General features: G+C 41.1%; 2 protein-coding genes across 2 annotated transcripts in view; one reads left to right on the top strand and one right to left on the bottom strand.

Annotated features, from left to right (window-relative positions):
* The window catches only part of atp1a2a (ATPase Na+/K+ transporting subunit alpha 2a), a 119,686-nt gene extending 114,470 nt beyond the window's left edge, over positions 1-5,216 (top strand). The window contains exon 23 of the mRNA XM_051923604.1: positions 4,828-5,216. Within this exon, the coding sequence (XP_051779564.1) occupies positions 4,828-4,856 (29 nt within the window). The 3' untranslated portion in view covers positions 4,857-5,216. The remainder of the gene's footprint in view (positions 1-4,827) is intronic.
* A 4,653-nt stretch (positions 5,217-9,869) lies between these two features.
* lig1 (ligase I, DNA, ATP-dependent) lies at positions 9,870-113,564 on the bottom strand. Its single transcript, XM_051923603.1, has 26 exons — positions 113,386-113,564; positions 106,984-107,064; positions 101,940-102,120; positions 98,814-98,937; positions 88,370-88,495; positions 85,450-86,094; positions 80,874-80,979; positions 78,413-78,526; positions 78,106-78,162; positions 75,656-75,828; positions 74,951-75,117; positions 70,169-70,245; positions 67,198-67,289; positions 64,601-64,700; positions 64,435-64,520; positions 62,441-62,556; positions 55,986-56,081; positions 55,772-55,882; positions 53,581-53,652; positions 53,307-53,451; positions 40,443-40,525; positions 37,480-37,632; positions 29,400-29,453; positions 28,817-28,960; positions 28,592-28,684; positions 9,870-10,619 (listed from the first exon to the last, which is right to left on the bottom strand). The coding sequence occupies exons 1-26, from the start codon at positions 113,400-113,402 to the stop codon at positions 10,539-10,541; spliced, it is 3,294 nt and encodes a 1,097-aa protein (XP_051779563.1). The 5' UTR covers positions 113,403-113,564; the 3' UTR covers positions 9,870-10,538.
* Between the last annotated feature and the right edge of the window lie 18,278 nt (positions 113,565-131,842).

Consider the following 131,842-nt stretch of genomic DNA (forward strand, 5'->3'; position numbering starts at 1 on the left):
ATGCGGTAATGGTTATTTCTCTTATTCTAAAATAATATTGATTAGATCCTGCCAGGTTTTGAAAAAATTCTGTACAGCTCCTCTAACTGAGAATTTGATTTTTTCCAATTTCAAATAATATAAAACATCGGTTTCCCACTGACTTATCAGAGGAGAGTTAGGATTCTTCCAATTTAACAGAATAAGTCTGCGTGCCAAAAGTGTAGTGAATGCAATCACCGTTTGCTTGTCCTTCTCCACTTTAAGTCCGTCTGGAAGAACACTGAACACAGCTGTTAATGGGTTAGGAGGGATTGGGACTCCAAGGCTGTCTGAGAGGCACTTAAAAATTTTGGTCCAAAATGATGTTAGTTTGGTACAGGCCCAGAACATGTGACTCAGTGAGGCAGGAGCTTGATTGCAGTGTTCGCAGGTTGGATCCTGGCCTGGAAACATTTTGGACAGTTTTAAGCGAGACAGATGAGCTCGATATATAATTTTTAGTTGAATAATTCTCTGCTTTGCACATATAGAACTCGAGTGAATTCTCTGCTTTGCTACCTTCCACTCTTTTTCTGATATATTGATTAAGAGATCTTCTTCCCAATGTCCTCTTGGGTCTTTGAAAGGTAGGGACTCTAATAGGATTTTATATAATGCGGAAATGGTGTTTAATTCCTCGAAACTGAGCAGTATTTTTTCCAGCATGGTGGAGGGTACGAGGTGAGGAAAATCGGGCAGTTTCTGTTTAACAAAATTTCTAATTTGAAGATAGTGAAAGAAATGTGTAGCTGGGAGGTTGAATTTGGAACGTAATTTTTCAAAAGATGTAAATATGTTGTCTATATAAAGATCTCTGAGCATTTTAATCCCAAAACTTTTCCAGGTATTAAATACTGGATATGTTTGCAAGGGTTGAAAGAGGTGGTTCCCTTGCAGAGGTGCACTGATAAAAGATTTTCCATCTTAAAATGCTTTCTAATTTGGTTCCATATTCTGAGTGAGTAAAGCACAATTGGGTTATTAGTATATTTGCGATAACTTTCATTTATTGGAGAGCAGAGCAGGGAATATAAAGAAGTACTACAGGATTTTACTTCTATTGCGGACCTGGCCTGTGTATGTTCTTTTATTTGTGTCCAGGTTTTTATGGCTTGTATGTTTGCTGCCCAGTAATAAAACTGAAAATTAGGTAAAGCCATGCCACCTTCTGCCTGAGGTCTTTGTAGGGTCGCTCTTCAGATACGTGGGTGTTTTGAGTTCCAAATGAATGAGGTTATTGTTGAATCTAATTGATTAGATTATTGGTATTTTGTTTTTTGATAGTTATATAGTTATAGTTATTTATTCACAAACACGAAGAAGATATATTCATGTCCTTATGCCACATTAAAATTGTGCTCCAAAGTTAAGCATTATTTTATACATCTGAATAAATACAATGGCAGTCCTGTTGTTTTATAATGTAGCCCACGGGGCACCGGAAAATAAAAGCCTAAAAACTTAAAAAATATGTCCTCTTTGAAGGGGCAAAAGTTTCAATATTAAGAAAACGTGCCTTCTGTGATTCCAGCACATGTTTATGACAACAAAGCAGCTGTGGAAGTCATCCATTTCTCGCGTATTCCTGGCACGTCTCGAAGGAAGGATGCGTTTTCTATATGCTGGTGTGATCTGCTGGGTTCTCACATAAATACGGAAGCAAATCAACACGACGACCAAAGGCCGTGGCACAAACGGTTCAAGGGAAAAACCACAAGCTTCAGGGGAGGTGAAAGGTTATGGCAGAGGAATACAATCGCCGAGTTAGTGCGTACAGCTGATCTTCATTGCATATGACAGAACCTCATAATCATTTGTGCTATTTTTGTTCAAAAATGTCATGTACAGTGGAACCTCGGGTCACGGACGTCTCAGACCGCGTACAAATCGGGTTACGACCAAAAAGTTCACCAAACTTTTGCATCTGTTCACGACCACACACTCGGGTGACAAACAAGCCAGTTTCCCTTCCGGTTCATACGCGCCGATGATTTCCACACGTGTCCAGTCTCTCCCTGTGCAGCGAGCGCGAGAGAGCGCAAGCGAGCGTATATACTGTATATTTACATACAGCTCATACGGTCCGGAATGGATTCATTGTATTTACATACAATCCTATGGGGGAAATTACTTCGGGTGACGACCAAATCGGGTTGCGACCAAGTTTTGGAACAAATTACGGTTGTGACTCGAGGTGCAACTGTATAAACCATTTTATGATGTGTGTGTAATCTCAAGATGCAGATCAATAATCAACAACTTTCTTAAGCGGGAAAAGTAGACATATTCCCTAAGGTTTTAGGCTTTTGAAAAAAACTGCGTCCTGTGCCTCATAGCTTCCATTATAAAATGCCAGGACTGGTTAGGTATCTTACTGAAATTTAGTAAAACTACTTAACTTTAGAACACAATTTCACGCAGAAAATGCATATATAGGATGTTTGTGAAGAAAAGACTTTGACTTGGAAAAAACCAAACTTATCCTTTAATAACACACGAGTGACCCATCGTGTTTCTGGACCTTCTAATCTTCAGAACGATGCCAATGAAAAATTTCAAAAAATGTCAATACAACTCAGATCACAACACTTGGGGCCGAGTCCTGATTGTTTTTTCCATGAAATTCAACAAAGAAAAAAATTGAGAGAGCGCCCCTCGTGTTTCTCGTATGCGGAGATCGAGGAAAACGTCATCAGGACCACTTCTAGTTGTGCCATATTTCTCAAATGTCATGCGTCTTTGTTTCTCACCATAACTAATTGATAATATTGATACACAATCATTGATCTCTATTTATAATCAAATTTTATATTAAAATGATATTCTCACACTTCGGGAGGTTGGAGTTTTTTCATGGTTACATATGCATTACCAAGATTAGGTGCAAAATAAAAAGAGATATAGTCACCTGAAAACATAGAAAAAGTATTAGTGTTAGATAATATTTGTTGCAATAAACTGCTATAGGTAAAACTGCACTTAATTTATAATAATAATGGCGGAAATTAAATGTATTAGCAGGAACATGACGGGGACGTAGCAGCTTATTGTTTCCATTACATCTTTTATATTTACATTGAATGTTCAGTGTTTACACATTATTGTTAAACCGATGAGGTATAAATTAAAAAGAGTTATTGAAAGAATATTGTATTGTATGAGGAAGTCGGGAGTGGTAGAGAAGTACATAAGAGTTGTACAGGACATGTACGAGGGAAGTGTGACAGTGGTGAGGTCTGCGGTAGGAGTGACGAAGTGTGGGATTACATCAGGGATCGGCTCTGAGCCCTTTTTTATTGGCAATTGTATGGACAGGCTGACAGACGAGATTAGACAGGAGTCCCCGTGGACTGTGATGTTTGCTGATGACATTGTGATCTGTAGAGATAGTAGGGAGCAGGTTGAGGAGACCCTGGAGACAGAATACATGTGTTTGAAAGAGAGGGAGGTCAGTGAAATGGTGAGGATGAGGGGAGTAGAGTTGGCGAAGGTGGATGAGTTTAAATACTTGGGATCAACAGTACAGAGTAATGGGGATTGTGGGAGAGAAGTGAAGAAGAGAGTGCAGGCAGGGTGGAGAAGAGTGTCAGGAGTGATTGGTGACAGACGGGTATCAGCAAGAGTGAAAGGGAAGGTCTACAGGATGGTAGTGAGACCAGCTATGGTATATGGGCTGGAGACGGTGGCACAGGTGACAGAGCTGGAGGTGGCAGAGTTAAAAATGTTAAGATTGGCATTGGGTGTGACGAGGATGGACAGGATTAGAAATTAGGACATTAGAGGGTCAGTTCAAGGTGGACGGTTGGGAGACAAACTCAGAGAGGCGAGATTGCATTGGTTTGGACATGTGCAGAGGAGAGATGAGGGGTATATTGGGAGAAGGGTGCTAAGGATAGAACTGCCAGGCAAGAGAAAAAGAGGAAGGCCTAAGAGAAGATTTATGGATGTGGTGAGAGAAGACATACAGGTGATGGTGTGACAGAGCAAGATGACGAGGACAGAAAGATATGGAAGAAGATGATCCGCTGTGGTGACCTGGTGAAGAAGAAGAAAGAATATGCGTTATATTGAATACAGTTTTTAATATCGTGTATACATTTATATTTCCATGATAATAAAACATTTGGATGGTTGTTTGAATAAAGTACTACTTCTGGATGAGTCATTTTTCTCAAATTTCATGTTTTTTATCATTATATTGTAAGTATCTATACAAAATTTGGAGCATGTATCTGTAATTATAACCACAGTTTGCTTGAAAATTCATGAAAGCATTCAGTTAAAGTAGCACTTCCAGTTTGTAGTATCGGCCCAACAGTTGATAGGATTCCCTATTTTTTATATAAAGCAGGTGTACAAAATCTCACTGACTGAGGGCCAAGTGTTCGAGTTATCGTGTTGACACAAAGAATTTCAAAAATGGTATTTTTGGAATAAGGAAGGTCTAAAACGTCACGATTCATCAAAATCTCGAGGTCGAATTTTTTCACGATTCCCATACTGTCTATACGACTTATACGAGAAAGTAACAAACAATTGTGTTGTTTTTGGCATCTCAAAGGAATTTTTGGCAATAAATCATTTTGCTAATTGACTACGACTCTCGTCTCACATTTTGACTCTCGTTACATGAAATCACAACTCAGACCACGACTTTATACTTCATGTTATGGCAGGAAAGTAAATGGATGCAATTCAGAAAAACAGAATTAAGAACAAATCGGGCTCATCCACTGATTTTTTTTTTTTTTTTTTTACATGAATATACTTATTATCTTATTTCTTATTAATTTATTTATTTTCTAGGCTGGATTGAAAAGGAGACGTACTATTAACAGATAAGAGGCTGACCTACTGAGAACTCACAAGTGCTACTGCGGAAGAACAGAAGTCTGAAGTATTATTTTAAAAGTTGCTTTAAAAGGTCCGACTCAGAGTCAGACTCCTGTCACCCTCTCCATTTGTCCCCAATGTCAACTACCCCCCCCCCCCCCCTCCAAGGTCACATTTCACTGCATCACTTAGAGTGTCATATAATTCAAAAGAAGAAGAAGAAAAAAGTCAGTATTAACGTTTTCACTTGATTGTTATTTAGGATAATTTATTATTATTTTTTTAGATCAAAGATTTTTAGAAAATAATTATTTAATAACAAAGTCCATTGAATATCATCAGCTAATAAAAAGGAAATCTAAGACACATTTTGGAGTGATTTTTAATGTAGGTGTAATTCTTGAATTTGAATAATGGCACCTCAAGACGCCATCATACATACAGTACAGCCGGCTATTTTGGGACGCTTATTATCAATTCCAAAAAGACCTCGACTAAGGGAGGCTCTTCTCACCTCCTTTTTACTGGGCCGGACAAAACACCATTTAGTAAAAATGTAAATTCTAAAGTCCATCTTTTCAAGTCCTTTAATCTCTTGTTTACTCTGACTGCATTGGCAGAAATGTGAATGACGGGCGCCACACGCAACTGGCAGCAAGGCGTCAGTCAGAGTTAGCGCTACTCTGGGGATGTCACCCAGCAAAAGTATAATCTGGTCAAACAGAATGGTTTCTCTACTGCAATGAATTAGGTTTATTTTATAACAGAGGTGTTCTCTGCACACACCATAAATATAGCGACGTGGTCTTTTGGGGAGACCTTTCAGCCTAAGAAGATTCATCCATTATAACCACAGGCTTGCTGTTGCTGAATGATGTTGATAAGAGCACCGTTATATTTTGCTGTTTAAATCCTCATCCCTAAAACAAACGTCAGGCTCTGTACAACTTGGTGGGCACAAACTGTACCATCCAGACTGTGTGGGCGCAAGCCAAAAAATGCCATTAAACTGAAGATGCAAATGGAAACAGGAATCCATCACTCATTTCACAGTGGAGGTTTGCTGTGCTCTAAATGTCAGAAGCCAAAATCCAGACTTTGGATGAAGAAGAGGAGAAAGAGGAGGAGGACGTAATGCAACAAGCCTTGATCTATCCATAATGTCAAAAAATAAATACAAAATTGTCAAAACAAAATTGTTCGGTGGATAATATATGCAAATAGAGCTTGGTAACCTTGGCAACAATTATGTCCAATAGGCTTCATCATATCTGGATTGAAATGAATCACCCTTTAGATGGTGGCCACATCAAGGACTATGAGGTCCCATTGAGAACTACTGGGTTTGACACAAAAATTTTATTAAAAATTCCAAATTTACACAAAACGCATTCTGAAATGTCAGCCATCTTGTAGCAGTCATGGGGATGCTAAGATTCACACCATCTGAAGACTGAGATTAATTTATTTTATTGTGGGGAACTGAGGAACACACCAAGCCTTGACCCGGGCACATGCACACACTCTCTTACACAGAGATACTGATAAGCAGCACAACGAACCAATAAATAATGACAAATATATTAATCAAATAATGAAAAAGAACAAACGATATTACAAAAAAAAAGTAGGCAGAAGCCCTCCTCGGTTCCCCAATAGTGATAATTATTTATACACTCAACACAATATAGCCAGTATATATATATATATATATATATATATATATATATATATATATATATACACATATAACCAGTATAGCAGGAGAAGATGGCAATGAATGTGTGAAATGAAATCCCAGTGAACAGCCCTCTGAAACAAAATGTAAAGTTTTGTCCTACCCGGTTCCCATAGTCGGTGAGGATTCATCTTGATTCGCTTCACCTTCATCTGGAAGACGCTCCCAATCAACTCCAATCCTCACACTTCCTCCTTCCCAGTCACCCCGACCTCCTTGGAATCTGCCCAATAGTGTTAAACTGCTGGGAGATGTCGGCTATTTTAAGTAGTGCTGTTACATTCTTTTAATGTGGTGTTTCTCAACATGTTTGGTACTGTGACCCACTCTTTCCCATAGAAGGACCTTCATAATCCACTTTGGTAAACTGAATGTGACCCACCTCGCCACCTTCTCATGACCGCAACCTATAACCAATATAACAGCAACTCTTGACCTGCCGGTGGTCACGACCCAGTGCTTGAGAGACATGTTTTAAATGCAGACATCCATGTTAGTATGAGATATGTCTTCAGGTTTACCAAACATCTAGCGACATATTGGGATGGATCATCAGTGATGTTACCTGCGGTCATTAGGTGTTTTGCGTCTTTCAGCATCACACACCCTTGTTGACATGGCTAAACCCCAACTTGTGTCCCAGCGATGTTAGTCCACATCTGGATGCTTTCTCTACGGCCTCTGTGGCTGCTGTGATGGCTCTGCTCCTTCCTATCCCATGTGATGTCAAGTGAAGTGTAAGTTTTATGTATTGAGTGGCTTCGATGGGCTCACACCATGCTGTCCATCCTTTCAGCTCCTCATACCTGCTCATTTTCCTGTCGTTGGTTCCCTCATTCCTGTCCTCCACAGGTAATGTTAGTTCCACCATGACAAGCTGTAGGACAGTGGGACCGTGTCTGGCCTCAGCATTGTCACCATGTCATGTGAGTACCAAGGTTGACTTTGAACTGCCAAACTGAAGCTGTCATGAGTCTCTACTGGCATTTTCTCCTCTAGCTGCAGATGTTCTGCTCAGATACTAGAAACTTGCCTGGAGAGCTGCTTTTGGTGTCATTGAGTGCCATGTACAGTAAATGGACTCTGCTACCGCCTTTGATACTTGATCACCACGTTAGCTTTAGCACCCTTCTTACAGGCTTTTTGTGTAGCTGCTGAGGATGTGCTCCAGGGTTTCTTTACTTGGGGGGACAAAAAAAGACATGAAGGTGCATCCCTTGTGCCCCAAACAAAACAGGTTTGCTGAGATCGCTAGGACGTCATACTCTGATTGGATTATGGACCTGTTGTGCTGGGGATTTCCCTGGTGAATGTCTGCCCAGGTGATCTTCCTCTCCAGTGCATTCTCCAACTTGGCCAAGCCCCTTGCTGCTGCATTCATAACACTCAGCCTGTCCTTCAGATACGTTTATGTCATTCCCTGCCTTTGGCCTTGTCATACCAGGGAGAAGGAAGGCTCCCTAATATCACCCCTCCAGTCGCCACGGTCCCAGACAGGAATTTTTCAAACTCATCTGTTACCGCTGCATTCTTGGACCCTCCCATTCTTACCTGTTTGGACTTGGACACCATCTGAAGAGCTCTTGGGGGTCCTGAGAATCTCGGTATTGCAGCACCTCTCTTGTACAGTCATGGCCAAAAGCAGAGAATGAACCAAGTGTTGGTTTTCACAAAGTTTGCTGCTTCAGTGTTTTTAGATCTTTGTGTCAGATGTTTCTCTGGGATACTGAAGTAGAATGATAAGCAGTTCAGAAGTTTCAAAGGCTTTTATTGACAATGACATGAAGTTTATGCACAGAGTCGACATCTGCAATGTTGGCCCTTCTTTCTTTTTCAAGACCTCTGCAATTCACCCTGGCAGGCTGGCAACCAACTTCTGAGCCAAATCCTGACTGATGGCAGCGCATTCTTGTATAATCAGAATTTGTGGCTTTTTGTTTGCCCCCTGCCTCTTAAGGATTGACCACAAGTTCTCAATGGGATTATTAAAGTCTGGGGAGTTTCCTGGCCATGGACCCCAAATTTCGATGCTTTGTTCCCCGAGCCAATTAGTTCTCACTTTTGCCTTATGGCCTGGTGCTCCATCATGTTAGTCACCAAACTGTTGTTGGATGGTTGGCAGAAGTTGCTCTCCATGGATGTTTTGGTCGCATTCTTTATTCATGGCTTGTGTTCTTTGGCCAAATTGTGAGTGAGCCCTGCACTCCCCTGGCTGAGAAGCAACCCCACGTGACATGACATGAATGGTCTCAGGATGCTTTACTGTTGAAACAACACAGGACTGATGGTAGCACTGCTCACCTTTTCTTCTCCAGATGTCCCAAAAAGTCAGAAAGGGGAAATGAATCAGAGAAAATGACTTGACCCCAGCAGTCCAATCCCAGAATATCAGTCTGTCCCTGATGTTTTTCTTGCTGCCCTTCTTGACACCCACCAGGCCATCCTCCAAAAGTCTTCATCTAACTCCCAACTGCCTGCTGACAATCCTGAGCATATGCCACGAATAAAAAATGCTACCAAAACATCCTCCGAGAGCAACTTTTCCCAACCATCCATGAACAGTTTGGTGACCAAAAAGTGAGGCAAAAGTGAGATCTAAGTGGCTCGGGGAACAAAACATCAACATTTGGGGTCCGTTCCTCAGACTTTAATGTCATTGAGAGGCAGGTAGACAAACAAAAACCCGGCAATTCTCACAAACTCCAAGCACTGATGATGTAAGAATATGCTACCATCAGTCAAGATTGGGCCCAGCAGTTGATGGACAGACAGCATGCCAAGGTGAATTGCAGAGGTCTTGAAAAAGAAAGAAGGGCCAACGTTGCAAGTATGGACTCTGCACATAAACCTAATGTAATTGTCAATAAAAGCCTTTGAAACTTATAAAAAGCTTGTAATTCTACTTCAGTATACCACAGAAACATATGAGAAAAAGATCTAAAAAAATTGAAGCAGCAAACTTTGTGAAAACCAACACTTGTGTACTTCTCCAAACTTGGCCACGACTGTAGTGATACCTGATTCGATGATTGTACAAGTCAGATATTACAGAGGTGACCATTACAATCCCAAGGAAAGACTACCGACACGGAGAAGACAATGCGATTCAATTCAAGCTTGCCGCCATGGCATCACAAAGGTTCACAAAGCTGTGAACGTTACCTTCAAATACCGCTGGTGCTTTCCAGGCTGACAATCTGACACTAAGAAGTGCAAAAACTGTACAACTACAAACGCTCTGCGAGAACTTCATTCCTAAAAAGTGAGAGACACGACGTTTGCTGCTCAAAGCTTTAGGTTTATTAATACTTTTAGTACAAAACAACTAAGAGTTTAATTTACAATGAAGTGTCGGAAATAAATTGATGGATGAAAGAATTATTGTGTTCTGGAGGAAATCATGTTTTGTATTGTACCATTTTAAGACGCGTCCTTTAGCATTGAGACACAATGAATCTCAATGTATCGGTCAGAAAACAATAATAATAATATACAGCTAATTTAATAAAAATAAACAAGTATGGTGCAGTACTTAACCATCTGAGTAAGGCTGTATTTGCTGAACTGACCATACAAGTCAGAACTTTGCAAAGGAAACACGCCATCACCTAATGGAAAAATAACGTCTGTCTGCAGCAAGTGCAGGAACACCACCGGCAGTTATACAAGTATTTACAATTAACGGTGTCCAAAGACAAACACAAGACAAGTAAGAATACTTTAAGGTCGTTACTCTCCATTGAGGAATGGTCAGATCTGATGGGACAGGTGAAGTGAGACGCAAAGAACAAAAAGCAAAAACAGCAACAGCATCCGTCATCCAAAGCCACCGTAGGAAGGAATTAACAGTCAAAATCTTTACACGAGGACACAATTCGACAAGGCTCCCTTCACTCCACACGTCGGAGTGCTTCACAGCTTGGTATGAACACAAGGTAAGGACATTTCAGTAATAGTCCTCCAGTTCTGCATTTTCTGATGCACCCTGGTTCTGAATCTGTTGCTGTTTTCTATACAAATCTGCAACCTGAAATGGAAAAACAGACATCAGTGTTAGAAATGCCACATAATACACTAGAGAGCCCTGCTGATCAGATAAAAAAGATAATATAAATAAATATATAAATAAATAAAATAAGATCGGAGTACTGCCACATGCAAAAGTTCACTGATGACACTGCTGTCGTGGGCTGCATCAGGAGTGGACAGGAGGAGGAGTATAGGAACCTAATTAAGGACTTTGTTAAATGGTGCGAATCAAACCATCTACACCTGAATACCAGCAAAACCAAGGAGCCGGTGGTGGATTTTAGGAGGCCAAGACCCCTCATGGACCCCATGATCATCAGAGGTGACTGTGTGCAGACCTATAAATACCTGGGAGTGCAGCTGGATGATAAATTAGACTGGACTGCCAATACTGATGCTCTGTGCAAGAAAGGACAGAGCCGGTTATACTTCCTTAGAAGGCTGGCGTCCTTCAACATCTGCAATAAGATGCTGCAGATGTTCTATCAGACGGTTGTGGTGAGCGCCCTCTTCTACGCGGTGGTGTGCTGGGGAGGCAGCATTAAGAAGAGGGACGCCTCACGCCTTGACAAACTGGTGAGGAAGGCAGGCTCTATTGTTGGCACGGAGCTGGACAGTTTGACATCTGTGGCAGAGCGACGGGCACTGAGCAGACTCCTGTCAATCATGGAGAATCCACTGCATCCACTAAACAGGATCATCTCCAGACAGAGGAGCAGCTTCAGCGACAGACTGAGGAGATCGTTCCTCCATCACACTATGTGACTCTTCAGTTCCACCCGGGGGGGGGGGGGGGGGGGGGGGGGGGGGGGTAAACGTTAACATTATATAAAGTTATTGTCTGTATTCCTGCATTATTATCAATCTTTAATTTAATATTGTTTTTTGTATCAGTAAGGTGCTGCTGGAGTAAGTGAATTTCCCTTGGGATTAATAAAGTATCTATCTATCTATCTATCTATCTATCTATCTATCTATCTATCTATCTATCTATCTATCTATCTATCTATCTATCTATCTATCTATCTATCTATCATATTCACATCCAAATGTTAAATATGACAGAATATTCAGATATAAACCTCCTCAGCTTTCACCCCGAGACTCTCGGATTAACCCCAAATATCTCTCTGGATTTAGCCATTATAGTCCATTGGACTAGGGCTGATTGAAAAGTAAAGAGACTGATCCTATCATGGAGGAAGACATGGGAATGCAGTGCAGCTGTTTGTATACAGCATACTGTACATCAGAGCCAGACTTAGAAAGTTAAAGCTGTCAGTTAGCGTTTGCTTAACTTGAATAGAATATCATTACTTTCATAGTTGTAGACAATGGTAAGGCCTTCTCCCCTGTAAGTTAGTAAGAGACTGAACCTTCTTACTATAATTAAGATTCAGTGAGTTAATTGAGTCAGTTGTTGTTTGGAGCAGGTCCCAGTACTCAGGGACTTAAAAGACCCATTTCCAGCATACAAATGGTTCTTAAATTCTGTTCTTAAATGGTTCAGAAATGTTTAGAAGTGATTTGTAATGATTAGAAATGAAATAAGATTTAAGATTTGAACATTTGCTTTATCAATGTTCTCTTTTTTGGGTGAACTGTTTTACTTTGAATTTTCACTAAAGCTTTTAAAACAAAGATATTTTGTCTGTGGAATCATTTTGACGTGTCAGGCTCTTGCTGAATCCCATTTTGTATGCTTGAGCTGCTGAACTTTGGTAAGTTTGGGAAAACGCAGCTACAATGTGTGAACCTGCATTCTGTTGCAGTGAGCAGAAGCACCTCGTATGTGTTGTCATGGTGGATGAAGAAGACATACCTGTGAGAGTACGGCAGAGGTGTGAGACTTTTGCTTTAAGCTTGGGAAGAGCGGGATTACGACACCAACTCAAAAAACAACTACGTGGAAAGACGAAGAGAAAAATGGCACAGCCACATCGCTAAAAGTGATGCCGTAAAACAATCAGTTATTTATCTTTGAAGTGTTTTTGAAACGTAAAAAAAAAATGTATTCAATGTGAAGGACGTTACTTTGAAAAAGCCTGTGGAATCATCAGACTCTGAATAAAAAAAAAAAATCAGACTCATTACTTTTCAATTAGTCCTCATAGTACTAGGGTGTTGTACCATGTTAGTCATTATGAATGTAGTGAAAAGTCAAGCAAAATGACGCCTTTTATTGGCTAACTAAAAAGATTACAATATGCAAGCTTTTGAGTCAACTCAGGCCCCTTCTTCAGGCAAAGGGGCCTGAGTTGCCTCGAAAATGAGTCATCATAGAAAGCCTGAATAACGCTCGGGACCGTAATCTGCTGCCATCTAGTGGCTAAAATAACATTAATACAATCAGGACTACAGTGATCCCTCCTCGACCGCAGGGGTTGCTTTCCAGAACCCCCCGCAAAAGGTGAAAATCCATGTTTATATGGTTATTTTTATATATTTTAAGCCCTTATAAACTCTCCCACACTCTTATAAACATTTCACGCACAGTTATACAGCATAAACCCTTTATATTCTCTTAGACAGTAGGTAAGATTCGTTGAAATTATGTATGTAAACACACTGTATATATTATAATTATTCCTTTAGTATTAGTATCATATTTCTAAAATACGAACACTGCAGTCATGCGCCCCTTGCATTCTGGTAATGTTTACATTCTCAGCTGATTTCGGCTGGTAACATCCGGACTACCGCCTTATTACGTCCACTTACAACTCGTTTCGTGCCCTGGTTAAAGGACACTGCGGCCGAAGATCTTATATTCTTTTCATCCTTCTTAATATAACAAACCGTGAACTCATTGATGCCATTAGCATCTTCCGTTGGCGCTTGGGCATGGTCCCGGAAGCAGTAGCAGATCGTTTTGGAGCCATAATGAAGGGCATGACTACGCACAAAGATAAACACAAACGAGCACAAAAGTTAACTCTTTAAAACAGCAAAACACGTTGATGCTGAATGAGCAAGACGAGATGCTGGCTAACGCAAAGTGGAATCGAATGCTGCTCTCCGTCGCTGAGCCAATCAGCACCCAGGAACTTAACATCATGCTCTGATTGGGTAACTTCTCAGCCATCCGCCAATAGTGTCCCTTGTATGAAATCAACTGGGCAAACCAACTGAGGAAGCATGTGTCAGAAATAAAAAGACCCATTGTCCGTAGAAATCCGCGAACCAGTGAAAAATCTGCAATATATATTTAGATATGCTTACATTTAAAATCCATGACAGAGTGAAGCCACGAAAGTCGAAGAGCAATATAGCGAGGGATTACTGTATTTCTATGCGTCTCGCCACTCTAAAGTAACTCATCAATATTCATAAGTGGAGTGGAACTTTCCAACAAAACACAATGGAGTGTAAACCAGAAGCTGTAAATCCAGTTTTAGAACAAACTGAAACTATTTAGTGTCGGCCAGGAAACCATTAGTTGAATGAAGTGATAGCGATGACAATGTGAATTGGTCATCAGACGTTGACACGGATAGTGAAACTGCTGTGATAAGACTGGTGAATTTGGTCACCTTAAGATTCATGATAGTGCAAGGTAGTGCATGGCAAAAAGGCAAAATGGTTGCGATCAAGTACAGAGACAAGAAAGAGGTTGGCCCCCTAAGCACTGTTCACAAAGCGACAAAAGTCATTCACATCGGGGACATGTGGAAGTGACTAAGTCTTGTACTGCAGTTGCCGATAATAACACAAGGGGCAGATCAAGCGGGTCGTATCATGTACTGACATTCTACCCTTTCGTGTACAAGCAACAGAAAAGTGCATTAAAAAAAACGCATTGACTGTACCAATCGTGACGTTGGGCTATGTGTTGGGGACTGTCTCAAAAACACACCAAATGAAGGACAGGTACTAAATCTGCATCAGTACAGCAGTTGGACTTCTTTTTGCTCTCAAAATTAAAATTGAGACTGAAGGAAATGAGACCTTCTACAGTGGAAGAAACTCCTGGGAAGATCACAGAAGCTTCTAGACATGGTAACAAAAGAGGAGTACAAGAATTGGGCCTGGGAACGGAAGAAGCGCTGGGCCAAAGGTATTGTGTTTTAAGGAGAGTATTATGAAAGTGACTAAAATGAAATTGGTTTACATTTTATAATATTTTTTAATAATCCTTGAAGATAGTAGGTAATATCTGAAATCATTAGATTATCTACAGCCCATAAAAGAAGTTGACAAAACTACAAGCTATGCAGCGCACGATAACGATAGCACAGTCAGCCACAGATCACTATCAGGCAAGTTTTCGGTGAAACCCTAATGGTGTCTTTTTCAGATGCTGCTTCAGAGTCATCAGGCTGTGATGGGTGTGAGAAAATAATTTAAAGGTAACAATAGTTAAGTATTTTGGTTTGCAGTGCTCATTGAAATATATAACCATCTGTTTAGAAATGTCATGAAGAGAACTATGGAAATGGTTAAGTGGATAAAAGACAAGAATGTACTGGGAGGAGAGCTAAGGTCATACACACAATGTATGTACCAGGAGATGATGAAGAGATCAGCAGTCAAATCCTGTAAACAACAAGACTGGACAGTTGTCACATACACAGAGATTTCTAGGGTAACAGCTCAACCCAAGAGATTTTGGAGTGTAGCAGGATAGACTTGGAAAAGTAATTGTAAACCAACGAACCAATCAGAGTAAGTATCAGGTGATGTGTATGCATTAATCAGCATTGTTATGGAAATTAAGTTGTTTATAAAATGTACCTCTGCTCTTATTTCTTTGATCATTCATAACAGACTATGGTGATGATGAATGCTCTTTCTTCAGTATTTACTGAGGAGCAATAAAAGACACAATGGACAAGTCTCTTCCTGCCTGGTTCCGGACTCAAAGATGTCCTACTTGAGGACAAGATTTCTTTCTTTAATTATATTTCCAATTTAATTTGGTTTGGTTTGGTTTACAGTGATCCCCCGCTATATCACGCTTCGACTTTCGTGGCTTCACTCTATCGCGATTTTTTCTCATACACGCTTACATCACTATGCATGCGCTTTCTGAGAACTTTTATCTAAGCCACACGATGGCTCCTAAACATGCTGCTTTTTCTAAGCCTTCTGACAATGAAACTAAGCGCTGGAGGAAGATGCTTACTATCCAGGAGAAGGTGAAACTCTTGGATATGATCAAAGATGGCAAAACCCTACAAAAGCGTGCTCACGCATATAAAAAGACAACGCCAGCAACTGCCTATCAAGATGTTCTTCAGCCGCGCACCCAGACACCCACTGCCTACTCCTAGTACTCCTTCAGCGGAAGAAGACAACGACGCACCTGCTGAAGATACTGCACCACCTGAAGACTCTCCTACTGAGCTCGTGCCTTCTTAGGTTAGTGGTTGTGTGTAAGAACTGTGTGTGTGTATAATTAAATGTACAGTATAATAATCTACTATATAAAAGCGGTCGGGATTGTCCTTCCGTCCCGTGAGTGCAAAGCGTAACGGTATTCCGCTTATCACAAACTTACTACTTGCTGCTTGCGGTATGAAGCGACGCGATGTGAGCAGAGTTCTGGTGCTCCCATCGTTCCCTTGCTTTTGTGCGCGATGCTCTGGAAAAATAGACAAAATTATGTCTCTGGAAATAATTAATGTTGATGGAGTACAAATGCCACACCGCGTAGTAAATATCAGGGGAGATGGTGCTTGCTTATTCTCATCTATAGCTTATTTAGTGCATGAAACTCTATCTTTAGCGGTACAGATTTGGGCTGACATTGTACGACTTTGGACAGGCACTCGAGGGGATGTTATGAACGGGCACTTTGATGTTCTTATTCCCTACACTTACATGCCTGATGTACACATGGAGCGCACACAAATGGAGGATAAAAGTCGGCCGCCTTAAAAGGCGGGTGAGCCTAGTAATAATATGATATTTGTAACGTCTAATATGTCTTATTTTCTCTTATTTTGTCCAATATATTGGGTAATACGAGTGTAATGGTGACTAAAGGGTGTTATTTCATGTCTAGAGGGCTCTAATAATGTTAAAAAACGTATTTAGAAGGTCGTAAACAGGTTTTCTATACTCTAACTGCGAAAATATTCGATTTATAAATAAAGAATCCTACTTCGCGAAGATTCTTTTATCACGGTAGAGTCTGGAACTGATTAACCGTGATAAACGAGGGTTCACTGTATTTGTCATATATAGGTTAACACAGGGTCAACATACAATGAAATGTGTATGACGAGAAAAACAAGTCACTCAGCCTAGATCCAATAAAGCTAAAAAATAATTAAAAAAAATTACAAGTTAAAAATAGACTAGCCATATAAAATAAAATGTGTATGTTTTAAAAGAAGTTATAGAGCAATATGAGTTGAATGAGCAGCAAGTACAAATGACAGTTATTGCACAGATAATGTTTTAGAAGTGCAGATGCATGTTCCAGTCAGTATTCCGAGTGTGTGCAGGTACAGCTTGTGTGTGAGTAGTGCAATGTAGGTGTAATGTAAGTGTAAGTAAGTGTTTAGGTGTTGCTGTTGAGAAGTCGAATGGCCTGGTGGTAAAAACTGTTCTTAAGTCTTGTAGTCCGAGCAGCCAGACTCCTGTATCGTCTGCCAGACGGTAACAAGGAGAACAGCTGGTGTGATGGATGGCTGTGTTCCTTTATGATGCTACTTGTCTTACGCAAGCACCGATGAAGGTAAATATCTTCAAAGGCAGGGAGACTCTTGCCCGTGATGTGCTCTGCTGCCTTCTACGTTTAAATTTATTTCTTCTACAGCTTTACATTGTCTGCAGATAACTATATTGTCCTGTGAAGTGAAACGTTCCCAAACCACTTACCCTTTCTGACGCTTTCAGCTGGGACTCTTGTAACCTTTCTGCCATTTCCCCGATTACACAAGAGGGTACATTTTCACCGGGGACTTTTTGTTTTTTCCCGGGTGAGTTAATTAATTGCTTGTTAAAACCACCAGCTGACATAAAACCAAAAAAAAGAAGCCTACAAATAGTGTAATAATAAAATATATTTTAACATTAGAATCCCTGAAGCCAAGTGTCCTTTGTTGAAAGTGTTGATTTGATATTTGGACTTCAGTCTTCACACATATTACACTTCACGTTAGCATTTTGCCAATTATTAGTTGTGGCAGACGGCTGGGAGCCTTGGCTGGTGACGCCTCGATAATGGAAGGACCAGGGAAGAGGACATATTCACAACAATACCTCCCCCCAAGACGCAAGAGGGCAGCCTCCCTGGACTGCATCAGGGCCACAGGCTTGAAGCTTGGAGGCTCAAACCCTGTTGGGGACCATGGTCACCGCCAGGGGGTACCTTACTTTCGCCACACCCGGAAGTGCTGCCGGAAGAGGATCCGGGCACATGTGGAGTACTTCTGGGGACCCTTACAGCACTTCTGCCACACTCGGGATTGCTGCTGAAGGAAGATCGGAGTGCACTATAAAAGAGGCCACTTCACTCCATGCCAAGAGCTGGAGTCAGGAGGTGGTGGACAGAGGTTGTGTGGAGGAGTGTAGGCGGTAAAGATAGGAAGAAAAAAGGGGGGGGGGGAACTAAGGTTATTGGTGGTGATGGCTGCACTGTGGGCTAAGAAAAAGAAAAGGGTGTATTTTAAACTTGTGTCTTTGTGCCTGTGTGTGTCTGGGGCCGATACACCACATAGTAGAACATGAAAAACGTTTCTGTTCTAGTTATGTGTTCAGCATTTCTTGCTTCTCATATCCTGTCATCCTACACTTACGCAGACTGTAGACACAGAACTCACATGAAATGTATGTGTCCCAAATAACGATAGATTATTTACTGTGTACAACTCCAGGCACCTTACATCACGATAAACAGACTTGAGCTGGGAGAACTTGAGCTCCGTCTTTTGGGGGTGGGGTTCATGGGATAGCAGGCCGTCTGCTGCCACTGCTGCTCGACACATTTGCAAAACTAATGAGGAGGTCCGAGGGAATTTAAGGTGGCCCAGGATTACGAGTGTTTTTGTAGGCATCAACGGATTCTAGTGTTAAGGCACCAGAAAATGTACACCTGAAGACAATAAGGAGATGGAATCAATACAACGGTGATGTCCAACCCTGACACTTTCCTACCTGGCTGCCCACTAAGAGGGTGTCACCAGCAAGGACAATGCAGTCCATTAGAATAGTTTGGCTACAAAGATACCTAGCAACACATGACCACCATAAACAGAAATGAAAACCACATGAAGACATCAAAACACGCCTGAAACACCAACACACTGCTGTAATAATGGATGACACAAATGTTTAGGTCACACATTCTAAGAACGTCGCTCACACATTTTACATGGTCGCTTGCTAAAAGATGGGACTATCAAAACTTAAATAAAAATTAAAATTGTTGAGCAGATTTAAGTTTCAAAGAAAGTTGTGCTACATGAAACAGTCTATGCTATCATTTCTCTGTCACTTTAACCAAAGTGAACCTAAGTAGAACATTGAAGAAACGGTGTTAGGGGGTTTAAAGCAGAATGGCTGACGACTGAGTGTTTTGTTAAAACCACTTAGCACTGGGCAGTGTGAGCTTCTGAGAGGAATTTTTTTTACAAAATACGTTTGAAAGCAGGATTTTTTAACAAAATGGATTTCAGGGAAAGAATAGACCGACCGTAAAGGGGAACTTCTGAATTAAGAGTAGAAAACTCATATGGATTCAGTCCCAAAACATCTGAACAACCTGGACGACAGCAGGCCATTCAGCCCAACAAAGCTCACCAGTCCTAGCCACGTAATTCTTCCAAAATTACATCAAGTCTATCAATCAAAAGACTTGTTTAAAAATAAATAAATAAATAAATTACCAAAATCTAAACAAGAACATGAAGACAGAAAAGAACTTGTGCGGCGAAAATAAGTGACAGCTGACAAAGTTTTAATAGGTTACACTTTGCTGGCTGAGAAAATAAATTCTTCGATGTTGATGATCCAGGATATTCACGACCAAGTTGTCAAATACATGAAAATGACGGATAGATGGCGAAGTAAAAATGATGCCTTTCAATTCATGGTGTGTATAAATTCAACAATCAAAACCGACAAATTAGATTAAATTAGAAAATCTGCTTACCGCAGTTTGAGAGTTGATGAATCAACTGACATAAAAATTTACATTTTTGAAACTTACGTATTAAATGAAAGTGAATCAATTCACAAAACTGTGCTTGCTGGTATAATAAAATTCCCAGCCTGTGCCAGTTTATCTGCTCTTGGGTTTATGTGAATTTCCCCTTGGGATTAAAAAAAGTATCTATCTATCTATCTATCTATCTATCTATCTATCTATCTATCTATCTATCTATCTATCTATCTATCTATCTATCTATCTATCTATCTATCTATCTATCTATTATATAGTGCCTTTCACTCTATCTATCTATCTATCTATCTATTCATTCATTGGTTTTACAGGTGCTGGTCATAAAATTAGAATATCATGACAAAGTTGATTTATTTCAGTAATTCCATTCAAAAAGTGAAACTTGTATATTAGATTCATTCATTACACACAGACTGATGTATTTCAAATGTTTATTTATTTTAATGTTGATGATTATAACTGACAACTAATGAAAGTCCCAAATTCAGTATCTCGGAAAATTAGAATATCAATTAAGACCAATGCAAAAAAAAAGGATTTTTTAGAAATGTTGGCCAACTGAAAGGTATGAACATGAAAAGTATGAGCATGTACAGCACTCAATATTTAGTTGGGGCTCCTTTGGCCTGGATTATTGCAGCAATGCGGTGTGGCATGGAGTCGATCAGTCTGTGGCACTGCTCAGGTGTTAGGAGAGCCCATGTTGCTCTGATAGTGGCCTTCAGCTCTTCTGAATTGTTGGGTCTGGCGTATTGCATCTTCCTCTTCACAATACCCCATAGATTTTCTATGGGGTTAAGGTCAGGCGAGTTTGCTGGCCAATCAAGAACAGGGATACCATGGTCCTTAAACCAGGTACTGGTAGCTTTGGCACTGTGTGCAGGTGCCAGGTCCTGTTGGAAAATAAAATCTGCATCTCCATAAAGTTCCTCAGCAGCAGGAAGCATGAAGTGCTCTAAAACTTCCTGGTAGACGGCTGCGTTGACCTTGGACCTCAGAAAACACAATGGACCAACACCAGCAGATGACATGGCACCCCAAACCATCACTGACTGTGGAAACTTTACACTGGACCTCACGCAACGTGGATTCTGTGCCTCTCCTCTCTTCCTCCAGACTCTGGGACCTTGATTTCCAAAGGAAATGCAAAATTTACTTTCATCAGAGAACATAACTTTGGACCACTCAGCAGCAGTCCAGTCCTTTTTGCCTTTAGCCCAGGCGAGACGCTTCTGACGCTGTCTCTTGTTCAAGAGTGGCTTGACACAAGGAATGCGACAGCTGAAACCCATGTCTTGCATACGTCTGTGTGTGGTGGTTCTTGAAGCACTGACTCCAGCTGCAGTCCACTCTTTGTGAATCTCCCCCACATTTTTGAATGGGTTTTGTTTCCCAATCCTCTCCAGGGTGCAGTTATCCCTATTGCTTATACACTTTTTTCTACCACATCTTGTCCTTCCCTTCGCCTCTCTATTAATGTGCTTGGACACAGAGCTCTGTGAACAGCCAGCCTCTTTAGCAATGACCTTTTGTGTCTCGCCCTCCTTGTGCAAGGTGTCAATGGTCGTCTTTTGGACAACTGTCAAGTCAGCAGTCTTCCCCATGATTGTGTAGCCTACAGAACTAGACTGAGAGACCATTTAAAGGCTTTTGCAGATGTTTGGAGTTAATTAGCTGATTAGAGTGTGGCACCAGGTGTCTTCAACATTGAACCTTTTCACAATATTCTAATTTTCCGAGATACTGAATTTGGGACTTTCATTAGTTGTCAGTTATAATCATCAAAATTAAAAGAAATAAACATTTGAAATACATCAGTCTGTGTGTAATGAATGAATCTAATATACAAGTTTCACTTTTTGAATGGAATTACTGAAATAAATCAACTTTGTCATGATATTCTAATTTTTTGACCAGCACCTGTATATGGTGTCAAGCGTGCGTGTCAGTTCACCTCTTCTGAGTTTTGTACTTCCACCGCAGGTCGAGAGGGGGTGCTGGTGCTAACATTATCCTCTTTAATTCCCTCCACAATGCCGAGAAGGTGCTCAGTGAGGTCAGTTGACCCCGTCCCTTCCGGTCCCGTCGCTACATATCCTGCAGTTCCCGGAAGGAGGCGTCACTCATTATGAGAATGCACCACAAGACGCTGCTCCTTCCTTTCTGCCAAGAAAGGTTCCTGAAACAAGGACCCAGATTTTTTGTTTGTTCAGTGCCATTGAGCACACAGTTTGTTTGATCTTTTGTTTCAATTAAACAGGAACAACTTGTGGATCTGCAGTTCCTTCGAATGACCACAAGGGGAGACAATTTCAACTTAAACCGGACGGTGATGTTGACCTCGGACAGCACAACAGTCCCGCCAATGAAAAGGTGTAGCTGCTCTTTTGCACCCATCCATTCCAGGATTATCAGAGCAACGTTGTGTGGCATACTGAGAGGACTTGAATAGAGATGATGCTTGGATGGACAGTCCCCAATGAGTGACACTGAGATTTTGTTAAGGACTATTTACACCAGGTCAGATTTTAAGAAGTCAAAATTTGTAGGTCTTGTCAAAGCTGCAGAGGTGGATGTGATTGCGTTTAAACCACTAAACGATTTCTAAGATACCAATTAAGGACTGTGGCATACGGCCAGGGAAGCTGCCACGCTGGAAGGACCTGAGGAGGGAGCATATCCAGAGCAGTACATCCCCCGGAGCGCTAGGTGGCAGCCCCCATGGGTCGCAGCAGTGCCTCGAACTCCCACAGGGCTCCATGGTAGTCTGGTACAGCCCTGTTGGGATCTGTGGGCACTGCAGCTACTGCTGAGCCCTGGAGTGCAGCTCTTCCGCCACACCCTGAAGTACTGCCGGAAATGCATCAACAAGCTCCTGGAGCACTGCTGGGTGCCTTATAAAAGGAGCTACTCGGGGAGCCGGAGTCGGAAGGAGGGAGACGAAGCTAGCTAGGAGGAGTGGAGGTGGAAAGAAAGACAAAGAGAAGAAGAAGAGTATTGTATTGTGCTGTGCTTAGTGAACTGTGTTGTACCGGTGGGAAACGGGTGAAAGCGTTTCCCATGAGGGACGAAGAAATAAATAAAAGGTTGCATTTGTGCCTCCTGCGTCTGTCTGTGTCAGGTTTGGGGCAGCTGTACGCCACCTTAGGCTTCACGGGACAAATGAGAAACTGGAGCTGAAGGGAAATTTCAGATGTGGTCAGATTTACTAAACAACAGCAGCACTTCAAGGAGTTAACATAACAGGCCCCAAATGCCGACTGTGACAGAAGATTTAGGGCTAATGAACAATTAAGAAACAAATCATTTAGATGGGAACATTTGGAAAACTTGATGAGAATTAAACTCAACTTTTAAGTTCTAGACAGTTGTTAATGAGCCACAGAGTTTATAACTTACGAAAGTTGGAAACTTTTTTTTTTTTTTTTAAACATTCAGTAAAATTTTGTGCAAAAATAAACTTAAAAAAAATTGTATCAGTTCAGTTAATTTTTTTCCCTCCCGATATTACAATATGAGATGTGCGTTACAGTAAATAATCATATGCATGATGTTTTTTGTGCTATATACAGAAATGCATAGATCATACTGGCGTACATGAAAAAACATTTTCACGCACCAGGGTGGCCAATCCTCAGAGGGGGAGTGTTGGTCACAGTCGTGGCAAACATTTCTGAATTTTAGATGCTGTTGTGCTTAAATTGAAGCAGCTCAGAGGAAGGCACACAACAAAGAACATAAAAGCAATCTGTTTCAGCATATGACGTGATTGTAAATGACAGTGTTAGTCAGTCCCGGCCATGACAACCAACAAAGCTGACAATAACGCTATTTCTGGGGATATGCAATCAATGACAGACAGTTACTTAGGTGTTTAAACTGAGCTCAACATGAAGACAACTCGCTGTAAACAGATGGCGGGTTATTTTGGGCGACTGACCACCATGAGACTCTGGTCAGTGCTCAGACTATTAACTGATAAACGGCCGTGTTTCCTCCTGCAGCAGAGTACAGAACATGACATGCTCAGTAACGGAGCAACAAGCTGCAGCGACCGTCATGATAATGGGGAGAAAAACAAAAAAAGCTTTCACAGGCTTATCATGAACGGATTCAAATGAAAAATGTCAGAGGTGCTATTAAAATCATTCAAAAGAGCAAATGGGGCATTATCAACAGGCACTTAACAGCATCTGCTGTGCTGGCACTGCATCAAATCCTGAGAAAACAAATTAACAAGCTTGTCACCCAAGGCAATGCCCGCCTTTAAAAGGAAAGGGGAGGTCTGAAATGGGGACAGAGTTCAGAAAGCAGTCATTTAATTAGCAGATCTGCAGCTGTTGAACAAAGGTGATGGTCTCCCGTGCAGATCTTCGGTGTTTAGTTCATTAAAGACAACACGACAGGAGCAATGAGCAGGTGCACAGAAACTTCAAGAAGATGATCAAAGAAATAATATGGGTGGTAAGGGACAGTCCCACAAGGAAAAGAAAATGGAGGAAAAAATGTACAAAAGGATCAAGGAAAGGAAGGAGAACGAGTTAGCAAAAGAGAAAATGTCATGTGACAAGAAGATATGTCCGTTTCTGCAGTTGACAATGCTACCCAGTATGAAATATGGAAAGTATACAGACCATATCACCTTCTGCACACTTTATTGTGTTGAAGACTTAAAATGAAATGGATAAATTTGCCACTTTTGTCCAACAATCTATGCTCAATAATTCATAACAATAAAGGGGGAAAAAAAAGTTCTAGAAATTTACTGCAAAAAATTCAAAACTTAAATCTATGATTCCTAGAAGTATTCAGACCTTTAATATATTACTTTGTAGAAGCCCATTTGGCAACAATTCCAGCCTCAAGTGTTCTTGGTAACACTCTACAAGCTTTGCACTCCTGCATTTGAGCAGTTCTTCCCATTCAAACTGGCAGATCATCTCAGGCTCTGTTAGTTTAAATGGGAAGCGTCTGTGAATGACCATCTTCAGGTCTCCCCACATGTTCTATGGGATTCCAGTCTGGGTTTTGGTTGGTCCACTCAAGGACAGTATGGGACTTGTCCCAAAGCCCCTCCAGCATTGTCCTGGCTGCAGCTGAGCCCCAATCAAGTTCTAGAAACATCTCAAGGAGAATCAAAGCAAACCAGATGTACCTGAACACAATTTGGAGTGTCACAGTAAAGGGTCTGAAGACTTCTAGGAAAGAGAGATTTCAGTCTTGGACTTTTTAAACATTTGCAAACCTTTCTGAAGACCTGTTTTCACTTTGACGTTACGGGTTGTGGAGTACAGACTGATGGACAAAAATGGCAAATGTATTTATTTAAAATGAAAGCTACACCATAATAAACTGTGCAGAAAGTGATGGGGTATGTTTACTTTTTGAATCCAGTATACATCAGACACTACTTGAGTAATTTTACTCAAAAACAAAAAAAAGATACATTCATCAATTTATAATGCAACTGTGCCAAATTCTTTCGGATTAACTGGTTAATTTCTCAGTTACTAGATTCGCAGATCTTCATCCTGACAGCCAGACAGAGGAGGACAACTCATGTGTGGGGATGCCTAACACATATACAGTCATATGAAAAAGTTTGGGTCCCCCTCTCAGCCTGCATAATAACTGACTCTCAACACAAAAGATAACAGTGGTATGTCTTTCATTTCCTAGGAACATCTCAGTCCTGGGGTGTTGTCTGAACAAAGATTTTTAGTGACGCAGTATTTAGTTGTATGAAATGAAATCAAATGTGAGAAACTGACTGTGCACAAATGTGGGTCCCCTTGTCATTGTGCTGATTTGAATGCCTGTCACTACTCAATGCTGATTACTTGGTGTGATGAGCTCGTTAAGCCTTGAACTTCATAGACAGGTGTATCCAATCATCTATATATATAATTCACTAAGTCCATGACAAGCAAGACGCACGCACGACAGAGCCCCGCCCGCCAGCTCTAACACTCCTCCCACTTCCTTTACCTTCACATTGTTTTCCTTTTATTTCTGGTCCCGTTCAACAACTATATGGCAACATCGACTTCTCAACTGTGACTCTGGAACAACTCGGTACACGAGCTATATTAAGCGTCACCAACGAAGACTCGCTACACCGTAATGAACAAGTACTGAAAGTTATCCCTACCAACGAAGTAACTTTCACCAGCGTTGCCTCCATCGTTACAGACGATCCCGCAGATCAAGTTTCATTCCCCAAAGAATTTAACAGTCTTACTCCCACTAGCATGCCTCCGCATAAACTCAAAATTAAAATAGGTTCAGTCGTCATGCTTCTCAAAAACCTCATGCCAGCAAGAAGTCTCTGTGATGGCACTAGACTGACTGTTACCCGCATTCACCGCAATGTACTGGAGTGTAAAACTATCGCAGCTCCTACCTCACAAACTGTCCTTATTCCCTAGATATCCCTGACCCCATCAGATTCAAATTTGCCTTTTACTTTTACACATAGACAATTTCCTGTTAGATTGGCCTTTGCAATGACAATTAATAAGACACAGGGACAAACTTTCAAAACGATATGCCTGTATCTGCCAAACCCAGTTTTCAGTCACGGAGAATTGTATGTTGCTCTCTCCAGAGTTCCATTTTTTCATTCACTCACAGTCGTATCCTCAAACCCACCCCATTTGGACAACTGTCGTTCAGGAAGTGTTCATCCATCAATAAATAATAATGCGGCGTATGCTACGCCACGGGTTGGCTAGTGAGATATAAAGGTATGTAAGATGGTCAATTGCAAGTTGTGCTTCCTTCCCTTTGACTCTCCTCTGAAGAGTGACAGCATGGGGTCCTCAAAGCAACTCTCCAAAGATCTGAAAACAAAGATTGTTGAGTCTCCTGGTTTAGGGGAAGGCTACAAAAAGCCATCTCAGAGGTTTAACTGTCAGTTTCAACTGTAAGGAATGGAATCAGAAAATGGAAGGCCACAGGCGGAGTGGTGGCTCTGAGGCTAAGGATCTGTGCTGGTATCCCGAAGGTTGCCGGTTCGAATCCCCGTCACTGCTAAAAGAGATCCTACTCTGCTGGGCCCTTGAGCAAGGCCCTTAACCTGTAATTTCTCCAGGGGTGCTGTACAATGGCTGACCCTGCGCTCTGACCCCAAGGGGTATGCGAAAACTAACAAATTCCTAATACAAGAAATTGTATAAGGCGAAATAAAGAACAAAAAACAAACAAAAAAAAAAAAAAAAAACAGGCACAGTTGCTGCTAAACCCAGCAGGTCTGGCAGGCCAAGACAAATACAGGAGCGGCATATGAGCAGGATTGTGAGAATGGTGACAGACAACCTACAGATCACCTCCAAAGACCTGCAAGAACATCTTGCTGCAGATGGTGTATCTGTACACCATTCTACAATTCAAACGTCTGTATGGCAGGGTGATGAGAAAGAAGCCCTTTCTGCACTCACGCCAAAAGCAACTCTTGTTGCAACAAGCAACTCTTGTTGTATGCCAGTGCTCATTTAGACAAGCCAGATTCATTTGGGAACAAAGTGCTTTGGACTGATGAGATACAAATGGAGTTATTTGGTCAGAACAAAAAGTGCTTTGCATGGCAGAAGAAGAACACCGCATTCCAAGACAAACACCTGCTACCTACTGTCAAATTTGGTGGAGGTTCCATCATGCTGTGGGGCTGTGTGGCTAGTTCAGGGACTGGGGCCCTTGTTAAAGTCGACGGTCAGATGAATTCAATCCAATATCAACAAATTCTTCAGGATAATGTTCAAGCATCAGTCACAAAGGGTTGGATATTCCAACAAGACAATGACCCAAAGCACAGCTGGAAATCTACAAAGGCATTCATGCAGAGGGAGAAGTACAATGTTCTGGAATGGCCGTCACAGTCCCCTGACTTGAATATCATCGAAAATCTATGAGATGATTTGAAGCAGGCTGTCCAACAAAATTCAACTGAACTGGAGAGATTTTGTATGAAGAATGGTGAACAATACCTCCATCCAGAATCCAGACACTCATCAGAGGCTATAGGAGGAAAACGTCTAGAGGCTGTTAGATTTGCAAAAGGAGGCTCAACTAAGTACTGATGTCATATCTCTGTTGGGGTGCCCACATTTATGCACCTGTCTAATTTTGTGACGATGCATATTGCATATTTTCTGTTAATCCAATAAACTTAATGTCACTGCTGAAATCCTACTGTTTCCATAAGGCATGTCAGATATTAAAAGGAAGTTGCTACTTTGAAAGCTCAGCCAATGAAAAACAAAAATGCAAAGAATTAAGAGAGGGTCCCAAACTTTTTCATATGACTGTAAATCTCTTGAAAACTTGATGTTTTGATCCCATTTCCATATTTTTCCCCGACTTATTACACTCATAGCATAAAACAAAAGTTCTCTTTTAAGCTAAATATAATGGAACAAATTTGCTATAAAAACAATATGCCTCTAGCATTTTACAATGTTAATCATGGCGTCAAGTTTCATCAGATTTAGGGAGTCACCTTTGAGTTGAGATGTCCTCAAACACACAGAGAGGCACACACATCCCTCCAAATGGTCAAATCGCATTCAAGGATGATAAAGCATACTGAAAACTAAAATGAACAATCTTGACCGCTGTATATTTGGTAAAGACATTTCACTGGATAATGCAATGCGCCGATGTGACTCCCACCAAATTGTTGCATACAAATCTCTTCATTTTGTAAAGCCATTCTTTTAGGCAGAGTGCGTTGGGAAAGCGACTTCAGATACATCAAACTTTAATGACAAAAATACCATCTGTCAAAAAAAGTAACTAAATAAATAAATCAAAATTCAGCTTTTGTATCAACTACCGACCTGTGATCCAGAAGTAGCCTCTTCTGGTTTCTTGTCATCTCGAATCCTTAGAAATCGGGGAAAACGGAGAGAAATGCCTTTATCTGGGTCAACCTGCAAATTCAGCATAAACGTGTGACAGATTTGTGACATACAGACAACGAGGGTATTGGATTTCATTGTCATGATGATGTAAAACACTCTGCTTATGGATTAGCAAAAACATGAAAAGCATATAATACTGACCAGGCCCATGGCTGCTTTGTGAACTGGTGACAAGGAGAGGTCGGCACACTTGACTTCCCACACTTGAACGGCATCCAGCCACACATCTGGTTCAGTTGACTGATCCACACGATAATATGGACGGGATTTAGGTAATGTATGCTCCTGAAATAAAATTAAAAGTACAAAAGAGCATTAGAAAATGAAATGAATGCTGCTTTTGTCTTCCTTGCAACACAGTCTCACCTCTTTGCATGTATTTAATCCTGAGAAAATACTTTGGACAAATTTCAAATCAGTCTGTTACATATAATATGTTTCTTGTTTATATTTACTTTGGATTTGTCAGCCTCACAAGCAGCAAAACTCCAACAAGTGTAGAAGAGTTGGAGAAGGGGGCACTTCTTATCACTATAGCAGTTCACAGGTCAATTATCCAGGTTATAAAGTGCTCATCTGGTCAGTGATCTCCAGATGGATACTCCAAAAGAAAAGCTTCATGAATACTGAGCTAAAAATATGAACAGGAATCTTGGGAACATTTGCTGGGGAAAATTGGGAAAAGGAAAAGAATAGGATTAAGATACCAGAAACTGATGCTGACCTTGAAGAAGTTGAAATGCTGTTCCAGATCTTCATCTTTAAATCCAGTCCCAATCTGCAAACACAGAGTTAAACATTCAGGAAAAAAAAAAAAGTTTCAGACAATAAACAAACAAATACAAACTCAACTGTACTAGAGACAATTGTCATTACATTATTGCCCCACAACACTTTGGGGACAAATAAATTACAATCTAATCTAACAAAACCTGAAAATCAATTTCTCATCCACCTTAATAAAAGGACAAGTGTCTGTGTGTCCATCCAGTAGCTATGTCTCTGTCATTCCAACAGATGGCTCATCACAAACATTTATATAAAATGCACTGCGTTTGTCATTCCAACAGATGGCGCATCACATTTATATAAAATGCACTGCATTTGTCATTCCAACAGATGGTGCGTCACAAACATTTATATAAAATGCACTGCGTTTGTCATTCCAACAGATGGTGCATCACATTTATATAAAATGCACTGCATTTGTCATTCCAACAGATGGCGCATCACATTTATATAAAATGCACTGCATTTGTCATTCCAACAGATGGTGCATCACAAACATTTATATAAAATGCACTGCGTTTGTCATTCCAACAGATGGTGCGTCACAAACATTTATATAAAATGCACTGCGTTTGTCATTCCAACAGATGGCACATCACATTTATATAAAATGCACTGCATTTGTCATTCCAACAGATGGTGCGTCACAAACATTTATATAAAATGCACTGCATTTGTCATTCCAACAGATGGTGCATCACATTTATATAAAATGCACTGCATTTGTCATTCCAACAGATGGCGCGTCACAAACATTTATATATAATGCACTGTGTTTGTCATTCCAACAGATGGTACGTCACAAACATTTATATAACATGCATTGCATTTGTCATTCCAACAGATGAATATCACAAAGGTTTAACACTGCTTTTACAATTTCCATACCAAATAGCATAAAACAGAGACATACACATTGTATGGTGCACTGCAAACTTTAATTATTTAGATTTCAACCCATCCTAAATGGGTAGCATAGCTAGTTAAAAAAGTAAACCCATTAAAAAAGTCCAGATAATATAATGCTCAAATGGTAGTTTTGAGAGTGAGAAAGAACTGGACCACCTCCGCATCTTAAAAGAATAATAGACTAGATGTTAACATTTAAAATCTTAAGCTCTGTGTCTTCTTCTTTGTTGAATTGATCTGGCTTTATTGAAAAAGTTGCAAATGAAGCAGAGGCACTTAAAAACACAGGATCTCAGTATAGTAAGCAAAGTTCTGCTTTTTTAGTATTGACCATTGGAGACGTTGGCTGCATGCACACACTGCACTGCAAACTGCAATATGGACAAATGGGAGCCGTTCTGACACACAACAGCATGCTGGAATCACAAAGTGTTAAGGGAAGGCTAAACTAATCAAATTCAATTACTGGATGGAAGTAAATAACTTGCTAATGTAATTCATCCAAGTCACTTATCCATAATGTGCCCTCTTCACATTCATCTCTACCTACACTCAAGTAGCCGCTGGAAGAGACAAATCCGAATGTTAAGGGTAAACTTACCTTGGTGTTTGCTAAATTTGAATGTGAATGTAATGGAAGAGTCAGCCCCACCCCTTATAGGTTAAAGGTAACGGGAAGTTCTTAATGTTAGCGCTGAGTCACAACAGTATAGCACTTAGATAGAAAGGAACAGGAACAGTTAGTCGGATAGGCGTGAAGAGCATCAAGGTTTCTGACCATTATATATGGAGGTCAAGTGCAGGTCCCTTTGTATGTGAGAACAGGGAGAAACTTGAGAAATGTAACCTACTGTAGATACACTACTGGTCAAGAGGTTTACAGCACCTCCATTTTTCTTCAAATGTAATCAGCTGAAATGCAATGAATGACCTCAAATGGTGAAAAGGTAAGCAGTAAACTGCCAGAGGTTTAAATTTAAAGTTTAGATTAGCAGAAACAGAAAATGTAAATTTCAGAATATTACAAATGGGCATCCTTCATGGAACCAGTAATAGGTTCAAACTTACAGATGTTCTGCAGCAAGATTATTGTAGTTAGCGAAAACTAAAATCAAAACTGAAACTATTATTAAAAAAACATCTTCGTAAACTGAAATAAAATAATTAACAAAACTGCAATGAAAAACTAAAACTAAACAAAACTATTAAAGTAGCTGGAAAGACTAACTGAAATAAAATAATAATTTACTAAACATAATTTTAGTTTCGTTTTTTAATACATTTTCTTGCCGTTAGTTTTTAACCCTTATAACCTATAACTCTAAAACTGAAAGTCATCCCTCATGAGCCGCCCGCACGTATTCATCCAGTGAATGGCGGGGCTGGTGAAGGAGGCCGGTTGTTCACACAACATTTGCAGTGACAGAGCGAGCTGAATACGCATGTAAAGCCTGTGGAATAGAAAGCGATTTATGCACCACCTTTCTTAGCACTTGTTGTATATCAAGATGTAATTCAAACGCCTGAAATTGAAATGTGCTGCTCAACAAAAACTTTACCGTATGGACAGAAAAATCAAGAGTGACTAACATTTCAGTTTATTTCCTGCTTTTTGTTGACAGTAATACACCTGCCACTTTGCACTCAAAGTATACTAAGTATAGAGAAAGAATACTAATCATGAAAAAAATTCGACATCGAAATTTTGATGAATCTTGACGTTTTAGACCTCCCTGAGTCTGAAAATACCATTATTTGGAATTATGTCTGTGGGTGTGGGTGTATAAACACGATATCTCAAAAATGCAACTAGATAGATGGATGAAATTCAGCATGTGGTTGTTACACCAGAATTGTTGATCTGTATTAACTTTTGGGCCAAATCCATTAACCAGAAGTGGTACTTTACCTGAACACATACTCGATTTTTTTTTTTTTTTATTCATGCAGCTGCAGAATCCAATTTATTCAAGTTTACTTTTATAATAATTGTTCAATATATTATTAATTTCATTTGATTTGTTGTTGATGGTTCTTTATTGTACATAATATAATCCTCGTCTTGTGGTTTACTCCTCAAATATCCATCCCTATATCTGAGTACACGAGAAAGTCGAGGGGAGACCACTCCCAATTTTTGAAAATAAAACGGCGCTGATCGAGAGACTGAAAAGGTCAACATACAAGATCAGTATATTGTTGCTGACCAATCACTTTTGCTTTAAAAACATCGTTCAACAACGAAGCGATACTGAACTACAGGTAGGTAGGCAAAGAGAATCTGCCAAGTGATGTAAAGCTAATCATTCTAATGTGTTTTTGTATTTATTCTATATTTATTAATTTATCTTTTAGTAAATATTCACAGCTCAAAATACCTGATATTCTGAAAACAATCCAGTAGCAGAATTATGTTTTAAAATATCTGCCCCATTTTTTCAATGTTTCTCTCTCTTTCAAATCAGATAGTTGAAATATCTGATTCTTTTTGTTCTTAACATCAGCCTTAGCATACATATTGCATACCAGGGATTTTTCCTGCCTTGCATCCAAGCCTGCTGGGGTAGGCTCCAGGTTCCTGTGATCCTTCTCTGGATAAACAGGTTTAGATAATGTAGATATTGTTCTTAATCTCTGATGCTGTCTCTGTCATTTTGTGCCCCTCCATACACCTATCACCTACTCTTGCTCTGCTCATTATGGGTTTACTGTTCTTATGGTGAGCTATTCAAGTTTCACTGCCCCTAACCTTCACACTACATGCTTGTTGTTCTTTGTTTCCCTCAATACAACTAGGTGGGGTCTGCACACTCACTCAAGCCTAAGAGTCCTGTTCTTCCATAACCCCAGTGATTTTCATGGTCACGCATGTCAGAACACAGTAGAAACTCTTTTCTTATTTTTTTTTATATCTTTCCAGGCCTGCAGGTGCAAAATTATGTCTATAAACTGTGTGTGCCTGAGATGGAATCAGAGACCAATATGGCTGGTAGAAAATAACAAAGCACAGTGAGAATGGTTGAGGGAGCATGTTGACAAAAGTCAACATCCAGGGGTAGACGGCGACAATCAGCTGTTAATGGCAACAAAACTCACCGTTACATTAAAGGCATTCCCTCTGTGCTTGGAGGAATGTTAGACTCATTGACTAGCCATCTAATCCTTGTGTGTGCGTGAGTTACGAAATGTAAACAAAGGCAAGATGGCATCGACATCTCACGAGGGAGCGAAGTGAGTACAGAAAAGAAAATACTCAGCAGATGATGTTTTGCGCATTATCACCGAGTCGGACTCTGATTTTTCAGAATCTGATTTTGTTGACAGTGATCAGGAGATTGAGCAGGAGAGTGAGGAGCTGGCATCAGCTGATCAGACACCAGCCGATGCCACCCCAGCTTATTGGCTGCCAGCTGAGCGCATTAGCGCGGCCGACGCACCTACGGCAAGGTTCGTGTGGGAGGAATACCCAGACATTGATCCATGGGAGCAAAACTGGCTACCGGACTTCACAAGACAGCATGGCTTGCTGTTGGACTAAACAGATTACCAGCCGCTGGACTACTTCAGGCTGATCTCAGATCAGAAAAACAGGTATGCAGAGCAATTTTTTGAATCGCAGGCTGCGCGTGCACTGCATTCTCATTTTTCAAAGTGGAAACCCACAACAAAAGACGAGATGAAGGGCATTGTGGCGGCATTACAAATAGAGATGGGACTAGACTGGCCATATAACTTCAGGGAGCATTGGTCCAAACGTGCTTTGTCCCCTGGTGGCTTTGGACAGGTTATGCCGTGTGATGATAGATATGTCCTGCTACAAAGTTTTATTCACAACTGTGATAACCGGAAGCAAATCCCAAGGGGTGAGCCAGGCTATAACCCCATGTATAAAGTTCAGCCCCTGCTTGACATTGTGGAACCAACAGAAAAACAGTTTTATCAGTCTGGCCGTGATTTGTCTGTGCATGAATCTATGATAAAATAAAAGGGATGACTTTTTTTCTGCTCATATATACCAGACAAGCCCACAAAGTATGGCATAAAGGATTTTGTACTGGCAGAAGTAAACACTGGTTTCTCCCTGAAAGTAATCACATATACAGGAAAGTATTTCTTTCAAACAGAGAACTGTCCCTGGACAAGTCAGGTTGTGCTGGAGCTGCTTCAGGGCTATGAACATCTGGGTCATGTTGTGTACATTTGGACAATTTTTATACCTGCCCAGAATTGTTCATGGAGCTACAGAGAAGGGGAATTGGAGCTTGTGGCACAGTGAGGGTGAACAGGAGACACAGGCTGAAGATGAAAAGAGGTGACAATACGGTTTTCATGCGGGTGGGAAACTTGGTGGCAGTGTCATGACACAATGTCAAACGGGTGACTTGTCTCTCTACAGTACACACTAACAATATATGTGAGAAAGTGCAGCAAAAGACAATTGAAAAGGAAACATCAGTGCAACACATATGGTAAACAGTGCACTGTGGCAATGACTGCAGTTGGCTGCTTTGAGTGAGATCAAACTTGGCAGGACTTTGCTGTGTAACATGTATGTGAAATCATATGGTATGCAGGCTCATACAACATGCAAGACAGTAACATTTGTCAAAAGTAAATATTTTTTGTTGAGTTGATATGTTAAACAATAGCGTTGTGTTCTTTTTTAAAAAAAGTAAATTTTTGGGAAAATATTCAGCTCTGGGAGAAAAGAAACAAAAAAAAAAATTAGCCCTAAAAGAGTTAAGAAATTGGGTTGGAATGAAAACTTGTAGCCACATTGCCCACCCCTGCCATACTCCATGGGTATTATCAACCTTTTAATTAATTTTTGTTTGAACTGTCTCCTTTGAATTTCACTAACATCTTATTTAAAAAGGGGACATTTGGATTGTGAAGTTTTTGTACAAGTCATAGAACTGCTGGAAAGCCTTTCTGGTAGCTGCATTTCAACTATTTTGAAACCCTCGACAAAAGCAGTTAGAGCTGCCAAAGGGTAAAGTGTATTTCAGTTAGACAAGAACATTGCAAAAGTTTAGGAACAACAGCTTGTGTGTCATACCAAAGTATAAAAACTGCAAACAAATGAGGCAAAAAGCTCTTTAAATAAATACATAGATATATAAATAAATAAATACACAGACGCACACACCAAGGAACGACTTATTGACTTTCACTTCACCAAAGAGCCTCTGTCACTATCCAGGGAGTGGATGAAAAGGTGGGTACACTCCTGCAAGTACTTGGGGGGTCCACATCATTGACAGACTGGACTTGTCTCATAACACTAAGGAACTACAGAAGAAAAGGCAGAGCAGACTCTTTATCTTAAAGACATTCTTCATATCTTCTACAACTCTGTGATGGCCAGTGTGGTGTGCTGGGCTGGTAACATCACTTCAAGACAGGACCACCAGGGAGATTGAAAACAAAATTGATTGCCATAATAGAAAATGCTGAACACACTATGAGAGAATAATTTTAGGGTAACCTGGCATCCACCTTAAAGAAATAGCATAGAGATTGTGAATTTCCGCTTGGGATTAATAATCTATCTATCTATCTAGAGGCTTAAAAAATGTCAGAAACCTGTTCAGGCACACCAAGAAACCAGATAAAGGTCAAGTGACCAACAAAACGTACACTGAAATATAAGAATTGATTTAGGAAAAATACTGAGATGGTCAAGTAAATAAAGAATGGACCAGAAGAAAGGTTAATGGAATATACAAAATGTACTGAAGGGCGACTAAGAGATCTGCAGATGTCCTATAAACGAGAATGGACAGTTGTTATATGCACAGAAATTTCAAGGGTGGTGGCGCAACTCAAAGGTATAAGAAGAACCAGAATAGAATATACAGTAATAAACTATTATTTTATATAAATCATTTGGGTGTAAACCAATGAACCAACCAGAGTAATTTTGTGTATTGATTGACACTGTACGTAAATTCAACAGTTTATAAACTGAACCTCTATTCTTTGTTTTCTCTGACCATTTTGACCAGGCTGTAATGGACTGCTTTTGATGAATGCTCTCTTCCAAGGCATTTTGCCGAGGAGTAATTAAAAGATACAATGAACAGCTTTTCTCCTGCCTGATTACTGAATTGTCCTGTTAGAGGACACTTCTTTCTTTAATGAGATGTTAAATTTCGACCATAACACACTAACATTAAGGACTTCAGCAGGTGTGTCAAGACACGCGATTGGGACTCCTTCATAACAGTATGGCTTTATAGTGCCTCTCTGGACTGCTCCCTTATCAGTATCCAAGACAAAAGTTTTCTTCTTTTTTTATTAATTCTTCTTGTGTGTATTTGTTTGTTATAATATTTATGAAACTTCGGTAAAAGGACAAATTTACCCCGCGGGACAAAAAAAAAAAAAAAATTGACGCCATGGGATAAAAAGTTTTCTGTCTATCCATCTATCTGTCCATCCATCCATTTGTCTTTATAAATGACATGAAAATATTCAGGCTAAAAAGTGTGGTGTAGCATCATAATAATTTTGTCAAAGTTGTGATTTGGGATAATCATGTGCCTGTTTGATATGGTTTATGGGGTTTTGAATTGCAGAGTAGGAGAATGGACAGGGCACAGGTGTAGATTAAAATTGATATGAATAATAGAATGTCATATACTGACTTACATGGACATGATTCTCGTTTGATAAAACTGTTCGTGAATATACTTGTTACATATGTTAAATATTGAATCTCATTTTAGTTTACTGCTATTTAATTCATAAATATCTATCTATTTATCATATAGTGCTTTTCATATCTATCTATCATGTTAGATTCCATCATCTGATCCTCAACTACGAGTTCATCAGAGGCAAACTGCTACAGTTAATGGCCCTCCAAAGTGAAGGCCTAGTTTGGTAAAGAGTCTGATAAATTCGGGGTCGGTTTGAACTTAGTTTTGTCAAGTTTGACTTGCTTGTATGGAATGTTACTTGCTTTTAATAAATTCAACAAAATTTATATGAAAAAAAATGTGTTTCTTGTTTGCATGATTTACATGAACATTTATTTTGCATACATAATTCATATATTACTGGAAGCTTATTTGCTTTCAGTCTGTGTTAAGAGAACTCACCTTACAAATGGACTGATACTCTTCATTCTCTTCATCATAACAAGCCAAAAGGAAGCCCCCATAGGTTCCAGTCCTTTTGCCTTTTCCCAGAAATGCTCCAATCACGACCAAATCCAAAGTGTCTCCAACTCCTTCTAAATAGTCTTTTTTCAGCTGTGGATAATTAAAAAACAATAATTACTGTATGTAACAGAAGAAACAAAGAAACAGACAACAGATTTGCATAGATATTGACAACGCCACATATTCAAATAAACACGACGGCATTCAATAAATTACACAAATAAATCAGAGAAATCATTAAAAGCTCTGCTATTTTATTTTTCGGATCTTCACAGTGTGATGGACGGTCGGCATTTCAGTCTGGCCAGGACGTCCCTGAACAGAAAGAAGGAGGAAGGGCACGCTTTTTAGGACACTGCCTCCCCCGGGACGCTAGATGGCAGCTCCCCTGGACGGAAATGGTTCCCCGGATTCCCTCTGGGCATCATGGGATATGGAGTCTGTTTCCTCAACCCTATTGGGTGCCGTGGTTGCCGCCAGGGGGAGCTCACAAGGAACCTGGGGACTCCTACTGTTATTATGACCCAGAAGTACTTTGGAGGCACGAGGACGGAATCCTAACCCTTCATCTCATGTCACTGGATAGCGTCCATGTCTCACAAACAGGAAGCACCAGGACTCTAAAGACTTGGACCTTCGTCCTTTTACAGAGATATCAGGAGCGCCACATACCCCTTTCCAGCGACCTCTTGACAACTCATGCTGTCTCAGTCTGTCTACTGACTTCATAGGAAGAGTCACCAGAGACATGAATGTCACTGCTACGGTAAGTAAACCTCTCGACAAGGTTAACACTCTCTCCGCAAACACTCTCCGAATGTCACTGAAGATGCATTTTTTACATTCTCATTTCGAGTTTTTTCCACCAAATCTGGGCGATGTCTGCAATAAGCATGGGGAAAGACCTCATCAAGATATAAAGGTGATGGAAAACGGAAATCAGGGAAAATTCACTCCGAGCATGACGGGCGACTACTGTTAGTTCTTGCAAAGAGAGACGGATGTGCAGTACAAGTGCAAAAGCAAGTGCCTCCAACATATTTGAGCATGCGGACCCCGCTTTTACAATTAGGTAAATTGACATAAACATGTTTTAACGCGTCTCTGGTATTGTCTTCTGGTTTGTTTTCAGAATAAACACATCAAAACAATTTTGGCGGGACAGAGTCCAAACTCCAGATATCATGTTGATATATTATACTGATATTCAAAAGTGTCAAAACATGAATAATGTGCAACTCAAAAATCTGACGTTTTACGTTCCTGTAAAAAAAAAAATAAAAAAATATTTTTTGTAGACCAGTGTTATTTTTCAGTTCTGCAACCTCTACATAAATATAATGTACGTGGGACGTTCAAAAATTTTCTGCACTTTCATATTTTGTTTGGAAGCGGTGAAGGTAGGAGGAGTAGTGATTGGTCATGTCTGAGAGTGTCATGTGACTATTTCTGTCTGGCAAGCCAGCTGCCCTTGCATTTTAGTATAAGAGATGTCACCCTGAGGAACAGCATTCTGTTAAACTCTTTTCGTGGGCAGAGGTGTGCCTGAAGCACAAATTCATCTCTCAAAGAGTCTTCTATGAGTGCACTGAAATGTTCGAAAATGGCCGTACTAGTGTGATGGATGCAGAGTGCTCCGGACATCCAGCTACTGCCATGACAACGAGGAATGAAGAAAGAACCCTGTTGTGAAAGCAGTGGTGTATCAGTGGCTACGTGCTCAACCATGGCATTAAAAAGTTGGTTGAGAAAGAAAAAACATTATTAACTGTAATGATTATAAGTATCCATCCATCCATTATCCAACCTGCTATATCCTACCTACAGGGTCACGGGGGTCTGCTGGAGCCAATCCCAGCCAACATAGGGCGCAAGGCAGGAAGAAGACCCCGGGCAGGGCGCCAGCCCACCACAGATGACTATAAGTATTTAACTCACAAATACCAATGACTGTATTTTGTATTAATCATGCGGCAGAGAGCTATATGATTTATTACTTCTATATGAATTTGTTCTTCATTTAGGTAGAAAAAGAATTAAGCTTGTGCACAGAATTATATGATTAACTTACATTCTTTTATGAGAAAATGCTGACCTCTTGATACTAACAGAACATCCTGTGATATTATAAATCAATGTGATTGTTTCTTTACTCTTGTTTAATATTATAAGAAAACATGTCACTTATGAATTAATAAATAAGGATTATTAATCTAACCAAACAAATATAATCTAATGAAAATATTAAAACTATAAGAATGTAATCTCTTTATAACTAGTGTAATGAACTATAAGAAACTGCTTAAATTGGTCTTGTGTGTGTATAGTATAAGGAGAAGGGCATATTCCTTAGGAATGTAAGTGCCTGGTGGCTCTTTGTGTTGGTATACTCCTGCATGTCATAAATCAGGATGGAACTGTAATCTACAGTATGTATGACCTCAAAATGAACTGCTATGTTTTTTTTTCTGTTCTCTCTTTGGCTAATGAACAAGCTAGGTGATAAAAGAGAGAACATTTTTTCTTTTACAGTAGTCTGTCTGAACCCAAATCAGTTGACTGAGCAGGAGGCAGGGGGAGTGTTTGGGACAGTCTCTCAGTTTTTTTTTTAACTCACCAAGAATAAAGCAATTGCTTTTTATTTTAAATTGATGTTTTTCCCGTTGTTTTTCGACTTCAGCGTTCACATGGTACAACGCTGGGAAAATTGCATCGCAAAGGAAAGTGACTGCGTAGAAAAGTGATGTAATTTGTTTTTGAAATTCTTAATAAACAGAGTTTAAAAAAAAAAAAAGTGCGGAAACTTTTAAAACATCCCTCGTATTATTATAAACAAATAAATAAAATAAGAAGCATTGCTCTTGCATATAAAATTATAAATCAGATGTAAAATAAAACACCTTCAGCCAGTTGTGTGATCTTTTGGCAATTTCATAGGTGGCATCTTTTTCCAGGGTTTTCACCATTAGCCCTTCACAGGAATCTGAAATATACAGCAGAAGATATTGAAACAAGGCGCTCCCTTGACATATGCACACCAGAAAGAGTAAAAGCACTTTGGAAAAAGTGAAAACACCAACAAAATTTAGATAGATAGGATAGATAGATAGATAGGATAGATAGATATGAAAGGCACTATTAGATAGATAGATAGATAGATAGATAGATAGATATGAAAGGCACTATTAGATAGATAGATAGATAGATAGATAGATAGATAGATAGATAGATAGATAGATAGATAGATAGATAGATAGATAGATAGATAGATAGATAGATAGATAGATAGATAGATAGATAGATAGATAGATAGATAGATAGATAGATAGATAGATAAAGGCACTATATAATAGATAGATAGATAGATAGATAGATAGATAGATAGATAGATAGATAGATAGATAGATAGATAGATAGATAGATAGATAGATAGATAGATAGATAGATAGATAGATAGATAGATAGATAGATAGATAGATAGATATGTGAAAGGCACAGATAGAGAGATAGAGAGATATGTGAAAGGCACAGATAGAGAGATAGATAAACTTTATTAATCCTATGGGATTAATACATTCATAATGGCTAACACGGTACAACACCCTATTAATCCCTATTCCTAATCCCAAGGGGAAATTCCCAAGGGGAAATTCCCATACTCCAGCAGCAGCATGCTGATACAAAAACAATATAAAATTAAAGAGTAATAAAAATGCAGTTAAAAACAGACAATAACTTTGAATAATGTTAACGTTTACCCCCCCATCCCCCCCCGGGTGGAATTGAAGAGTCGCATAGTGTGATGGAGGAACGATCTCCTCAGTCTGTCAAATGACAATTTCTTCAGGTTTGTAGCAGGAAAGACCCAGAAAGATAAGACAAGATAGGATGACTTTTTATTGTCATTGTGTCACTGAGGACAGCAATCAATGAGACTACAATTGCATTCCCTGAGCTTTCCTTAAACAATAAATATAACTAAATGCTAAAAGGTGGAGAAAAAAAGAAAAGCTACAGTGTAATCAGTGTCTCCAACATTCTAGAATTTATTCAACTTAAAAATACAGCACACATTACAACATAACATTACAATATTGCACATAAGAGAGGTTCATTAACGTGATAAAGTATTCAGAAGTTTAAGACCTCTGTGTAGGAAGCCATCTTGTTGTGCATGCATGGATAGTCCTGTATCATTTCCCAAATGGGAGCAGCTTAAATAAATGATGTACCGGGTGGGTGGCTGGGGTCCCCAATGATGCTGGAGCACTTGCTTTGACACCCAAACAGGTAAATGTCCTCAACTGTGAGCAATTGTGTGCCAATTCTGTTTCTGATGCAGAGACTGACCAACTGAACAATGACACTCAGAGATCACACAGACCACCGCATCACTTTGAATCGAGTGTCTCACTTTGGGGCTTATGCATTATGTGAAGCATGCAAGGCTTTTTTTTTATTACAGCCACATCAATCTCTCTATTGTTTTCATCTATAAAGAGACACAACGATGAATTCCCAAAATTAAAGGGTGTTGAAAATGGCTCATAGAGACCATGATAGCCTACTGAAAAGACTTTTATGGCTGCTGATAACTTGGGCTCTGTAAGCAGTCCATGTAAACATTCACAGTACCAAAGCAGTGTGGTAGACAGTAAGACGTTAGGGACTTTCAAAACTCGACTCCATGTTTTTTTGGAAGAAATAAGTGGATAGGACTGGCGAGCTTTGTTGGGCTGAATGGCCTGTTCTCGTCTAGAGTGTTCTAATGTTCTAAAGAATGGACCATAAGACGTTGAACTCTAAATAAATAAGCCAAAAAAAGAAAAAAACAAAAACTGTACCGATGATGCAACCAATAAATACTTGTAAAGCATAAAATATTAACCTATCAGATAGAAAATCTGTATAATATTAGTATTTCACTTATTTGTTCATGCTTGAATGTAAAATGCAAGGTTGTGACAGACAGACCATTAGCAAGAGAGGAATAAAATTCAAATTGGTTGCCAGTCAATGGCCTGATCAATAAAAACAGAATCCCCTTTATTGGTGTGACTTTGCAAAGTGGATAAGGAAACCAGGGGAGAGAAGAATAAGGAAGAACACTCATACAGTCTCCTCAGAAACTATTCAGACTCCTCCACTTTTTACTTTTGCTAAAATCATTCAAAGTCATTTTTTTCTTTCCTTATCAAACAACATTCGATACTCCAGAGTGACAAAGTGAAAGTAGAAATGTAGGCATTTTTGCAAATCTTTGAAAAATAAAGAACTGAAATATCCTATTGACACAAGTATTCAGACTCTTTACTCAGTACTTTGTTGAAGCACTGTAAAAACATAAAATGATGTAATTGAACAAAATGTATGTGTGTAAGTACAGAAAATAGAACAGAATGATCAAACTTGTTTGTGTTTTGCGTACGTGACAAAAAGCATGTATACTTTCTGGAAGTTTTCTTTTAATGATGTGTGTGACAAGAAAATATACCTTTAGGGTAAGGACTTTACCAATTGGAATAATACAAAATGAGTCAGGACACTATTTTTATTGCTTACGTGGTCAACGATCAGGAGACTAGAAAGGTATAAAAGAGCAAGGATATCTGTGCTCGAGGCAGATGAAGTGCGGTGTCCTAGGACTGTGTTTCTCTGTCATTTTACCCTTGTCTGGTATGTATCAATAAAAGGTTTTTACTAATTTTAATTTTCTTCTCTGTCTTCAGTCACAAAAAGTGTCCACAGTTTTGGCGCCCGGACGTGGGGCAAGAGACGGCCGGTCGACTCCTCCAGCGAGACCATTTCAGTGATCCGTCTTACCAGCGGACTGCCGTCAACTTGAGCGCTCCGGCAGCAGAGCATGCAGCTCCGGCAAAAGTTAGGACTGCCCTGTCCTGAAACAGTTCTTGCGTGAGGAGCCCCTGGTCTCCTCTTTGCTACATCCATGGTGACTGAACGGATTTCCAGACAGAGCTTGCACACTTCCAGGCTGGGGTAAGCACCGGGGAATTTCCGAACATTTTTTATTTTCTAAATTACGGGAGGGTGAGTTTCCTGTTGACCGTCTAGTCATATTCATATCTCAACGGGTTGCTTAAGGTGATGGAGACTTGACCCAAGCAGTTTGACGCATACGAAAGGTCTGACGAAAGGATACTGGCCTCACCCATATCCTAGACTCGGCTGGATGTATTGATGTAGTATTCTGCTGAACCGAATCGGACACGAAGTCACCTGAGCTGGAATCCGGGGATGTGAGCGGACAGGCTAACGGGACGAGTAACGGGGTGGTATATATATGTATGGAAATATAAACAGAAAAAGAGCACAGATTGCAGGATTGCTGTTAGGACGGAATAAATAAATCTACATACTAATAGCAACAATACCGTGTTCTCCTGGGAACTGGGACAGGACCGATAGTTAGGTGTCTCCCCTTGGGAAAAAAGAAGGGAACAGTAAGGGAACAGTGAGTGGCACACTTAATACCTCGCTGATTCATACGTACAAGGGATTAGGCGAATCAGTATATAGTTGGAAAATTAAATACAGGACCTGGGAGGGCAAGGGGACATAATGGGAACTTATAACAGTAAGCCTGTTAATCGCCGCACAGGGGGATCAAAATCATTAATGCTGGAAGAATTATTTTCGGAGGATCAACAGACGCCCCGTAAAAATGGGTCTCCTAGGAAATTTATAGAAAAGAAGACAGGTTTAGATTTCAAGAAGGCATGTAAGAAATGGAATAGACAGAGTGGTGGGCGTTGGCCGATAGAGGGGACAGGAGATGCAAGTGAAATACAGGAAGTCAGGAAGATCCTGTGTAGGAATAAGCAGGGTTGTTATAATAGTGGACCGTATCGAATGGATATGTTCGATAGATGGGAATTAGTAATAAAAGACAGAAATTTAGAAGCAGTGCAGAAACAGAATGAATTGTTGCGGGCAAATGAGGGAAAGGCTAAAAAGGAGAAAGAGGAATTACTAATTACATTACAGAAAGTTCAGACAGGCACTGAACCACAGGCAGATGGGAGGAAAAGGAAGAATAATCCAAATAAAGACCCCCTTTATCCTATTATTTTTTCCCCTCCTCAGTACCAACCTCAGGCACCTCCATTATCCCCTCCTCTATCCCCCATTCCGACTGCCCCCCCTGCACTACAACTGGCAGAAGTTTCCCCTGATGATCCCCCAGGCACAGATCACTATGACCCCTCTACCCATCGTGATGACCCACCCTGTACTAGACAAACCCCCGTCTCCAAATGCACTCGAAGTCAAACCTCCACTCACAAACCAGCTCCAACTTTTTTCTCTTCTGATCCTTCACCTTTACTTACTTGCCCTTTAATAGAAGTTCCCAATCCCCATTATAACCCTGCCCATCCAGCCGGACCCCAAAATCCCACAACAGTTATGATAAATCGGAACTGGGACATCCAAGAACTAAAGGATGTCGTGAATGCACTTCCAGATCCAAAGGAAGTAGGAGGACTAAAATTTGTTGAACAACTTGATCAGTTAGATAGCATGTATAAGCCTAACGCTGCTGAATGGACCCAGGTACTTCGTCGAAAGCTTGGGACCACATGGGCCACTGTTAGCAGGGGTGTCCGCAATGACGTTCCATGGGTATGGAACCCAGCTTTAACTCGAGGACAGGGGATAGGTGGAGAAGGCGAATTTAACCCACAATGGGAGGCGTTGAGACAAAATATTGCAGAAAAATATAAAAAAGGAACGGACTGGTCCCTTATTTCTGCTGCAAAACAAAAGAGAGACGAGACGGTTGATGAATGGGCACATAGGATTCAAGACCTTATGGCTAATCACTCGGGCTTGGAAAATGTTGATGACCGCACTCGAGCTGCAGTTCCACCTTTTGTTTCCGGTTTGCGCCTTGATATACAAAACAAGGTCCGCACTTCCTGTATTGAGTGGGAAAGTGCCACGTTTGATGAAGTCAAACGACATGCTGAACATGCCGAAAAACAAACTAAGCAGAAGGAATCGGACTCTCATGCCAAATTATTGGCAGCACAGATGAACTATTATACCAGGAATACTCCTGACCGAGGCCGAGGATATGGCCTTAGAGGAAGGGGACGAGGAAGAGGTGGTTTTAGAGCTCCTCCTGTTGACCACAATAAGAATCCTTTTATTCCCTCTCCCTTTAATTCCAATGCTAATTCCTACTCTTGCTACGCCTGTGGTGAAACTGGACATTTTCGTCGGGAGTGCCCTCACAGACAGCAACAGCCCCCACCTCCCCTTATTCCACCTGTTTTTTCTGACACCCCTGACCAACAATACTGGCCATAGGAAAACGCAGGGACCTCCAGCCACTCTTTTCAACTACCTTTGCTCACCCATAATTCAGAGACTGATCCTTTACTGACATTGTTCGTTGATGGCACTGAGACTATTTTCTTAATCGATACTGGTGCCACTCGATCTACCCTCTCGCTGGCAAAGGTCCCTGCCTCGAACGAGACTGTTACTGTGCTTACTGCTTCTGGACAACCTCACCTTCTTCAAGTATCAAAACCTCTTCAAGTCCAGTCACGTCCTGGCGGACATACCTTACTGCATCGTTTTCTTTTGAATCAGCTCTGTCCAGTTAACCTTTTAGGAAGAGATCTCATGACAAAACTTTCTCTTTCTATTTCTATGACTGACAAAGGTTTTTTCTGTTCAACCCCCAAGTTGTTGTGTCAAATTGCCCCTTACCCCAAACCCTCTTTTGCAGCTTGGACTTTAGACATTTCCCCACACACCATTCTCCTCAAAGCCCTACACTTTTTTTCCCCTTGTCTCTTTCCCAATTTACAGGCCCCTGACATTTTACACTGTACTGCCCAATACTTCCCTATAGAAGTAGACACCCCCTGGCTAGAATCTTTCCTTACTTCTGGTGCTTGCCCCGAAAACCTTCACATCTCCTGTGTTTTTATTTCATCCACAAAGGCAGCTGCTTCTGTTCATCTTACATGCTCACAACATATATATTATCTTGGCGGCACAGTGCCTCATATTTCCTTAGCTAAATCACGCACTGTTAAATGGGGGGAAATAGGACCATGGGTAGAAAAATGCCTTGAAAGAACAGACTGGTTACAAGTTACTCCAGGTATTTTTGATACTCCTGACCGTTTAATAACTAAAGTGGTGTTTCAAACTGATTTTTTAGTACATCGCGCTTTGTGCCGTCCTTCCTCTTTTGCTTGTTCATTGCAAACCACTTTCCCTTCTTGGCTCTCTATGCTCCCTGATTCACTATGGTCCCAGGGAAAGAATGATTATGGAAGGATAGCCCATTGTGAGCCTCTGGTGATCCACCCGAAATCCTCCTTCCGCCCGCACCGTGACCAATATCCTCTGTCTCCCGAAGCAGAGGCTGGCATCTCCGCCGTACATTCCGATCTCGTCAAACGCGGTACCGCCGTTGGACATGGACCGTCATGCCTCAGGGATACACTGAAGCCCCTTGTGTATATGAACAAGCTCTTGCCCAAAATTTAGAAGGCTTTTGGCCGGAAAGAGGTAGTACATTGATACAGTATGTAGATGACATAATGATATGTAGCGCTACGGAAGAAGATTGTACAAAAGATACCCAGAAATTGTTGCTGTTTTTGGGGGACAATGGCCATAAAGTTTCTAAAGTTAAGCTGCAGCTAATCAAAACAACTGTAAAATATCTAGGTCATGACATTACGTATGATACAAGAGCTCTCTCTAGCGATCGCATTACAACCATCCAAAATCTTCCTAGACCGGTCACAAAACAACAGGTTATGTCTGTTTTAGGTATTCTGGGCTACTGCAGACAGTGGGTTCTAAATTTTACTGAAAGAGCACAGCCGTTGCAACAATTGGCTAATACTCCTGGCATCCCCCTTTCTGGCCAGGTCCAATGGAATGAACAGGCTGAGAAGGCTCTCTGTGACCTCAAAACTGCTCTTCTATCTGCGCCCGCGCTTGGTTTGCCTGATCATTCTCGTCCATTCACTTTGTTCGTGGACGAAAAGCAGGGATTTATGAATGCAGTACTGACGCAACAACATGGAGATAAACAAAGACCGGTGGCTTATTTTTCTAAAAAACTGGATCCAGTGGCCGCAGCACTTCCTCCGTGTCTTCGTGCTGTGGCTGCAACAACAGAAGCTGTATTAGCAAGCACGGATGTAGTTCTCATGAGCCCCCTAACAGTTAAAGTGCCTCACGCTGTACATTCTATCCTAGTACAAGCCAAAACTTCACATCTCACTACTGCTAGGGCAATACACTATCAGAATGTACTCTGTACTTTGTCAAATGTTACAATTGAAAGATGCTCCACTTTAAATCCAGCCACTCTTCTCCCAATTAACAACGAAGGAGAACCACATAATTGCCATGACGAAATAGCAAAGGTTGTAAAACCTAGAGTAGATCTACAGGAAACACCTTTAGAAACTGGAGAAATGATTTTTGTGGATGGATGTTCCTTGCGATTGAAAAATGGAGCACCCTCAACCAGTTACGCAGTGGTCCAAGGGGACCGCCTGCTGGAAGCAAATCGAATTTCATCAAGCTTGAGTGCACAAGCAGCTGAACTCGTAGCACTCACTCGAGCATGTCAGCTGTCCGAAGGGAAGATCGTAACAATTTATACGGATTCCAGGTATGCTTTTGGAGTCTGCCATGATCATGGAGCACTATGGAAACTAAGGGGATTTAAGACCAGTACTGGCAAACCCATCCAACATCAGAAATTGATCGAATCCCTTTTAGAAGCTATAACCAAACCATCGAAGCTAGCGATTGTTAAATGTCAAGCTCACACAGGAAAACAGGATCCTGTTAGCAAAGGAAATGAATTAGCTGACCACTTTGCTAAAGAGGCTGCATATAATAACACACCAATTTCTTTATTCCAACAGAGAAATGACCAGGACCCTGATAATCAAATTATTTCTTTACAGAGTGCAGCCACGGATATCGAAAGGAGAAAATGGTCCAAAGAAGGGTCCCTTTCTGATGGAGTCTGGACTCATAAACACACTAACAAACCTTTTCTCCCAAAAGCCTCTTTCCCAGGAATGGCAAAAATCGCCCATGGCCTCGATCACGCAGGTAGAGATGCAATGGTTCGAGATGTTGAAAAACATTGGGAAGCTGTAGGTTTCTCTACATATGCAGAGCAATTTTGCAGACGCTGTGCAATATGTCAAAAGTTTAATGTGGGAAAAGGTACCCAGGTAAGTCCCGCCGTTACCCCTAATCCAATGGGTCCGTTTGAACACCTCCAAATGGATTTCATTGAACTAACCCCGTCTAAAGGGTACCGATATTGTCTTGTGATTGTCGATGTGTTCTCCCGATGGGTAGAGGCTTTCCCTTCAAAACACAACGATGCCAAAACAGTAGCTAAAGCACTAATTAAAGAGATTATTCCAAGATGGGGTATCCCTCAAAAGTTACAAACAGATAATGGCACTCATTTTGTGAACTCCGTTATAAATGAATTAACCACCTGGCTCCAAATTAATGTGCACCATTATTGTAAATACCATCCCCAAAGCGGAGGCATCGTAGAACGATGCAATGGCACTTTAAAAGCTAAACTCGCAAAAATTTGTGAACAAACTAATTTATCATGGCCGGATGCACTACCCTTAGCTTTAATGGGACTAAGGGGACGGACACACCGACAACTGGGACTATCGCCGTTTGAGATTCTGACCGGACGTCCCATGCCCATTGGCATGGTTGTAGGAAATGTGAATTTGCATACTGTGGACAATGATCTTCTCTCTAGTCTTGCAGGTTTGCGAACCTCGTTGAAGGAAATCCACCAGCAGGTTAATCAAGCCTGGAGGACCAGCCCCCTTTCCAAGGATTTACCAATTCCCTTGGGCACCTGGATCCTGGTTCGAGATACTCGGAGGAAACACTGGCATTAGCCTAGGTGGAGAGGACCATTCCAAATTCTTCTATCCACACCACATGCCGTGAAAGTTGAAGGACTGCCTGCCTGGATCCACACATCACATTGCAAGAAATGGCTATCTTAAAAATACTTTTTCTGTTGACTGTTACCCGCACCCTCTCAGGCTACCCAAGGATGGGTGGTGATCTCTATCTAAGTACTTTACCGCCTCTATGGAAAGGGCATATATGCTACATGAGGAGCACATGTCTCGTATAGCTTCTTCCATTTTCTCCTCCCCATCCCCTTCTCCCCCCCCCCCCTTCCCCTTCATCAACCATTTCAATTTAATTATATATTGCCCACATCATTTTGTTCAAAAAGGGAGGAGTGTAAAAACATAAAATGATGTAATTGAACAAAATGTATGTGTGTAAGTACAGAAAATAGAACAGAATGATCAAACTTGTTTGTGTTTTGCGTACGTGACAAAAAGCATGTATACTTTCTGGAAGTTTTCTTTTAATGATGTGTGTGACAAGAAAATATACCTTTAGGGTAAGGACTTTACCAATTGGAATAATACAAAATGAGTCAGGACGCTATTTTTATTGCTTACGTGGTCAACGATCAGGAGACTAGAAAGGTATAAAAGAGCAAGGATATCTGTGCTCGAGGCAGATGAAGTGCGGTGTCCTAGGACTGTGTTTCTCTGTCATTTTACCCTTGTCTGGTATGTATCAATAAAAGGTTTTTACTAATTTTAATTTTCTTCTCTGTCTTCAGTCACAAAAAGTGTCCACAGCACCTTTGGCAGATGAATGAAGAGAATGAGAGATAGAGAAGGTTGGATGATGTGGAGATAGTGAATCAGGAAGTACAAAGGATTAGCAAGGAGAAAGTAAAGACAGTGAGGAAGAGGATGAAGAATGGAAAGGCCGTTGGTCCAGCTGGACATACCTGTGGAAGCATGGAGGTGTTTAGGAGAGATGGCAGTGGAGTTTTTAACCAGATTGTTTAATGGAATCTTGGAAAGTGAGAGGATGCCTGAGGAGTGGAGAAGAAGTGTACTGGTGCCGATATTTAAGAATAAGGGGGATGTGCAGGACTGCAGTAACTACAGGGGGATAAAATTGATGAGCCACAGCATGAAGTTATGGGAAAGAGTAGTGGAAGCTCAGTTAAGAAGTGAGGTGATGATTAGTGAGCAGCAGGATGGTTTCATACCACGAAAGACCACCACATATGCAATGTTTGCTCTGAGGATGTTGATGGAGAAGTTTAGAGAAGTCCAGAAGAAGTTGCATTGTGTCTTTGTGGACCTGGAGAAAGCATATGACAGGGTGCCTCGAGGGGGGTTGTGGTATTGTATGAGGAAGTCAGAACTGGAAGAGAAGTATGTAAGGGTGGTGGTACAGGATATGTACGAGGGAAGTGTGACAGTGGTGAGGTCTGCTGTAGGAGTGACGGAGGTGGGATTACATCAAGGATCGGCTCTGAGCCCTTTCTTATTTGCAATGGTGATGGACAGGTTGACAGACAAAATTAGACAGGAGTCCCTGTGGACTGTGATGTTTGCTGAGGACATTGTGATCTGCAGGTTGAGAAGACCCTGGAGAGGTGGAGATATGAGAGGAGAGGAATGAAGGTCAGTAGGACCACCAAGACAGAATACATGTGTGTGAATGAGAGGGAGGTCAGCGGAATGGTGAGGATGAGGGAGGAGAGTTGGCGAAGGTGGATGAGTTTAAATACTTGGGATCAACAGTACAGAGTAATGGGGATTGTGGAAGAGAAGTGAAGAAGAGAGTGCAGGCAGGGTGGAATGGGTGGAGAAGTGTATCAGGAGTGATATGTGACAGACTGGTATCAGCAAGAGTGAAAGGGAAGGTCTACAGGACGGTAGTGAGACCAGCTATATTATATGGGCTGGAGACGGCGGCACTGACCAGAAAGCAGAAGACAGAGCTGGAGGTGGCAGAGTTAAAGATATTAATTTGCATTGGGTGTGACGAGGATGGACAGGATTAGAAATAAGGACATTAGAGGGTCAGCTCAGGTTGGGAGACAAAGTCAGAAAGGCGAAATTGCATTGGTTTGGACATGTGCAGAGGAGAGATGAGGGGTATATTGGGTGAAGGATGTTAAGGAAAGAGCTGCCAGGCAAGAGGAAAAAATGAAGGCCTAAGAGGAGGTTTATGGATGTGGTGAGAGAGGACATGCAGGTGGTGGGTGTGAAGGAGCAAAATGCAGAGAGCAGAAAGATATGGAAGATGATGATCCGCTGTGGCAACCCCCAATAGGAGCAGACGAAGAAGACGACAGCCTAAAGTTTTCTTGGGTATGAAGCGTAACTGCTTTGCAAACCCGGGTTTGGGGAGTTTCTGTCATTCTTCTCTGTAGATCCTCTCAAGCTCTCTTGGTTTGGATAGAGACCGTCGGTGGACAGCTCTTGTCAAATCTCTCCATAGACATTTCATAAGGTTCAAGTCAGGGCTCTGGCTGGACCACTCAAGAACATTTACAGAGTTATCCCTAAGTTCCTCCTGTGTTGTCTTTGCTTTGTGTTTTGCGTCACTGTCCTGCTGGAAGGTGAAAATTTGGTCCAGAGCACATTAAGGATAGTTCTGTACTTTGCTCAGTTCGTCTTTCCCTCAACTCTGTCAAGTCTCCTAGTCCCTTGATGCTGTCACCACTAGGCTTTACTTATAGAATGGTATTGCGCAGGTAATGAGTGGTACCTGGGTTCAGATGTGATACTTAGAATTAAAGCCAAACAGTTCAATCTTGGTTTCATCAGACCAGAGTTTCTCATAATGTGAGAGTCCCTTAGGAGACTTTTTGCAATCTCCAAGCGGCCCTTCATGTGTCGTCTGGTCAAACTACCATCAGGTACATATTAGAAGTGCTGAAGAGGTTGTTGTCCTTCTGGAATTTTCTCCCGTCTCCACACAGGTTTTCTGGAGCTCAGCCACAGTGACCATCAGGTTCTCTGTCACTTCTCTTACCAAAGCCCTTCTTCCCAGATTGCTCAGTTTGGCCAGGCAGCCAAGTCTAATAAGAGCTGTGGTTGCTCTAAACATCTTCTATTTAAGAATTATGGAGGCCACTGTGCTTCTTGGGAGGCTACAGTGCTGCAGATGGTTTCTGTAGCCTTCTCTAGATCTATGCCTCAACACAATCCCATCTCAAAGCTCTGCAGGCAATTCCTTCAACCTCATAGCTTGGTTTTTGCTCAGCTGTGGGCCTGTCCTAGTCATGTCCAGTCAACTAAACCTTCCATAGCCAGACTCCAAAAAAGGTGTAGAAACATCTCAATGATGATCAATTGAATGGGATGAACCGGACCAAAATTGTAATTGTCATAGCAAAGGGTCTGAATTTTGGTGTCAATGAGATATTTCAGTTTTTTACTTTTAGTAAATTTGCAAGTATTTCTAAAATGCTGTTTTCGCTTTGTCATTCTGGCATTTTGAGTGTCATTTGATGAAGGAAAAAAAATAATTTAAATGATTTTAGCATTTAGCAGAAACATAAAACGTGTAAAAAGTGAAAAGGTCTGAACACTTTCTGAAGGCACACTACTGAAGAGCTTCAGGGCTCAGATCTGAAACTGGGATCCATGAATTTTGATGCTGAGATACCTTTTACACTGCTAGTTTATATGTGCTCAATTATTGACAACTGTCACTTTACAAAGTGCGAAAGTGGAAAGCTGACCAAAAAGTACATTCCCTGCAGAAAAACTTGTATGACTGCAAACTATTTTAGATTAAAAAAAAAAAAAACATGTATCAGAGTAATCCCGAGTGTTTAAAACAAAGCTCTCTTTTCAGCCCACCTTTGATAGACTGCTCCAGGAATTCAGCGATGACATCAGTGTTGTCGGAGTCAATGGAGCAGGCAAACACAAACTCTCCCTCCTTCTCAGTGAAGCTTTCTTTAAGCAGCTGACGTCTTTTGGACAGAGGCTGGCGAACCAAAGACTGAAAAGAAAAACCAAAAAAAAAATACATTGGTACATAAAACAGCGAACTAATTCATTTTGGATTGTTCTTATAATAAGAAGAGTTACACTGGCACCTGCTGTGAGGAGCGTGACATTGAGTGCTTACCTCTCCATTGAGATACAGAAGATCGAAAGCATAAACACACACTTGAACTTTGATCTCAGATGCGTCAACATCCTGAAAACAGACAATCAATATAGGCGGTTAAAAAAATTAGCAACTTAAGACTTGACGTCTAAGGATGTGGTCAGTTATTAAACACAAACCACTTCTCACACTACATATTGACACAGCTTTGCTAATCTTATAACACTTTCATCGGCGGTGTGTATATATTTTCCAGATGAGGATGAGCAGTGGTGTAGGTGGCTGCCGGTAATCAATCTCTTACACTTGAAGTGCGTATAGAAAAGGATCCCCCCTTCGAAATATTCCCATTTTTTTGCTTTACAAACAAACAAATATTTTTTCCAGCTTTACTTACTCAATGCAATCTCTAACATCCAAGTGCAAGATATCACAGCAGTTCAGAAGAATTTTAAAAAATCAAAAACAAGAAATACTGAGATGAATAAATGATTCCCCCCCTAAACTCAATCAGGTGTAAGTGCCCACCATTTCCATTGCATTTACTGGCTTCCTTCCACCTGTGATCAGTTGTAATGAGTGTGATTAGTGAAGCTGTTCCTGGCTTATTCATTCTCTTGCTTGGTAGTGCAACTGACAGCACACAACTGACTATGGGTGACAGGCCACTTTCAAAAAATCTCGGGGATAGAGTTGTGGACAGACATAAGGCAGGAGAAGGAGACAAAAACATCTCAAAGGCTTTATCAATCCCAAAGAGCTCAGTCAAGTCCATCACTAAGAAGCGTCTGGTACTACTAGGACTCTCCCTGGATCCTCCAAACTGGATGGAAGGGCACGGAGGAAACTGGTAAGAGAGGCTACCAAGAGGCCAATAGCCACTTTGAAGGAGTTACAGGATTTGATGGCAAAGAGTGGTCATTGTGTGCATGTGACAACAATTTCACAAGCGCTCCACAATTGTGGCTTATTCGGGAGGGTCGCAAGGAAAAAGCCACTTCTCAAGAAAGGCCACATTAAGGTCTTATGGTCAGAGGAGACCAAAATCGAACTATATGGCCTCAATACCAAATGGTACACCAATGCAGCTCACCATCCAGAACACACCATACCTACAGTAAAGCATGGAGGTGGCACCATCCTGTTGTGGGGGTGTTTCTCTGCCACAGGGCCTGGGGGCTCTCGTTAGGGTAGAAGGAAAAATGGATGGGGCAAAATATGGATTGAGGAAAACCTGCTACCCTCTGCCAGAAAGTTGAAGATGGGCAGAATGTTCACCTTTCAACACGACAACGAACCGAAGCACACAGCAAAACTGACCACACAGTGGCTGAAGGAGAAAAAAGTGAATGTCCTGGTGTGGCCAGTCAGAGCCCAGACCTCAATCACATTGAAAATCTGTGGAAAGATCTGAAGATAGCAGACCACCAACGCTCACCATCCAATTTGACCAAACTTGAACAGTTCTGTAAAGAAGAGTGGGCAAATATTACTCACTCAATCTAGGTGTGCAAAGCTGATACAGAAATATCCCAAAAGACTCAAGGCTATCATTAAAGAAAAAGGTGGGTCAACAAAATGACATTGACATTTTGGGGTTTGTGATCCTTTAATAATCTCAGTAGGTCTTGTTTTTGATTTTTTATAATTCTTCTGAACTGTAGCTGTGATATCTTGCACTTGGATGTTAGAGGTGGCATTGAGTAAGTAAAGCTGGGAAGAAATATTGTGTGTGTGTGTTTTCATTTAAGGTTGTAAAGCAAAAAAAAATGGGAATATTTCGAAGGGGGGGGATTCTTTTCTATACCCACTGCATAAATTGAATAGGCCATGTGAAATATCAGGTTGCATCACAGCTGATCACGAACTAAACATGAAGACACGATGCTGACAAAGGTAAAACTCCCATTCTTACTTGATAACATAATCCCTGTTGTAAATGTACTGTAGTGTTAAAGTGTACATTAACATTTGCACAATTTATAGCTGCCATTGTGACAACCAGTAGCCGAGTCAATATATTTGCAAATAAATGTTCAGAACATAGAGATCACCAACATAAACATGCATGTGACTTTTCCATCAGATATTCACTTCAAAATATGGGACATCTTTACTGTATAATATATTATAATTTGGCTTATTAGCCATCTTTCTACCATTACTTTGGTTACAAGCAAGCTGAGAAGTTCAGCGCGTGTTCTCATACCTTTCTCTTACGAGTGGTTAGTACTTGGAATGGCTGGATTTGTTTCTTTTCCTGATCCCAAGCCACTGCCTCAGCGTCAACAATGCAAGAGACCACATCTGGCTTTTTCACCTGTAAACATAAATGGATTTGTTTTTGTCTTTTTTTTTTGATGAAGAGGGGGATAAAAATACCAGACAAGCAGAAAATGTAAAGGCAAAAAGAGAGAAATAACCTTGGGTATCCTAGAGATGATGTCGGGATATTTGCTGGTGTTGTTTTCTTGGTTGCGACTATAAATATGAACCTCTCCACTCTCCAAAATATGAATCTAAAAGGAAAGAATAAGACCAGTGAGCAGCACAAAGAGACTAAGTGAAGAGCTGTTCAAATACTGAATACAAATGTACAGTTAGTGGAAAGAGTAAGATCAATGTGTACATTCAACTCTTCTTCAACATACATTCAGGTATACCATTAAAAATCAGGTCTAATTAAGATGGATGTATGATGAGATCCAGGGATACAGATTTGATTTTCAGCTCCACTATGGTCTCCACTGACATGTGCACTCTATGGATTTCCTCTTGTTCGTAGTCTCCTCCTGCCTCCCAAATGTGTGCATGTTGTTTGGGCCTCACTTTAACTTCTTTCCTTTTTTTGTCTTGTTCTTGTCACCTTTAACCCTTACTGTTAATAATTTTCCAATTTGTCCGGGGTCTAATGTGGTGGCGTCTCTGTAGAACCCCTAAATAAATGCAGGGATTATTTCGACTGTTTAAAAAGAAGTGGTGAAGGACGCTCATTTGAAACAAATTTTTATTTAACAAAGTGCTTCAGGAACTAGCAGTATAATATTCAGTACAGCATCCAACCAAGCTCAAATCACATTTTCAAAAAGGCACTTATAACGCAGGAAAGACACGATGCGAATGCAGTAGATCAACAGGTTGTTAAAAAATGACACATCCTAAAAGATGGCTTCCTTTTCAGTGTTTGTTTATCCTCAAAGGACTAAATGACTTTGCCTTGACACTGGACATGCTGGTGAGTTGGTTTACTTTCAGAACTACCTAGTGGCATGCTTTGAAGTCCCTTCACTTCCAGTTGGTTCATGGCATTCAGGTAGTGCAGAGTATGGAGTTGCAGCCACTTGAGGGGAACAGGAAGACCATTCAAGACTTTGTCTGTTAGCTATGGAGTTGCCTTTGGTTACCTTTCTCTCCATTTGTTGTTTGGCTACTCTATAGATATTTATTTTCTTCAGTTTCACTTTTTAGACTTTTTAACTTTGGCTTGTTAAAGGTTAAAGGTTTAAAAGGTTCATGATACGGCTGCTGTTATTGTTTAGCTTTAACATTTAAAACAAAGGGGCTTCGCTCGCCAACCCCCTGGCCTGCGCTACGCACCAGCCACTTTGCGTATATTTCACTTTCACCAAACAACAAATCTTTTAATTCTCACGGATAGACCTCTTCATTGGGAAGAAACACTACTTTTCCCTGATGGCAACACAAATTAGAAGATCTACAAGTCTCCGACTTAAAGTTGAAATCCGAACAATATACTCAATCTCTTTTCGCTGTTCCATTATTTCACCGAGTAATAATTTCTGTTTGTTTGCACTAATGTGATCTTTACTATCAGACACCCTGCGGAGGAAACTCATTTCAGCCGCTTGTATTCGCGATCTCGTTCTTTCGGTCACTACCCATAGCTCATGACCATAAACATAGATCAACTGGTAAATTGAGAGCTTTGCCTTACGGCTCAGCTCCTTTTTCACCACAACAGACCGATGCAGAGCCCGCATCACTGTGGACGCCGCACCGATCCGCCCGTCGATCTCACGCTCCATTCTTCCCTCACTCGTGAACAACACCCCGAGATACTTGAACTCCTCCACTTGGGGAAGGATCTCGCTCCCAACCCTGAGAGGGCACTCCACCCTTTTCTGGCTGAGGACCATGGTCTCGGATTTGGAGGTGCTGATTCCCATCCCAGCCGCTTCACACTCAGCTGCGAACAGATCCAGAGAGAGCTGAAGATCACGGCCTGATGAAGCAAACAGGACAACATCATCTGCAAAAAGCAGTGACCCAATCCTGAGTCCACCAAACCGGACCCCCTCAACACCCTAGCTGCGCCTAGATATTCTGTCCATAAAAGTTATGAACAGAATCGGTGACAAAGGGCAGCCTTGGCGGAGTCCAACTCTCACTGGAAACCTGTTCGACTTACTGCCGGCAATGCGGACCAAGCTCTGACACTGGTTGTACAGGGACCGAACAGCCCTTATCAGGGGGTCCGGTACCCCATACTCCCGGAGCACCCCCCACAGGATTCCCAGAGGGACACGGTCGAACGCCTTTTCCAAGTCCATAAATTCTTTCTCAGACAAGTAAATAAAATTAAAACACAGACACAAAAATACGTTTTTAAAATTTGATTCAAATCTACTATGCTAAAAAAAAAAAAAAAACACTAAACTAAACTTAGTAACTACAAAAATGTATTTAAAACAAACAAACAAAGAAATTTGTGAGGACCAAAGTGGGTTTTCCGCTTCTTAACATTCATCATTGCTCTCTTGACTGGTTCTCGTTTATTCTGTAACGTTTCACCATTCTCAGGCATATAAGAATAATTTCAATTAACGGTGATCTTTGTTTTTTTTGTTTTAATAGCCTTTGGCCTTGGAGCAAAATAATTACAAATGTAAGGTTAACTCATGCCTGAGATGAGTGAGTGTGCACCACATAATGGACTGGTTTCCCATTAAGGGTTCAGCCACCCAACCTTGCTTACTCTAAATGTGGATGAATGTCAATTTAAAAAATAATTGTGCTGCCTATAAGAACGATAATTTAGGACTGCTCAGTAAGATAATCTATATATATAATTCACTAGGCCAGAAGACAAGTAGCCGACCATGGAAAGCACGCCGGAAGGGGCGTGGATTCACTAAACCGCCGACAAGTAAGACGCCAATGGCGCACGCAGGAAGGAGCCACGCCCACCAACTCTTAGACCATTGGATACGACGAAAAAATCACAGTCACGCCCACCAACTCGGACGCGACGCCTCGAAAAACATGCCGTCATTTCTGTTTGTCTGTGCCACAGTCCACTTGCAGCTCTGAGCCACGTTGACTTTTCATTAGTCAACCTCAGTGGAATCTTGGTTCACACAAAGGCAGCGCCAGAGAGAGACAGAGGCACAAACAGGCAGCGCGAGAGAGAGAGCCGCGCGCACACAGAGGCAGCTCCAGAGAGACAGAGGCAGGCACGCACACACACACAGAGGCAACGCCAGAGAGAGACAAGCGCACACACAGGCAGCGCGCGAGAGAGAGCCACGCACACACACAGAGGCAGCGCGAGAGAGAGCCGCGCACACACACAGAGGCAGCGCCACAGAGAGACAGAGGCACACACAGGCAGCGCAAGAGAGAGCCGCGCAATCCTTTAAAACTGAAGTTAAAACACAATGAAGGAAGCAGTCTTTAAAAACCAATAAGCCCTGTGCCTCTTTTTCATTAGCGTCTCACCTGCTTCAGGCCCTGCAACAGTTGAGACGCTCTCTCTGCAGCGGACCCTCTCTGTGCCTGACTCCACTACTGTCAGTCGCCTAATTAAAAATGGCCTTTTGAAGGTGAGCTATGGACCCCGCTATACCACAGGAACACATTGCCTTCGAGCCTGCTCTCGCTCACTCTAACGTACCGGCTTTCTCTCTCTCTCCTCACTCGCTCGCTCGCTCACACACTGCACAGGGGAGAAATGCCCGAAGCACGAGTCTACCCTGAAACCGTTTCAGCCACACTTCCACGCCCCTCGCTACACTGTGAGTGCGATGATTATTTATTTAAAAATGGGCTTTTGAAGGGGAGCTGTGGACCCGCTATACCACAGGATCACCTGTGACATTGCCTTCACATTGTTTTCCTTTTATTTATGATCCTGTTGAGCAGATCAGACACCCAGGCAAACAACACTGAATAATCAATAGCTGCAACCACTTTGCCCGCCCCCTTTCCTCACCTGAGTCGGTTTCGTCTGTGTTCAGCAGTGTTTGCCAAACTCGGTCCTGGTGAACCCCTGTGGCTGCAGGGTTTTGTTCCAACCAGATTCCTAATCATTAATGCCAGTGAAACTCATCCGGGATAAGTCGGTTTTTCAAATGCAGCCGTGTAGCAGATTAGTCTAGCAAGATGTAATAATCTGAGATGAATGCGCGCCCTCACGCTGAGTGAAAAGCCAATATATATTGAGTCTAGAAAACATGATCAGCAAGTCTTTGATAGGCTGCAACAAAATGATGAAAGAACGGGCGCATTTTTTTCACACAAGCTGAGTGGGTGGGTGTTAGTTAGTTAATTAGCAACTCGAAGGATTTCAAGATATAATATACACAAGAGGTAACACTGCAAAAGCAGCCCAAACCAGAAAAGAAAGCTAGCAAAAAGTGGCTGACAAATTAAACGCGTGTGCATTGTACTTACTGAAAGCAGCGTTACGGATTTTCCAAATGTTCATTTTTTTCCTTCTGCTTAAAAAACATTGAAAAAGCGGCGCGGATTGGTTTGCAGTGTGTAAAACAGTTTGTTTGTCGCGGATAATTTGCTATCCACACAGGGAGGAACCGGGAAGCGAACCCACAATCTTCCACTGTCTCCTTACTGCAAAGCAGCCGTACTACTACAGTGCCACAAGGCAGTTAAAGAATGCACCGGGCCACATGTTCATTTTTTCCCCTGTGCTTAAAAGACATTAAAAAACTGTTTCTCAACTGTGACTCCGGAACAACTCAGTACGCGAAAAGCGACCAGAATCTCAAACAACAATGAAAAGTCTACGTGACTCACAGGTAGTGATGGGCCGCTCGATACTCAGGTTTCGACACTGTGTTGAGCTTTCGAAGCACTGCAGATTTTAATACTTGATCAAATAATGACATCTGTGATTTAAGGATTTCACATTTTCTTTCTCAAATGTGCTTACCTATATCATGGCAAAGTACAGGGATAAACCTTTATTTTCTGTCTACTTCGTTTTAATTAAGACAGACCAAAGAAAACATTTAAGGCTATTAAATGTGATCTTAAGAAAAGATCAGGGTTAATTATAATACTAATAACAGGAGCGATTATAATGATACAGTGCAAAAGTAAATACTAATTGAAAGAGCCGGGAATGCATGAGGTGAGGCGTCTTATTTTGTTTAACTCTTGCTATCGTATAGTGCATTCTGCCTGTCGGCGTTAGTTATATTTATATTTTTTAGACATCAGACACTAGAAGCTGCTGACGAACCCTTCTCTTCGTTGTCAGTCTGTAGCTACGAAAAAATAAAAGCAATACGACTTTTAACAGACGACATTGAAGTGTATCATAAGTTTCTGTAACATTAATGAAAATGGCCAGGAGGTGTCACGAGAGAGGTGAGTGTCAAATGCTTCGAAGCTTCGATACGATTTCCGACACAATTGCTTCAAACGTGTTGATGCTTTGCGAGGCTTCACCCCGCCCATCACTACTCACAGGTTACTGAACAAGAAACCAGCAGACTACCATGATGGATGGGGCGTAATGGGCGTCCTCCCCCTCTCCTCCGGATTTTTCAAATGTTAATTTTTTCCCTGTGCTTAAAAATCATTAAAAAAGCAGCCTGATTATGCAGCGTATGGTACGCCGTGGGTTGGCTAGTATGCTCTATTCAGTCTATATGCTGCTTGATGGCTCAGCTAATAACTAAGTTTTCTCACCAAGATACTATTTAAAAAGGTGTCAAGGTTACTGCTTCAACCACACAACTCGACATTTTTGATTCCTAAAGCCCTTTGTGTTAAATGGTGCATCTTGACTTCCATTTTCAATTCACTTCCCCTTAATGTATCAATGTTTTTCTAGACTTGGCCATTTCTGAGAATTCCTGCATGGGCCTCACCTCTTGACAGACAGTTCCAGCTCTTGCCATAATTTAAGTCTGTACCAACAAACTGCTATTAATGGAGTCTGTGGACATTAACTGAAGTCAGTTTAATCTAATTTGAAGCGCATGTGTTTCTATTTTAATTCAACTTAAAATGCAGGTAAAGTAGTAGCAAGTGGTCCGTAATGTCAAAAACCTTTATCAGGCTGTTGGGAGCGCAGGAGGGGACACAAACCTGGAAAGGATGCCAATCCACTGTAGCGTGTACTAAGGATCTGTGCTGGTATCCAGAAGGTTGCTGGTTTGAATCCCCGTCACTGCCAAGAGAGATCCTACTCTGCTGAGCCCTTGTGCAAGACCCTTAACCTGTAATTGCTCCAGGGGCGCTGTACAATGGCTGACCCTGCGCTCTGACCGCAAGGGGTATGCGAAAACAAATTCCTAATACAAGAAATTGTATAAGGCGAAATAAAGAACAAAAATACCCACACATACACCCTTTATAAAGGCCAGGAAATGTGTAATTAAGACAAAGAAGAAACCCCTCACAAATCTGGTTTTATTGTACTAATATGTACCTGTTCTTTTTTTATCTAACAGAAGGTTATCTCTATAATAATACACAAAATAACAGCCATTAGTTAGCCAGATCTTTGAAAAGTATTGGAATTGACACGATGCTATTAGAGAGGCCATCAAGCATACAAGATCAGTCTTTTACTTCATGTTACTATACAGACTGTGCATCTACATACCTGAGCTCTTTCTCCATCATATTTATATTCACAAGTAAAAGCAGCCTCATCAAACCTCTTCATCACCTCACCGATTCCACGTGTGGGGTGGGCCAACATTGGCTTTAGGGGCACCCCTGGGGAAAACATACAAAACAGTATCTGTGAAGATTACATCTGTCTGTATCAGGAGAATGGTCAGATTATTTGTTCGATATACAAATGAGGCAGAGAGGGCATTGGTGGAGGTGAATAAAAAACTGGAGACAAAAGTGGAAGAGAGAATAAAAAAAATAAAATAGAAGAGACTAGGATCAAGGCTGCCTAAGCAGGTGAAAGATGAGCAAGGTGTGGTCATGAGTGAGCATGATTAGATTAACAAACAGATGGAAGAGGTACTTTAAAAAGCCATGGAATGAAGAAAATCCAAGAGTAGTATTTGGGGATGGAGTCACATATGAAGGGTAACTACTGAGAATAAGGAGGGAGGAAGTAAAGGAGGCACTGACAATAATCAAAAATGGAAAGGCAGCAGGACCAGATGAAATATCAGCAGAAGTGTGGAAGAGTTTAGGAGAAGAGGGAGCAGATGTGTGGTGGGATCAAATGAAGATGATCTGAAAAGGAGAAAATACCAGTGGAGTGGAGGAACAGTGGGATTGTACCCATTGCTGTGGTGTGAAATTCTGTATATAAGTTGATAAATATTTTGAATGTCTTTAATTGTAACTCAGACGAAGCAATGTAATGTAGGTAGGTAGATAGATAGATACTTTATTAATCCCCAAAGGGAAACTCACATACTCCAGCAGCAGTATACTGACAAAAATGCAGGTATAACAGACAGTAACTTTGTATAAGGAAACTATAGTGGGATAAAGCTGATTATCTGGTTATAGACAGAAGACTTAGGAAAGAGACCACCATAGGCGGGAGCAGTCTGGTTTTATGCCAGGGAGAGGAACAACTGATGCAGTCTTTGTGTTCAGATAGCTCACAGAAATAAGAGAAAGGATTGCATATGTTGTTTATTGCTTTGGAGAAGGGGCCACGTCAAGAGGCTTGGAAGTGCAGGATAGAGAAAGGGGGACCAGAGAAATGTGAGAAGTTTGTCCAGGATATGTATGAGGGAGCGAGGACTGAGGTAAAAAGAACTGTTGGGGTAACAGACAAGACTGTAGTTAGAGGAGGTCTACACTAGGGATCTTCTTGAAGTCCTTACCTCTTTGATCTGGTTATGGATATGTCGAGTCATGAAATAAAAGACCAATCCCCCTGGTGCAGGCTTTGTGCTGATGATGTTGCGTTGTGTAACACCAGAAAAGAGGAAGTGGAGAGGAAGTTAGAAAAACAGAGAAGGGCTTGAGAAGATGGAAGACTGAAGACAGAATACTGGAGGTTTAATGATGATCAGGATTCAAAAGTTAGCCAATAGGGAGAGCTACTGAGAAGTGTAGATAAAATTAAATATCTAGGATCAGTGGTAGCCCAAGATGCAAAATTAGATGCAGCAATAACCCATAAAGTGCAGTGTGGATGGAACAATTGGAAGAAGGTATCAGGAGTATTGCGTGATCAAAGAATTAGAATGAAGGTAAAAGGTGAGGTTTTTAAGACAGTGGTAAGACAACAATGATGTACAGGTACAACAAAAATGGGAGAGATATCTAAGAAAGTACAGGAAAGTAGGTTGTAGTGGTATGGACATGTGATGAGGAGAGACAATGAATAGGTGGGCAAAAGACTGATGGGAATGGAAGTCCAGGGGAAGAGAAAGCAATGGAGGCGAAAGCTGAGGTAGATGAAAAAAGTAAAAGAAGATGTGAAGAAAAAGGATCTGACTGGCGAGGAGGTGTAGGACCAAGCTGTTTGGAGAAGGCTGATCAGGCTCATAGAAAAGGGAAAAGATGAAAGGAAGAGCAAGGGCCAAAACAAAATCAGTGATATGCACTAGTATTAAACAGTACAAATATGGTCAAGTTTCAAAGATAAAAAAAAATAGAAGCTATCAATACCTGGGGTTAGCTTGCAGCGTTTGGGAAGCTCATCAATGCCCTCTTTCAATATGACAGGAATGATAGCATCATAATTAGGGAGCTCACTAAAGAAAGATAACAGACACCCATGAGTGATGGGAAAAAAAGAGCATCAAGATACAAAAACTAAAATAAAAAATCTTACCAGTAGGTCTGCTTCAGAATGTGGGCCTTCTCTTCAATCCAGGCCTTGCGTGACTCAGAAGACTGTCCCTTGCCTGCATCGACAATTTTGGGTGGGAATTCTGGAAAACAGACAGTTAAGGCAGATGACACCTTGTGTACCTGATAGTGGTAGAAACTCGGCTAATTAAAAATATAAGTGAATAACCCTGGAGAATGACGACTGAATCCAATGCAGGCAGGGTGAAGTCATCAGTTTCTACCTGCTTCTGTTGCCCATTTATGTGCATCATTAAATTCACATTATTAGGCCCATCTACAATACCAAATGTAATAAATCTCTCTCATCAAGACAGATGCTGGCCTGGGCAAAGTGGAGTGAGTTTTTTCCAGTCCAGTGAAAGGATACAGACATAAAACACCAGACTTCAAGATCAAACTGAAGCCTGTCACGTGAACATAGTACAAAGAAATTTTTACTAGCATTACCTCCTCGACTAGTGACAAAAAGGTTACATCCAAACTTTTTTTTTTTTTTTTTAAAACAAAAATGGTCTCCGTCCACACTGGTGTTTTTGCATCTTTGACAAAAGTATACCCATTAGGGCCTAAAATGCATATGCCAGTGACCTGTGCGTACATTGCGCATGCATGTGTCGGCGGCAAACCCCTTGAAGAGACTGTGTAGTGAAAAAATTCAGGGCCCCATGAAAAATTTGATTCTCATGTGCTTTATGCACTTTCAAAAAACTATCAGCACACGCAGGACTCCGATAGTCCGTTCACAGCTTAGAGAAAGATACCAATTTTTAAAGAAACCGGAGAGAATTGTCCCCATGTCACGTTAAAGTGCTGAAAAACAGTTGAAAGTGACAGTCTTCGGAGCTGCCGATGGTCATCTAGTCATTAAATAAAATCAAAGTCAATTTTAAAGTGACAATTAAAAAATATTAAATCGCGAGATGATTGAATGTAAGAAGTGCACAGCATTAGGGATGCAACTTACATTAACGCACATTTGTAAAACTAATTTAGTAAATAAATAAATAATTTGTAAAACTCAATAAATAAATGAATAATTTTCAAAACTAACCCAATAAATAAATAAAGTGCATGTGTGCGTCTATTTCATTGCTTTACTGCATTGTCTCTCTCTGGCCTGTCACATTGCGAGCTCCGCTGCATTCTACACCTGTCCACTTTGTTAAGCTCCGTGTTATTAATTTTTCTGCGGGATGCGCTTCTCCTTACTGAGCAGATTAAGTTTAAGTAATAAATGCTGATTAGAGGCGGTCAACAGAGTTATTTGTGTTTTTCACAATTACAATAACACAGCAGGTCACAGGATTAATTGCAAAATTGTTGTGACTGGTAAGTGATTTTCTTTTTATCACATGGATGCAGCATTCAAACTTTATAAAACCCAATTTAGATGCATACAGGTAAGTAGCAAAGAGAGTGTCATGGAAAGCAACTTGTTTATGCCCACCATGTTGGAAAGCTGTGTTTTGTTCTAGTAAGGGAGTCAGGGAGTGAGCTGCTGTGATGAACAGGACCCAATCAGGGAAGGGCTACGAAATAAGCACAAACCAATCAGAGAGAGAATACAGTAGTGCATTGTTTTTGGAACACCATGTTTATGCCTGCCCACACTCGTATGTTGATGCCACATTTTCAGAAGAACATGGATCAGGAGAGCATTTCTAAAAGTGTTTGATTCCAAGAGTCGAAAATGACAAGGTAGTGTGGACGAAAGGTGAAAGCGTAGACAAATGTATGCATTTTTAAATGAAAACGCATTAGTGTGGATGGGGCCTTAACAACAAACAAACAAACAAAAAAAAAGGTCAATGAAGACATCATCATATTTTGAACACAACATAGATATACCATTTATATAAAAGGACATGTCCTGTATTCGTCGGTATGAATAGCCACTGAGTAACATTATCATGTGCAGATAAAATCTCTCACTGAAGTTACTGCTTTGAGTGCCTGTACCACTTGCCAGGATAGCTGAGGTTTTTAATATTGCCTTTTATTGTGTTACATGTGTCCTGTATAGCATGGGGTACTTAGATTTATTCAGTAGGAAGACCTAAATTAGAAAATACTGTAAGTACCATTACAAGATGTAATTATATCTTGCCTGAAGAAGGGACCTGAGTTGCCTCGAAAGCTTGCATATTGTAATCTCTTTAGTTAGCCAATAAAAGGTGTCATTTTGCTTGGCTTTTCTCTACATTCATAATGGCTAACATGGTACAACACCCTAGTACTAGTCACATACCACACAAATTAATGTACCAGCATGCAAAGTCTAAGCCTGCTCAGTGGTTTATGCAGGTATTCTTTCTTCAGTGTATCAGGTAGATAGTTATAATTCTTGACGTGTAATTATAAATATGGATTACCATTTTAATAATGCAGTACTTGTTTGTGATTACTTATTTGTTTTAAATCGATTCCCAGCCCTAATAGTAACATAACAGTGAGACACACAAGTATTTAGGGCAAGGACAAACATCTAAAACTTTAGGCTACTTGATTTGAAGACGGGAACTGGAAACTTTTTATCAAATCAGAGTGGGACGAAGACAAATTCTGGGATGGACTTACCTTGCCCTGGTGGAGTCAGACACACGGCTTGTGCCAAAGCTGCCAGCACAGACTGTTCTGCCAATCCAATTCGAAGCTTTCCACCAAGTGACCTGAAATTCAATTTGACTATTATAACATTTTAAACTAAATGGACAGAAAGAAACCAACAATGCATAATGGTGGCATTCTATGAGGCTTATGAGTGGGCATGGCCTTAAGTTCTACTTTAGTGAACATACACTGGCTTCAATCATGATTGTTCAATTATCATTCATGCCAACAATGAGTCAAGTCTTAATAATGGTTTAATTTTTATATGGAGTATGTATCATCTAATATTATAAGACATTACTTTCACTGCTGTGGTGTATTTATTTGTGCAAAGTTTAAGTTTAAGGCTGAATCCTCTGTTGGTGTATTTTACATTGAGGTTGATTCTGTAAAAAAATGCTGACAAACCAAATTTGTAGAACGTTACAGGAATAGCAAATGAGTGTTGGCAAGGGTTTCATAGGGATGATAAACATAATCGGAAACACTTAGAAACACAAACAAACAAACAAAAATTGGCAAAAAGCAAGAAAAAAAGAAACGATTACAGATTTTATTTTTTGTTCTTTATTTCACCTTATACAATTTCTTGTACAGTAATCCCTCGCTATATCGCGCTTCGCCCTTCGCGGCTTCACTCCATCGCGGATTTTATATGTAAGCATATTTAAATATATATCGCGGATTTTTCGCTGCTTCGCGGGTTTCTGAGGACAATGGGTCTTTTAATTTCTGGTACATGCTTCCTCAGTTGGTTTGCCCAGTTGATTTCATACAAGGGACGCTGTTGGCAGATGGCTGAGAAGCTACCCAACTTACTTTTCTTTCTCTCTCTCTTGCGCTGACTATCTGTGATCCTGACGTAGGGGGTGTGAGCAGGGGGGCTGTTCGCACACCTAGACGAAACGGACGCTCGTCTAAAAATGCTGAAAGATTATCTTCACGTTGCTACCTTCTGTGTGCAGCTTTTAAGTATGCTGCACGGTGCTTCGCATACTTAAAAGCTCAAAGGGCACGTATTGATTTTTTTATCTGTCTCTCTCTGCTCCTGACGGAGGGGGTGTGAGCTGCCGCCTTCAACAGCTTTGTGCTGCGGTGCTTCGCATACTTAAAAGCAAACAGCCCTATTGATTTATTTGCTCCTTTGAAGAGGAAGATATGTTTGCATTCTTTTAATTGTGAGACTGAACTGTCATCTCTGTCTTGTCATGGAGCACAGTTTAAACTTTTGAAAAAGAGACAAATGTTTGTTTGCAGTGTTGGAATAACGTTCCTATCTCTCTACAACCTCCTGTGTTTCTGCGCAAATCTGTGACCCAAGCATGACAATATAAAAATAACCATATAAACATATGGTTTCTACTTCGCGGATTTTCTTATTTCGCGGGTGGCTCTGGAACGCAACCCCCGCGATGGAGGAGGGATTACTGTATTAGGAATTTGTTAGTTTTCGCATGCCCCTTGGGGTCAGAGCGCAGGGTCAGCCATTGTACAGCGCCCCTGGAGCAATTACAGGTTAAGGGTCTTGCTCCAGGGCCCAGCAGAGTAGGATCTCTTTTGGCAGTGACGGGGATTCGAACCAGCAACCTTCTGGGTACCAGCGCAGATCCTTAGCCTCAGAGCCACCACTCCGCCCCAGGATAACAGTAAGTGGAAAAACAGAATAAATAAAAAAGCTTTATTATAATAGGTAACATCATAATGTAAACGTATGTCAAATACCACAGGGATATCTGATGAAGAGCATTTGAAAAAAGAGATCCTCCTAAGCCAAATTAATTATTTAAAAAGAACCAAAAGTATTGACTTCAAACATATACTGTATAGTGTAGGAGGAGAACAGACATCCCCATTACCCAGACAGGAGGTCAGTGTGATGACGCAAGCAAAATGGCCAATGGATCAGAGAACTTTGTGCTGTGAAATAATAGACGGTCCAGCGGAGGCTGAGATTTGGGAGCTGTTCTATCCCCCCTCACACCAGGTGGCAATGGTCCTCTATGGCAACCTAGTTGGGACACCCACTGGGGTGCTCAGAAATTGGGTCTTGTTAGAGGGTGCTGTCGGGGGAGGATTTCCCTATATTCTTCATGGGCTGGAAGTGCTTCCCAGAAGACAAGGAGTGGCACCGGAAGCATTCCCAGGTCCGACATAAAAGGAGCCTGCTGCCTCACATGAGGGAGTCAGAGTCGGGAGGCAGTGGGCAACGCTGGGCCGAGAAGAAAAGGTTGAAGTATTGTACTGATTTATTGTATAATTGTGGCATATTGCTGGAATGAGGTATGTAAAGGTGCTTTGTTTTATTCATATGTCATGGGTTGTGTTACTGTGTCTGTGGTTTAGAGCTCTCTGGCGCTCCCTTGTGGATACAACAGTTAATGTATGTTGTGTGGAGTTCAATTCTGAAGAGAATGGACGTAAAGACCATGAGGGGTGATATCAAGATTGTAACCCTTTAAGAATAGTTCTGCAGCAAGAAAAATCACATGGTCGGAGAACAGAAAAAAAAATTCTTGAAATGTCTTGAAAAAGAAAAGGCTAAAAATTAACAAATCAAACAATAAAATACTAGAGAAACTGTGTTGTGCTAAGGGGCAATGGTGGAATTAACCATAAAGACAAAGGAAGAAGAAGATAGACCATGTGATGGATGACAAATAAAAATGATGCCAGTGGCAAGTGGACCTTACCCAACAGAAATGCACAGGATGATGGACAGAGCAATGCAGCAGAGTTAAAAGACTAAAAAAAATAAATGAGAATCTCACAGGATATAATGAAAATGTATGGATGGCTATCACCATTGTGCAATTAAGACTAGAGAGAAGTGAGATTGAGGAATATTTTTACATTTAAATAATTCAGGGCTAGAAAATTCATTGTGAAACTGGAGCAACGTGCCAAGTCTTCTTAAGTAACCTCTTCAGGGCTTACTCACCTTACAATATAACGGGCCTCGGAGAATCGGCAAGCCACAAACAGCCCTTTGATGATATCAATCTTCTTATTCATGGACTAAATGGAGAGGAAAGTATGAGAGACAGATTGTCAAAAAATATTCCTGTATTGAATGTGAAGCAATACGCAAAGTGAGTAAACAATATAAATTGTAAATAAAGCTTGAATGTTGCAAGAACCTCTGACTGGGGATCATGCACCTTGTGGAAATATATACAGGCTTTATAATATCAAAGTACATCTCACATGAGTACAAAATGTTGCATAAAAATGGCAGTAATTCATTGCAGGCCAATGTGTACTGAAATGCCAAACCAAGATCTCTGTACACCAAAATCCACTGGAGAAATTTTGCCCAAAAGCATAAATGTGCCAAGCCTCAATCCTGTTGTGTGATTATTTCTGATTTGTCACATCCAGAGGCTCATAATTTCACACGCACACAGACAGCCATCACTCTGAAAGTGAATAATGATTAAGTTATGCAATGTTAAAACCCATTGAACACTTCTAATTAATATTTTGATGAAATTGCTCTAATTTTCCATAATGTGTGTAAATTTATTACATACACACACATACTGTACATATACATTTCTATATCTATTACAATATACAGTGGCATGCAAAAGTCTGGGCCCCTTGCTTAAAATGTCTGTTACTGCAAATAGTTAAGTAAGCAGAAGATGAACTGATCACAAAAAGTCACCGATTTAAAGTTGACACATTTTTTTAATATTTTAAACAAGATTACATTTTTATTTCCATGACTCACAGGTACAAAATACCAAAAAAAATTTAAATGGCCTTAAGCGAATGTTTGGACCCCCGACATGGTCACAACTTGGTAAGACCCCCTTTGGCGAGTATCACAGCTTGCAGATGCTCTCTCTCTTGTTGCGTACTGAAGAGTCTATAGCTGCAGGTGGAAGCTGCCATCGCTGTACTTTGTATGTAAGAGCCAGATCGAATGTTATTTACCATTATTTATTTAATTACTTCCTACAGCGTAAAGTCACAAGCAGAGTAAAGACCTTCCCATGTACATATACAAAGTACAGCGATGGCAAAAGTGCATTCTTGCTCCGATGTAGAACAGTCGACATGATCTGAGTTGACCTCTGTTATAGCACGTCTTTATGTGAAAACAGCAGTGTCAAATGCGAGGAGGGGTGGGATTGTGAACGTGACTGAGAGAATAAAACTGAATTTAAAAAAAAAAAAACAAAGCTAACCTTTACAAGTATCATAAATTACACCGGCTGTTACAGACTGGAATCAAATGTATGTTTTTATTCTAAAATAGTAAGAATACGTGCAGCTCACTTCTCAAAACGGACTTGTCCGGGATCGAACCCGTGAAGTTTAGCTTACCAGTCAACAGCTGATAACGTTGCGCCACTGGAGCGATCGTAGCAAATGCGTGTCAATGACGCACCCTAATGCGGGTTGTTTTTCTGCAGTTATATTCTTGAATAGAAGCACATTTGTTCTGTTATATTTGTACCTTTTGTGAAAGTGTTTCTTTGGTATTTGGAATTCAGGCTTCACACATTATACACTTCATGTCTACATTTTGTCAATTATTACTAAAACATGAAAAACGTTTGTGTTTTAACGATGTGTTTACTGTACATAAATTGTTGTAGACACGGAACACACATGAAATTCAAGTGTTCCAAATAACGATATAGTATTTATAAAAGGTGTCATTTTGCTTGACTTCTCACTCTATACAGCTCTAAGCAACTGACATGCAGGTAAACAGACTTGAGCTGAGACAACTGTGTCGGGTGGGGGATGTGATAGCAGGCTGCTTGCTGTTTGCTGCTTATCAACACATTTACAGGACAAAAGAAAAAAGACGGAGAAGTGCGAAGCGATTTAAGGTGGGACAGATCTACAAGTTTTTACGTAGGCTCTGGTAATTCTAGTGTTAATGAATGGACTACGGGCGGCTGGATATTGGGAATAATTAAACCCCCAGCACGAGAGGTGGCAGTACTCCATCTTGCTCTTAACATGGACATTAAGAGGTTGCTTCAGAACTGGAAGGGTGACCTTATCGAGGCTCATAGATGCAGACAGGGGGCACTGTGAGAAGAAAACTGCCCTGCTTCATGCAGCTTCTGTGTGGTCCAGAAGTGATTTTGGCATGCAGTATAGTGGCACTGGAGGTACTCCCAGGTACCAAATAAAAAGACTTGCTCTGCCTCGTCCAGTCAAGTCAGGAGGAAGAGGACAATGCCCTCAAAGAAGGAGTAGAAAGAGACAAGAGTGCTTATCTAATTAATTACTGTATACTGTGAAGATGTGAAGTAAGCCTGTCAAGATGCCGTTATTAAATAAACACAATTCATTTGAACCCGAAAATGATTTTGGGGCTCAGTCGCACCCCCTAGTGTCCACAATATATGTGGAGATACTATTATTATTATTGTAATAATAATACATTTTAAATAGAGATATTCATAGTACAGTTCAAGCACTTCAGGATTTTCAATACCAGAAGAACACATCAACTTTACTTTCTAGCCAACCCTCACTGAAACTACCTATTGCAGTTGTGGAAAAATGTCCATTTCGTAGACTTCATGAAAGGTAACTACGCGATTTGATGGAATCGGAACTTCACAGGAGACCAACTGTGCACTGCAACAGAGAGGCTAAAGACAGACAGGGATTTTGGAGTTATCCATTATTTGCTTCAAAACTGTTTCGGTACAAGTGCTGAGGTTTCAAAGGCGGGTGTCGATACTGAAGTCAAAATTTTATAAATATATAGATAGTATTTTAGGAATTCACCTGCTTATTTTCATTTCCCCTGCATATACCATACATGAAACTTGTATTGCAATAAGCCCTACCTAACTGGATCTTAAACCAAATTTCTTTTTGAGTGCATTTACAATGCTCTTCTGCTGTCTATGTGACCTGCTGACTACCATATTTGCAGTGTTACACGACTTTATTATGTAGTGTACCCAACAAACAAACAGCTACATAAAACATGGATTAGATTGTAAAATATGACTCCAATCAGCTGAAACCCAACACGACCCCAACCAAGGTTATTAAAGTTAACGAAAACTAAAATCAAAACTGAAACTATTATTAAAAAAATTTTGTAAACTGAAATAAAATAATAATAATTCATTACATTTATATAGCGCTTTTCTCAGTACTCAAAGCGCTATCCACACAGGGAGGAACCAGGAAGCGAACCCACAATCTTCCACAGTCTCCTTACTGCAATGAACACAACCGAAATGAAAAACTAAAACAAAACTATTAAAGTAGCTGGAAAAAGTAACTGAAATAAAATAATAATGTACCAAAAATATTTTTAGTTTTCATTTTTGAATGAATATTCTTGACATCAGTCTTAATCCTTATAACTTAACTCTAAAACAGAAAGTCCTCCACCACAAGCCGCCCGCATATATTCATCCAGTGAACAGCAGTTAGTGAAGGATGGTGGGTGTTCACACAGAATTTGCAGTGACAGAGCGAGCTGAATACAAGTACGTAAAGTGTGTGAAATAGTAAGAGATTTACTGTGCCGCCTTTCTATGTGCTTGTTATATATCAAAATGAAATTCAAACGCTTGAACTCAGAATGTGCTTTTCAACAAAACCTCTACCGTATGGACAGAAAAATCATGAGTGAGTAACGTTTCAGTTTATTTCTCAGGTGTCTTCCACTTTAGACAGAAGAAATCCTTTTTGAAAATAACACTGATCGAAAGACTGACTTGGTCATCATACAAGATCAGCATATTGTTACTGACCAATCACTTTTGCTTTAAAAAAGTTGTTTAAAAAAGAAGCGATACAAACCTTGTAAAATTCCTGAATTGGCAATGTCTCTACTGAACTACAGGAAATAAGGTGAAGAGAGTCTATTATCTGGTGAAAAACTAAACACAGAACACAGTAGAATCTGTTTTCTGATTTTTTTTTTATATCTTTTCAGGCCTGCAAGTGGCAAAATTCTGTCAATAAATTGTATGTGCCTGAGATGGAATCAGAGATCAATATGGCTGGTAGAAAATAAACTCCAGTATAGGAGATTTTTAAATGCAATCTTGAAGGCATTCACTATAAGCACATTGTCGTTGGAGCAGGATATAATAATTCTTTACATTTATATAGCGCTTTTCTCACTACTCAAAGCTATGATATGTTGCAAAGATATGTTGTGTACTATAAACATTTAGAGTAAAAAAAAAACCCCAAACCTTAAAATTCATCTAAATTTCATTACAAATTGGCCCATTCTGAGCAATAAAAGGAAAAGATAAAAAGTACCAACAGTCAGCGCACATTTGATCAGCACAAATGACATAGAAAACACTTTAAAAATATTAAAATTGTTCAAATTCAGTTTCTGGTTTTGATTATGCTTGTTTTTATCAGACAAAAACAAAACCAGATAGTAAATAAACCATGTAGTGTAGTAAGCTTCCACTAACATTAAACTTATATCCAAATCCATTAAGTGTACAGTTCTATCTGGATTGTGACACAAAACTAAACTCCATAGGAGCTCAATGCCATAATTACTAAAACTAAAACTAATAGACATAAAAATAAAACAGAAATGCCTTTGTACAATAAAAACTAAAACTAAAAATACACGATGAAGGAAAACTAAAATTAAACTGAATTTCCAAGTAAGGTCAGAAAAAATATGGAAATAAAAACTAATATAAATAGGCAAAACTATAATAACCTAATTAAAAAAAAAAAAAAAACTCACAGCATTTCCAGTCATTTTGGCAATATCCGTCAGCTTATTAAAAACTCCAACAACAGTGAGGTTGGGAGGCGTGAACATCATGCGCTGGTTGCTGCGAGAGCTCTCTGCCACCAGACCCAGATCTCCCTTCTCCTGGGCTTCTGCTTTGATCTTGTCTAGCTGGCGACCTGACACGAAAGATGGTTTCAAGTGGGTGTGTAAAAAGATCACTTTACACGATGAGCTATAATCACATTTGGGTTTATCGTTACATTTTGCTTTTTATGAATAAAATTATTTTTACTGGCTATGAAGACTGAAGACTTCCTGCTCAGGAAAATGCAGTTCTATTGAACTAAGCGATGTCTCTTCCATTCAGGTATCACATCAAGTTAAATATTTTATTTCAATCGCTCAAATATTTCCACATTTAATTGATTCTATGCAGTTCAAGATGCCTCCCCGATTATTCTGTAATTACATTTTCTTTATTATTCAATTATAATATACAGGATCAATTACTGAAAGATCAATATATTTACAAATACAAGTCTACTACATTGCTGCAATACAGACTAAACAGAAGAGGACTGTAGTGCAAGTCAACCTTTGATTAAAAATGTTAAATTTATAAAAATAACAAACTATAGCATTTCCATAGATGTTTTCTTTTTGAGTCAATATAGTTAGCAAGCTATTTTAAATTAAGATCCCAAACTGTCCTACCTGTGGCTTGAGCGACCGCTTTCATCAGTACAGTTTCTCCGACACCCAACTCTAATCCAAGAAATGATGGGCCAAGTCGGTTTAGGCAAAGATACAGGGAAGGAAGGAGATCTTGTGGAGTGAGCACAATGATTGAGCGGAAGAGATTGCTGAGAATCTCAATGATCCTCAATCTGAAAGGAAGAGAAGGTTGAAGACAAGAAAAAGTATTAACTTGAAAAACTATACACAATAATCAGAGAAAATCATTCACAATAACTAATCTTTCAACACAGAAAATATAGAAAGGTATGAGAATTACAAGAACCAAAAAAAATAAGACATAGACATAAAGATAAAAAACCCTGATGAAATATATTAATTTTGGGTTAAGCCGCTGTGTATAAAAAACTTGCAGAAGACAGAAACACAGTGGCAAGAAAAGGTTGTAGCAGCACTACACAAGGAGGTACTATATATCCCTGCAGCCCTGGTAGTATTACACTATTTGACAGTTTTGGAGGGCACAGGGACTGCTGGGAAGAAGATCGAGCCAGCGGTCCTTTATAAAAGGAACTGAAAAGATGCTGAAGTCTATCTATCTGAAGGCTGTCGTCCGTCTATCTATTCATACACTTCTCACCCATTTGAAATGCCCATAGTTTATCTTGGATTACTGTGCCTGCCTGTTTGCATGAATTGGATACGTTTTCATCAGAGGGAGCGCCCCCAATCACCTCACTCCACACCGCATCAGGAAACTGGTAGGACAAACTTTACATTGTTTACAGTGAAACATTCACAGGATTTTTCACTCGCCCATCCATCGTCAACTGGCGGTTCTAAACTGCACTGTGTTTTGGACAGTGTCATTAGTGTTTATTGTAGTTGAGCTGTGTTATAATTTGTTATCACTGTGGATGGCCTTTTGCATATGTGTTTTTGTTACATTGCATGTTCTTTTTTCTTTCATTTGATTAATATATTTCATTACTCTTTGATTCATTCATTAAGCCACTGTCACACAATTGCACATGGGAGGCAGCTAAAAGGACCAAAAGAAGCTAATTCCATGCCAGGCCAAGGGAAGGCATGGTGCAGTAACCCTTTCTCTGTTATCTCTACAGACCAAACAGGAGAAATTCTGGCTGAGGTTTGATGACGTCACTTCCGGTTCTGCCCAAAGAGACGTCACTTCTTGGTACACCAAAAGGCGTCACTTCCAGTTCAGGCCCCCCGAAGACGTCACTTCCAGTGCACCAACACCCACCAGGAAGACATCACCTCTGGTTCCGCCCATCCCTCAGTAATGTAATTTCCGTTAACCATCCAACCCCTGAAGACTTAACTTCCGGTTCCGGGCCCTGAAGACGTCACTTCCGCCAACCTGACTTAAAAGCCAGACAACCTCCTGCATTCCTCAGTTCCATTTTGGTACACTTCAGCCTTATTCAAGTATACAGGTGACTGCCCCAAACTTCTTCCTGTGTCACGGCCTGTTATTTTCACAGCCACTGACTGTGTCTCTATGAGTGAGTTTGGTCAATGCTGGGTGTGTTCCTGGAATCCCCACCATAAAATAAGTAAATCACCGTATTTCCAACGATGTGAATCTTAGCATCACCGCGACCGCTCCAAAGTATGTGAACAAACTTGAGACAAACGCAGTATTCTTAGGCTATTAACACAGAAACAATTGGACTTTTTCATTCTTTAATGAGCACACCCATCAAACCTTCAAGTATGCCGTGAAAAAGTAAGTGAACCTTTGGATTTAATAACTGATTGACCTTCGGCAGCAATAATCTCTAACAAGTGCTTCTGGTAGCTATGGATCAGACCTGCACAACGGACAACAGAACAGCTTCAGCTCAGCCATGTTCTTAAGATGTCTGGTGTGATCAAGTCTTTTGAGGTCATTCCACAGTATCTCCATTGGGTTAAGGTCTGGGCTCTGACTGTGAAACTCCAAAAGGCAGATTTTCATATTTTTCTGATGCAATTCTATACAGTAGTAGATTAATGGAGATAAACCAGACTGTATTTGCTCATTATTATAACTTACATGATAATAATAACAATAATAATAATGCATTTTATTTATAGGGCACTTTACATTAGCAGTAAATCTCAAAGTACAAGACGATCAGCAGGCTGTATTTTAAGACAAATTTATACATTAATGCAGTTATTTCCAAAGGGTTGACATACATTTTCCTGCCACTATAAAAAGATTTAAATGCTGCCTGTTCCCAAAGAGGAAGGAAAGTCTGAAAGATGACGCAGTGGGCTCATTTATATGACAAGATGAACGACTGTTACCTGTTATCTAATGCAAAGCGTTTTGGGCTGGTTTGAAAAATAATTTTCATTTTCTTTTAATGAGAGGAAAGATGGGGAAAAGCGCCTTATTCTCAAAAATAAATTGATAATTAGGTTGAATGAAATTCCTTTAAAAATATAAGGCTTACCTTGCAGACTCCTCTTCAATTTTTTCAAATGTTCGAGCTACAGCCAAATATGGAACCCTGAAAAATGGACATTTACTTATTGTATATAACCATAAAAAAATAGGCATTAAAAAATGTATTACTGTAAACACTAATTCAAAATAAAATCTAGAGAAAATGAATCAATTCTTTTTTTTAAGTTGACAAATCTGAATTAGAGAGTTCTTCAGTGTAGCGGTAAAGAAAGAAACACTTTTGTTAAACAGGAAAAAAGAGATGAGACAAAAATGAAACAATAAAATAAAAAAAATAAAATCAATATCCTTACCTTTGTCCATGACTCCAGATGGCATCATCAACTGGATGATAGTGCGACTTTGCTGGGTTGTAGTCTGAAGATGTTTCCTTGGCAGCGTCGGTCTTCACAGAAGATCCGAAAAAGCTACAATGGGCCATGAATATTTAATTTTCAAACGTTTTAATTTTAAAAAGCTATGGCAATACTAAATTAATCTACCACTTTTCTATACTTGGGTTCACTGATGCTGTAAACCTCTGAAAAGTATACCAGACAATATGGAAATAAAGGAGATCCAAGGGACCTATATACCGAATATACTCGCATATAAATCGGGGAAAAATCGATCATAAAATCAAAACCCGACTTATACGCCTGTTCCAAAATGCAACATTTAAAATTTTTTTCTCTTACATCTTCTCGCCTCCTCCAATCTCTCACTTCAGTTTCTTAGACATTGAATTTTGTTGCAGCAGCGCAGTTGCCAATTTCTTTCACTACTTCAACGACTTTTAATTTAAAACCAGCTTCATATTTTCTTCTGATCGAACGCTCCATTGTAAAGAAGGGATGCTCTTACGATAAAGGTGTATGAGGATGTGAGATACAAAAAAAAAAAACGCAGAACAGTGCAAACGTAGCTTCGGAATAGTTCAGGTATTACCGTGTGGTCATGTAGGCACAATACATAGAAAAAAAAGACAGTGTGCTCCGTGATGACTCTCTCAGGTGGGAGTTACCATATCATTATCTCTTGGACCAATAGCATGAGTTTTCTGCATTCGACTTATATGACCGACATTATAAAATATCGGAAATTATACGGTAAAAATCAAGCCCACACTTATCTGCAGCAGAACTTATCCGCGAGTATATACGGTACACATGATGTGAATTAAAGGTTATACAGACGTGAACAAATTAGTTTGTCAATGAGCTGAAGGGGACCAAGTGCTGTCTGCTTCCTGAAAAGTGATGAAATGAAAGGCCATTGCCATCTGTATGCCTGCATGCCTCTGAAATGTCATCAAGTAAAACAAAGCAAGTGTTGACATCAAGTGTTTATTGTACAAAGAGATGTTAAAATGGCCAGCACAGATTTGTTGGGATCCCTAAAAAAGATCCTAAATAACTGGATTTGAGTGATTTTTCAAAAAAGCTGTTTTCTTGACGTCTTATCACACACGTCTTCAATCGTGCAATCAATTGTTCAGCCAATTTAAATGGAGAAAAGTAGACACTCTGCTGTTTGGTGTCATTGTATGTCCCCACACTGAACGTGGAGCAGAAGCAAAGGAGAGAGTAATATGAGGAGATCAGAAAGGAAATGACAGACAAACATGTGAAAGGCTAGAAGACCATCATCTCCAAGCAGCTTGATGTTCCTGTGACAACAGCTGCAAATATTCCGTGTGACTGTAGCCAACAACCCTGAATTGAAAAATCGACCCCAAAATGAGCAGAAGGATAGTGAGAATGGTAGACAAAAAGGCAAGGACAACTTCCAAAGAGATCCAAGCTCAGCTCCAAGGTCAAGGCCCATCAGTGTCTGATCACACCACCTGTGGCTTTTTGAATGACAGTGGGCTCAATGGAAGAAGACACAGGAGGTCTCCACTATTGAAAGAAAAACAAAGAAGGCAGACTGGAATTTTCATATTGATAAGCCACAATGCTTCTGGGAGAATGTCCTTTGGACAGATGAGACAAAACTGGAGCTTGTTGGCAAGTCACATCCGCTGTATGTCCACAGATGAAAAAATGAAGCTTTCAAAGGAAAGAACACCATAGCTACTGTGAAACATGGAGGAGGCTCACTTATGTTCTGGGGCTGCAACTGGCACGGGGTGCCTCGAGTCTGTGTGCCCAGTGTCAGAATTATGTGTCAGTCGCAGGTCATGGATCCTGCAACAGGATAATTAGCCAAAACACACAGCAAAAAGCACCAAGGATGGCGAAGAACAAAAGAGTGGACACTTCTGAAGTGGCCTTTAATGAGCCCTGATTTGAATCCTATTGAACTGCTATGGAAAGAACAGAAATACGCCAGCAAGAGAAGACCCGTTGTAAACTTGACTCTCGGGAAGAGTGGGCCAAACGACCTGTGGACAGGTGCAGAAGTCTGGAATTACTGGTATGCAGGGATTGCAAACTCTAAAGGCTGTGCTACAAAATACGGTGTTAAGGGTCCCATTGTTTATACCCATGTAATTTTCATTTGTGTTATTATTTGAAAGATTCTGTTGAATCCAAACTCTAAAACAAAGTCTGTCTGTTGTTAAATATGGAATAAACAATGATGAGTGACCATGATTTTTGTCAGAGACAATTGTGGGTTCTTCGATTTTATGTGGAGGGGTAACAACAAGGTTGTCCACATCTGAGCCCAGTTAATACAAGTGTATACAATGAAAAACCACATGATACAGTTGCACTAAACGACCATGCTCAAGATAAATAATATCACCTACCAAAGCATTTCATACTCTACCTTGATTGCTTTGTTTCTTTTGTATCAGACTCTTCAGGAGAAGAGAGAGGATTAACTGATTTCTCTGCCGTAGGCTTCTCTAATTTGACGGCGGCTTTCCGGGGAGCTGTAGACAAAAAATTGCAAGATTCACAAAACAGTTTGTAGTACGAATTAAAGCAACAAGAAAAGCTGTGACTAACCATTACAACATTTGAGGAAAATAAAACAAAATTCATAATAAGTCAGATTATATGTTGGCCTTTCCAAAGTAGAAAGCTCAGCTAAGCCTTACCAGACCTTAAAACAGTTCTGACCCATAAACATCACATCTTGACGTTAAGAGTCTTTTACAGTAAAGTGTGTTTGAGTTACAAGTGCACTTTTTCAAATGACTGTACATGTATATACACACAGCATTCAAATGTATGATTAACCATTATCTACTTTTGTTTATGGGAAAGGCGCTATATAAAGTCTTCTTCATCTTCATCTTTTGGCTGCTCCCGTTAGGGGTTGCCACAGTGGATCATCTTTTTCCATCTCTTCCTGTCCTCGTCATCTTGCTCTGTCACCCCCATCACCTGCATGTCCTCTCTCACCACATCCATAAACCTTCTCTTAGGCCTTCCTCTTTTCCTCTTCCCTGGCAGCTCTATCCTTAGCATTCTTCTCCCAATATACCCCTCATCTCTCCTCTGCACATGTCCAAACCAACGCAATCGCACCTCTCCGACTTTGTCTCCAAACCGTCCAACTTGAGCTGATCCTCTAATGTCCTCATTTCTAATCCTGTCCATCCTTGTCACACTTAAAGCAAATCTTAACATCTTTAATTCTGCCACCTCCAGCTCTGTCTCCTGTGCCACCGTCTCCAGCCCATATAACATAGCTGGTCTCACTACCATCCTGTAGATCTACCCTCTCACTCTTGCTGAATCCCGCCTGTCACAAATCACTCCTGACACTCTTCTCCACCCACTCCACCTGGCCTGCACTCTCTTCTTCACTTCTCTTCCACAATCCCCATTACTCTGTTACTGTTGATCTCAAGTATTTAAACTCATCCACCTTCACCAACTCTACTCCCCTCATCCTCACCATTCCAATGACCTTCTGCTCATTCACAAATGTCTTGGTGGTCGCACTGACCTTCATTTCTCTCCTCTCTACAGCATATCTTCACCTCTCCAGGGTCTCCTCCACCTGCTCCCTACTCTCACTACAGATCACAATGTCATCAGCAAACATCATAGTCCACGGGGACTCCTGTCTAATCTCGTCTGTCAACCTGTCCATCACCATTGCAAATAAGAAAGGGTTCAGAGCCGATCCCTGATGTAATCCCACCTCTGTCATTCCTACCGCAGACCTCACCACTGTCACTCTTCCCTCGTACATATCCTTTACAACTCTTACGCACTTCTCTGCCACTCACGACTTCCTCATACAATACCACAGCTCCTCTCTTGTCACCCTGTCATTTGCTTTCTCCAGGTCCACAAAGACACAATGCAACTCCTTCTGGCTTTCTCTAAACTTCTCCATCATCATCTTCAGAGCAAACATCACATCTGTGGTGCTCTTTCCTGGCATGAAGCCATCCTGCTGCTCACTAATCATCACCTCCATTCTTTTTTTTTTTTAAATTTTATTAATTTTATTGTAATCACTCATACAAATCGATCAATTTTTACAAAAAATTGGATTGAAAAACAAGTCGCCCCCCACCCCTGAGACAGAGCATGGCCAACGGGGTAAAACTTAAGGCTTGTAAACATACCTAAATTGATGAGTTTAATAGGCCAGTAGAGATGAATGGAGAAGAAAAAGAAATGTGGAGATGATTGCTTCCTCGGTGCTTTAAGAGCTTATTCTAAAATTGTATTGACTATATCCTGCCAGGTTTTAAAAAAATTCTGTACAGATCCTCTAACTGAATATTTGATTTTTTCCAATGTCAAATAGTATAAAACATCTGTTTCCCACTAACTTAAAAGAGGAGAGTTAGGATTCTTCCAGTTTAGCAAAATAAGTCTGCGTGCCAAAAGTGTAGTGAATGCAATCACAGTTTGTTTGTCCTTCTCCAATTTAAACCCATCTGGAAGTACACCAAACACAGCTGTTAATGGGTTAGGAGGGATTGGGACACCAAGGCTGTCTGAGAGGCACTTCAACATTTTGGTCCAAATTAATGTTAATTTGGTGCAGACCCAGAACATGTGACCCAGTGAGGCTGGGACTTGATTGCAGCGTTTGCAGGTTGGATCTTGCCCTGGAAACATTTTGGACAGTTTTAAGCGAGACAGATGAGCTCGATATATAATTTTGAGTTGAATAGTTGCATGCTTTGCACATATGGAGCTTGAGTGAAGTCTCTGCATTGCTACTTTCCACTCCTTTTCTGATATATTGATTAAGAGATCTTTTTCCCATTGTCCTCTTGGATCTTTGAAAGACAGGGACTGTAAAATAATTTTATATATTGCAGAGATGGTGTCTAAGTCCTTGAAATTGAGCAATATTTTTTCCAGCATAGACGAAATCACATCTGTGGTGCTCTTTCTTGGCATGAAACCATCCTGCTGCTCACTGATCATCACCTCACTTCTTAACTGAACTTCCACTACTCTTTCCCATAACTTCATGCTGTGGCTCATCAATTGTATCCCCTTGTAGTTACTACAGTCCTGCACATCCCCCTTATTCTTAAATATCAGCACCAATACACTTCTTCTTCACTCCTCAGGCATCCTCTCACTTTCCATTAAACAATCTGGTTATAAGCTCCACTGCCATCTCTCCTAAACACCTCCATGCTTCCACAGGTATGTCATCTGGACCAATGGTCTTTCCATTCTTCATCCTCATCATCACTGTCCTTGCTTCCTCCTAGCTAATCTGTTACACTTTCTGATTCACTATCTCCACATCATCCAACCTCTTCTCTCTTGTTCTCTTCATTTATCAGCCTCTCAAAGTCCTCTTTCCATCTGCTCAATACACTCTCCTCTCTTGTGAGTACGTTTCCATCGTTATCCTTTATCACCCTAACCTGCTGCACATCTTTCTCAGCTCTGTCCCTCTCTGTAGCCCACTGCTCCTTATCTTCTTCCTTAGTGTCCAACCTCTCACACAGCTCATCATACGCCTTTTCTTTAGCCTTCACCACCTCTCTCTTCACCTTGCACCTTATCTCCTTATAAATAAAATGTATTCTTATTACTACGTTTGTGTGTTGCTGATATTGTATTACTGTCACTAGCCTATGAAAAATATGCATGTAAGAATTTAATTGTGCTGTAGACACATTACAAATGTAGTCCCATTTTTACATTTTTTTTTTTTTTTAACTTTTAAACTCCTACAAAGAATGAGGGAATACAATTTTAACCCTTAAACCGCCAGAACCTGCTATAGTCAGTTCCCAGTGCAATTTGCCAGCACACCAGAGCTAATCAGTCCATGCCATACATTCGTTGAGCAGTCGGCTCATGGCCCATGCAGCATCATTGTCCCTGGGATTCAGCCACTGCACTAGACGAGCCTGCAAGCATCAGCGTTGGCTTCTGTGTGTAGCCAGTTCAAGTGCAGTTGGCTCGGTGATTTACTGAATTTCATCAATGGCGTCAGTCGCACCTTGTACATATAATAAGAGATTGTTGTAGTAGTTTTTTTTTATCGTTTTTACAGTTCATTGGCAGTGTGTAAAATGATCAGTTTTGCAGTAATTGTGATGCTCTTTGCATGGAAAAAAAATGTGTTCCATTAAAATTTCACTTTTTCTTGGTGAAGTGACATTTACTTAAAAAGTGCAACAAAAAAGTATTTGCCATCCGGGGGGTTAACCCCCAAGTATGTGGCAGTTTAAGGGTTAACATCCGAAAACACTCAATGCTGTAATCGAAGCTAAAGGTGTTTCCATCAAGTGCTCAAGAGTGTGCACACAATTTTAAATAACGTAATAATCTCAAGCAGACACAATCCAAGTGAAGACCTTTTGGGGGGGCGCTGAGCCTATCCTGGCAGCACTAAGGTGCAAGGCAGGAATCAACTCTTGATGGGCTGCACGTCCATCACAATGCAAATGGGCAGACAACTCCATAATCGCTCACCTGTACTCACGTGGGGTCAATCTGGAATTGCTAAATCAGCTAACCTGCACGTTTTTTGGGGTCTGAAGGGGGGACTGGAGTACATAGGGAGAAGGTGCAGGTTTACACAAATGACCTGAGATTCAAACTGTGGACACTGGATTCGTGAAGCAGCAGTGCTAACTACTGCACCTCGATGCAAACCCTTTCTTAATTACAGCTAGTAATTTCTTTTTTTTTTTTGTCTTAATGGTTAGTTACTAGACCCTCTAAAAGGTGAAAGAACTTTAAACTTGGTTTGTCTTGATTTCAGCCTTTACATCAATAAAAAGCTGAAATGCCAATTAAAGGTGTTATCCACCGAATGCATCATTTTATTTTCTCATACTTTTGTGATTTTGGTCCCCAATAACAGAAATAGGATTGGATTTTGCTGATAGAGTAAACAGGTCCGATTGCAATAAAAAAGTAAAAATAAATAATCAATTACATTTAAATCTTACCAAAGAAGCTGCTAATGGGCTTGGCCTTTGTCACTTGTGTCTTTTCAGACTCCTCTGCTGTTCCCGATTGCTTGGCGCTTTTCCCAGCATCCTCCTGATTATGCTTTTTCTCCACCTGAGACGGGGAGGATTCAACTTTCACCTTTTTGGCTTCCTGTTTTGGTGACTTTTTGTCTTTCTTTTCTTGTTTGGGAGATCCGTCTTCTTTGTCTCCTTTTGATTTACGTTTACCTGACCCATTACCTTTGTCCTTTTTTGCTTTGCTTTCAGGTGACCTTTTAGTTTTCTCCACCTGTTTAGGAGAGCTTCCAGTCTTCGCATTTTTGCTCTTTTTGCGCGATTCCTCTTTATCCGCAGTGTTGGATTCTACATTAGGCGTTGCGTCATCTTTGATCTCGGCTGCTTTTGTTCGAGTTTCTTCTGCATCACTTTGTTCCTTTTCGCTCTCTGCGTTTCTCACTTCTGGATCACTTTCTTTGCTGTCTTCACTTTCACATGTTTGTTTCCCTTCCCTTTTTCCTTCTCTGGTACATTCCTCCAATGATTGTTCAGAGTGATCTTTATTTTCAGTAACGTCATCCTTGCCGCCTTTCTCTTGCTCTGCGGGCAATTCATCCACTTCCATATTTTCTTCTTCCTCATTGTCTAATAATAAAAAAATACATCAAAATGATACTCTAAATGTTTTTCTTATTAGTCCATCCATCCATTGTCCAACCCGCTATATCCAAACCACAGGGTCACGGGGGTTTGCTGGAGCCAATCCCAGCCAACAGAGGCGCAAGGCAAGAAACAAACCCCAGGCAGGGCGCCAGCCCACCACATGTTTTCTTATTAGTAACTGATTAATTATGAAGTAGCAAAAAGAGTGCACCAAACCATTTACCTTCCCAAAAAATCTGAGATATTAATTCCTATTTACTATAATATTTATTCCTTTACAAAGAAGTCAAACTTTTTCAGTTGTTCAAATGTAAAAAAACAAAGCAATACAATAATGTGCAATAATTGTTCCTGTTCCAGAGACGGCAGGTGCCTCTTCACTTTGTGACTACAGACCATTAGAGCGTGAGAATAAGCCAGACGAGGACAGGCCATTCAGCCCAACAATGCTGACCAATCCTATCCACTTAATCTCTCAAATATAACATCAAGTCGAGTTTTGAAAGTCCTACTGTCAACCACACTACTTGGTCATTTATTCAATGTTTTTGTGATTCTCTTTGTGAAGAAAATTCCCCTTAACGAGTTTCCAACTGTGTCCCCGTGTTCTTGATGAACTCATTTTAAAGTCACCATCTCGATCCACTGGACTAATTCCCTTCATCATTTTAAACACTTCACTCCGGTCTCCTATTCTTTTGCATAACCTGAAAAGCCTCAGTTCTTTTAATCTTTTCTCATAACTCATCCCCTGTGGCACTTACGTCTCACATCATAAAGACCGTTGAGAGGCTGGTCCTGGACAGTACGAGTCCTCTTATGGTAGACCACCTGGACCCACTGCAGTTTGCTTGTTGGACAAAAGTTGGAGTGGAGGATGCAATGATCTGTCTGCTCCACTAGGGTGGACAAAGCTGGCCATACTGGGAGAATGATGTTTTTTGATTTCTTCAGTGCCTTCAATACCAGCCATCTCTATTAAGGGGTAAACTCAGAGACATTCAGCTGGATAAGCCTGTGGTGTCCTGATGTTGGACTATCTGCAGGGCAGACTGCAGTTTGTGAGACTCAAGGACAGTATGAGCAACACTGGAGCACCACAAACAAGAGGCCCTGTCTGCTTTACTCTTCACTCTGTACACCTCAGACTAGAAATATAAGACCAGGTCAGGTCACTTCTCAGATGATTCTGCACTTAAGGGTTTGTATTGATAAGAGGGATGATACAGAGGACAGGAGTCAGGGAGAGAACTTGGAGAATTGTCTTTAACTTAACATCAGCAAAAACCAAGGAAATGCTTATTGACTTATACTTCACCAATTCAAGGAGGGGATAAAGAGGTGGGGCGCTGCTACAAGTACTTGGGGATCCACTTTAATGACAGTTTAGACTGGTCTTATAGCACTGAGGAAGGCAGAGCAGGCTCATTTGCCATTGGAGGTTGCATTTCTTTAATGTGTGAAGTGGCATCCTACACATCTTCTACAACTCTGATGGTCAGTGTGGTGTGGTGTGCTGGGCTGGTAACTTCACTTCAAAAGAGGACCATCAGATCAACACATTCATTAAAAGGGCAGGCTCAGTTATTGGGCACACTTTGGGCATCCCAGAGGTCGTAGAAAAGGGAAGGCACTGATATGGCAGTCCCACTGAGGCACTACACATGCATATTGCTGTTGGTATAAAGGAGCCTCCGTTGCATTTCTTGACACACATCTGCTAAATGATTCATTGGCTGACAGTCCTCAGTGTTACTGTGTCAGAAAGAAGATGTGTAGCATTATTCATAATGGCACTCAGTTTTGTTTTGATTTTCTCCTCTGCTACAACATCCAGGGGGTCCAGAGTGTGTCCCACAACTGACTGCCCTTTTAATTAGCTTTGCTTTTTCGGTGGTCCTCTCTTGAAGTGATTTTACCAGCCCAGCAGACCACATTTGCCATCACAGAGATGTGAAGGATGTCACTTCACACATTAAAGGAACACGCAGAGGGTTTGACGTGAAGTTTCACATTTGTTCTCACATCCAGTGAGTGATGATGTGTTTCATGTTAATTAGAAACACAAGTTAAGAATTTCAACAAACTCAATAGAAGTGACAATAAATACACCAAACTAAACTACCCTAATGCATGAAAGAGGAACCTAAAAAGAACGAATCATTCACACTGTGTGCAGACATCAAACAAGACCAAATATCACAATATACACATATATACCGTATAACCTGTCTAGTCAGGCATCAGTACTGCTTACCATGCTCTTCCCTCTTTTCATCATAGCGGGCTTTCTTGGCATCATTCCCATCAGGCTCCTTTTCCTCAGAAGGCACACTGCTCTCTTCAGTGGAGTGGAGCTTCCTTTTGGGGAACTGTTTCCGTGCTGATGGTGTGGAAGAATAATTTTAGGTAAACATAGCATTCATCTTAAACAAATAGCATAAAGGCTTAATAAATGTCAGAAACCTGTTCAGGCACACCAGGAAACCAGATAAAGGTCAAGTGAACAACAAAATGTACATTGAAATTATAAGAACTGGTTTAGGAAAAATACTGAGATGGTCAAGTAAATAAAGAATGTACCAGAAGAAAGGTTGATGTAATATAGAAAATGCACTGAAGGATGACTAAGAAATCAGCAGATGTCTTATAAAAGAGAATGGACAGTTGTTATACGCACAGAAATTTCAAGGGTGGTGGCGCAACTCAAAGGTACAACACTAACAGACTTATTTTATATAAATCATTTGGGTGTAAACCAATGAACCAACCAGAGTGAAATGTATGCACTGATTGACACTGGATGTAAATTCAACAGTTTATAAAATGAACCTTTATTCTGTTTCTCTGCTCATTCTGACCAGACTGCTTTTGATAAATGATCCCTCCAAGGCATTTTGCCAAGGTGTAATTAAAAGATACAATGAACAGCTTTTCTCCTGCCTGATAACTGATTTGTCCTGTTAGAGGATGTTTCTTTCTTCAATAAGATGTTAAATTTCTACCACAATGGGAATAAAAAAAATTAAAAAATAAAAGGCAACGGAGAGTTGGTTGGCTGCTCACAGAAGTTAGGAAAAACAAATATGTACCTACTGTACAGTATGTCAAAAAGGCTAGGGGTGACTTGTGGCTTATGGCTTTAGTGTGTTTACTAAAGGATGTTTTTAGGGTGTATACCGACGCTTTGGGTGTTAAGCAAATTTTCAAAATTAATCTCAGGTGAAAGTGGATACAGGCATTTAGTTTTCAATATTTTAACTGTTTATTTAAATTCAAGATCAGCACATGGATTTTATACAGTCATTTGAAAAAGTACCAATGTGGACATTTCAAAATTTGATCTTTATTTGAACTTGGTGTAATTGGGGAAAAGGAAAATACTGCGAAATTTTGACCTTTTGATATTTTATTTAACATGCCATTTCAATCAGAGGAAAAAGTAAGCCCACCCTTGGCTCTAATAGCTGGCATTTGCCTCCTCCTAGAACTGTCTAGCAGTTTCGGACATCGACTGACAGAATATTTTTCCCATTCCTCCCTGCCGAATTCTTTCAGCTGTGTAATGTTTGAGGGGTGTCTTGCGTACACGGCTCATTTCTAAGGCCTCCACAGCAACTTGATGGGATTCAGATCCAGGTTTTAACCTGACCAATCCAGAAACCTCAATTTTGTTTTCTTTTCAGCCATTCCTTAGTGCAGGGGTGTCGAACTCCGGGCCTGGAGGGCCGCAGTGGCTACAGATTTTCATTGTAACCCTTTTCCTAATCAGTGAGTAGTTTTCACTGCTAATGAACTCCTTTTCCCTTCATTTCAATAGCCCTGTTTTTAAGGATTCAGTCCTCTGAATTGATGTGTTTCTTCATTAAATGGCAGCCAAACAGAAATGAGACGTGAAACGAGCCAACAGATGACCAGCTAAACTGGGATTTCAAACTCCAACCAATTTCACTCCAACCAGTCTCTTAATGAGAAGCTGATTCTTGCTGTTAATTAAGCCCATTATTTAATTCAATGGCTTGTTGCTGCTCTCATTCTGCCACAGCAGACATTTCCAAATCTGTTGATTTTTCTGTTTTTTCTGTCATATGGTGGCTTGTTTGATGTCTCAGTATTGTTGGGGCCTGAGTCAAGTTAATTAAAACTAAAGCAAAAGAAGTTAATTAGCAGTAAAAACGGCTCACTAATGAAGAAGATGGTTAGAATGAAAACAGGCAGCCACTGCGGCCCTCGAGGATCGGAGTTCGACATCTGTGCCTTAGTGGATTTACTAGTAGGTTTAGGGTCATTATCATGTCACAAGGTCCACTTTTTGGGTTGAGCTGCAATCATCTGATAGATGTCCTCACGTTATCCTCAAGCACCCTTTGGGTATAAAGAAGACTTTCAAGTGGATTTTATGATGGCGAGCTGCGCAGGCCCTGATGCAGCAAAGCAGCCCCAAACCAGAACATTCCAACCACCATGCTTTACAGCTGGTATCAGGTTCTTCGGGTCAATTGCTGCCTTTGGTTTTCAACAGACACGTCTTCTGGTACTGTGGCCAAACAGGTCTCTCTCTGCCTTGCTTGTTCAGAGTACACTTTTCCAGAAGTCCAGGGGCCTCATGTATAAACTGTGCGTACGCACAGAAATGTTGCATACGAACGTTTCCACACTCAAATTGCGATATATAAAACCTAAACTTGCCGTAAAGCCACACACATTTCCACGGTACCTCATACCCTGGCGTACGCAAGTTCTCCACTCGGTTTTGCAGGCTGGTGGCAGCCAGCGTCAAAGCAGTGCTGCTGTTCCTGTGTGGTTACCCTTTTCTTTTTCAGATCCACATCCCTGACGCGGCTTTATAAATACACTGAAATTAACCACTTATTGTTTATTAGTTTAATGCATCTGATTGTAATTAACCAGTAACAATAATGGTCCACGGAATGGTCAAACTATTCCAAATACCATAGCTGCTTTAGCGTTGTTACACTCACTGCACCTTCTTTTACTTCTTTCAGCTGCTCCCGTTAGGGGTTGCCACAGCGGATCATCTTTTTCCATATTACTCTCACTGCACTCAGAGCAGCTGATCGGAAAGAGAATTATTGGTATACAGCATCAAGCACACGCTGCCTCAGCCATGCTTCCTATTTGAACTGCTTCTCACACGGCAAACGCTTCAAAACCTTTCCTGTATGGACCTCGCGGTTCAGAAAGAGTTTCATCCCAAGAGCTCTAAACGCAATCAATCAGTCCATCAAGTGCTCTTTGTAGAACTGTTTGGACTTATAAGTACAATCACCTCACTGTAAACTTGCACTAGTTATAATATTGCACAACCTGAGCCACTTTATAAAGCGCGTATTTACATATGACGACGATATCATTTTAAAGATGAAATGCAGCAAAATATGTTTATTATATGATACAGATAAAACTAACTTCATTTAAACAATCAGTATTGTTAATAATTAAAGGCCACGGTGTCGCTACACTAGCAAGGATCTGGCGCTCGTTCCTGCCTCGCACTGTATGCTTCACTGGGACTGGCGTGAAGGATAGAATAATTAAACACGTACTACGAAGATATTTCAGTGTTCCTTAAAAGTTTTGAAGAATCGCCGTTCTAAGCTTACAGATGGCTTAACGTCTATTACAGAGCTAATTGTGTGGCAATTGGGTATTTGGAGAAAGAAAGGTAAGGACAGGAATTGGGGGTTAGTACGTTTGAAAGAGACAGCACTTCTGCAATAAATTCATCGAAGGTTGTGCACAATCACAGCGCCACCATGTTCCCATCTTTAATAACATGCTTTAACTCCTGTCATCATGAAAATTATATCAAGTATACATCTCAATATTTTAATTATTCAGAGAGCTGTAATATCATGAATGGAATGGATTCTGTGTCCTGTCGGAGGAAGACAAAACCCAGAAGCACGTAGTGATTCACACACACAGAACACATAGAAGATCAAATACAAAACAAAACATTTAACGTGCTACTTTAGTTACGATGGGATTTGAGAAACTAGTAAATTAAACGATGTTAAGATGAAGTTTATGATGTTCTACTTTAATGACAAAATAAACTACGTGATTAAAGTGGAAATTTCGAGATTGAAGTTGACATTTCGTGCTTTTTTCCCCACTGTGCGCCTATTTTTTTTTCTCTTCTTTTTTTCTCATAAGCTTTCATATGACACTCAGACGGTGGGCTACGTCTCGCCTTTTCACGGCGACTTTGATATCTGACAAGTTCTTTTTTTATTTCGGGCACTGTGCGACTTTGTGAACTTGAGCTTTCCAGTTTCTCCAGCACTCTATGTCACTCAAACAACTTCCTTTTGTTGTTTATACCACTGTTTAAAACAACAAATAGTACGTTTTTTCTTGCCTCCACTTGGTATTTGCTGAAATTCTTATATTTTCCCCCATGCTTTTTCAATTGTCTTTTCACAGAAGGCTGAGCTTAAGGGCTATTTATATTGATTTGCATATTCAAAGAGGCGTAATTCTGGGAGGAGTTTGGGTGGGACAGCAGGCGCGTGCACATGTGTTACTTTTCACGCTGATCGGGATTAATGCAGCGGAAGAACGTGGAAGTTTGCGTACATACAGATTCCTGCATCTGGACTTTTCTGTGCGTACGCACATTCCCGCTTTTGTGCTTACACCACGTTATAGTGTGATTTCTATGCACGGCGTTATACATGAGGCCCCAGGTCATTGCTTTGATGTTCACTGGTAAACTTTAGTCTTACCAAAATGTTCTCTCCTCCTGGCTCATATTCCACATACATTTTACTGTGTTCAGCCTCTTTCTACTGGCAGCAGACTCATGCATTCTGACAACAACAGTGGCAAAAGCTACCTGGAGGTCTCATGATGAAATTCTGGGGTTCTTGGGCACTTCTTTCAGCATCTTACATTCTGCTCTTGGGCTGAACTTGCTGGGGCAGCCTGGCCTGGCCCACTTTGCAGTTGTTTGAAATCTTCTCCACTTAAAGACAACCTTCTACAAAGTGGAAAGACGGATTTAAAATGATTTGGAAATCTTTTTAAATCCCTTCTCAGAGTGGTAGGCATCTTGAACCTTCTTCATGAAGGCCTCAGATAGCTCTTTCAATCTCAACATGGTGATAACACACAAGTAATAAAAAGCACTGCGGTGGGCTGGCGCCCTGCCCGGGATTTGTTCCTGCCTTGCGTTGCATTGTGATGGCTGGGATTGGCTCTAGCTGACCCCCGTGACCCTGTGTTAGGATATAGTGGGTTGAATAATGGATGGATGGATAATAAAAAATAAAAAAAATAAATAAATATCTGAGTCACTGTGAATAACAGGATTCTTCCAAACAATGTTCTAAATCAATTGAACCTAATCTGGTGCACCTGATTGATTCTAATTTGAGGTTGTGATAAATGTAAGGGGAGGACTTACCTTTGCTCCATGTATGAAATTTGCATTCACGTTTATTCACATTATATGATGGACTCCACAATGTCATATAATAAACACCAGGGCACATCTATATCACCTTTATCTACAAATATCGTTTGCATGAAAACTAAATCTTAATATGTCCACATATTTTAAAAAGAGTAAACATCTCATGGAGTGTGCCTAATTTTTCAAGTGACATGTACGTATTTTAACAGGTGGTGCACAAGCAGTGGCAAGTCACCTTAAAATCATGGATTTAAACTATAGACTATTTGTTTATTCATTTTGCTACTTTTGGTGGATTGACACATAAAACAGACAATAAATAGAACATTTACATTTACATTCACATCATTTAGCAGACGCTCTTATCCAGAGCGACTTACAACAGTGTTTGTTAGTTTTTTCGCATACCCCTTGGGGTCAGAGCGCAGGGTCAGCCATTGTACAGCGCCCCCTGGAGCAATTACAGGTTAAGGGCCTTGCTCAAGGGCCCAGCAGAGTAGGATCTCTTTTGGCAGTGACAGGGATTCGAACCGGCAACCTTCGGGATACCATCGCAGATCCTTAGCCTCAGAGCCACCACTCCGCCTCATCATTTGCAATCTGGACTCACCCCCCATAATGGCCAGAGGATTTATACAAACATTTATACTTGTTTTCGTAATGTCCAACATAAAAATCTGCTTTTTCAAATGGAAAACAAACCCACTATGAAATTTTAAACCGATTCCAAAGATACGTAGGTTAGGCGGTTGGCATTGCTAAATTGGCCGCTATTGCGTTTGTGTTCACTCAGTGAGAGGCTGGCACCCCATTCAGTGATTGGCCCTGCCTTACACCTAATGCTTTCTGCTTACAAGGGTCCGTACCAAATACTGAGCAGTTGCACTTCTACAGTCGTGGCCAAAAGTTTTGAGAATGACACAAATATGAATTCCCACCAAGTTTGCTACCTCAGTTTTTATGATGGCAATTTGTATCTAATCCAGAATGTTCTAAAGAGCGATCAGATTAACTGTAATGAATTGCAAAGTTCCTCTTTGCAATGAAAATGAACTTAAACCAAAAAAAAAAAAACATTTCCACTGTTGTTGTGAAGGCGGCTTCAGGGTGCCCAAGAAAGTCCAACAAGCGCCAGGAGCGTCTCCTAAAGTTGATTCAGCTGTGGGCACCACCAGGGCAGAGCTTACTCAGGAATGGCAGCAGGCAGGTGTAAGTGAGGCAAAGACTTTTGGAGGATGGCCTGGTGGGTGTCAAGAAGGGCAGCAAAGAAGCCATGAAAACCATCAGGGGCAGACAGATATTCTGGGATTGGACTGCTGGGGGATAAGTCATTTTCTCTGATTGTTTGGGGCATACGGAAAAAAGAAAAGGTGAGCGGTGCTACCATCAGTCCTGCGTCACGCCAACAGTAAAGCACCCAGAGACCATTCATGTCACGTGGGGTTGCTTCTCAACCAAGGAAGTGGGCTCACTCACCATTTGGTCTAAGAACACAGCCATGAATAAAGAATGGGACCAAAACATCAACCGAGAGCAACTTCTCCCAACCATCCAAAAACAGATGGGTGATCAGCATGATGGAGCAAAAGTAAGAAGGCAAGAAGACATAAGGCAAAAGTGAGAACTAAGTGACTTGGGGAACAAAACATGGAAATTTGGGGTCCATGGCCAGGAAGACTCCCCAGACCTTAATCCCATTGAGAACTTGTGGCCAAGAGGTGGGTGGACAAACAAACCCACCAATTCTGACAAACTCCAAGAACTGATTATGCATGAATGGGAAACTGCCATCAGTCAGGATTGGGCCCAGAAGTTGATTGGCAGACAGCCTTCCAGGGTTAATTGCAGAGGTCTTGAAAAAGAAAGTCCAACACCGCAAATATGGACTCTGCGCATAAACTTCATGTCACTGTCAATAAAAGCCTTTGAAACTTCTAAACTGCCTGTAATTCTATTTCAATATACCAGAGAAACATCTGACACAAAGATCTAAAAACACTGAAGCAGTAAACTTTGTGAAAACCAACACTTGGGTCATTCTCAACTTTTGGCCATGACTGTACACACAATTAAGAAATTCCCTCATTCCACCAAAACCCAAGGGTGCCACAGCGCTCTCTCCAAGGACACTTTTTTCTTTAAGAATAGGGAAAAAGTTAGCATTCAATGCACAAGCCATTGAGCCAGTGTCTAACACAGCCTCTTAATTTACAGTTTGTCCAACAACTGCACCCGCATAAAAGACTCATTTGCAAATAGTTTATGAATATTCTGTACAGCAAACTTTGAGTCATCATGTTCTAAAATGTTCAAGGACTATAACTATTCCAAATAGTCTGTTAACACTACGGACACATCCTCCGGCCCTGCAGCAGTCCCCTCAAACTGCAGGCCTGTAACTAACAGCACTCAAAACTAATAGAATGAAATTCGGCCCTCTTGTTCTCTGCTATCTTCTACCGTGACCCTATTATGACAGTTAACTCTTTTAGGGCAAATGTCAATTTTTCTCGACATCCAGGGATAGAGGGTGACAATCAGCTGTTAATAGCGACAAAACTCACTGTTATGTCACAGGCATTCCCTCTCTGCTTGGAGGAATGTTAGACTCATTGACTCGCCATCTAATCCTTGTGTGTGCGTGAGTTACGAAATGTAAACAAAGGCAAGATGGCATTGACATCTCACAAGGAAGCGAAGTGAGTACAGAAAAGAAAATACTCAGCAGATGATGTTTTGCGCATTAATCGCTGAGTCAGACTTCGATTTTTCAGATTCTGACGACAGTGATCAGGAGGTCGAGCAAGAGAGTGAGGAGCCCCAGCTGATCGGCTGCCAGCTGAGCGCATTAGCGCAGCCGACGCACCTACGGCAAGGTTTGTGTGGGAGGAATACCCAGACATTGATCCGTGGGAGCCAAACTGGCTATCGCACTTCACAAGATGGCATGGCTTGCTGTTGGACTCGACTCTGTTACGGGCCGCTGGACTACTTCAGCCTGCTCTCTCCTGATGCTGCTTTTCAGCTACTGTCAGACGAGACAAACAGGTAGGAAGAGCAATTTTTTGAATCGCGGGCTGTGCTTGCACCGCATTGTCATTTTTCAAAGTGGAAACCCACAAGAAAAGACAAGATGACGGGCTTTGTGGCATTACAAATAGAGATGGGACTAGACTGGCCATATAACTTCAGGGAGCATTGGTCCAAACGTGCTTTGTCCCCTGGTGGCTTTGGCCAGGTTATGCCGCGTGATGATAGATACATCCTGTTGCAAAGTTTTATTCACTTCCGTGATAACCAGAAGCAAATCCCAAGGGGTGAGCCAGGCTATAACCCCATGTATAAAGTTCAGCCCCTGCTTGACATTGTGGAACCAACAGATAAACAATTTTATCAGCCTGGCTGTGATTTGTCTGTGCATGAATCTATGATAAAATAAAAGGGATGACTTTTTCTGCCAATATATGCCAGACAAGCCCACAAAGTATGGCATAAAGGATTTTGTACTGGCAGAAGAAAAACTGATTTCTGTCTGAAAGTAATCACATATACAGGAAAGTATTCCTTTCAAAGAGAGAACTGTCCCTGGACAAGTCAGGTTGTGATGCTTCAGGGCTATGAACATTTGGATCATGTTAATGTACATTTGGACAATTTTTATACCTGCCCAGAATTGTTCATGGAGCTACAGAGCAGGGGAATCGGAGCTTGTGGCACAGTGAGGGTGAACAGGAGACACAGACCTTCACAGGCTGAAGATGAAAAGAGGTGACAATGCGGTTTTCATGTGGTCGGAAAACTTGGTGGCAGTGGCATGAAATGATGTTAAACAGGTGACTTGTCTCTCTAAAGTGCACACTAACAATATATGTGAGAAAGTGCAGCAACAGACAATTGAAAAGTAGGCACCAGTGCAACACGTATTGTAAGCAGTGCAATGTGGCAATGACTGCAGTTGGCTGCTTTGAGCGAGATCAAACTTGGCAGGACTTTGCTGTGTAACATGTATGTGAAATCATACGGTATGCAGACTCATACAACATGCAAGACAGTAACATTTGTCAAAAGTAAATATTTTTTGATGATTTGATATGTTAAACAATAGCTTTGTGTTCTTTTTTAAAAAAAGTAAATTTTTGGAAAAATATTCAGCCCAAGGAGAAAAGACACAAAAAAAATGAGCCCAAAAAGAGTTACGAAATTGGGTTGGAATGAAAACTTGTAGCCACATTGCCCACCCCTGCCATACTCCATGGGTATTATCAACCTTTTAATTAATTTTTGTTTGAACTGTCTGCTTTGAATTTCACTAACATCTTATTAAAAAAAAGGGGACATTTGGATTGTGAAGTCTTTGTACAAGTCATAGTATTGCTGGAAAGCCTTTCTGGTAGCTGCATTTCAACTATTTTGAAACCCTCGACAAAAGCAGTTAGAGCTGCCAAAGGGTAAAGTGTATTTCAGTTAGACAAGAACATTGCTAAACAATAGCTTTGTGTTCTTTTTTAAAAAAAGTTAGTTTTTGGAAAAATATTCAGCCCTGGGAGAAAAAAAAACAAAAAAATAAATTAGCCCTAAAGAGTTAATATATGGCCGCTCCAGTCTGCAGTACCGTGTTATCGAAAGCCACACACTTTACATGAATGATAATGCTTGACAAAAACTTTATCCCTCTCATCTGGGAATGGCTGACCCCTCAACCCTGTTAACAGTCTCCATGCACTTCTGGTCTAACATTAATTCCAAACGATTTGTAACGCGTTCCACAGAGTTGTCATTTGCAAAATGTGCGATTGCATGTAAATTACAAGCAGTACTGCGCTTGTCATCACCTGTAGTTTCAACTTTAACAGTAACTGAAGGTACACCATAATCATACTTTTGTGTCCCTTTAGGGCAACACCTCTTAATGATGCTTTAGCTTACCTGTGGCCCTGCTCTGGAGAAGCAAATTTGGAAGTTGGATGTATGGATGGATGAATGTTTTCTATTCCAAGAAAACTGGATTCCCAGTCCATATGAGAAGGTTAAAACTTGTAATGTTTTTAATAGCTCACCTACGTTTATGACCAGGAATCTGATCTCCTTCATTACATGGCTCACAAATTCCAATTGAGGCAACAGACAGTTACTTGTCAACCCAACAGTAAGTATGCTCTTTGCTTGAAATCGGAAAACCCTTGTTGGAAAACTCCAGCAAACCCACGGAGGACACAGAAATCCCACCCAAAGAGAGCATCTCATGCAGTCATCCACATACCTGTCCTGCGCTTGGGAATGCCAGATGGCGAGATTACAGAGTCAGAATCCGAGGCTCTCTCACTAGGAGAAACGGAGGAGTTCACAGTTGTCTTTACTTGTGGAGGTGATGAAAGTGGTGGATCCTGCAAAAAGGGTGCGGATTAGGGTTACAACATTTAAGAGCGGCTTGAGAATCACTGCTGTCGAAATTCAAACAAACACAAAGAGCTTTCAACAAAGATGATGCAATAAATCTGGAATGATGCCGCATTGGAAGCATTACATGGGACACACTCTAGTTCATCAGATTTTTAATGGTTCTATTCTATATTGAATAACAGAAAATTAAAGTTACTGTACCATCTGTATACTAAAATGCTAAGCGATTATAATTTCAAAGCTGGATGTACCTACCTACATTTGAGTTCTAGATACTCTGATATTTGAAAATCTTATTTTGAAGCCATGCAGAAAATAATCAGCATTTGAACTGCATTAAAGTTATTAAGATTATTAATACAATACAAGAACACAGCAAATGGGATTTCTTGACATCCACACTCCATCTACCTGTGGCTGTGAAAAATTACAACTTGTAACTAACTTGACTGTGAATCAGGGATGGCGACAGGTGTGAGAGAATAATTTAGAGGTAACAGCAGTTAAGTATTTTGGTTTACAGTACAAACTTGAAATACATTAGCATTCCTTTCAGATATGTCATGAAGGTATCCCTGAAATGGTTACATGCACAAAAGACAAGGATGTACCAAAAAAAGGCTGATATCATACACAAAATGGACATGGGGAGGATTAAGAGATCAGCAGATGTCCTGTAAGCAACAAGACTGGACAGGTGTTACATACACAGACATGTCAAGGGTGATGACTAAACCTAAAGGATATGAGAAGACTATAATAAAACAGACTTTTATTTTAATATTTAAACCAACAAACCAATCAGAGTACATATGAGCACTGTTCTGCTTATAAAAATGTTTATTAAAAAAAAAAGAATTCTGCCATAATTATTTTAACCATTCTAACCATGCTGTAACAGACAGCTGTGATTAGAACATTAGAACAATCTGGACGTGAACAGGCCATTCAGCCCAACAAAGCTTGCCAGTCCTCTCCACTTATTTCTTCCAAAAAAAAAAAACATCAAGTCAAGTTTTGAAAGTCCCTAAAGTCTTACTGTCTCCCACACTACTTGGTCGCTTATTCCAAGTGTCTATCGTTCTTTGTGTAAAGAAAAACTTCCTAATGTTTGTGTGAAATTTCCCCTTAAAAAGTTTCCAACTGTGTCCCCGTGTTCTTGATGAACTCGTTTTAAAGTCACCGTCTCGATCCACTGCACTAATTCCCTTCATAATGTTAAACCCTTCAGTCAGGTCTTCTCTGTCTTAAACTGTAAAGGCTCAGCTCTTTTACTCTTTCCTCATAACTCATCCTCTGTATTCTCTGGACCTTTTCTAGTGCTGCTATGTCCTTTTTGAAGCCTGGAGACCAAAACTGCACCCAGGACTCCAGATGAGGCCTCACCAGTGTGTTATAAAGCTTGAGCGTCACCTCCTGTGACTTGTACTCCACACATCAAGGGGCTATATAACCTGACATTCTGTTAGCCTTCTTCATGGCTTCTGAACACTGTCTGGAAGTTGATAGCTTAGAGTCCACTATGACTCCTAAATCCTTCTCATAACGTGGACTCTCGATTTTCAGACCTCCCATTGTGTATTCAGATCTCACATTTTCACTTCCTATGTGTAATTCTTTACATTTACTGACATTAAATTTCATGGTCCACAAATCTGCCCAAGCCTGTCTGCTATCCAAGTCCTTCTGTGATGATATAACGGATTCCAAATTATCACCTAATCCACCTATCTTGGTATCATCTGCAAACTTAACCAGCTTGTTACTTATATTTCTATCTATGATGAGTGAGGAGTTTTCTCTTGTTGGCATTCGCTGCAAGCGAGAATAACAAGACTTCCAACTGCCTGATTACTGACTCAAAGAGATTTTATCAAACTTGTCCTAGTAGAGGATAAGTTTCTTTCTTTAATTAAGATGTTGATTTCTACCACACAGGATAAATTTAACAGGGGAACACTGGATGTTCGTGGCAGGGTTGAATAACAGTTACAGTATAAATACATAAAGCCCACATTACTTTTGATTTAAAAAACAAACATATCTGAGAGTGCACACGCAACATATGACAGCAAAACAGAACTTCATCCTGCACAACCCAAGCCCTCATGGCCACGTTATAGCAAGACAAACGCACGTTTTCATCTGATTGGCCGGCCTAGCACTGACTCAGCAGTAGAATGGCCAATGGAAGGAGGCAGCTTGTTGGCCGAGGTCTCCAGGACTCTTGACGGTGTCTGGCTTGTCTGACTCCTCTTCTACAATTGCATGATGGACAGATGTTGTCATTTCCACTTATGCTAATTCGGTTCTACTCTGTTTTTGATGTATTTGAACAAATCTGTATCCTCATATGTGAAGGCTCTGTATTTAGTGAGTGGTATTATCTATTCTTGCATGTTGCTTTGAGAGTTGTCACACTTGGTGGGGAGTGCTGAGCAAGAACAAAGTCATTTGTGCTGAGGAGGCCATGACAGACTGGCCATCTACCTCTGTGAAGAGGGTTACTTGTGTTCTGTTTTGTGTTGTATTTGCCCCATATTTTGACACTTATTGCATGCCCAACATACCCAGAAGAGGGTATCTCTCTGTCTCTCTCTCTCTCTCTCTGAATTGCCCTTTCCAAGATTTCTTCCATTTTTTTTATTCATACAAAATTTTTTGGTGGAATTTTTTTGTGTTGTCTTCTTAAGGAGTCAAGGCTGGGGGGGCTGTCAAAAAACTGGGCCTGTTAAAGCCCATTGAGGCATTCCTTGTGTGATTTTGGGCTCTAAAAGAAATAAATTGTTGTTATTGTATTAACAAACCGCACACATGTAAGGTGGTGCCAGTGGTTCATCGGAGGGCAAGTGGACTCTTGACTTATTCACTAGTGACACATGATGCATGACATTTTAACTAAAGTAGTTTTTACAGCTAAGTTCCCAGTGTCTATTATGCCTATAATTTACCATTTTTAAATAAATGTAAAAATCCACATCTTAACCTGGTTCTCTTCTGCATCAGGTAATGTCTCCCGTGGTTCTTTCTTTGCCTGAGATGGCTCCTCAATGGCCGGCTCATCATCATCGCTGTCTATGATTGCTCGACACTTCTTGACACTCCTTTTCACGGGGGACTCGGAGTCAGTTATTCCATTTTGAGGTTTAAGTGGGGATTTGATTATCCTGAGTTTAAAAAAATAAAAAATAAAAGCAAGGAGTTACAGTTTACATTTACATTTATTGGTTTGCAGATGTAAGTGCCTTACAAAAGAGGTCAACATAATCGAGTAATATCGGTGCTGGAACTGTCTGGAGACAAGTGTAATAGGACAATGGTACAGAAGTGAACACCATTTCCAACCCCTTTTCTGGTTTGTTAGAATACATCTTACTTTACATATTATTTCTTTAACTTTATTTTTTTGTAACCTTCTTGGTGATCATGGTGTCTCCCCTGCCAGGTAAGTATATAGTTAAAAGGTCATTTTTACCTTTCGGTCAACTACTAAATGTATTTTCTCCAAAGCTGATTGGATTGATGCAGAAGTAATCCATAGACAGCAGGGTGGATGGAACAATTGGAAGAAGGTATCAGGAGTATTGTGAGACTGAAGGTTAAAGGTCAGCTGTTTAAGACAAGGATAAGGACAGCAATGATGTATGGAGCCGAGACATGGGCAGAAAAGGGGGAACAGGAGAAGATGAATGTGGTTAGAAATGATAATGTGGGGATGGATGTGAGAAGTTATAAAGAAGGACAGAATAAGAAAATGAGACAATCAGGGGTACAACAAAAGTGGGACACAAATCTAAGAAAGGACCGGAAAGGTCATGTGACGAGGAGAGACAATGAACACGTGGGCAAAGGAGTGATGGGAATGGAAGTCCAGGGGAAGAGAAAGAGGAGGTGGATGGATAAAGCAGAAGAAGATCTGAAAGAAAAGGGCTCGACTGTGAGCGGTTTGGAGAAGGTTCATCAAGTACATCGACCCCACATACAAGTGGGAAAAAATGAAGATGAAGGTAGTCAACTATTAAATGAGGCATAAAAGAGAAAAAGCACACAAACAAACCTCACTTCCAAAACTGTATTACTACCTTTAGTGAAATTTCACTCTTTTTAACCATAATACTGTACATCAAATCATACCAACATAATAATAATAATATATTTTATTTATAATAGGCCTTTCCCATGCTCAAGGCTCTTCACAGATTCTCAGAAAGAACAGCAGGGTATATGTAATATTAGATACACGAGATAGAAATAATATCTGCATAGGACACTAAAACTAGATAAATGCAGGACATACAAAGCATGAAATAAAATAAAAGACAATAGACCAGAGTAAAATACTATATTCAATACTGGAAGAAAAGCCTTAACAAATCACATCATTTGTGACATAACACACACACACCAATTCTCCCAAGCATCTGGACAGAGAGGTAAACTGAAAGAAGAGGCAGAATGTCATCAGTTAAGTTCAACACCTTCCTGAACAGATGAGTTTTCTGTTTTTTTAAAAGGCTGAATTTTGTCAGCTGACCTAATTAATTTCAGGAGGTCACTCCAAAGTCTGGGCGCTATACCGCTGAAGGCCATGTCACCTATAGAGAGCCGATTAGTGTGCGGCACAACAAGATGGCCAGAATCAGAGGAGACCTTAGAGGGTGGACAGAAGCAGAGAAATGGAGAAGATGTAGTCGGGTGCAAGGCCATTTAAAGCTTTGTAGGTTATTAATAGAATTTTATATTCAGTCCTGTAAGACACAGGAAGCCAGTGAAGGCAAAGCAGCATGGCTGTGATATACTTGCTGTTGTTGGTTTGTGCCAGGATTCTTGCAGCAGAGTTTTGAATCAGCTGGAGTTGTGATATAAGATTTGAAGGGACAGTAGGGAGTTACAATAAACGATGCAAGATGTAATAAAAGCAGGGATGAGTTTCTCCGCATTAGAAAAGGAGAGGAAAGAGCGAACACAGGATTTGTGACAGGGTTGGAAGTACAAATATTTCTTAATGTGGTTTATGTGGGTGGAATAAGAAAGGGAAGAAGCAAAAATGACACCATCATTGTATTAGAAGAAGGTCTGATGAGACTGCCATTTTACAGGACTTCCGTTTTGTTGCAGTTTCATTTTAAAGAGTTCTGCCCATCCAGGTTTTAATTTCATTGAGGCAAATTGATGTGAGAAGTTTCACTTTTGAAACAGTCGAGAAGCATCTGCATAAAAAGAATAACCCAGTCTATAGCTATGAATAATATGGCTGAAGGGAAGCATGGAAATACAGAAGAGCAGAGGGCAGAGCCCTGAGAAGCCCCTTGTGTGACTGGCACTGAGCTGGACCTGCTGTGGTCTATCAGTCAGATTAGGACTTAAACCACTGGAGGGCAGTGCCAGAGATACCCAGGATGTTCTCCAATCTGGACAGTAGAATGTCAAGTTTGACATGAGGTCTAACAAAATTAACATGCTGGTTTGTCCAGAGTCTGCTGCCATCAGCAAATCATGGATTACCCGAAGCAGAGCAGTTTCACAGCAGTGCTGCTCTCGGACACCAGAATGAAAGAGTTCCATCAATTTATAAAGTTAAGTAACTGGTGAGTTGGGAGGCTACAACATGCTCAAGAATATACAGTACACTGAGCTAAATACATCAGCTTTATAACACAAGGCTTATAATTAGTTTAATCATGTCAGCCAATTTCAGTTATATTAGTGCTAGTAACTGCGGTGGACTGGCGCCCTGCTCGGGGTTCGTTTCCTGCCTTGCGCCCTGTGTTGGCTGGGATTGGCTCCAGCAGACCCCCCGTGACCCTGTAGTTAGGATATAGCGGGTTGGATAATGGATGGAGATGGATGGATAGGGGAAGTAAACCTTTATTTCTGCAGAAGTGAAATATTCATCAGCAGGAAATTGTTTATGACCATTATCAACCAAGCAACTTAAAAGATCAGGATAAGTTAGGTTAGGAGAGGCTTCTATAATGCTCTGGTATACCGATTCAACATATTAATCAATTTTATTTGTCTTTGAGCCATCCGTTTTAATTTACAGCATAAAATCGTAAACAAAACTAATAGATAAGGTTCAAATCGTAGGATAATCCATTAAAAAGTTTAAAACTGCTTTATTAAATCATATTTAAATACAGTGTAAATAATTATTTAAAATTTTATTGGGGTTCAAAAATAACGCCCCCTATTGAAAATTTTAAAAAATGCATAAAACATTATTAATTTACACTTTTAAAATTTATTGACATAAAAAAAAAAATGTAAACTATAAATAAGTGGATAAATCCTACCAATATCTAATATATTATGATAAAAAAAAAGTTTTCTTAATTTTCAATAATAATTTAAAAATAAGGGAAATGAAAGGGTTAATCCTTTACTCCCAAGGCTACAATTGACATAATGGCTAATGGCCAATGAAAAGATCTTAACATAAGGGGAATACCAACCCCCCAAGAAAGCTCCTCAACATAAGGGACCCTAAAGAAGGAACTCCAACATCAGAAGCCCCAAAGGGGGATCTTAACATCAGGACCCATCCCAATCCTTAGCCTTAGGGTTAATATTAATATTAAGATTAGGGCCTAAGTATAGAGACTTTAAGGTTAGGGTTCTGGGGATGGGTACGACATATAAAAATATCTTGACTAGGACTGATTGAGGTCATTTATGTTAGGGGGGCTGGGTGGTCTCATGGCCTCCGAGCCCCTGCAGATTTTTTTTTTTTTTCTCCAGCTGTCTGGAGTTTTTTTTTTTTTTTGTTTTGTTTTTTCTGTCCTCCCTGGCCATCGGACCTTACTTTTATTCTATGTTAATTAGTGTTGTCTTATTTTAATTCTTATTTATTTTGTCTTTTTTCTCTTTCTTCATCATGTAAAGCACTTTGAGCTCCATCACTTGTATGAAAATGTGCTCTATAAATAAATGGTGTTGTTGTTGTATTTAATACGTTACTGTGGCTGTCTGTCTATCCAGGATTTTAAATCACCTGTAGATCGCAAACCATTTCAACTGTTGACCTGACATTTGGTACACATATACTACATGACGTCTACTATATGCTTTCGGGGTGATGATTGACCTCCAAGGTTATTCCTCTTTTTATTTTATTGTAGAATCAACTCTCGGCAACGCAAAGCAGGGTGGTCGTGCGGCGCATGTGTACGGGCACCATTCTCATCGCTACCACCTTCACCGTCACTTCCTCTACCTCTTCATATCTTAAATCATTCTTGAGGTAGATTGAAGACTTAAGTGAAAAATTAAGGAAAACGTACTAAGTAATTGCAACACAAACACCGACTTAATCAGTTTTAATGTGAAAAGATGCCGATGGAAGAAGAGAAGAAGCGGGCCGCTAGGGTGGAGCAAAGAAGAGCTGCTCAGGAAGCAGCAAGCACATCAACCTCTGAGCAAACAAGTGCTAAACGTACAGTGAAACCTCAGGTCACGACCGTAATTCGTTCCAAAACGCTGGTCGTGACCCTATGTAATTTCCCCCATAGGATTGTATGTAAATACAATTAATCCGTTCCGGACCGTACGAGCTGTATGTAAATATATATATATGCTTGCTCGCGCTCGCTGCACAGGGAGAGACTGAACACGTGCGGAAATCATCGGCGTGTACGAACTGGAAGGAAAACTGGCTTGCTCGTCACCCGAGTGTGTGGTCATGAACAGATGCAAAAGTTTGGTGAACTTTTTGGTCGTAAGCCAATTTGTACATGGTCCGAGACATTTGTGACCCAAGGTTCCACTGTACAGAGAAAGAGGAGGAAAACTATAAGTCAAGTGTATTCACTGCACGTTATCGTTACAGCAGTGTGCCATTACTAGTATTCAAAATATTTTCTTATCACAGCCGATGTAAAACATCCATCCAGATAAGTTACAACCATCTGCACTTTTTAAAAAACAGTTGGACCATGACCATTAAACAGCTAACCCTGAAGTTTAAGGTTCAGTGCCTTAGCCAATAACCCACATTGCCACTACACCACATTGTGACGCTGACTACCCACTGTTTCTTTTCTGCTGGCTTCTCTTCCTTTGTTGGCTTTTCTTCTTTCTTCTCCTTTCCTTTCATCGGCTGGAAAAATGACCTGCATAGGAAGAGAGAGACCAGTGGATGTAGTTAAGGCCAGATATCAATGGTAACATGTAACCAGTTCATTGCAATGTTTAATTCTGCTGGTTGTGCAAACTCATTTTACATCCTTTCACGTTCAAACACACTTAATCAAGTAGAGGGTGACGGCAGAATGAAGTCAGGAGGCAGCATTATAAGTAGCAAGCCCCAAGTCCATGTGAGGGCGCATTCATTCATTCACACACACACACACACGTTCTACCTGAATGGGGACAATTTAGAATTACCTACTATCTAACTGGTTTATTTAGCAGAAACGTGTCAAGAAACGTAACTGGGGCTCCTTTATACTTGTGGCGATACACCTCACCAGGACGGCTCTTTTATCAGTCAGAAGCTTTCATCTTTTTTGTAATTGTAATGCGCACTTGAGAGGGTTTGTCATAATATTTCTTGAGCTTCTTTAGTACTAGGGTGCTCTACCGTGATAGCCATTATGAATGGAGTGACAGGTCAAGCAAAATGACCCCTTTTATTGGCTAACTAAAAAGATTACAATATGCAAGCTCAGGCCCCTTCTACAGACAAGATGTAATCTATAAATATATAAAACATTAACATTTAACATTATACAAAGTTATTGTCTTTTTTTCACCGGCATTATTATTATTATCAATCTTTAATTTAGTATTATTTATTGTATCAGTATGCTGCTGCTGGATAATGTGAATTTCCCATTGGGATTAATAAAGTATCTATCTATCTATCTAAAAGTCAATGGCGTGTGTGCGTGTGTATATATATGTATGTTCCAGCATCACTTCTGAATGGCTGGAGCAATTTTCATGACACTTGGCACACATGTTTCTCATTGGTTGACTAAAAATACTATAGGGCAAAATCAACCCTAACCCACCCCTTTCTGGGTAGGGTGGGGGGTGATCTTGCGGTTTCGTATGCATGTTATCATCCAGTAGACACTCAGAATGACCACCAGAGGGCGAACTGGAGGTGACTGCCAGCATTGTATATGTTTGAGCGCCACCACCGTGCCCGCCTGGTGCTTTTGAAATTAGAGTTCTACGCGTGCAAGTGTGTGTGTCTGTCCGGCCTGGAAGTGAGATGTAGAGTCGGGGTGAGGGCTCCAGCTCCGAGGATACGCAAGCGAGGCCAGCACACCGGCAATAGGAAACCTCAGAAGAAACACCGTCGCTTAGCTGCTAATGCACAAAAGATGTGAGCACGTCGGCAACACGAATCCTCCTTGCAGAGAGACACCCAGAGTAGTTCTGACGATTTCAATACTTTCTAGGATCCTGTGCTTTTAACAGCACGGCCTTACACAGTTAGTCCTCACAGGTGGCGCAGTGGTAGTGCTGCTGCTTTGCAGTAAGGAGACTGTGGAAGATTGTGGGATCGCTTCCCAGTTCCTCCCTGTGTGGAAGCTCTATATAAATGTAATGAATATTATTATTATTAGTATACAGCAGGCGACTGCCAGCATTCTTGATGTTTGAGCGCCACCACCGCGCCCGCCTGGTGCTTTTGAAATTAAACAGAGTTGGCCGGTTCCGAGCGTCAACTGATGATAACATACATACAAGACCCCAAGACAAGCACATTACTCAGTCTTTATTGCTTGTTCATTTATTTTTAAAGTTGTGTTTTTTTAAATTATATTTTACTCAAACAATTTAAAAAAAAAAAAAAAAAAAACTTTATTTTTCTCCCAGGCAACGCTGGGTATTTCAGTTAGTCTTCTCTAAAAATCTAACTTCCTCCCTTCAGACAAATAAACCATTATCCATTTATCTCACATAACTGGTATGTCATTATTATGCTTTATCTGCCAGAACGCTTTATCCAAAGAGACACAAATCAGTCTCTGATTATTTGAGGGTTTAACAAAAATGTGGGCGATAAACACAATTTAAAGTACAAGAGTATCCAGGACTAAGCAAACACCAACAGGCTAACAAAACCAAAAGTTGGTGAATTGGATGTGGGGGGGATGAGTATTTCATTCCCTGCTGAATTTGTACGTTTGCTCACTTACAAGGAAATGAACAATTTATGGTAGTTTCATTTTAATGGAGAGAGGCAGAATATAAACCAAAAATCCAGAAGAATACATTACATAAAAGTAATAAATTGATTTGCATGTCACTGAGTCTGCGGTGGGTTGGCACCCTGCCTGGGACTGGTTCCTGCCTTGTGCCCTGTGTTGGCTGGGATTGGCTCCAGCAGACCCCCGTGACCCTGTGTTCGGATTCAGCGGGTTGGAAAATGGATGGATGTCATTGAGTGAAATAAGGATTTGATCCTCTACAAAAGGGGTGTCGAACTCCGTTCCTGGTGGGCCGCAATGGCTGCAGGTTTTCATTCTAACCACCTTCTTAATTAGTGACCTGTTTTTGCTGCTAATTAACTTTTGCCTTAGTTTTAATTAACTCGGCTCAGACCCCTTAGTTCTTTCTTATGCTGTGGAATTAAATAATATGTTTAATGAACAGCAAGAATCAGCATCTCATTAAGAGATTGATTGAAGTTTGAAGCCCCAATTTAGCTGGTTGTCTGTTGGCTGCAGCCACTGCGGCCCTCCAGGCCCAGAGTTCGACACTCATGCCTTAGTGGCTTCTTTATCCTTAATTAGCAGCCAAACAATAATGAGACACAAAACGAGCCGCCACATCACCTGCTAACCACATTATTTGAACATAAACAAAGGTGATGGTCTCGGTGATGTTGATCTCTCAGGTCACCAAAGCATTTTGACTGCGTTCTTAGAAAGAACAGAAAATCGACAGCTTTGGAAATGTCTGCTGTGGCAGAACGAGAGCAGCAACAAGCCACAGAATTAAATGACGGCTTTAATTAACAGCAAGAATTGGCTTCTCATGAAGGAACTGGTTGGAGTTTGAAGTCTCAATTTAGCTGGTCATCTGTCTGCTCGTTTCACATCTCATTTCTGATTGGCTGCCATTTCATGAAGAAAAGAATCAACTCAGAGGACTGAATCCTTCAAAACGGGGCTACTAAACTGAAGGGGAAAGGAGTTAACTAGCAGTGAAACCTGGTCACGGATTAGGAAAAGGGAGAGAAAGAAAACCTGCAGCCACTGCAGCCCAACAGGCCCGGAGTTCAACATCCGTGCTCTACAACAGGAGTCGCCAAGTCCGGTCCTGGAGGGCCGTAGTGGCTGTAGGTTTTCATTCTAACCCTTTAATGAGTGCCCTGTTTGTGCTGCTAATTAACTTCTTGTGAATTCATTTGAATTGATTTGCTTTGTTAAGATTTGTTCCTCTGAATTGCTTCATTCATTTCTTTCCTTAAGTGGCACCCAAACAGAAATGAAATGTGAAGTGAGGGAGCCAACAGAAGACCAGCTAAGTCAGGGCCTCAAACACCAACCAATTTTACTCAACCAGCAGCTTAATGAGGTGCAGATTCTTAGATAGATAGATGTTAAATTTAGTATAGTCCGCAGGATCGCAACCTTCCATAGATAGATAGATAGATATTAAAGGAACTATACAATAGATAGATAGATAGATAGATAGATAGATAGATAGATAGATAGATAGATAGATACTTTATTAATCCCAAGGGGAAATTCACAATTAAACTCATTCTTTAATTTCGTGGCTTGTTTCTGCTCTCATGGTGCATTAGCAGACATTTTGAAATTGTTGATTTTCTCTTTTCTAAGAGTTGTTAAAATGTTTTAAGGATCTGTGCAGATTGATATTCCTGAGACCTTCACCTTTCTTTATTTTCAGATACTGTATGATGGACACCAGTCGTTTTGGCTCATTTCATATCACATTATTGTTTGGCTGCTAATTAAGGAAAAAGAAACAATTAAGGGTTCAGAGTCTTCAAGAGCAAGTCGATTAAAATGAGTTCAAAACAAGTTAATTAGCAGCAAAAACAGGTCATTCATTAAGAAAAGGGTTAGAATGAACTGTGGCCCTCCAGGACCGGAGTTGGCGACCCCTGCCCTACAACCCAGCCAGAATTCTATCTCCCACAGATTGGCTGTGTGCCCATTAGTTTTTCATTAAGAGTGCCAACATCTACTGCCGATTGTGTAAAATCCACCTGCTTTACCCTTCTCCTAGTGGATTCAGAAAGCGGCTCATTCAGAAAGCGGACGCCACTTGGTTGTTTCACAATAATTAAGATTAGGTATCTAAGTAGGTTTCACGTTTCTGTTATCATTTTAGCCCTAAAATAGTGACTTAACATCAGGGACCTAATTTATTGACCATAAGGTTAGCGTTGGGCGAGGGGAAGTCCGTCTCAAGTGGCATCCACTTTCTGAACAAGACTCCAGAAAGCATTCAGACCTCATTACTTTCTGCACAATTGTACTGACCAGTAGATTACATTTTAAATGAATATATACTTAATGACCCCTAATGACAAAGAGAAAACACGTTTTCAGAAAGGTTTGCAAATTAAAAGAAAAAAAAAAACCACATCAAATACTGTAATCTCTCGTATGTTCTTATAAGCATTCAGATCATTTGATGTGGCACTCCAAATTGCATCTCAAGGGATGACTATCTCAGCAGCACTCCATCCATCAGGCGTTTATGGTCAAGCGGAATCCATGTTTCAACAAAGGGCATATGACAGTTTAAAGGACTCTGAGAGCCGAGGAAAAGATTCTCTGGTCTGACGAGACAAAAACTGAACTATATGGGCAGAACTCCCATTGCCATGTCTGGAGAAGACGAGGCCCTGCTCATCATCTGCCTAATGAAATCCCTATGGTGAGACATGGTGGTGGCAGTTTAATGCTACGGTGGTGCAGGGACACTGGTCAGAACTGACAGAAGGAGGAGGAATGCAGTCAAATACAGAGAGATAATCAAAGAAACCCCATTCCTGAGTGCACACCACCTCAGACTAAGGTGATGGTTCATCTTTCAGAACAACAACGAATCAAAGTACACATTCAAGACAATGTTGGAGTGGCTCAAGCAAAGCTCGGACTTCTGCGGAGCGACCTGAAGATGACATTTTACAGGCACTTCACATTAACATCTAAGAGTTCTGCCAGGAATGAGTGGATAAACTGCTCAAATCCAGGTGTGCAAAACTTGTGGAGACCTACGGTACCTAAGATCCGTCCACCTTGGCCATCGGACCTTACTCCTTTTCTATGTTAACTAATGTTGTCTTATTTTAATTTCTTATTTTGTCTTTTACTTTTTCTTTTCTTCATTATGTAAAGCACTTTGAGCTACTTTTTGTATGAAAATGTGCTATAGAAATAAATGTTGTTGTTGTTGTTGCAAGATGACTCAAAGCTGGAATTGATACCAAAGGGTCTTCTACAAAGTACTGAATTAAAAGACCAGGGTACATCTATGAATGGCAGATTTCACTTTTTGATTTTCTTAACAAATTTGATCACTTTCTAAAATATGTTTTCACTTTGTCATTGGGGGGGGGGTTAATGTGTATAGATTGATGGGCAAAAATGTCAAATGTATCCACTTCAAATAAAATCAACACAATAAAGTGTGCAGAAAGTGAGGGGGGGGGTCTCAGATCTTTCCGAAATCCGCTGCACACGTGTAGTATGTACTTTCAGGTTGAATACTTTTCGAATCCACAATACTGCACACAAACTGCCTGCTGGTCACTGCATTGGCTTTTTCACATGACAACTGTCCATCATGTTTGTGGCCTTTAGGTCCCCTTAGGTGTTCAGGTGCGCACTTGACAGCACTGCTAAGGTTCAAAAGTGAGGTGATAACCACGTCAACAACCGCTTCAAATGTACTGGATAAGCAAGCACACCGACGGGGGAAACATATTTATTACAATGACAATTATTATTGACTGAACTTACTTATAAACGAAAAGAAACCTAAAGACTGGTTGATATCTAGCATTATTTCACGCTACGTTCTAATTCAACGAGATTTTAACTCCTAGAATTATTACGGCATACGGTTCTAAAGTTTCACAATGCTATAAAATGTGCATTACTTAACAAGAATCAGCATGGGATCGGAAATGTGGAAGCACAAACTCAAAAGCAGCCCAAAACCTAATGGAGGTGCGGGATATGCCTTCAAAGAACAGTCCTACGCCTTCGTCCGGTTCTCTCTACTTGAACATTCCAGCTCGAGTATCGTCGTGAGGGGTTGAGGGGTCACTTTGCGAAGCTCCCCTGTCCATCCACTCCTACATAACGACTCTCGGCGTTTCAGCGAGCGCTATAACTGCGAAGCTGCCGCCTTAAGTGAACTTACAAGTAAAGGCGCCATGCCATCCCCTCCCCTCGCGCCCCGCCAATTTCAACTTGCACACTCACGCTATACTCCGCTGCATCTTCAAAACTTCTGCTCTTCGGGCCTCTTTGGCAATACCCTTACGAAATAATAATTATATAAAATGGCTGAGCACGTAGCTAACTAGATGAAATCCTGTGATCACGAATCTTCTGAATGCAGCAGCCACTCCAACCCGCCGTCGTCTCCAAACTTGCGCGCCAAAATTACGTCACAGCAGCACGGGGCAGGCAAAAGACAGTGGACGACTTAATTTCCACCCGGAAAATAAACCACAAATGTCAGATCCACATATACTATTCACGTGGCTTTTGAAGGGAACCTTTCCTTAAGATATCATACATGAATAGTTTTTGTTGCTTACAGTGGTGATGTAACTTCGTAATCTGTTGTGCATGGCTACTGTTTTTGATTTGTTACTATACAAAAACTCCGTTAGGATTATGAACGTCTCAGGCATGCGCACACACGCCTCTAGACGCTTGGCTTGCGCGTAAGAGATTCATCCAATCTGAACTCCGATTAGAATCACGTGTTATTGTTTTGACGCTGCCGCGCGTAGCCGCTTTTCATTCGCGTATGTGTTGTCGAGAAAGGTGTTGCTGTAGCCCATAAAGTGTCCGCAGATGCTGTTTCTAAATGTTTACAGGATTTCGTCCAGGTATCTGTAGTAATCGGTATTCTCCATACTTGGACTTTATGAGAATGTTAATAAGCGTTTTGCTTTTTTGTTGTTTATGCAATTTACTTATTGTAAACAGTTTCCATTACCGGTATTACCCTTTTATTATATCAGGCTAATAATCAAATATAATTTTCCTTTAATTTCTGTACAGTAAGGAAAAAATAAATACATCAGAATTTCAATTCATCAAAGTTTCAATATTACCTACCCCTTAAATAATTAAGAATTTAATGATTTGGAAAGGAACCATTTTTACTCAAAGAAATACACGAGTCCTTACTGATTTAGGATTAGAAATTCACACACACGGTAACTCTGTCCTGGACAAATGAAGACGTACAAACATTGCATCTCTTACTATATATATATATATATATATATATATATATATGTCTAACATAGCAGTCATTTCAGAATCATGTTTTATTTTGCTCATTATCGGGTATTCACGTCTGAAAAGACAAAAAAATAAATTAAAATTTTAATGAAAAGTTTTTGCCCAAAATGAGGTCAATTTTGAACCCATACGCATATTTATGCAATAAATTCAGAAATTGACCATTGAGGAAATAGTTAGGGAAACTCATTTAAAGGAGAAACATAAAAGTAGCAAAAAAAATAGCATTTTATATCTGGGGTCAAATGTTGACCCCCATTTCAAACACAGGAGGGTTAATAACATCAGTATGTTATTTAAGACAGAAAAACAGTGTCACATTTCTGGAGATAGAGATAGTGAATTAAGATGGCAGTTTTTGAATAAGCTCAGAAATGCTGAACCTTTATTTACAACCAGACTTCTCAATTAAAGGCAGAGATCTATATCCATATCGTACAATTTCTTATAGAAGGGCAATTTATATCTATATATATATATATTAGCCGATCCCTGCGGCTCCGCCCGAGTAACAATTAATAAACAATAAGGTATCGCTACCTATGTGGAGGCAAGGTACGCTGCAAAACACAGAGATGGACCGGCTCCCCACTCCTGACGTCACGCCTCCCCTCGGCCTGCAGCCTCTGTCTCGTATTAGTGTGAATATATCTCTCCAGCAAGCGAACTCTGATTCTTATCACGATGAGAGAAGTTGCAAAATCAACTGGAATGTTCAAGCAAATTCTAGAAAAAAGCCCAATCTAAATCCGTGAAGTAGTCTTTCACTAGCTAAGTGGATGTAAGATACGCCCTGAGGCTGGCGCGTGAGTGAGGAGGGCCCCACCCCTTCCCTCAGCCCGCTGCATCTCTCTCGGATTCACCCAAATAAATCATTACCGCAAATGCACTATGATACTTAGCACAATGGGAGAAGTTGCAAAATCAACTGGGATGTTCAAGCAAATTATAGAAAAAAACCTGATCTAAGTCCGTTAAGTAGTTCTCTCGTGAAAAGCGGACAGACAGACAGACAGATGTTGGTTTGTATATATAGATAGAGATGTTTTAATGTTAGATGCTAGATTAATTACATATATTTATGTGATTTTTTTTTTTAAATTGATTCCCAGCCCTGACAGTAACACAATAGTGAGGTACACAAATGTTTAGGTCAAGGAGAAACCAGAATGTTCAAGCAAATTCTACAAAAACGGCAGATCTAAATCCATTAAGTAGTTCTCTCGTGAATAGTGGACAGAAATACAGACAGACAGATAGACGTTGGATTTTATATATAGGGAGAGATGCATGGGCACCTGAGGATCCTCTTCAAGGCTGTTCTAAGGTATGTCACCTTACCTTACCTACGCCATTTACCTTATCTTTACACCATTTACTTTACCTCTGCCGGAACAGGAGGGGGCGCTGTCACTAGTTGTCTTGTTTCTTCCCTTAGTAGCTCCAAAACAGTACCCAAAGAGGGCGTCTGACCTGCCCCCTTCATTTGGAGAAGGCCCACCACTTCTGGTCAGCGCCCTCTACCTGTGGGTTTGCCCGGAAGGTGGTGTCTTTTTCAGACTCGGACTTTCAAAAGAACTGAGCCCTTGAACAGATCTGCTCAACATGAGCAATTTCAAGAGGAGGCCGGTTAAGGCGATTTACATGACCAACAAGTCCGAGTTTATTTTATGTGGTGCCATTGAGCCTTCTTTTTTTGATCGCTAGAAAATTAAATGGGGTAGCCTGAGTTGGCTCCCCAACTGTTTATTGGGATCCCTTTGAGTTGTTTGGAGCCCAACAATATATACTGAACATAAATGAAATCCCCCTCCTTTAACCGTCATCCCCTCCTTTAACCGTCACCTTATCGTGGTGGAGGGGTTTGCGTGTCCCAATGATCCTAGGAGCTCTGTTGTCCGGGGCTTTATGCCCCTGGTAGGGCCACCCAGGGCAAACTGGTCCTAGGTGAGGGATGAGACAAAGAGCGGTTAAACAAACCTCCTATGAAGAAAAACCATTTTGGACGGCGTTTTCCCTTGCCCGGACGCGGGTCACCGGGGCCCCACTCTGGAGCCAGGCCTGGAGGTGGGGCTCGATGGCGAGCGCCTGGTGGCCGGGCCTGCACCCATGGGGCTCGGCCGGGCACAGCCCGAAGAGGCAACGTGGGTCCCCCTTCCCATGGGCTCACCACCTATGGGAGGGGCCAAGGAGGTCGGGTGCAGTGTGAGTTGGGTGGTGGCCGAAGGCGGGGACCTTGGCGGTCCGATCCTCGGCTACAGAAACTGGCTCTTGGGACGTGGAATGTCACCTCTCTGAAGGGGAAGGAGCCTGAGCTAGTGCGCGAAGTTGAGAGGTTCCGGCTAGATATAGTCGGACTCACCTCGACGCACAGCTTGGACTCTGGAACCAATCTCCTTGAGAGGGGCTGGACTCTGTACCACTCTGGAGTTGCCCCCGGTGAGAGGCGCCGAGCAGGTGTGGGTATACTTAATTGCCCCCCAACTTGGAGCCTGTACATTGGGGTTTACCCCGGTGGACGAGAGGGTAGCCTCCCTTCGCCTTCGGGTGGGGGGACTGGTCCTAACTGTTGTTTGTGCGTATGCACCGAACAGCAGTTTGGAGTACCCACCCTTTTTGGAGTCCCTGGAGGGGGGTGCGAGAGGGCATACCTTCTGGGGACTCCCTCGTTCTGCTGAGAGACTTCAATGCTCACGTGGGCAATGACAGTGAGACCTGGAAGGGGCGTGATTGGGAGGAATGGCCCCCCAATCTGAACCCGAGCGGTGTTTTGTTATTGGACTTCTGTGCTCGTCACGGATTGTCCATAACGAACACCATGTTCAAGCATAGGGGTGTTCATATGTGCACTTGGCACCAGGACACCCTAGGCCTCAGTTCGATGATCGACTTTGTGGTCGTGTCGTCGGACTTGCGGCCACATGTCTTGGACACTCGGGTGAAGAGAGGGGCGGAGCTGTCAACTGATCACCACCTGGTGGTGAGTTGGCTTCGATGGTGGGGGAGGATGCCGGTCAGGCGTGGTAGGCCCAAACGTGTTGTGAGGGTCTGCTGGGAACGTCTGGCAGAGCCCCCCTGTCAGAAGTAGCTTCAACTCCCACCTCCGGCAGAACTTCGACCACATCCCGAGGGAGGTGGGGGACATTGAGTCCGAATGGGCCATGTTCCGTGCCTCTATTGTTGAGGCAGCTGACCGGAGCTGTGGCCGTAAGGTGGTCGGTGCCTGTCGTGGCGGCAATCCCCGAACCCGCTGGTGGACACCGGCGGTGAAGGATGCCGTCAAGCTGAAGAAGGAGTCCTACAGGACCCTTTTGTCCTGTGGGACCCCGGAGGCAGCTGATAGGTACCGGCAGGCCAAGCGGAATGCGGCTTTGGTGGTTGCTGAGGCAAAAACTCGGGCGTGGGAGGAGTTTGGGGAGGCCATGGAGAATGACTTTCGGACGGCTTCGAGGAGATTCTGGTCCACCATCCGGCGTCTCAGAAGGGGAAGCAGTGCAGTGTCAACACTGTATATGGTGGGGATGGTGCGCTACTGACCTCGACTCGGGACGTTGTGGGTCGGTGGGGGGAATACTTCGAAGACCTCCTCAATCCCATTAACATGCCTTCCAATGAGGAAGCAGAGCCTGGGGACTCAGAGGTGGGCTCCCCCATCTCTGGGACTGAGGTCACCGAGGTGGTCAAAAAACTCCTTGGTGGTAAGGCCCCGGGGGTGGATGAGATACGCCCGGAGTTCCTCAAGGCTCTGGATGTTGTAGGACTGTCTTGGTTGACACGCCTCTGCAACATCGCATGGACATCAGGGACAGTGCCTCTGGATTGGCAGACCGGGGTGGTGGTCCCCCTCTTTAAGAAGGGGGATCGGAGGGTGTGTTCCAACTACAGAGGGATCACACTCCTCAGCCTCCCTGGAAAAGTCTATTCAGGGGTCCTGGAGAGGAGGGTCCTGTCTACATGTGTTTTGTGGACTTAGAAAAGGCATTCGACTGTGTCCCTCGGGGAATCCTGTGGGGGGTACTCCGAGAGTATGGGGTACCGGCCCCCCTGATAAGGGCTGTTCAGTCCCTGTACGATCAGTGCCAGAGCTTGGTCCGCATTGCCGGCAGTAAGTCGAACCCGTTTCCAGTGAGAGTTGGACTCCGCCAGGGCTGCCCTTTGTCACCGATTCTGTTCATATCTTTTATGGACAGAATTTCTAGGCGCAGCCAGGGTGTTGAGGGGGTCCAGTTTGGTGGGCTCAGGATTGGGTCACTGCTTTTTGCAGATGATGTTGTCCTGTTTGCTTCATCAGGCCGTGATCTTCAGCTCTCTCTGGATCGGTTCGCAGCCGAGTGTGAAGCGGCTGGGATGAGAATCAGCACCTCCAAATCCGAGACCATGGTCCTCAGCCGGAAAAGGGTGGAGTGCCCTCTCAGGGTTGGTAGCGAGATCCTGCCCCGAGTGGAGGAGTTCAAGTATCTCGGGGTCTTGTTCACGAGTGAGGGAAGAATGGAGCGTGAGATCGACAGGCGGATCGGTGCGGCGTCCACAGTGATGAGGGCTCTGCACCGGTCTGTCGTGGTGAAAAAGGAGCTGAGCCGCAAGGCAAAGCTCTCAATTTACCAGTCGATCTATGTTCCTACCCTCACCTATGGTCATGAGCTATGGGTAGTGACCGAAAGAACGAGATCGCGAATACAAGCGGCTGAAATGAGTTTCCTCCGCAGGGTGTCTGGGCTTTCCCTTAAAGATAGGGTGAGAAGCTCAGTTATCCGGGAGGGGCTCAGAGTAGAGCCGCTGCTCCTCCGCATCGAGAGGAGTCAGATGAGGTGGCTCGGGCATCTGATCAGGATGCCTCCTGGACGCCTCCCTGGTGAGGTGTTCCGGGCACGTCCAACCGGGAGGAGGCCCCGGGGAAGACCCAGGACACGCTGGAGGGACTATGTCTCTCGACTGGCCTGGGAACGCCTTGGGATTCTCCCGGAAGAGCTAGAAGAAGTGGCCGGGGAGAGGGAAGTCTGGGCATCTCTGCTCAAGCTGCTGCCCCCGCGACCCGACCTCGGATAAGCGGGAGACAATGGATGGATGGATGGATAAATGAAATCTATAATTCTAAACTGATATAAAAATGGTGGTCTGAATTCTACTTACTTTAGTTTCCAATAGCTTGACCTAGACAAGTGTTGAATATCCGCACATTCATTTGTAAGTGTTGACGAAGATTAGGCAGAACGGGCACTCTCAGCCCCATGTGGGCACTCGGAGTCTCAGGACAGGCAGCAGAATCAGGCTTTAATTGTACGGCGCACATACAGACTCATTTCAGATGATTTGAGCCATTAGAAAATTCAGTGAGCTTAATAATAATAATTCTTTGCATTTATATAGTGCTTTTCTCACTACTCAAAGCGCTCAGCAATTACAGGTTAAGGGCCCAACAGAGTAGCGTCCCTATTGGCATTTACGGGATTCGAACCGGCAACCTTCCGATTGCCAGTGCAGATCCCTAAGCTTAAACTTATTACAATTCTTATCACCTCCTTCTAGTCCTTCCCATCATTACCTAATGTCCATCACTTGACCGAAACTGCCATCATTACTTCATACCCTGTGCAGGTGTCCGAAACATATTCACTGATCAAGAACACAACTTAAGTCGAGGACCTAAATATGAGATACCATGTTGTACCGATGAAAGTTTCTTAACGTCCAGGTATCTCTCAAGGTTGAAGTTTCAAGCAGCTGCGTTTCTAAAACAAGGGCCTGTTCAGCCCTCTCCGAGTACATCGTAGCCGTGAGTAAAGTTTTTAGGCTTTGCAGCAAGATAATTGGTGGTCTGCAGCTGCAAAGGAGAAAAATAATAAAATATGCAAGTGAGGGCTTTTTCTGGTTTAAACCTTAACTATACTAGCATGCATTAGGATAGAATACTTATGTTCAGATATGCAAATGATCAATTTTAAGAATATACTTTTCTATATAAGCTGCTCACTGTGATTTTTTTTGGGCCTTGGTGATTTAATATTACAAAACTCCTTATGAAGTTTTCTAATTTCCACTAACAGGTCTTATTAGCATGGGCTCCTATATGCAAACATAACTATTCTCTGAAAACTATTTTTTTTTATTGGGAACAACTCATGTTTTTATCAAGATTCAGTGCTGTGAAAAAGTATTTGCCCCCTTCCGGATTTCTTTTTTTTTTTGCATGTTTGTCACACTTAAACATGTAAGATCATTCAACAAATGTAAATATTAGACAAATATAACCTAAGTAAACACAAAATGCAGTTTTTAAGTAATGATTTTATTCATTAAAGAAAAAAAAACTTTTCTTTTTTTTTTAGTCTAACTGGAGTTTTTTTTTTTCTGTCCTCCTTTTCACCGCACTCATCTTTATTGACTTACATTACAGATAGATAGATAGATAGATAGATAGATAGATAGATAGATAGATAGATAGATAGATAGATAGATAGATAGATAGATAGAAAGGCACTATATAAGAGATAGATAGATAGATAGATAGATAGATAGATAGATAGATAGATAGATAGATAGATAGATAGATAGATAGATAGATAGATAGATAGATAGATAGAGTGAAAGGCACTATATAAATAGATAGATAGATAGATAGATAGATAGATAGATAGATAGATAGATAGATAGATAGATAGATAGATAGATAGATAGAAAGGCACTATATAAGATAGATAGATAGATAGATAGATAGATAGATAGATAGATAGATAGATAGATAGATAGATAGATAGATAGATAGATAGAGTGAAAGGCACTATATAATAGTAGATAGATAGATAGATAGATAGATAGATAGATAGATAGATAGATAGATAGATAGATAGATAGATAGATAGATAGATAGATAGATAGATACTTTATTGATCCCAAGGGGAAATTCACAACGACAATTACGACACTGTTTGTAAGAATGCTACTTACTCTTCTACTAATTCTATATCAATGTCTTATAAGATCATATAGATTTATCAGGATCGTGCGGTCAGGGATGGTGTCATCATGAAAAGTAAAAAAAAACTAATAATGATAACATAAATGTGTCCACTGGTCTGTGCTATAAACAGGGCCGGATTTTCCTATAGGCTAACTAGGCTTCAGCCTAGGGCCTGAAGATCAAGAGGGGCCTACATTCAAATTGTTAGCAAAATTTTATTATCTCTCATGTAATTTACAAACTTAAAAATGGAAGGTGAAAGGGCCTCATAAGTGGAATAGCCTAGGGCCTCTTTTCATATAAATCCGGCCCTGGCTATAAATTTGATTTCTGTATGATTCCAATAACTTTGATCATTTTTATAGTCAATTTGCGCATTTCCTGTTCAAATACGGGGGAGAAACTCGAGGTGCGACAGCAACGAGTCTCATCTCCCCTCGGACTGCGCTCTCTCTCACACACTGACGGGGTTGATGCACGTGCCTGTCGCTGTCTCCCTGTATGTCGCCAATCTAATGTCTGCAGACACGTTTATTATACGCTCTGACTTTCCACAGTCTGGCTAATATCGTTAATGAATGTGGGTGACATATTTAGTCTTGCTGATCGGACATAAAACTGCAGTGAGAAGGCACAAGACGAAGCTGACAGTACCGTGCTGTCCTGAAGGGGGCGCATGTGTGCTCAACAGGTGCTCGTTGCTGCTGACGCAGAGGTGCCGAAAAGTTAGCAACATCAGAAAGTCAAGTGCACTGCGGCGCTCCGGTTATTTTTATTTTTTATTCCGACTGACTGCCAAAACGGAAGATTAAGAGTTTTAAAACTAAAGGAAAATAAGGAGAACTTTTACAAGAAAGTGACGGAGATTTTCATGGAGATTGATTCCCTGCCTTGCGCCCTGTGTTGGCTGGGATTGGCTCCAGCAGACCCCCATGACCCTGTGTTCGGATTCAGCGGGTTGGAAGATGGATGGATGGATTTTCATGGAGAAGGACAGGAGCATGGACTTCATTTACAAATAAAGGTAAGACCATAAACAGTTTTTAATTTTATAAAAAAAAAAAAATGGGATCAAACTAAGAAAACAACAATCTCGCAGCTATAAACGTAACGTTCTCCATCCATCCATTATTCAACCGCTATATAATAATAATAATAATTCATTACATTTATATAGCGCTTTTCTCAGTACTCAAAGCGCTATCCACACAGGGAGGAACCGGGAAGCGAACCCACAATTTTCCACAGTCTCCTTACTGCAAAGCAGCAGCACTACCACTGCGCCACCTGTGAGGACTATATCCTAACTACAGGGTCACGGGGTCTGCTGGAACCAATTCCAGCCAACACTGGGCTCAAGGCAGGAAACAAACCCCGGGCAGGGTGCCAGCCCACCGCATGGCACAAACACCCACACATCAAGCACACACTAGGGCCAATTTAGGATTGCCAATGCACCTAACCTGCATGTCTTTGGACTGTGGGAGTAAACCCATGCAGACACGGGGAGAACATGCAAACTCCACGAACCCAGGTCTCCTAACTGCGAGGCAGAAGCGCTACCCACTGCGCCACCGTGCCGCCCATGTAACATTCTTTCTTAGTCAAATGTGCGCCTCACCTGTCTGTGTGTGTAAAGAATGAGATGAGATATGAAACATAACCAGTAGTCAATGTGCAGGCTGCCAGCTGAGTAGTCAATAGATAGATAGATACTTTATTAATCCCAATGGGAAATTCACAAGCGACTCTTCTGGGTTCATAGATTTGTAAATCTGCAGACTCTGAAGGAGTCACCAGCCATGAACCTCACCGCACGTCACTGAGATTTATGTATTTTTTGTTTGTTGCTTATTCATTATTATTTTTGCCTAATCTTATTTTTTTTCTTGTCTTGTAACTTTCTCCTTGACATCTTGAGCCCCATTCTTTGTATGAAAATGTGCTGTAGAAGTAAGTGTTGTTGTAACCTCGTCCTGTCATGCTTGTTCCCAAACAGTTCCCCATAGTGACGTTTACTCCATTACGTCGACTTCTTTTGTAAGTTGCTTTGGACACAATCGTCTGATACGTAAGTGAACGTCTCTCCAAAGCTGCTTCTTTGCTAACGCGAGATGAGCACTGATGTCGCTCTTGCATACTGGAGGTTTTTCCGTCCTTCTCTTTCTGATCATAGAGTCCTGAACACTGACCTTAGCTCAGGCTGGAGAGGTCTGCCATTCTTTGCATACTCTTCTGTGACTTCTTGAAAGATCCGCTGCTGTGGTCTTGGGGTCATTTTGGTGGACTGGTCTTTGTTCTGAGGATTCCCCACTGTCCCCTGTATTCTCCATTTACAGATGATTGCCCTCACAGTGGTGCGCTAAAGTCCCAGAGCCATAGAAATGGCTTGGTAGTCCTTTCCTGGTAGATCAGTTTGACTCCTCTCCACTAGACTTTTCTGTGTCTGAGGCCTTGTGTTCTTGTGGTGACGACTTTTCTCTCATGATTAGGGTCAGTATACCATGAGGTTTAGATCAACATGGTTGGCTGTGTTCAGTCAGTTGAGTTTGAATTCTGACCTGACCTGCATGTCTTTGGACTGTGTGTGGAAACTGAAGCACCCACATCATTTCTTTTGTCAGTCACATTGGATAAAAGCATCTGCTAAGTGAATAAATGTAAACCTAAACAGAAATGAGGGTCATACTCTCTTAATACTTGATTTACTGATAGCTGTGGTACCCTTCTAGGACGGGTTGAAATCTAAGTGATCAATGTAGATCTCCACATTAACATTTGTAGTGGACCATGCAACTAGCTTGTCTCTGTGATGCGCCATTTAGTATGGGATTTGTAAAATGTGTTCATAAAATGTTTTAATGTTTGTGACATCTGTTAGAAAAACACTTGTAATGCATATTACTCTGTTATAGGCCATTTGGCATGGGTTTCATAAAAGCAGTGTTAATGTTTTGTGATGTGCTGTCTCTTGAAATGACAATTGCAATGCAGTTTATTACTACAAATGTTTATTGTGTGCCATCTGTTGGAATGACAAGCACAATACATTTTATTACTACAAATGTTTGTGATGTGCCATTTATTGGAATGACAAATGCAGAGCATATATCTGTTATATACCATTTTATATAGGATTCCTAAAAGAAGCATTAATGCCTGTGATGCCCCATCTGTTGGAATGACAAATACAATGCATTTTATTACTACAAATGTTTGTGATCTGCGGTGGGTTGGCACCCTGCCCAGGATTGTTTCCTGCCTTGTGCCCTGTGTTGGCTGGGATTGGCTCCAGCAGACCCCCGTGACCCTGTGTTCGGATTCAGCGGGTTGGAAAATGGATGGATGGATGTTTGTGATGTGCCATCTGTTGGAATGATGAATGTAATGTGGTTATTACTACAACAATTTGAAATGAGCCTTCTGTTGGCATGAAAAATGCATAGCACATGTGTGTTATTTGTTATTTGATCTGGTGTTTGTGAAAGCAGTGTTAACACTAGAATTACCAGAGCCTACGAAAAAACTTGTATATCCGGCCCACCTTAAATCGCTTCTTAAAACCTTTCTCACCTCTCCGCCAGCGTCTTTTGTCATCTAAATGTACTGATAAAGACAAGCTGCCAGCAGCCGGCTATTCCATCCCCCCAATGACTTAGAACGTAAACAGGCTTTTCCCAGCTCTTGCCTTGATTGATTACCTGGGAGTGAAGTGGAGTTTTAGAGTAGAAATAATAAGATTGTTATTTGAAACACACGCATTTCATATGTGTTGCATTTCTACAGTAATCTGTGTAAACACATTGTTAAAACAGAAACGTGTTATATATTCTAGTAGCAATTGACAAAATGTAGGCATAAACTATATAATGTATGAAGCCTGAAGTCCAAATATCAAAGAAACACTTTCACAAAAGGTACAAAAAAAAGCCACCGCCAAAAAAACCCGCCTTAGTGTGAGACATTGATATGAATTAACTATCTCTGCTTCTGTGGCGTAACAGTATCAGTCGCTGACTGGGAATCAGAAGCTCATGAGTTCGATCCTGCATAACTCCCTTTTGAGAAGTGTTCTTATTTTCACTATTTTAGAATAAAAAGACACATTTGATTTCAGTCTGTAACAGCTGGTGTAATTTATGATATTTGTAAAGGTTAGCTTTATTTTTTTTAAATTCACTTTTCATTGTCTCAGTCACGTTCAGGATCCATCCCTACCGCCCCCCACCTGACACTGCTGTTTTTACATAAAGATGCGCTATAGTTCTGCAGTGTATCATGATACATACGACCGCGTGTTTTTTCCCCCCAGTATTGCCAGTCCCCACGTGTTGCTGTATGCTGTTTCTTTTGTACTCCAGGACATGCAGAGGAAAGCATAGTAAAGAGCAGTAACTTCAGCGCTATATGCAATCATCAGACACTCCCCATCTGACACTGCTAAAGCTCTGCAGTGTATTTTACGTGTATTTTTGAGCATGCCCGTGTAGCTCAAACACAGGAACATATGTTGATGTAAAAGTATAACAAAACAAGTGCACTTTTATTCAAGACTATAACCGAAGAAAAAAGAAAGCAAGTTACAGTAGGTGGAATGCTAAGAACTGCTGATTTCCATTCTGTGCTATATAACTGTTAACATTTGAATCTGATGATTGCATATAGCGCTGTCTGATTTAGTGTGCGCAAGAACATGCAGGTGGCCAGTTGCTGAGTGCTACAACGCACATTTTAAAAAAAGAAAGAGACAAATATATGTGACGTTTTGAAGAAATCATTTTATGACGCGAATAGTACCAATCAGAAAACATCGTCGAAGTAATGCAATATTATTTGAAAACGAACAGCGTCAGGTTGGGTGTGAAGTTATACTGGCGCTGTTTGAGTCAGATCAGAAGCTGAATAAGCTGAAAAAGCTCCTGTTCTGACTCTAAGTAAAAAAGCATGAATTAATCAACAGAAATAACCGCGATTGACATTTTAAAGTTAACGATTCACAGTGCATACCAATTTATAAATTCAATGTCCGTTTGAGGAAAAAAAAAACACTTTCTTCAAAGCTGGGAATCGAACTCGCGTCTCTGTGGCACAGTAAGGCAGTGGTGCTCCAAGTCAGCAAACCGTCCTTATAACTTATTTTTTTCAAGATCCATAACACACAGACAGACAGAGCACTGCATAATACAGAGACAGACAGGCAGAGATATACAAACAAACAGGGAAGGCACATGTACTGAAAGAAAAAAAAAATCAACATGCGCGTTGTTTCTGCAGCACTGAATAAGCTCCCCCCAATCTGACTCTCTAAGTAACAGCGCGAGTACAGACACAAACCAAGTGCATGTGTGTACTGTATAATATTAACAAAAAGAACAGCTTACTACTGAAAACGGCAAATATAGGAGTGAGTGGGGATCGAACCAGGACTCTTGATCACACTTGGTTTGCGTCTGTACTTGCGCTGTTACTTAGAGAGTCAGATCGTGGAGGGGTGACGTTAGAGCGCGTGAGCTCATTCAGTGCTGCAGGAACAACACACATGTTGATTTTTTTTTTTCTTTCAGTACGTGTGCCTTCCCTGTTTGTTTGTATATCTCTGCCTGTCTGTCTCTGTATTACGCAGTGCTCTGTCTGTCTGTGTGTTATGGATCTTGAAAAAAATAAGTTATAAGGACAGTTGTTCATGTTAATTGCAGTCTCAATTGTTAAAAAATATTTTAAAAGGAGCATCCCACATGAAAATATAACGATCTCATTAACTGACAGTGCATACCAATTTACAAATTTTATGTCCGTTTGAGGTTAAAAACAAAAAAAAGAAGTAACACTTTATCCCCAGCGGGGAATTGAACTCATGTTTGTGAGGCAAAGAAAAGTTACTCGGTCTGAGAAGCAAATCTTAGCGCGCTACACCACGGAAACTGTTATATGGTGTGTGAAGCTTTTGTGGAAGTGTTTATTTGATCTTAGGAACTCAGGCTTTACACATTCTACATTTTGTAACATTTATTACTAAAATATTAAAAAGTTTCTGTTTTAGCAATGTGTTTACACAGATTACTGTAGAAACGGAACACGCATGAAATGCAAGTATTCCAAATAGCGATCTATTATTTCTATTCTAAAACTCCAGCAGTTCAGTCACTCCCAGGTAATCAAACAAGCCATGAGCTGGGAAAACTTAGTGAACGTTCTGCGATGGTGGGGGATGAAATAGCCGGCTGCTCGCTGCTCCTCATAATCGGCAGATTTAGAAGACAAAAGAGAGGTGAGAACGGTTTTAAGGTGGGCCGGATCTACGAGTTTTTTCGTAGACTCTGGTAATTCTAGTGTTAATGCGTGTGAGGCACCATGTGTTGGAATGACGAACACAATGCAGTTTATTACTACAAATGCTTGAGATGCACCATCTGTTGGAGTGAAAAATGCATAGCACATGTCTGTTATATGCCTTTTGATAAGAGATTCCTAAAAGCAGTGTTAATGCTTGTAATGCGCCATCTTTGGAATGACAAACATAATGCATTTTTTATACTACAGATGTTTGTGATGTGCCATCTGTTGGAATGACGTAGACCTCAGCATTAACATTTGCAGTGCACCATGCAATTAACATCTCTGTGTGATGCGCCATTTAGTATGGGAGTCATAAAATGTGTTTGTAAAATGTGTTAATGTTTGTGACATCTGTTGGAATAACAATTGCAATGTATATTGCCCTATTATGTGCCGTTTGATATGGGATTCATAAAAGCAGTGTTAATGCTTGTGATGCGCCATCTGGTGGAGTGAAAAATGCACAGCACATGTCTGTTACATGCCATATTATTTGTAAAAGCAGTGTTAATGTTTATGATGCGTCATGTGTTGGAATGACAAGCGCAATGCATCCTATTACTACACATTTTTGTTATGTGCCATCTGTTGGGACGACACAAGTAAAGCTTATGTCTGTGTTGCATGCCATTGGATATAGGATACATAAAAGCAGTGTTAATGTTTATGATGTGGGTAGCAAGGTGGCGCAGTGGGTAGTGCTGCTGCCTCGCAGTTGGGAGACCTGGGGACCTGGGTTCGCTTCCTGGGTCCTCCCTGCGTGGAGTTTGCATGTTCTCCCCGTGTCTGCGCCGGGCGCTCCAGTTTCCTCCCACAGTCCAAAGACATGCAGGTTAGGTGGATTGGCGATTCTAAATTAGCCCTAGTGTGTGTTTGGTGTGTGGGTGTGTTTGTGTGTGTCCTGCGGTGGGTTGGCACCCTGCCCGGGATTGGTTCCTGCTTTGTGCCCTGTGTTGGTTGGGATTGGCTCCAGCAGACCCCCGTGACCCTGTGTTCGGATTCAGCGGGTTGGAAAATGGATGGATGGATGTTTATGATGCACCATCTGTTGAATTTATAAATGTAATGCACCTGTGTTATATGCCACTTGATATGGGATTCGTAAGAGCAATGTTAATGTTTGAGACGTGCCATATGTTGGAATGTCATATGCAATGTATTTTATTACAAAAATGTTTGTGATGCACCATCATTTGGAATGGTAGAGACATATCAACCGGATGGACACACAGACAGACACACAGTCACTTAACCTTTTATTAAAATCTGTGGGCACCCATTATAATTACAGCAGCCTCACCCATTGCTAACAGGTATTTCAATCAAGCATGTAGCCATGTAGTGTCCATAGCCAAACACTGGCAATGCATTGGGTCATACTGGGGAGCTCTGTGACTTTCAGTGTGGCACCGTCATAGGATGTCCCCTTTTCCACAAGTCAGTACATTATTGTGAGGCGGAATCGTCAAGAAGCAACGCAGTGGTAAAGCACACAAACTCACAGAGCAGGGCTGCTGAGTGCTGAGGCTCATACCAGCTGGCTTGTATGTTGTGGCTTCACAGCAGCGTTCTAAAGTGTCTCTGGAAGCAACTTCAGCACAGGACCTCTGCGTCAGGAGTTTGATGAAAGGTCTAAGATCACCATGGGCAATGCCAGGGGGGCTGCTGGAAGGTGTAAATCACACAGCCATTTGACTCTGGAGTGGTGGCAGGGCGTTCTCTGGAGTGACAGATCACACTTTACCATCTGTCGGCCTGACGCTGGATGCTTAGTGAGCAGGAATCGTCTGGGGGTCTTTTCACAATCTCAGCTTGGCCATCTTGATGCTACCGCATACACGGACGCCGCAGAGGATTGTGGGTTTCTCCCATTGTGACTAGCAGGACAAAGCGAGATCCATGCAGAAGATGCGTGACTGGCCTGCAGAGAGCCCCGAGCTCAACCCCGGTGGGATGACCTGGAATGCGGACCGCGACGTAGACCTTATCTGGTGCCCAGACTTGCTGTTATGGCTGCATGGAAGCGAATGCCCACAGTTGTGCCACAGAACCAAGTGGAAAGTAGAGTGGAGTTACAGCAGCAAAGGGGAATCAGCTCGGCCCCTTATATGGGGGTAACATTCAGTTGCCTAATGTACCTTCTATACTTTCAGCCATTAAGTCTATTAGCGTTGTTGGTGAGATTCATTTGCTGGTACCGCGGCTGCTTTGCTTAATGGACCGGACTGATTTAGTTTTTTTTAATGCTGCTAACATTTATTTCATAAAGAATTCCATAATATTCCTTTTCCTATCTTTACGACTGCCTCTAAATGAAACACATCTGCGCCCATAACATTGAATGATAAACGTAACTCAGCATTTCAACACACGACCTTCACCACACAGCAGTGGGCTTAGACATGTCCGTCAGGCATTTGCGGAGAATGCGGGTCTCCAGACGGACCCCCTGATCGCCGCTGCATCCATTTCGGGTTCCGCCTCCGTTTTCAGCTTAGTGACTCTCGAGTTTTCTCCAGCGTGTCCCGAATCAAACTTGACCCTCCAAGAGCCGAAAGCCGCCGGACTGCCACACAAGCCGCTGGTGACCAAGGGGTAGCAGGAGAAATCAGGCAGGTTCAGTCCAGAGAGAGGAGGAACTGAGAGGTACGGGATGTGACCAACAACTCCCGATGGCGTCGGAGTGAAGGGCCGTGACGTGGGCAGACAGCAGGGGCCGAAGAGGTAAGGCTGAGCACGGTAATGGAAGGCTGAAATCATAGAAATGGAAAAGGGAGCGACATTAGTGTAGGTAGCAAACAAACAATGTCAATATATTTATAGAGTAATGCTGTAGCCAAAGTGCTCAATTACATTAAAACATACAACAAACATAAACAGAAATAAAATACAATAAAATGAAATACAGCCAACAGCGAGTTCAAGAAAAGAAGGAACTGAGAGTAGGGCAACCATCAGTATCAGATATGGACACTAGGTGGCACTGTAGCCCCATAAACCCAGCAGACAGACACTCAGGACACACGCTAAAGGCACCGAGAAGTATTTTGAATTCTAGTGCACCCCAAGGACCACCGCCACAATAATACAGGCAGCTAACAGGAATGAAGCACAAACGCCATTCTCTTTCTCCTCCAGTGCTTCTGTTCTTCCTCCCATGACATGCCAGCACTTCCGGGTCAGGGGAAAAATTCCAGGTCTTTGATCAGCCTGGAAGTATTTTGGGCATAGACATAGAATTACTAGACGCCTCATGACCAGCAGCATCGTACGTCAGCGTCACCGCCATATTGTGAGTGGCACTGCTGTGGAGTGAAGTAATGGATAATGTGCTGCTTGGGATTGTACTAACCGCTGTACGCTCCAAACCAGATCCTGGGGGATTACATTTCATAGGTAAGGCTGAACAATTGTTTTGGTTATATTTGGCCGTTAGGAAATCCTGTTTTATAATCTTAACTTTAGCTACGCCAGGCTAAGCTAGCAAAGCTATGCATTCATGTGCTCAAGTGAGCCTCCAAGCAACGTTTTGGCTAAACGTATTTAGTCACTAACTAGTAGATTGTTGTTAGCTGGTAACATTTCTCAAACTTGAAAGTTTCCCAAAGAAATCCACCTCAGGAAGCAGTGGGAGGTCAGGTAGCCCTTAGACAGGATTTTGAGAAAGCTGTCTTGTGATGTGTGCCGTGCTAGTTTGGTAACAGATGCTGTACCGGCATCATATGATCAAAGCTACAACTCACATTAAAAAACAAAGGAGGTTTGAGGATTCCTTCTGAGGGTCCAGTCAAGGTGCTCAAAGCAGTTGAGCGTGTTATCAGACAGTGGACATTAGGACAAGCTGTCAGTGTATCTTTGTCAGTTTGTTCAGACCAAGATTGGTTCTGATGAAGGAGGTCATTGAGGAAACACAGTTTGAAATTGACAACCATTATTTTATGCTCATGTCTGTCTTCCACAAACTAAAGCTGCACCATATTGCCAGACTGAATACTCTCAAATTACAGAGTGGCAACACATGGAAAAAGCTATGGAAGACAGTTCTGTTTCATGGATTTTAAGTCCTATCCTGTATATATTTAATTAACCACATTGTGTGTGTGT

Source organism: Erpetoichthys calabaricus, chromosome 2, assembly GCF_900747795.2.
Source record: "Erpetoichthys calabaricus chromosome 2, fErpCal1.3, whole genome shotgun sequence".
Classification (NCBI taxonomy): Eukaryota; Metazoa; Chordata; class Cladistia; order Polypteriformes; family Polypteridae; genus Erpetoichthys; species Erpetoichthys calabaricus.

What these genes read in the sequence shown, in the direction of transcription:
- lig1 (XM_051923603.1), bottom strand. An exon ending in CCTGGAGCAGTCTATCAAAG is followed by an intron (nt 40,526 to 53,306) that starts GTGGGCTGAAAA and finishes TGTATATTTCAG; the next exon opens with ATTCCTGTGAAGGGCTAATG. An exon ending in GATCACACAACTGGCTGAAG is followed by an intron (nt 37,633 to 40,442) that starts GTGTTTTATTTT and finishes AATTATCCACAG; the next exon opens with CTGAAAAAAGACTATTTAGA.